Genomic DNA, 119,525 nt, shown 5'->3' with positions numbered 1-119,525 from the left:
GGGCTGTTGGAGGAACACAAATGGAACACGACGAGATCCCGTTGACGAGAGACGACGACTTTCCACACGGTTACAATTCCGGTCTGGGACGTATAAGCGAAGAAGAACCACGACCAGGAATGGCTATTAGCACGCCAGGCCATGTAAGCAGTCCTGTTCAACCGTATCCCGGACCTCGTCGCGACGGAGGCGGACCTTTATGGCAACAGAACCGCGGACCTGGATGGTTTTAATTGTATAATACAACGGAAAAAAGGAAGGGGACGACGCATATATAGGCTGCGGCGGTGGCCACGATTATGGTTTCGCTTGGGAATTATTATGGCGTTTGTGGATCCAATTGGGAGTTGATATCCGGGGCTGCTTTATCATAAAGAAGGGCGGTAATGAGCAGATCAAGTCTGGTGAATAGATGGGCTTGCGCTTGGGTGATAACGAGATATGATGGCTACACGGCCATGAAATATTGGGTTCATTAGTAGATAGTTACGACACAAAAGAACCAAGCGCCATTGACTCAAACCTTTATCGATTCTTCAAATGTGAGATAATCCTCTTTACGATGTGGACATATACATGTCGGCCGATATGCAGAATCATGTATCTCGTGAGGTCTCAACAACACTTTACACAATTATGGGTAGTCCATTCTTGTACTTACCTCATTTTAGTCAGCTATATTATATTGTTCATCCCACCCGATGGGAAGTTCACTCAACCTCCAATTGACCAGATCTTGACACTAGATTCGTCAAACACAGTCTGAGCTTCAGACTCATCCCCAAAACCCCATCCTCCCGAACATGTTGCTACGACAGAGCCACTAGAATGCAGAGACGTGCCTCCGACTGGCGCGTCATGCGGCTTCCAACTCCACGAGGGATCTACAACACCAATCTGGCTGCCAACACCTTCCCAGACTGCGACGCCGCCGTCGTGATTCCCTGCCCAGACTTCAAAGGATGGGAACTCGGCGTATGGGTCACCTGAAAAGACGTCCACTGACATCTTCTGCTGCGTGGGTGCGCTTCGTCCTCGAAGGGTGCAGAGAAGTTCGCCTGTGCCGCGGATATCGTATACGATCATGCCAGAGGCGTGACGCTCACTGATGATGAGATAACGGCCACAAGGGCTCCAGCGGACTTGAACAATGCCTTGGCCTCCAATACCTCCCTCTATATCGTCTGGTCGTGGGAGAGACCAATTAGCCACGACCTTGTCTGACCGATGCACATCGTACAGTCCCATCCACCGCGTCCAGGTTCCCGCTGCAACGACAGAGTTTCCATTGCCATCCACAGGTGAAGATGCTAGAGCAGCGACAGTGCCCTTCATGCCAACGCCGCTTCCCTTTGAGATATGGCGTTTGGAGGGGATGGTGGGTATAGTGAGCACTGGGCCATCTGAACCTGGCCGTGTCATGTCAAAGTGATCAAGACGATTTGTCGATCCAACAAGGAAATGAGTCCCGGAACCTTCCCAGAGAAGAGATGAGGGCGTGATGTACTCTTCCGTTTCGCGACGTATTAACTTATACGAAGCAAGTGGGGCAGAGCGCGACGCGATACTATCATCATCGGGAGGGAAGAGGTGGTACAGCTGAAGAGGATGATCGCGGCATCCAACGAGTACAGTTTGTGAGCTTGGCTCAGCTAGGGAGTAGAAGGGGGCTGCGGCAACAGTTTGAGAAGGCTCAGGGAGGGTTATTGTTGATTGCGACTCGAGACGTCGCGGACGAGAGGCTGATGGGTCGAGCAGATCTTCAGGGAGCACAAAGGTGGAAATTGAGTTGAGGGCGGAAGAGAGGAGGAGTGATGTACCATCGGCTGTCCATTGAACTGCTGTGTAATAGTCCTGCTTGTTACTTGTGGTAGATTGCTTGTTGTTGTCTATGTCATTTTGAGGTCGAGCAAATGCGCTTTCAGCGATGAGGTTTAGAGACGGTGCCTTCAGTTCTTGTTGCTCCTGCTCCTTTTCTTCCTGCTCCCGTGAATCATTCGACTTCAGCTCTAAATTTGAGAGAGCTAGCTCAATTACCGGATTGAGCTCATCCATGTTACAAGTTGTGGTTGAATGTTGCCAGATGATGATGGACGTAGAAAATGGAGGAAGTCGAAGTGGATCCTCCACCTTAATCTCTGCATATCATATCACTTACACGCTTATCATGATCCTAGACTAATCTTCAGCTGGATCTTGAAACGTTAAAGGTCCCCCACGTTACATTTCCTGTCCTTTTGGTCTCTGTTGATCAGATAAGTGAGGCCATCGTCAAACCACAAGGGGAACTTTGCTCGCCAACTGAATGTCACCGTCTATCCTCATAGCAACGTCATATGTGTTGGCGCCAAGAGCCGGTAGACAAAGGCCCTCTCAGCGGCCTCCCACATCCAAACAAGTATCTTGCTGCAGGGTCCAGTGGGTAATGACACAAAAAGGGCACCTCACGATCGCCGTTTTCCGTCTTGGCAGGCTTTTGACACCGTCTCGTGGGAGAAGAAGCATGTTGAGAATAATGACCCTTTATGACAGCGTACAGTTCACTATTTTACCCCAAAGCCATTTAATTAAGCTCCCAGGCATTGCCGAATCAACACGTGGATTGCAAAGCATAAATGGGGGAGTATTGCTCCTCATCTACTGGCAATTAGTGGATGGTAGCATCACAACCTGCCTGGACAGGCATTGCACCCCTAGTAGGCAGGAACGACTCGGGGCTGATGATCGAAGGTTGCTACTTTGAGCAACCCGCTTCTTATTAGGTTGGCACTGGGAGGAAGGCACAATCGGTAAGTGACTGGACATCCAACCCATCGTCTATCATTTACCCCATCCTTTCAATTGTCGATATTAAAATCAATTCTCTGGCTTTTCTTTCTCTCTTCCTTTTTTAACTCTTCTTCTATCCCGTCCCCAACAAATAGCTCTCCCATCCACATCCCATCACATACCAAGATACCCCGTGTCTTGAAACTCTTCACCTCTACTGTCTCAACGATCCCATCTTTCACCAATCATGATCTCATAAACCCAACTCGCCAAAAGAAGGGCATATCAACAACCTCGTATTCCTCGTCTAACCTCTTCTTCCCGGTCAATACAGTACAGTTAGTGCCTACAGTACCTGGTTGTTTGGGCTGCCCCCTCCCCGCGAAACAGCCTCGCCAGGTGGGTCATAGCACTTGAGGTTGAACTGACAGAAAGGACAGCACGCACTCTCCGCCAAATTCTGTCTGACTAATTTCGTTGCTACCCATGTCTTAGGACGGTGACAGAGCCATTAAGACACCAACCATCATACGTCACTCCCCAGCAACGTAGGGCGCGCAACGTCCTCTCCACATCAGCACCAGCACCAGCCCGTGCTCAAACCAAAGCTTTGGGCAGAGCTCCTGGAAGAGACCGGACCCTGGCGACCATTCGTCTGCTCTCGTGATTCCGCGTGATCATTTCCCAGCTCTTTCGTAACGACTGCTGAGCCAACTCCACGCCCAGCTTATCCATCATCTTCCGGAGCTGCCTTTGAGCACTTCGTCCAATACCAATCATGGACGTCTTCACCTCAGAAAACGACCAATGCGATCGTCTTAAGACGCCCTCATATCTTGAACTCGTCGTGTCTATGTATGACTGCGCACCCTCTCAGAATTTGGCCAGTGATCCTCGGTACTGACCGATATTACAGTGTTCTCTTGCTCGGCATTCTTGTGTCCTATCTTCCCCAGCACTATCGCATCATTTCCCGGGGCACTTCTGAAGGCATCTCTCCCTATTTCGTACTTCTAGGAACCACATCTGCTACCGCCGGTTTTGCAAACATTCTCACTGTTCCGCCGTCTCGTGCCGCCATAGGATGTTGCAAAGAGCTCGGCAAATTTGAATGCACGGCTGGCCTCCTTGGTGTTGCTCAGCTTGGTGCTCAATGGGTTTGCTTCAGCCTCATGTTAGCCTCACATCCGACCATGTTTATTTCGTCAACTAACCAGTGAATAGTCTTGTCCTTTTTCTCATCTTCTTTCGATATAGACAAGCCAATGTTCCGCCAGAGGACCTGCGCGGAGACGCACCCAAATGGCAGACTGCTGTCATGGTGGGACTGGTTTGTGTCCTTCACGGCCTCATTGTGATTTGTTTGACTGGAGTATTCTTTATTGCACTTCCCGACCATCTCGTTTTCTGGGCCAATTTCCTCGGTGTCATGGCCACAGTTTTGGCTACTATACAATACGTACCACAAATCTGGATGACTTACCATCTGAAGCATGTTGGAAGTCTTAGCATCCCTATGATGTGCATTCAAACTCCAGGTGGCTTCCTTTTCGCCGGAAGCCTGTTTGCTAGACTTGGATGGGAGGGTTGGAGCACCTGGTTCATCTACTTGATCACTGCATCCATGCAAGGAGCGGTCCTTTTCATGGGTGTCTACTACGAGTACATGGCCCGACAGCGTGGCGGACATGGCAACGGCCATCTTGACAGCGCACCTCACTCGCCTGTAGAATATTCGAGCGCCCCCCGAAGGCCACCACCAGGCAGCCGAACCTACTCCGAAGGCTGGGAGCGTGGTCTTCCAGGGCCCTTTACTGGCCATCCTGAGCGATACGCAGAAACAGAAGAAGATTTGGATGACATCCAAGAGCGCGAAGAACGTGCCATTCAGAGAGAAAACCAGCCCTTGTTAAAACCTGGCGGCATCGGTAACCCTCACAGGACATACGACGGCACCGAACAGTCATAAATCATTTTGTTTTGCCTTATCTATCTTAGACAACAAGACAAGTTTGGGGTCAACAGCGAGCATATGACATACCAGAATCATTCGAGTCTCTTGGTGGTATTTTAGTCTTACCTAGGATTGCATATTGTACCTTTTAGAATTTTATACGTATATTCTCGTCTATCTTTACACCCGCGACATCCAAAGGTGACTCAACGGAGTCATCCTCTTCATAAGCATGTGTGGGGACCTTGATGACTCGAAGTCAGCACCAGGCTCCAAAGCATGTTGTTGACGATATTGCATTCCTCATCTACCTGCCGACGCGAGATAACATGTCAGCACAGCTCTCTACAACAGAACTCTTAGGTTATGGATATCTTCAACTGTCCATTTTTATGTTTCCCAATTAAGCAAAACAACGTATCAATGGGTCTCATCATCATCACTTTGTCGCAGCACGACGTAGACATGGGCAGCTAGGCCCTATCCTGACCCTAATCTAACGGCCTAGAGAACCCCCCACCCACTCCGCGGAGAACGGGTGACTCGCATGGCCTGCAAATGCGGGAGTCTTAGTCCTGAGCTTTGCCCCCTGTGGGATGCGGTCGGTCTCTGATTGGTTACTTTCATTTGAACATGTTGGATGAATCACTTGGTGTCATGAACGTCTCGATTGCCATCCATGAGATGGAGGGGAGGGGCCCCTGGCTTCGAGAGCCGAAGGCATCCAATCCAACCGCGTCGATCCGATAAACCATCCCATCCCATCCTCTTGTCGGAGTCATTTCTCCTTCTTTCTTCCATCCTAAGGTCCCAGATCCCTCGATCCTGTTCTTCTTTCCATTCAATTGACATTGTCATTCTTGACATTGATTCAGAGGCAAAGCCCTCCAAAGAGTCCGACAGCTTCTTATCGTTCCCTCTCGTCGACGCTCCCCGCAACTCTTATCAACATGGCTATCTACAGCTCCGTCCCGCCACCTGAGCAGCAACCGACTACGACTACTCCAACCCCTACTGCGACAAACCCTCCTCTGGCCGCTATCCACGTTCAGTCGCCTCCGACACCAGTCAAGAATTCTTCTATTGATATTGATGCTTGGACACTCTCGGCCCTTCAATCTCTCAACGTCTCCCCTGTCGCACGTGGAACTGGTATCCCTCTCACTATCCCTATCGATGAAGCTGTCAAAGTTCAACCCAAGTCTCCCGAGCGCAATGTCGACTTCGACGAGCGTGAGGCGCCCACATCAATTCCAAAGCGCCCTCTCTCTAGGAGGGACAGCCAGCGAAAGCGCGATCTGGTTCTGAAGGGCAAGGAGGGTAGTCGCCAGCGTCGTCGCTGGGAGAATGGTATGCCGCTATCATCGAGGATGCAGTTCACGCATTGATATGCATCATCTCACAAATCCTTATACTGATCGATGATATTATTTGCTAGACCGTTTGATGCACGTTCCCAACGTTCAGCCTCCTCTGCCTTCCGATTACGAAGTCCACCCCACGCATACTATCCATCGAGTGCCCTATCAGCTTGCTCAATTCTGGGATCGTGGCGTGCGCCAGCGCGTCGAGGATAAAACTGCTCGACTTCAAGCTGAGCGCAAGAAGCAACAGCTCAAGTCAGGTAGTGCCACGGGCCTTGGCGCCGGCGAGGTACCTCGCGACCTGCGTGAAGCCACCAAGCGTAGTCCTGTTGTGCGCAGTTGGGTGCGATCTTTGGAGGAACCTTTGCGTCAATACCTGGCCAGCCAGCAGGCTGTCGTTACACCCAGCGCTGAGGCTGCTGAGGAAGACAGTGATAGTGCAGCCGATCAAATGGACTCAGATGACGAGGAGATCGTGTTTGTCGGTAGGAATGGCGCAATGCGGGAGCTGAGGGAGAAGAAGGCGACATGGAAACATGCACACCGTGAGGTGTCGCAGGAAACGGTCGACTCAGGCATGCTGTTTGACTCTTTCGGCAACGATGAGAGTGCCGCTTTCAAGTCAGTATTTCTTTGTCAAGATGAGCTTAGTTACTAACAACTTTCAGACGTTGGCTCACACATACCATCTCCGATTACTACGGCATCCAGTCTCGCTCCGTCAATCTTACGAACCCATCGCGCCGAGTTGTCTATGTTGGTTTGAAGACTTCACAGGGTGTCTTGCCTCCGCGAACGCTACCACGCCCTATGTGGGAAGTGTGCTGAAGGAGCAGGGGTATCAGGCCCTCGGCCGGAATCTCAGGCAATATTCTTAGATGTAGAAACGTAGACGGTAAGCATGATCACGGGGCAATAGAAACAATCTCACTGAGCTCGGTGGGCATAAGTCTGTTGTGCTGCGATTTGAGACTTGGAATTCTTCGGTGAGATGAAAGCCTGAAGTGCTTACCTTATATATAGCCAGTCAAATGCTGATACGTAAAGTAGACATTGGCCAGCATTGAACGATAGGTAAGAGTATGTACAAAGTAAAATCGTTATCGGTGAATGTCCCCTCTTTGAAAGAGATTGTGCTATGTGTTGTGGTTTGGTTTGGGGCAGCCTACCAGTCACTATCTACATCCACTCTTGGTCCAAGACACTTGATACATTACTCAGTATCCTCTTGCCTCCCATGATTTGCCCATACTTTGATACCCTATCACTCACACTCATATTAAGAAAGTTTGCTAGTCCATATTGCCCGTATTCAGACAGTAGTAGCCTTGTCAAAACTTGTGCTGCACAGATATTAAGACCAGCACGACGAAAGAACACATCCCATTGACTGTCACGAACGTCAAGGAATTGCCCCAACTGGAGAGCCGCTGAAGAGTAACGAGACATGATAGACAACGCCCACTTTGAAAGTGTCTCCTCTGCCCCGGAGACCAAATATGTTGAAATGCCTGCTCGAAGACTGGTGGCGAAGCGGACGAAGTCGGCATAACCAGCTATGTCGGAAGCGCTTGGCGATCCAACATACTCACCCTGTGTGTTTGCTTCTGACACCAGTATATAGAGACATTCGTATTTCCCACTCACAAGCTTTACGCGCTCACGAAACGACGACAGAGTGGTTGACCCGGGAAGAGGCTTCTGTTTCACTCTAAGTATGGTAGTCATGATTAGGCCGGCTGCGGGACACAGGGACACATCAGCCTCAAAAGCCAATGGTGAAATCGATTCAATTCTCTGGATCGATCCCGGAGACCAAATAACACTGTTGTGCTGGGTGAAGTCTCGATCGATAAGCTCAACATGCGGCCAGGAAGTCTCAATGAAAGACAAAATGTTACGGCTCAAGTCCATTGAGATAATGTAACGACAATTCTCTCCAGGGATGTTCACGAGAGGAGCGGGAGCATCCTTCAAAGCCTTTGGTGCAACTTCTTGCATGTTGTTGCACACATTTGTTCCGTCCGACTGAGGCTTTGGTGGGGATTGTACAGTTGGCAGAGAAGTATCACTCCTCGTTTTGAATCTTTTCGGTTGACGGAGTTGCATGAAATTGGATAATAGACTGCTTGAAGTGGTTGATTCAGTGTCGGCCAATAATCGCTTCTTTCCCTTGCCATCAACCTGGCTCCCCAAAGTCTGACGCCATGATCCTAGTAGATCATCCAGAGACAGCATGTTAGAAGGCTCGTCACCTTTATTGGTGGGCATCTCTTTTGAGCGATCTTGACGAGAGACCATCGCATCAGAATAAGCTTCTTGTTCGATATCTTCGTCAGACAAGAGTTGAAATATCATTGCCTTTGATCGTGGAACGGTATAATCTTGACTGCACAACTGGGGAGGCTGTAAGCTCAGTAGCTCTCTACTGAGACAATCTAGCTGGATCATTGTTTTAGTCAATAATATCCTTCCGCTTCCAGGAGGTATGGGTGTCCATTTGAGTGATGGGTCGAGACGACTCAGGCCTTCCAAAAATGGGATATGAAAGGCAGAAGATAGCTGTTGAACTAGCCACCTGAACTGCTCTTTTGAGCTTGATAGATGGGTACTCCACTTAGGATTGGGTATATCAAAATCGGCTGCCGGTATTGGCAAACGTAACAACGCATCCGCTGGGTTCAATCGTTCTTGTTCGAGTCGCTGGTTTGCTTCATAATGCTTGCTGTCTAAGAAAGTTGGAAATGTTTCTTCGAAAATTCCTTCTTGCTCAACTTCAGGTTGTAATGTTTCTTGAGAATCTATTACAGTAGGCATCAAAGTTGCAATCGTAGAATTCGGTTTCAGGCTAGATTCAGGACTAGATGATAACAGTGGTAGGTCCAACTTGAGTTCGGATAGTTTCTTCGATTTCGAGCTAAGCAAAGCTGCTTTGGCCGTTGGAGGAGAGCTAAAGATGCCCGACAGGCCAGGAGGTTGAGGATCTAGGTGGTCACTGTCTGCATTTGAATGCAACCTCTCGATTACCATGTCAATGGGGCTACTTGGTTCCGAAGTCAAGTCTATGGCCGCCACGTCAGGTTTGAGCATAAAAGGTTTGTATGGTTCAGACGCCGGAGAAAGCGGAGGAGATACAGGCTTCAAGTATGTGCTGGAATACTGGAAGAGCGTTATTTTGGAATCTTTTTGAATTCAGTTACACTCACGTTTCTCAAGGCAAAAATCTCTCGAATCTGCCTTGGTGTAAATGTTTTCGGAAGAATGTGATGATCGTAAGTAGATTCCATATCGTGTGTTGGGTATGGTGTTTCGTCGACTTCCATCTCACGGAGGGCCAGTGTCTGCCACCGCGATACAGTGGACGGAAATTCGAGTCCCTCGTCCTTCTCGGTATTGACTTGGGTCAGTGGGAGCCATGTTTTGATAATGTTGCATGACCTTGCGGATTGTATTTCGTCCAGATATTGTTCAACTTCTCCCCTCGTATCATACCCTAGATCAAGCGATTCAGGTGGAAACCGTAACCGCTTTGCTCGTCCTAAGAACGAGAAAACAGAACAGGCCGAGACAACTGGATCAACTGGAACTTGATAGTCTTCGTGCTTGGCAGGTGGCTCAAACAAGATCTTGGGACGAGGCAGGTGTGCTGTAGTAAGACCTGCTTGTTCAACAATCCCACCCGGCTGGCTTGGTTCCGCAGTCTTTTGGAGTTGACGGATTTGATCTCGAAATCTATACGGCGCACCTCGGTGGTCGCAAAGGAGATCATGTTCAAGACTATGGTTGATAACAGGGTGGTTTCCGATAGTCGATACTGTAGATGTACTCATCTTAGAGGGCCAACGAGGCTACCATCAAGGCAAACGAGAACACATGAAAGGCGGAGTTGAGATTTTGGCATTGATGTAGGTATGTCTAGGTAGGTGCACACACAAATCTGAATGATTCCATGCCTTCCGTTCCCGCCTCCTTCCTGAGCACTCTCAGTATGTTAGACTGTTTTACGGAAATGGCAGGTGCGAGAGAAACACCCATATTGCTGTTTGAGTGGACGATATGGGTCGCATAGCTGTTAAGACGTAATTCATGATGAGGCAGAACTTACTTATTCTGGGTTTTTGAACCTTTCCTGTCTCTTATTTCTGTGAATGTAATACAAAATAGGTGAGACATGATAACTGGTGCGTTATCTACCCACTATCTAGATAGAGTCCCAGACAGATGCATTCCATTCCTACTAAGGTAGGTTCCCGCCCATCGGGTCCCGGTCAACAAAACCCCCACTACGTCCGCTGTAACCCGTCCTAACTCCGGGGCGCCTAGTGACGCATCCACCCGCACCCTCCATACCTAGAGCTTTTGTGATAGCTCTTTGACGAAGATTAAACCACAACAAACGTTGATCTCTCTCCTCCTTATACTTCATCGCCCGTTGACAATTCGAAAGCTATGGCATACGTTGCGCCTATCCATCGCGCCACGAGCATTCGCCATGCGCTCAGAGCTAATGTCATTGATCCCGAGATTGATGATTTGATTGTAGCGTAAGAGCTCCAACACCTTCGATGACGCCTTGAGCAAGCGCTGATTGAGGTTTCACAGCAAAGCGAACCGACTCGAGATATGGCGTCTCACAGAAGAAGGGCTAGTATGCCAGCAGACGAAGCTCATCCATGGCACAATATCGATGCTACAGCGTTTACGACCCAAAGGATCCGAGACCGACCTATTATTCATCGGAACCGACAGGCTCCAATATTTTAACCTGATCTGGAACGACGCAACGAAGCAATTGGAAACCATCGAGCGAGTAATTGAGGATTTATCAGAGCCATACATGCGCCAGTCGCAAAGCCAAAACAAATGTCTAGTAGATCCGACTGGACGGTTCTTAGCGATGCATCTTTGGGAAGGAGTGCTGAATGTCTTTAAACTCCCTACACGCAAGGGTTCTACTAACAAACTGGAAGTACTTGACCAAGTCAGACTCACTGAGTTGTTCATGAAAGCCAGCACGTTTACCTACAGCTACACTAACCATCCGACTATCGCCTTCCTATACAAGACACAAATGGACCAAGAAGAAACTCGGTTGGTCATATATAGGTTAACTCATGACGACAAGGGAAACACAGTATCCAAGTTCGATCCACATAAGGATAGGGAACTTGACATCGAGATCCCCGACCCATACGCCTCCATGCTTATCCCTGTCCCCTTGGATGAAGAGAAGCGTTACAATGTACGAAATAATCAGGGAGCCAAACCACACTTGGGTGGTCTTGTCGTTGTCGGAGAGACTCTCCTAACCTATTACGATGGCCAAACGCACAGGAGTGTGTCTGCAGGCTTAAAGGACCCCAGGATCTTTGTAGCTTGGGCAGAATACGATAGCACTCGTTATCTTTTGGCCGACGACTATGGACGACTCGATCTGTTGACTATTCGGACGAATCTAGAACCAACCGGCGTTGTCGTGACAGGTATGACAGTTGAGCCATTCGAATTCGACAACTCGCCTGCCATTACTTCGAGAGCGTCTAGCTTGGTTTATCTTGGCAATGGGAATCTTTTTGTTGCTTCCCATCACGGTGATTCCCAACTTTACCAAATCAATATCGACACCAAAGCAGCTATGTTGGTGCAGTCTTTCTCAAACAACGCCCCAATCCTGGACTTTTCCATCATGGACATGGGTAATCGGGAAGGCGATACCCAGTCTGGTAATGTCTTCTCGTCCGGGCAGTCAAGAATTGTGGCAGGATGTGGTGCGTACCGCGACGGTACTCTGCGGAGTATTCGAAGTGGTGTCGGTCTTGAAGACAGAGGCGTTCTTGATGAGTTGGAGGGAACTAGGGGTCTGTTCACTCTTCACTCTTACGGCTCCGAAATGGTTGACACTTTGGTTGTGTCGTCCATCACCGAGACACGAATTCTCAGCTTTGACTTTGAAGGCGGCATTGAAGAGATTTACTCCTTCCAAGGTATGTCGTTGGACAGTGAGACGCTACTGGCATCAAATCTTCCTAGCGGACAATTACTTCAGATCACACCCAAGTCAGTTGTCTTGCTCGACCCTGAGGGTGGTACAACAATCAGCAAGTGGGATGTTCCAGATGGTAAAACGATTACAAGGGCATCGGCAAACAGCAAATGGGCTTTGCTATCAGTTGACGGAACTTCTCTCGTTTCGCTGAACCTACTACAGAATTTGGCTGTCAATGCACAACAAATCAACAACGATTCTACTTCGCAACCTGATCAGATATCATGTATTCATGCTGCCCGAGACTCTCCAGACCTTGGAGTGGTCGGCTGGTGGTCTTCAGGTCAAATATCACTAATCGACATGGCTTCACTAAAGCCGCTGCATGGAGAATCCATGAGGCAGACCGAAGATAGCGCCACAGTCCCGCGAGATGTTGCGCTTGTTCAATTGCACCCTCCTGATATATCGGGCCCAACGCTACTAGTTGCAATGGAAGACGGCAACATCGTCACTTTCAATGTGTCTACCAAAGGTTTCTCAGTCTCTGGCCGCAAGAGTGTGACTTTAGGCAGCAACCCGGCTCGCCTTCACATACTTCCGCAAGAGGATGGCACTTCAAACGTTTTTGTGACCACTGAGCATGCAAGTCTCATCTATAGTTCGGAGGGGCGTATCATATTCTCGGCCACAACTGCTGACGATGCCACATTCGTTGCTCCCTTCAGTTCTCATGCTTTCCCCGACTCTGTCGTTCTGTCGACGGACCAACATATCCGGATTTGTCATGTTGATCGAGAGCGTCTGACTCATGTAAAGGCCCTCCCTGTTAATGAGACTGTCAGGCGAGTGGCATACTCTCCAGGGCTAAAAGCCTTTGGCCTGGGCTCTATCAAAAGAGAACTAGTCAATAATGAGGAAGTTGTCACAAGTTCATTTAGACTTGTTGACGAGATAGTCTTCAAAGAACTTGGATCACCATTCCCATTGAATGGTTCAAGTACGTTGGAACTCGTGGAGTGTGTTATCCGAGCCGAGCTGCCCGACGTTGGTGGAAACCCAACCGAGAGATTCATCGTTGGCACAAGTTTTATCAGCGACGGCGGAGTGGAGGATCCAAATGGCACTCTTGGCCGCATTCTGGTCCTTGGTGTTGATGCGAACCGTCAAGTGTACCAGATCGTGTCCCATAATCTCAAGGGGCCCTGCCGCTGCTTGGGAATGATCGAAGATAATATTGTGGCTGGACTGTCCAAGACAGTCGTGGTGTACAGCTTTTCACAGGAGACAAGCAGCTCCGGCTCACTACAAAAGCTTGCTGCTTATCGCCCAGCGGCTATCCCCATTGATATCGATGTATCGGGCAACATGATCGGTGTAGGCGATCTGATGCAGTCACTGTCTTTGGTCGAGTTCATTCCGGCACAGGACGGCAACAAAGCGCAATTGCAGGAACGAGCACGACACTTTGAGTCCCTCTGGACTACTGCGGTCTGTCACATTGAAGGAGAAAGGTGGCTCGAAGCGGATTCTCGGGGCAATCTTGTTGTTCTTCAACGAAATGTGAATGCCCCAACAGAACAAGACCGCAGACGAATGGAAATCACAAGCGAGATGGGCATCGGGGAACAAATCAATCGCATTCGAAAGCTCAATGTTCCAGCAGCGGAGAACAACATCGTGCATCCGAGAGCCTTCCTCGCATCGGTAAGTAGTCTTTTCACTCTTGTAGGTATGAAACCCAAGCTAACATCTTCTAGGCTGAAGGCTCATTGTACCTTTATGGCGACATTGCGCCCCAGTATCAGGACCTGTTGATGACGTTCCAGTCTAGGATGGAAGAGTGTGTTCTTGCTTTGGGTAACGTCGAATTTAAGCTATGGCGTTCTTTCCGCAATGATAACAGAGAGAGCGAAGGTCCTTATCGCTTTATAGACGGAGAGATGATCGAGAGGTTCTTGGATATGGGCGAAGAGCAACAGGAGCTGGTCTGTGACGGACTTGGACCGACTGTTGAAGACATGCGGAATATGATTGAGGAGTTGAGACGGATGCATTAATTTATTGATTCTCATAAATCAATATTTGATGTTGCCCTGATCAACTTGCTAGGCTGTTCTCCATAGGTAGAGCCATTGCTAAGCTAGATGAAGGACGAACGGGTTAAAGATGATTGGTCAGGAACCATGGAGTCATAGAGATAACGAAGATACGACAATTGACTTTTACATATCAAAGATGATGTTTTTATAAAGCAAAGGGAAACCCATTTACTGACTGAGATGTCCAATTTAAAATAATATTTTGTTATAGCGCTTGGTATTATATCTGTCTCACTATCAAACCTGAAAGTTGTCAAGGCGAGAAAGGAATCCATATGCCCGGGATAGATCGGAAGCCCCGCCCGAAAGTGACCGGACCAATAACAAGTCTTCAATTTCCGAGCTCAATCGATCTAGCAGCCTGAGGCCACATTTTATAGCCAAAACTTTCGGCAAAGCATCATCAGCCGATTACTACCAAGGAAAAGACCTCAACCTTGCCTTCGACGCCCTCACCTCGCAACGCCACACCCCACGATCCCTCACGATGGCGACCCTCGCGACCGCTTCTCGCCTCTGCCTGCGCGCGGCTGCTAAGCCCGTCGCTCCCGCCGTCCGCGCCCTGAGCACCACCGCTATCCGTCCCGACAGCGCGTCCGCCTCCGGATACTCCAGCCCCTTCAAGTTCCAAGGAGAGTCCAAGGGCTCCCAGATCCCCGACTTTGGAAAGTACGTCTCTACCGGCAGCGAGGGCAAGAACAAGCTCTACTCGTACTTCATGGTTGGCGCCCTCGGTGCCGTCAGTGCTGCTGGTGCCAAGAGCACAGTTCAGGGTGGGTTGAAATCCGGTTCAAGACTCGGTGTCTTGCCATTGGGCTGCAATTGGTGTTGCATCTTGCCGGCATGACATCGGGCCTAGTCAATTGATGGTTACTGATGATGGATGATAGAGTTCCTGGTCAACATGTCTGCTTCTGCCGACGTTCTAGCCATGGCCAAGGTCGAGGTCGACCTTGCCTCTATCCCCGAGGGCAAGAACGTGAGTTGGAATATGGTCTAGGACATACGGACGACATTGCTGAACGGTTTTTCAGGTTATCATCAAGTGGCGAGGCAAGCCCGTATTCATCCGACACCGAACCCAGGACGAGATCGACCAGGCCAACAAGGTCAACATCTCTTCTCTCCGAGATCCCGAGGAGGACAGCGCCCGTGCCCGACAGCCTGAGTGGCTTGTCATGCTGGGTACGTGAATACAACAGCGATGAACAACATTTCGAAATCTATATACTAACAATCCCCCAGGTGTCTGCACCCACTTGGGTTGTGTCCCCATTGGTGAGGCCGGTGACTACGGCGGTTGGTTCTGCCCTTGCCACGGTTCTCACTACGATATCTCCGGCCGAATAAGAAAGGGACCCGCCCCTCTCAACCTCGAGATCCCCGAGTACGACTTCCCTGAGGAGGGCAAGCTTATCATCGGTTAAGCGAACGATGTAAGAGTAAATCTTTTATAACGGAGAAACGATCAAGGAGAGGGGAGTGCATTAGACTGGCGGGCGGACCGAGGACCACAACACATACGCATGCCCACACCGAGGTTCCTGGGTGGGTTCGAGTTTGCTGTTTTCTTAGACGTGGCCTTCTTTGTCCATTTGTATAAAAATAAAACGTCCTAGGAAATATTTCAGTCGACAGGCTCAAAGCTAGGGTTGAAGGGAAGAGCAGGAGAGTGCAAGATGCGTGCTCGCGTGCGAGACGATGTACTAATTGAATTTCATTGCGTTCAAATCAAGGGATGGATTATTCTGTGAACTATGAAGACGCAAACATCCGACATCGGATCTCACGAACTATTGTGAAGTTTTGAAATCATCTGAAAAAAGCAGAATTTGATACTGCTGAGCTTTTTAGTCAGTGTGTTGTGTGGCACTATAATGGTTGGCCAATATGGCTATGAATTCTAGAATGACATGAATTCCGCCTTCATTATGGTGGTAACAAGATGTTGGTGACTATTGTAACTGTTTATTCTACAGTATTTACTTGGGATATCTCGACACATCCAATTAAATATGCCATAGTGATACTTTTCTATACACCTCAATATCATTGACTTGATACCATCACCACACAATCCTCAAAAAATACATTCAGTCGTGAACGGACACAACAAGCTTTTGATTCTATAACTGATTCGATCCGAGCTCATTAGTCGTCTTAGTGACCGTGTCCGTCGTCCTCCCTTTGCTCAGGATCCAACTTGATAAGGGTATCAATACGCATGATGCTGATGCAGGCCTCGACGGCACTCTTCAGCTGTCGGACCTTGCTCATGCTGGGCTCTAGGACACCGATCTTGATCTCGTCGACGACCTTGCCCTTGGCGAGATCCAGGCCGTAATTCTTGTAACCCTTCTTTCGTGCAATGGTCTTCTCATCCTCACTGCCGTCACCCTCCTGGATGCGCTGTGACAGGGCGTGCCTTGATCGAAGCTGGGCGACAAGCTCTGCGGCGTCCTTGGCGGCATTGACAGCCAGGGTCTTGGGAATGACAAGAAGGGACTGCGCAAACTCGCCAATGGCGAGCTGCTCTCGGGAGCCAACGGTACCGGCAAACTCCTCGAGGTAGATATGAAGAGCTGTCTCGACGGCACCACCACCGGGGACGATGCTGCCACTTTCAAGAGTACGCTTCACAGCGCACAATGAGTCGTGAACGGATCGCTCCATCTCGTCTAGTGTGAAGTCGTTGGGGCCACGGAGAATGCAAGATGCGGAAGAGTGAGCCTTGGTACCCTTGACAAGGATGCACTCATCGTCGGAGATGCGCTCTTGGACAACCTCCTCGGCGTATCCAAGGTATGAGGGGTCGAACTTCTCATCACCGTTAAGGTCAGAGAGTGTGCTGAGCATGGTGGCTCCGGTAGCTCGTGCAATTCGTCGAAGATCTTCCTTCTTACATCTTCGAACGCCCATGGCACCCTTCTCGACGAAAGTCTTAAGAACCAAGTCGTCAATACCCTTTGTTGTGAGGATAACGTTGGCACCAGCCTTGAGGATCATCTCCACTCGGTCAAGAACCATGCCTGCCTCGCGAGCTCGGATCTGTTCAAGTTGTTGAGGGTCGTCAACAGTAATCTGGACACCAAGCTTCATACGCTCCTTCTGCAAGTTCATGTCCAAAACAGCAATCTTGGCGTCCTGAATTCGGGTAGGCATAGCCTGCGAGGCAACGGTGCAGTTCAAGGCGTAACCCTTAACAAGAACGGATTCGAGAGTGCTCTTGCCATGAGCCTTGAGAATGTTGACAGCCTTGACGGGGTACTTGGTCTCGTTTCGGTTGTTGGTGGACTTGACAGCCTGCATAGCATCGACGACCATGTTGGAGAAGAACTCTGAGTCGGCTCCAATAATCTTGCTGGACATGGATGTCTTGGCAATGTTGATGAGGGATTCGCGGCCAAGATCCTCAACCTTGATACTAACATTCTCGTTCAAGTACTTGATAGCCTCTCGTAGGGCAAGTCGGTATCCAGTAATGATAGTGGTAGGGTGTATGCGGTTCCTCATGAGCTCGTTTCCGCGGCGTAGCAGTTCGGCGGCGATCAGAACGACAGAGGTAGTACCGTCACCAACCTCCTTGTCTTGTTGTTGCGCAAGGTCAACGAGAATCTTTCCGGCAGGGTGCTCGACGTCGAGAAGGCTGAGAATTGTAGCACCGTCGTTTGTGACAGTAACATCCTAAATTGAAATGTGAGATACGGTCGAGCGCGAGACGAAGGATAGATTGCATACACCGATATCGTCCACCATCATCTTGTCGAGGCCGCTGGGGCCGAAAGAACTCTTAACAACATTGGCAATGGCCTGTGTAGCAAGTACTGAGATTTTGTTAGCATGTATAATCGTTATGTGAAATACCAATATCAAGTATCCTCAAAGGCTCCCTCCCCCACTTCCCCCCTAACATATAGCAAAAGGCGGGACAAGACAGACATACCGTTCTGGTCTCTAATATCAGATCCGGATATCTTTTGGCCACCCAGGAAAAGGGTGCCGTTTCTGGGCTGCTCGAACATGGAAGCCATAACTGCAGCTATGGTTATCGTCGACGTGGGAATGTAGTGGCGTCAACGAGGTCGTAGAGATGGAGTCAGGAAATTCTACCAGCAGGCTACCGTAGAAGCTGTGAAGCTCCGTTATGCCCCTCGACTGGACTTTTTTGTCGGAGGCAGTCGTTGTTCCGGCGCCGAGTAAAAGGTGCGCTACCGCTCCTTGTTCCATAGCAATTGCGCTGTGCGTTACAGGCCGGATGGCCACCCGTTGCTGGAGGTCAGGGCATTTGACAGAAGGAGCACGGACCCCTAGACCCCAAAATCACCCCCTGCCGCGTTATCGGCCTACCTTGCAGCTGAGCAGTTGCCGTTACCATTGGCTGATATAGGGCATTGGGCCTGAATTTTGGGCTAGGTTTCTAGCGGTGCCGTGCCCCTCCTTCCCTTTTGACTCTCCCTTGACTGCGGGGCACAAGTCACGACCGACGTTTACTTCGACTCACACCCCGAAACTTCTCCTTCTTCCATTCCTCGAGGATAACGTAGCTCTTCTGCTTCTCGTATTCTTTAAAGGCGCGTGAGCCACTGTTCGGTTGTCTTTTAGCTTCCGTCCGCTTTAATCAATTTACTTTCAACAACTTCCGGCCAACGTTCAACACTTATACCAAAATGGAGGGCGCCGCCGAACAGTCCAAGAGCGCCTTGAAGAAGGCCGAGAAGCAAGCTCGCCATGCTGCCGATAAGGCTGCCAAGGCTGCTAAGCAGACCAACCTTCCCGTCGTCGGTGGAAAGAAGGCGGACGATATCATTGGTATCACTGTGTCCAAGGCCGACAATTTCCCACAATGGTACCAGGAGGTCGTCCTCAAGGCCGAGATGGTTGAATACTACACCGAGATTTCTGGTTTCTTTGTTCTCCGCCCTCTTTCCATGCACATTTGGAATGAGATCCGAAAGTGGTTCCAAGGTCACATTGAGGAGATGGGTGTTGACGAGACCAACTTCCCTATGTTCCTGTCTTCCAAGTCTCTCGAGAAGGAGAAGGACCACGTTGAAGGTTTTGCCCCCGAGCTTGCTTGGGTCACTAAGGCGTAAGAAGTCCTACACTGCATAATCACCCGTTGAAGCTCCGGCTAACTCATACCGTTATAGTGGTGACAAGGACCTCGAAGTTCCTGTCGCTGTCCGTCCCACCTCCGAGGCCGTCATGTACCCCTACTACTCCAAGTGGATTCGCAGCCACCGAGATCTCCCCCTCCGCCTGAACCAGTGGAACTCAGTCGTCCGATGGGAGGCCAAGCAGACAACTCCTTTCCTCCGAACTCGAGAGTTTCTCTGGCAAGAGGGTCACACTGCTCACTTGACCGAAGAGCTCGCTGGTGCTGAGGTGTTGGAGATCCTTGAGCTCTACGCTGGTGTTTACGAGAAGCTCCTTGCTGTCCCTGTGGTCCGAGGTCGCAAGACTGAGAATGAGAAGTTTGCTGGTGGATACTACACTACCACTGTTGAAGGTTACATTCCCTCCAACGGCCGTGGTATCCAGGGTGCTACCTCTCACGCCCTGGGTCAAAACTTCAGCAAGATGTTTGACATCACTGTTGAGGATCCACAGAAGCAGGGTTCTCACATCCACGTCTGGCAAAACTCCTGGGGTCTTTCTACTCGAGTTATTGGTGTCATGGTCATGATTCACGGTGACGACAAGGGATTGGTCCTTCCTCCCCGTGTTGCCAAGACCCAGGTCGTCATTGTCCCTGTCGGCATCAACAAGAAGACTACCCCTGAGGAGAAGAAGAAGCACGAGGATCAGGTTGAAGAAATCCGAGCCAACCTTAAGAAGGCTGGTGTTCGTGTCACAGCTGATTGGCGTGAGGGGTACACTCCTGCCTGGAAGTTCAACGACTGGGAGCTGAAGGGTGTTCCTCTGCGTGTCGAGTTCGGCCCCAAGGACGCTGCCAAGGGTGTTATCAGCACCGCCCGGCGAGACACTGGTGAAAAGGGAGAAATTGCCATCGCAGATGTTGCCACCAAGGTCCCCGAGCTCCTCGAGACTATTCAGAGCGATATGTACAACAAGGCCGAGAAGTCTTTCCGCGAGCACCGCCTTCAAATTACCAAGTGGGAAGATGTTCTTCCCGCTCTGGACAACAAGAACGTTGTTCTCATTCCCTTCTGTGGTGCGCCCAAGTGTGAAGACCGCATCAAGGAGCTCACTACTCGCGAGGAGCAGCCTAATGTCCCCGACAACGAGAAGCTTCCCACCATGGGAATGAAGAGTCTGTGTGTTCCTTTCGAGCAGCCCGAGGGTATTGCTGCAGGCGAGACCAAGTGTCTCAACCCTGAGTGTGAGGGCAAGGCCGACAAGTGGACCATGTTCGGACGAAGCTACTAAAGGATTTGAATGGATTTTTTAAGTCAGGGAGCGGGAAGGCGTTGGACTGGTATGCTTATGATACACCAGTGTGATTGTTTACGGCTTGATGTGAATGTGATTATATCATGAAAAGGGAAAGGGGCCGGTCACGGAATTTGTAACAACTAGAAAAGAATATAGATCATAGAGATTATATTTATGGAAATCTCCTTGATCTAAGTCAAGTTCTTGAAGGGTGTTGGATCGCCACTATCTGTCGACTGTTGACTGGTCTTCTCTAACACCAACCAAATCGCTCGTTTGCAATCCAGTCGACCTCTTGGTTAGGGTCCTTTCCGAACCAATTCAAGCTTGCCAGGTGCTTGTAGTCTTTGACGACGAATTTAACACCCAATGACTGGATACTTTCTGCGACTCGTTTGATGCGCTCCTCAGGGTTCCAGAGTTCTACTTTGGAGCATAGCCACTCCTTGGCCTCTTTTTGGGCAAACCCGGCGATGGCCTCAATACCTTTGGCAAGGGCCTCGTCTGAGATGCTCTCATCTTCAATTGTGAGACGAAGAATACGTACAGTGTTCTTCGAAGGCTCATCAACCCCACCATAGAAGCTGCAAGTCCAGCTTGCCCAGATTCTCGAGTTGGGGGCCCCAGGTGGGGTATACAGAACACCTCGAATGGTAGGTGTGCGAGAGAATATGCGGTTGCACATAAAGTCCACGCGGCTCATATGCCACCCAATGGTTTCTTTGTCAGGGATAACAGCGGCACTGGCAGCAGAGGTTGATGATGCGACTTTGTTTCGGATGATCTCCTCGTCCAGGGCCGTAAGCTCCAGGACGTCGTCCAAAGTGAGAGGCTTTACAGAGGGATCGGCTGGGGGCAGAGTGTCCTTGACAGGGAACTCGAGATGTGTGCTCCTGAAAGCCTTCCATCCAATAACTCCGTAGAAGTCCGGGCCAACGTCAGACCATAGGACAGAGAAGTCGGCGTCTCCTTTATTCTTCTCTTGTCTGCTTCGAAACTCATCCGCAAGAAGAGACATCATCTTCTTGCCATATCCCCTCTTTCGATACTCGGGGCTTGTGAATACACTAGCCACACCGTGCGCGGTTCCATCTCTCACTTTTCCGTTGTCATCTGTATCAGATACAAGAGCTCTCTTCTTGTAAGTCTCGCAACATGAGAGAATGGGCCTTTCGTCAGGCTTCAAATTCCCATCAGTCAGAATCCAGTTCGTCAAACCACCATTCCGACCAAGAGGTGCCTTAATATTGTTGTATTCTCGGGCGATATAGTCCTCCAATTTCAGGGCTGCACCCCATTGAAGATGAGTGCTTTTCCATACACGCTCTCTCTCCGAGGTGGTGGGGTTGGTGAGGATGAGAGATGGGGAAGTGACAGGAGGGAGGTTTTCCTGGGATGCCATTGTGGAACGCCACTACACTTTAACGATTGAAAAATACTTTATGTACTGCAGTAGCCAAAATTGCATAGTAGGGAAGAGATGATAACTTATACCTCATGGTTTATATGCTGATCACGCCCTTCGATGCTGACCACGCCCTTTAATGCGGGATGGTCCCCCACGTTAGTGGGCCATAAACTACCCTGAACTTGGGTAGTAGGTAACAGAAAAGTTGGCCTCCCCTGGCAAGCTATGGAAGTTCGAGGCTCCCGCAATGGAAGCCGAGCAGGTAAGGTGGGCTGCCTACAGGGCAGCTGTAGTAGTTCTTCCGGGCCTCTTGCCTCTATATCCTTACACAGAATAGGGAATCTAAGCAGTCCAAATGAAATTCTTAGTGCATTCTTAGGCCACATATACATAAGAATAAATGGATCTAATATTATTGAAACCCGCTAAATTAGAACCGGTTCTTATGCAATATGTCTAAGTAGATAGGTATATGGTAGGTAATAGGTAAAGAGAAGGAGCTTCCTGATGGTGGTGGGGTTGGCACTCCATGACATCCAATCCATGCTATCGTGATAGCTCTAACAAGGAGGGGCACTCCATTGAAACCTTCAATTTATATCCTACAACTTTAGAAGCAAAAATATGGCTTTACCACTACCCTCGGGGCTGACCCCCTCCGAGGTCGCGTTTCTATGTGAAATGGAACTTGTTACTGTAGTCCCTCGTCAACGGCTTGAGAGTATTGAGCTTCTAACGGTGAGCGCGTCCCTTGTCGCGTCCACAAGCTCGACGCTGACCTGTTACACAGGGCACAACACCAGCCCTTCGACCACCGCACCGAAGTAACCTGCCGCTATGGCTTGCAATCCTTTTAAAGAAACAACGACGTGCGAATATTGTTCCTCCTCCATGGCTTCACCCCGACTCGTTACGCGATATTGTCCACCAAGAAACAATGGTCGATCGAAAAGGCTGGGCACCACCGCCTCCACCACCAGCCCGAGCAGATAGTCGAGGCAATGCACGGAATCCCTTCATGGACGACGAGACTGTTCTTTCTCCGCCGTTTCTTCCATCTTGCACATCGGATGCGCCTGCAGGAGCTCTGCCGTACCATTGGTTTGAAGTTGCCGAGATGCTTCTTGCACACGCCTCTGATGACATTTCATCCTCGTCAGAAGTGCGGTCACTGCTCCGAGACTTGCAAGAGGTCAGAGCCGCCAAGATGCGATCCAGTACAGCCCAGCTCGAGGGTGGAGTCGACGGTGTCATGAGTTTGCGAGGAGTAGGGGCTATGGAGCTTGCAGAAAGCAGAGGATTCGTTATTGGTGTGGTTGAAGGTGTGAGGAAGCTCGGCGCAAGCACAGAAACGACAAGAAGAGAAGAGGAGGAAGAAGGCGGTGGCCAAGAGTCGGATGAGCAGAGTGACGAAGATATGGGACTATGAGAAGCCTCTCGAAGCTCAGTTCACGAGCTTACGAAAAAGAAAGTAAACCAATGACACAATTTTTAAAGAAACGACACGTAAGTCGGACAATATTCTATAACAATTCACTCCAATGCGGTTCTAACAATTCTATCAAAGAAAACATAACGCCAAACTCCACCAATCCGTCAAAAACATGTTAAACAACTTATTCCTCCATGTCAGTCGCCACCTGAGCAAGAGCCAGCCTGTGCTTGGCGATGCGTGTAGGATGAAGCCGAATACTATTGCCAGTAGGGGGCTGCAGTTCCAGTGCCAGTACCTCCCAGCCTGACCCCTCCAACAGGTGTCCCAAATAGTCCTTGCGCACATCAACTCCTGTATCCGTCAAATATTGTTCTGAGTTTGCAACTGCTTCATCTAGAATCTCATGCGCCTTGAAATACACAGACCAGGCCTTGTGCCAATCGGCGTGGCAGCTATGACATACTCTCCCGGGATTGTGTGTACAGCCGTGCACCTTTGCGCAGTCGAGCCCGGTAAGGTGATACTGCTCATACCAGCCATAGTGCGGACGGGCTCTGACACCAGAGCTATAAAGTCCAGGGATCTCACTTACTAAATGGGTCAGTAGATGTTGTAAAAAATATGGATTTGTTGACTTACGGGTCGAGATGGGGCATAATCAATGGGCTGAGATTACCCGAGGATGGAACGCTGATCGGTGTCAAGACTTTGGCGTGGGCAGCGGGCTCCGAAGCTGAAAGACTATTGTCTGAAAAATCAGACTCTTCGGGATCAGAGACATGCTCAACGGGGTCTGCGTTGTCTCCGTCAACGGGAGCGTTACCACTGTCATCACCTTGGTTGGCTGTAGGGGTGGGAGCAGGGGCATCGGGGGCATCAGGCAACCCAGAGTTGTTGTTGTTCTCGGGCGAAGTGGAAGACTCGGGGGAATCATCATTGGTGCCGTCCTCAGGGTTTTGAGTTGGGCTTGGCGGTTCAGAATCGTCTGAATCAGGGGAATCAAGGGCATCTGACATTTCAGAATCCTCTTCATCTGGAACCTGATCATCATTGTTCTGAGCAGGAGGTGCATCATTCGAGTTGTCGTCATCATTGTCTGCAGCATCCTGTGCGTCGTCGTCCTCCTCCTCCTCAACTGGACTGTTTTCAGACTCGTTGTCAGAAACATGACTGGCTTGGGCTCGGAAAGCGACCTTCTGCTTCCTCCTGAGTTTGTTGCTGGCCTTCTTAATGGCCGGCTTTAGACTGCCTTTCGATTTGGGGGCGACCTTGGGCTCGGGCTTGGCCTTAGGCTTGGGCTTGGGCTTGGGCTTGGGCTTGGGCTTGGGCTTGGGCTTTTCGATGAGGGGACCCTGGGGACGTCCCCGGTGGTCAAGACCTCGCATCAGAGGAGAAGCATTGGTGAGCTTTGAGCGGGCACGTGTCTGCCGCACGGGGGTATCGAGGGCAGGGTCGGCCTGGGGGCTAGAGTCGCGAGGCATATTGATGGTAATTGTGAATAGGTAGTTTGGAAAATGGGCTTGAGGTGTTTCTCAATGATTGCTTTGCTGGGCTTTTGAGTGTTGTGATGGATTGTTTGATGAGTGTTTGAATATTTCTAAAACAGAAGGAATGTGTCGTCGATTATAAAGATTTTCTCATCGTGGAGTTGAAAAAATGATGGTGTGAACCTCATCCTGAACAATATTACCGTTCTTTATCACATATAATTTTTTTTGACAAAGGTCGTTTATTGCACTATTATCAAGTAAACCAGAGACAAAGCACTCGCCAATCAGAAAGAAGATACGATTCAACGAATAACTGTTATTTTTATCTATATGTGTTTTGTGACAAAGGCTCTTGGACAACCGGAATAGAAGTAAGGCTCGTTAGAATAGAGTATCGAATCCGTGCACGCTACGATTGAGGATCTAGATAAAGAAATGTGATGTGTGATCAAAGACTCGCAAAAGTTCTTTGGTCGCATGAACAAATGAAGAGAATGGCAGGATCAAAGACTTTGGATCTGGAAAGCTGGGACAACACCCACAGAATCGACCCAAGATTGGTAGCACTTTGTTATTTCGTCCGTTTTAGTCTAAACTCTACACGGCTGTATGCATCCACAAGTTCATCATGAGGCAAGAAGCCATATGTAGGATCATACTTCTTGAAAGACTTCTAGAGTAACGGTTGGTTGATGATCATGGCGAAAATGTTCGCCCTTTGTAGGGTAGGGCTCATCGACTATAAGTCGCAAGATTCAATATTTATCATATGATTCTGCACTCATAAATTCAAAGTTGATGGCGCTTTTGCCACATGTACAACAGTTGTTCCGTTTAGGCGGTCACCGATGAGATAAAACGTAAACGTGGATGGCGATAACGGTAACGGTGCTTTGGTAAAAAGTCTGGGGAAGCTGGAAGCCACCCCAGAAGGTCTCATGATGGTGTTCAGGACCAACGCTAGCTGAGATCTGCCTATGTGATTGATAGAAGGTGCACAACCATTGCTTTGAACAAAGAGCAGTGAAAGAATCACTTTGATGGTATTGATAGTTGCTCTTTAATCAACATAGCTACCTTCAAGACTTGAATGGCCTCTATGCGCATTAATAAGTCGGTAAGAGGTATGTAGATAACGAAGCCAGGCCTCCATCCCTTCATGGCAACCGGGTATCCACATCCAAGCTTCCGGGGGAGAGTCACAAGACCAATCCATGACAGCCATCATCCCAAAACGGCAAGCATCTACGTTAGGTACCTTACGTGATCGTCATGGCGCTGTTGTACCTGCCTCGGATCTTATCTCTCCAGGCAGTTCCGCGCGTCAATTGCTCAACCTTTCTCCAACATCATCATCTTCTTCATTCAATATAGAACTCAACTATACATTCTGCAGCTATAATGAAGTTCTCTCAAGCTTCTCTTCTGGCAGCTTGTCTGCCTGCCGTATCGGCTCGCTTCATCGAAATCGCAGAGGTCGACAATGTTGTTCTTCAGCCCGACGAGCTGTTTCTGATTGAGACCGCTCCTGGCAAGACGCAATGGATCACCGAGGAGGAGAAGTGGGAGATGCGCCGTGTAAGTCCCAAACATGTCACATAGGATCTGCACGGACAGATTGTTAACACACCCTCAGAATGGCCAGAACTTCATGGACATCACCGAGACAACTACGCTTGGCTCCAAGGGTATTAATGCCGAAAGCACCGTCACGTTCCCTAAGAAGTGTGTCAAGCAAGACGAGGTCGCAAAGCTCTCGAAGAAGCTCGAAAAGAAAAACATGCAGGCCAACCTCGAGAAGTTGACCAGCTTTCATACCCGATACTTCAAGTCCGATTACGGCCTCCAGTCCTCTGACTGGGTTCTTGAGAAGGTCAACCAGATCATCAAGGACGCTGGTGCCGAAGATACTGTGTTCGCTGAGAGCTTCCCTCACACATGGAAGCAGCACTCTGTTATCGCGACCATCCCTGGTCAATCCAACAGCACCGTTGTAATTGGCGCCCACCAGGACTCTATCAACCTTTTCCTTCCTTCCATTCTCGCCGCCCCTGGCGCCGACGATGATGGTAGCGGTTCCGTCACCATCATGGAGGTGTTCCGTGCCCTCTTGAACTCCAAGGATGTTGTCAAGGGTAAGGCCCCCAACACCATCGAGTTCCACTGGTACTCGGCCGAGGAGGGTGGCTTGCTCGGAAGCCAGGCTATCTTCAAGTCATACGAGGAGACTGGACGTGATGTCAAGGCTATGCTACAGCAAGACATGACTGGCTATGTACAGAAGACTCTCGATGCTGGCCAGCCCGAAAGTGTCGGTGTTATCACCGACTTTGTTGACTCCGGTTTGACCACATTTATCAAGACCGTTGTTGAGGAGGTATGTATTTCATAAGCCCACGATTGGTGGTCAACCATGCTAACTCATATTCACAGTACTGCGACATTCCTTGGGTTGAGACTAAGTGTGGATATGCCTGTTCCGATCACGCCTCCGCCTCCAAGGCTGGCTACCCATCGGCCTTCGTTATTGAATCCGCTTTCGAGTACTCCGACCCTCACATCCATGGCACCGACGACAGCATTAAGTATCTGTCTTTCGATCACATGCTCCAGCATGCCCGCATGACACTTGGTCTTGTTTACGAGCTCGGCTTTTATGGATTTGATGGAAAGTCTGAGGATAAGTGGAGCGATCTCTAAACGCTTATTTGTAATTATGCTTAGGAAGTAGTTTGCCTGGAATCATGCATTATGAGCGACGGATTGCATATGAGAATAATACACGGACATCACATAACACGAGTATTGCCGAACACAATCAAACATTTTATTGGTGTGAACAAAAGCAGTTTTACGCTGTGTAATTGATAACTTGCCCTTTTGTCTAAACCTTGTAAAGCGGATTCCTTAGCGCCATCATTGCCCTTTATCGATAATAATTATTCCATGACCAATTCTAATGGCCTTGACCATTACCATTACCGTTGTTGGGGGGCTGCTGTTGCCCCCAGGGTGATTGGCCGTTCTGTTGCTGTGCTTGCATAGTAGACATAAGCGCGGCGAAGAAAGCAGGATTCACAAATGCTCCTCCGTTCGCACCCTGTTGTCCCTGCGCGTTCGGCCAGCCAGGAGGTGGGGGAGGAACTGCACCAGCATTACCCTGAGGAGGCACTTGAGGCCAACCCGGCATTTGGAAGCCAAAATTGGGCATGGCTGGGGCCGCGCCTTGAGCTGGAGGTTGAGCACCGGGCCACGCAGCTGGGGGACCTGTTTGTTGGACAGGCTGATGAGCCCCTTGAGGAGGCAGCGAGTAACCGTCCCTGGGCTGGTTGAAGCCTCCTCGTCCGCCGCGCCCGTTACCTCGTCCTCGTCCACCACGACCTCTGGAGTCTCCTCGGCGACCTCCCCGTTGGTTGAAGTTTCTGCCCGATGGGGGCTCGTAGGTCTCAGTTGTGGAAGGACCGCTGCCATAGCCAGGTGGTCGCGCGAGGGGCTTGTAGGGACCGTCGTCTTCGTCGTCGTAGTTCAGAGTAACATCCGGTCGCGATTCCTGTCGCAAAGGATGAGGCTCCTTGACTGCCTTGGATGGATCCTTCTTCCACTTATCCTTCTTCTTCTGCTTGAGCGCTCTCTTGTACTCAGCTTCCTTCTCATCATCAGAAAACTCCATCTCGTCATCGCCAACCTCCTCGTCGTGGAGGTTACTGGCATCTGAACCCTTCAAGTTCTTCAATGGCTCTGTAAAGACGTACGAGGCATGATCGACGGGGTAAAATACTTTCTGGCCAACCTCAAGGCCAAGATCCTTGATATCCTGGTCTGTAGTGAAGCGCACGGTATACATAGGCTGCAAGACTTTTCCTATCGTTTCTGCGACTGCACCTATGACAACTCGCTCAGATGTGCAGAGCACGGAACCTGAGTCAAGAACTTGGTACTCTCCGGGTGTAAATGCCTTTACTAGCATGATGTTCTCCACGATATGCTCGATGACGCCTAGCTCCTCGACCTTCATCTCGGGTGTAATTGTAATATCAGGCTTAGGAATGACCTCTTCGGGTATTTCGTTCTTTGTTCTGATCTGGGCAGCGGTTGAACCCTTCGCGCCTTGATTGCCCTCATCGTCAGATGCTCCTCCATCAGCTTGCATGAGCAGACGCGCTGTCTCCTCGACTCCCAAAAGCTCGTATCCCTCGTTATCGGAATCGTCATCAGAGGATTCAGAGCTGCTTGATTCAGAAGAAGACTCGTAGGGAGAGGAATCAACCTCCCATTCTGGGTTGTCGCCCTGATCGTTTTGAAGAGGAACTGTCTCTGTGTTCGCAGCAGGAGCTGGCTGTGCTGTTTGCGCTGGCTGGACAGGAGCTAACCCGCCGAGAGCAGCCTCAAGAGCGCCTGTAAGGGAAGGGGGGCTTTCGGGTCGATCGATGGCCATGGCATCAGCGTCTGCAGCTGGTACTGGCTGACCCTCAGAGGGCTTGGGCTCTATGGTGACTGGGGCTGATTCATTCTTGGTTTCGCTGGGAGCAGCATCGGGAATTTCGGTATCTTGAAAACTCGCAGCAGCAACGAGAACATCAGTGGGAGGGAGAGGTGGTAGAGTCTCGTTGGGTTTGGCCTGACCAAGACCTGGGATCTCGAAACCCGACATTTTGTTGCTGGTTTGTATATATTATTTGGCAATAAACGAATTTCAAGTATTGTTGAATATGTCTTTGGTGAAGTAGGAACAATAATGAGCGTAGCAAGGTTGAAAAAATGAAAATCTTTATTGCGACATCTGGCGCAAAAGTTTAGATGAAAGCAAGAAAGTTTTAGTAGGCCGAGCGCCTCATTCCCGTCATAAAAGACCCTGACTAGCGGCGCAGGAAAGAAAAAAATCAAGGTGAACGATCAAAATGGATCCTTATCAGGACGCGCTAGCTTATCACCCCACCATCCTTCACCTTGACCTCGGTGAGGCTCGCCTCCACTAAATGTTAGTGCCTGTTAGTGCTCTTCGCAGGGGTCCATCTCTCCCCCAACTGTTGAAAGCTCCAAACCCACCATGAATGACATGACGAAAGCATTCCTAACTTTGTAAACTTCCATCTTCAACTCACTGTCCACAGCGACACTCACGATGGCTCCAGGAACGGCGCCGCAAGCACAGCAACAGCGCCAATTTGTGCATCCGACTGCCAGTCATGCTAAGAAAAAGTATTATCATTTGAATCCTTGCACAGTTCTACACTAGAAAGAGCTCTGCTAACCGTGCCTCGTTTCGCTGTAGAGTTCCAAGCGCATACTCAATGCAACCGATTTCCGCCTTCTACTGGTTCCTCGCTGCCGCTCTCGTTTCCGCATGGTTCGCTCCGATTCAAGATTGCGACGAGACGTTCAATTACTGGGAACCAACCCATTACTTGTCGCATAACTACGGCCTCCAGACATGGGAATACTCTCCCGACTATGCCATTCGCAGCTGGCTCTACATTGCATTCCACGCCATTGTTGGCAATGTGCGCCGAATTTTCCCTCACTCCAACAAGGTGAGCATGGCATGATAAAAGACACAAAGAATATCGATTGACGATTTATTACTAGGTCGCTGAATTTTATTTCGTCCGCTTCGGACTGGCGTTCGTTTGCGCTCTTACCCAGACCATCTTGTTCATGGTGACAAGTACCACACTCAACAGTCGAATTGGCCTATTCTTCTTAATGGCCACCGTCGCAAGCCCCGGCAACTTTCATGCTAGCACCGCCTTCCTCCCGTCTAGCTTTGCCATGTACCTGGTCACTCTGGGAGCTGCCGCTTTTATGAATTGGCGTGGTGGTCTCAAGACCTCTCAGGGCATGTTCTGGTTTGCCGCTGCTGGTATCCTTGGATGGCCTTTTGCTGCTGCGCTTTGCGCACCTTTCATGCTTGAAGAGCTCATATTGTTGGTCTTTGGAGATAAGACAGCACTATGGGAAGCATTTGTTCGCATTGGTCGAGGTGTTGTATCAGCTATTCTCCTTCTTGTAAGTTTAACGTGCGGCTCGCTTTTGAAGCTATCGTCTAATATTGATAGGCTGGTGACTACTTCGTAAACCTCTTCTTTTACAAGAAGCAAGTTTCTGTGACATGGAATATTGTCAAGTACAATATCTTCTCATCCGACCATGGCCCAGAGCTCTACGGAACAGAGCCTTGGACCTTTTACTTCAAGAACTTGGCGCTCAACTTTAACCTCTGGTTTGTTCTTGCCCTTGCCGCCCTGCCACTCTTCATCCTTCAAAAGATTATTTCGCCATCCGGCCAGGGATTCCAAACTGGTCTGAGAACTGTTGTCTTTCTTTCTCCTTTCTACATGTGGCTGGCTATCTTCAGCTCGCAGCCTCACAAGGAGGAAAGATTCATGTACCCTGCTTACCCTTTCCTTGCACTCAACGCCGCTATATCTACTCACATGATATTGACCGCTGTGGGCAACTCGGATCCCAAGACACTAGTCGGTAAAATTCCTGCAAAATTGAAGCTTTCGCTTGTTACCATCACCATGCTTCTATCAATTGATATCGCTGTGCTCAGAGTTTATGGTATCTGGTCTGCTTACTCTGCGCCTATGAAAATCTACACTCCCCTGTGGGAGGGCAAAGACGGTAGCGCGCCTATTGGTAGGGAAGAAGACACTCTATGCTTTGGCAAGGAGTGGTATCGCTTCCCCTCATCTTACTTCCTGCCACGGGATATGCATGCCAAATTCATTCGTTCCGAATTCAGAGGCCTTCTGCCTGGACAATTCTCTGAAGCTGAAACCGGGTTTGGTTTCTTCAGTGGCACTTGGCTCCCCACTCATGGCATGAATGATCGCAACGAGGAGGACCTGAGCAAATACACTGAGCTTTCTGCATGCAAGTTCCTCGTTGACACACAGTACCCATTGAGGACAGACCCCCTACCACCAAACGAGCCTGACTACATTGAGGACCACACCAATTGGGAGGTTGTCAAGTGCGAGTTCTTCCTTGATGCCGCAAACACGCATCTACTTGCAAGGGCATTATGGGTACCTGACCTGGACATTATCCCAGACAAGTTCAAGAGACGATGGGGACGCCACTGCTTACTGCAGCGAAAGAAGCTGAGCATCGAGCCATCTGCATCTGGTTGAAAAGGGCTAAAAAAGACAAATGTTGGCACATTGCTGCAGGATCAAAAGATAGAATACACCTGTTTCTTAGAAAGATACAATCTAATGATACTGATACTACAACAATATCAACGTTACAGTGCATGCAGTGTATTGCTGCAAAAGAACCGCATCTTACTCCCACCGCCTGCTGTGACACTCTACATAAATAAGGTAAAATAAGGCCTTCGAGACTTAAGTTCTGATCCATGACTCACTACTAGAGACTTTCAAATGTCATACATAACGGCTCAGCCTTATCTTGGTATTTTTTATGACACTACTTGGTGTGACAAAGAATCAGAAATTCTCCGATGAGCCTCATGTACGGACTTGTTAACACTTGATGTGTTTGGTCACGTCATGATGTAAATTTATTTTATGAAGACCGTCTTACCGGATTCTTGGCGATGTTGTTGTCAACACACCTATCAGTCCGGCTGTTCATTGAATGAAGTAACCATGCATGTATCGGCTTCATGGCTTCAACTGCCACACTTTTAGATGAGACATTCTGCACGCCCAAAAGCCAACACCATCCTGAACCGAAACAACGTTCCGTGTATGGAATCAATATTTGAACTTTCCGGTTTCGAACACTTGAAACAGAAATCGAGTACATCATACACTGCATGATGACCACTCAGAGAAGGATCACTTTTAACGATTACCGGATTCTCTATCAAGCACATGGTGTTCAGACCACCCGACGGCTTAGGAGTAGTTGCACTGCTGATACGAATTTGACAGCTCAGGAGCCTACTTACTGCAGAGTAAGAAGCAGATAGAGATATCTGAAAAATGCCTTATGATCTCAGCGGCGTGTCTGAATGAATGTGCGTGCATCTCGATCGAGTATATGATGTCCTAGTTCAACAGACTTGAGTCGTGGGCGAATCGTTGGAATCCCCCGAAAGTGCCAGTTACATAGCTTTCATCGTTCATATGGCAAGAAATTTGGTCGAACAACGACGCGCATGGCTTGCCGTCTACTCAAAGATACAGTCTGTGGCGTTGACCTTGACTAGGTATTTGGTGTTTCTTCATGGGATTAGGAATCATAGCCCACTATGTCGACAATGTGATCAAAATCTCGTACAATAAAATACGGACCGTCATTGTATATAACATGTCTATTTGTAGTAGAGATAGATAAAAGATCGAGGTAAGCGCAATGTGCGTTTGTGTTGCAATGTCAGGATAGAGATCAGGGACAACGAAAAGAAAACCAAGACCCAGCCCGTTTACCCTAAAGTACCAAACCCATGCCATCACTGTAAAAAAGCACATCGCAAGTTATTCATCCATCCCAAAAGCCGAGATATCATTTCCTGCGTTGAGAAAATCGAATGTAAATAAAACGTCATCGTCAGGCCGCGAGCCATGATCGGCATATCCTGCGCCAATGTCTAAGAAATCGTCGTGACAGGCGATTCGCGGTCTCTTGACCGGCAGTTCAACTTCTTCAGACTGTCGTTTGCTCTGGCCAGGCCACGCTGCATGGACTGGGGCGTGGTTCACGCCTATACCGTGGCCAGCGTTTGCAAACCATGGTGAACCCCCAGTTGGAGATTCAAGTGGTTGAGTGAACGGTAAGAGCAGGGAAGAATGCGGCAAAACCTCACTAATCGAGCTGACTGTTGAATGATTCTCGGGGCCCGGGGGCGTGTCTCTGAAGGAACTTACAGCACTACCGTGGAGGGAGCTGGAAGATCTGGTTGAATGCAGATTTGGTAAATCATTGTATGCAGTAGACGGTGTACTGCCTTGTCCTGGTGACTGCCTCTGACGAACTATTCGAACTAAAAGATCCAGCAACTTGCTAAAAGTCAAAGCAAGATTATCAACATGGGCTTGATCGGCGACTGATGCGAACTGTTCGCGAAGTGCTTCTAGCAGTGAGATTTCCTCTTCTGGCTGACTGGGGGTGTCATCCACGTCTGTCATTGGCTGTTGTATGACCATCTTTCCTATGATAAATGCTGCTGCTAGCGGGAAAGTTGCAGCAAGACGAGGAAGTACTGAAGCCCTGTTCTCGTCATGTTCGGGCAGTGCACCTTCAACCTGAGAACTCCTTTTGGCCTTCTTTGTGCTGGACTTTTCGCGTTTCTTCTGATAACCTAGTGTCTCATTCAAAGCTTCAGAAAAATGATGGTCATTCTTCGCTGCTATGGCCGACAGAAAGATAAGGCAACAAGCCTTGGCATCTCTGAAGATATGAATGGCCTTTGTACCATCATACCCTTTAAATAAGCAGATTCTTGTAGCTAGAAACGATAGCATGAGCGCAAATGATTCCGTCGAGGTGAATGGTGTCTGCATGATATTGTACGTTGAAGCCCACTGTTCAAGCTTTTGTTGTGATTGACCCAATGCTTGATTTCTCAAATACTTAGAAGAGGGAGCACTAGAACCATGAAAAATCTGGTAAATTTCATCCTGAAGTTTTGCCAGCTCTAGGCGGGCCATTGCTCCAGGAGATTCTGAATGACTTTCCAACGAGGATGGAATCCCGGATTCATATCCTGGCAGCCAAGAAGTGGAGCCACGAAGTATAGCGATATTCTTATCTCTGGTATACAATGACTGAAAGACTTTGTGTCTCTCCAGTATAGTCTCTGGTGGAAGGTTGTTGGAGGATGTGCAACCCCGATGGAGACCCATTGTACGTGCCAACAAACAAGCTTGGGCGAAGACCAGTTCTGCAAGTGATGTCGTACTGTATTGCTCAGCCACGTAACTCTAGAGTTGAAGTTAATATTATCCAAAGATTCTGGCTGGAAGAGTCTTACCAAAAGAGCAAGTGCTTGCACATTAACAAGCCTTGGTGTCAAAAAGACACGTGGGTTATTGATGGCCATCCTCATCGTTTGAAGAAGAGATTGGATGAAGTGGCTATTGCCCTGAGTGGTAGGCTCCCTCTTGATACCAAGGAGAACTATAACATTGAAGCAAATGGCCCAGCCTTCATCCGAAGGAACTATAGGCTGAGAATAGATGCGATCAATCTGAAGTTGGAAAGCTGATCGCACAAAGACATCAGTGGCGTAATCGGTGTTCTTGAAAAATGGGCCGATAACAAGATTAAGAAACTGCCGAGGCGGAAGGCATATGCCTGTAGGTTGAGACGGTATATCTAGGTGAGGCTCATTGCTTGCTTTGTAAAGCATTTCTTGGAGCATGGCATGCTCGGCAGTATGTGTCGAGGTGTTGTTATCAGGAACACCAAATATGGGATCATCATGAAATTCCTTGCAGAGGGCATAAAGCGAGCAAGGTCCATGATAACGGTCGAGGGACTGTGACGCGTCTCGTACGATGTGACAGTTTGTATGGGCTACTGGTCCTGAGTCTGTTCCGGCAAGATTATCTGGGGCCCATTCCTCGGCGGCAAGCGATGAAGATCTCACGCTGTTCCCGCCTCTGACAAGTGACGTCAAATCAGAAAGGTCATTTTGAATGCTATGCAGCTGATCCTCAAGCGTCTCGAAGTTCTGGCACCTGAGACATGAATAAGTTTGTGAGCCTTTGTGTTCCATTAAGGAAGAGAGACAAGGCGTCTCCGACTCACAGGAGCTTGACGTGATTGACACGTTTGCCGGGAGATGAATATCGACACTCGACACCGTCGCGCTTGCAACTTTCGCATTGCGGGCGTTCCCTACCACATCTGATCTTCCGTGCCCGGCAGTGCGCACAAGCAAGGTCGTGTGTCGACCACATTTGTTGTTGCGTCTCGCTCCCAGTTAGTCGATACCTCTTGGTCAGTGAACAGTGTTTTTGACAAACCTCCTTTCCCTGGTCACTCCACATTCTATTATTGATTCTCGATGATGAAAGGGGATTGATATGTGCTCAAAATCTCTGTGATTTCGATCCTGTTCGGAGATATATAAGAGGAAGGTAATATGATGATTTTGGCCAGTCGCGAGTTAAGACTCAGTAAAAGCTGAGATTCCAGGAACACAAGAATCCGCGTGCAACAGTTGGTAGCATTACGTGAGAATTTATCTTAGAAACAGGTCAGCAAACGTGCTCAAGAATAACCTACCCTCCAAGACGCCCATGGAGGTACTGTCTTCCATACGGCAAGACAGTGGCTTGTAGCCGGCATGATGATCTTCAAGGCCGCGATACCATCAGCTCCCACCATAGACGCAATCTAATCCATGTACATCCATGTGAGCTTAGTAGATGGACCGTGGGTCGTACAGCTCGTCATATCGTCCCGTATGTATGTCTTGATCGCGGTATCCATCCATTTTGAACACCTCGGCAGGGCTTGGAAGTATTGTGAGAATAGTATGTCGGAAGTCAGCAGCAGCATCTTTAGATGGATGATAGAGTCGACCCGGAAGAGACTCCAGGGCTTTTACCCGGTGTGAAAGATTGAAAACAGAACATACTTGTACCTAGGTACCCGTATAAAAGTTCAGTAAGGGAGTCTGTAGTAGGTACTAAGGTACCGACAGATGCCAACTTTGAGGTTACAAGGCAGGTGCTACCTAACAACCACCTTCCTGTCAGGAGGAGGTACCATAGATAGAAGGCAACTGTCCCCCGTTCTTTCCCTCCCGACCCCAGAGCAGTGCAACACTACTAATGGAAGTAGCGACCCCATACAATCTCTGAATTACTTAAGCATTTGCGTCACCTCAACGTGTTCAGTAACCTGGCACTTTTGTTCTTCCATTTCCAACCATCCATATCAGCAAACTCCAAGCCCTTCCATAGGAAACGCGTATTATTGACTCGACCACCATGACCTTTATCTGCATACACGAACAAATGCTGGCCTGTAATATTCCTTGCCGCAAATCTATACCCCTCACCACCTGGAGGGCTGAATGCCGGCAGATGTTTCACACACATGTCTGATTCAAACTTGGCTTCACGCATTCCTTGATGGACCTTGGCATGCGTTTGAAGCACGCATTTAACCTAGTCACTACATTTATATAATGCTGTGATTTGATAAATGGCCCGCGGCATCGCCTTCAAATCAGGGAACGTTCAACGCCATCAACAACCTCAACCCTCAAATATGGATCCAAAAGAAGGCCCTTGACCCGAATATCGAAAGACCAATACCAAAACCCCAGATGTCCGAGCGTCGATGTAGGACTCAAGTAACTCATGCTTGTGTCACCTTATTGGGGCATGTCTTAAACCCCTCAAAAGCTTAGCCAACTATCTGGTCACAACACTGAGGAAGTATTCAAATGTTTTACCGCACGATACGTGCGCTGAGAGAAGAAGAAGACAATCCGCCCAAAACACCTTCTTCATGACCAAGTTCCTTTGCATTTCTATTGACATTCAAGGCTTTGGGTCTTCCACGGGGCACCGGTTCTCTTTAAAGAGAAGACGCACTTGGTACCAATCATTGGAGGTATATCGGGAACACAACAAGGATGAGCTACTGTCCGTCATCCCGAGACATCCCTGAACTCCAGCCAGTCGGGATTGCAGGGAGTTGAGTTTGACAGAGCCGCGCACCGAGGCGCATGTCCCTTTGATGTAACGCCGACCAAATCGCAAAAGCCGATAAGCATCAAAACAAACAAGCCCATGCGCGCTGGTCAAAGTGTTTGGACAGTGAAACCGGCGTCTAGAAGCGACTCCAGCTTCTCACCCCAAGAAAATAATGATCCCAGAAAAAGAGCTCAACATGGTTTTATTATCAAACCAAGCGCTCTAAGTCATACAAAATCTACAAGACTAACCCGTGGGCAAACCTTCTTCAGCAGGTTCTGTCAGACTCCAATATCCGAGACTGTCACCGAGACTATCTGATGAAATGGAGATGGTGAAACTCGAGCAACAAGGTATCTCTTTGCTCAGAGTGCAAACGCATTGTCAGACAACTTGGCATGCCTTAGTTCCTTCCTCATTTAGACGTTCACAGTCTATGTGCGTGTCATCTGAATTTGTTCAGCGGATCCTTAAATACTCATCGTTGCTTATCGCAACTTATGATGAAAGTTTAAACGCTGTCTTTGACAGTATCGATCGGCAGTTGCTGACCTTTCGGGAAACAGCTTTACGAAAGAACATCAAATATCCGCATTGACAATCTCAGGCAACCATGGTTTCCCAACATGGAGCTAAAAGGCTGCAAATATATGTCCTAGGACTTGCCATCGACTCAATACTTGGGAGTGGATCTCAGACCTCAGTGATGCATATACGACTGAACGACCCAAAACAGGAATTTCGGAACGCACTTTCTTAAAGCCACAAAAGTGTGAAAATTCGTCATCTGAGGCGACTGTACCGAGTTCTGTCGGAAAGCTAAAGGGATGCTGGGGTTTCCAAAAGTCTACCGTTCGATGCTCGCAAGCTACTTTGACCTTAACCGGCTTTGTGAGACAGGTGACAATTGTTAAGTCGGCATTATGTCAAGCACTAGATATGTATGGATGGTGGTATCGCAATAGAAGTATAGACGAGTGGAAAAAAGGTAAGTTCTATCTTACTTCCACAAAGTACAGCCACATTTCTTACAAACTATGTCAGTAAAGAACCGCCCATGCAGCCGTGCTGGGATCTCGGCTTACATATACCCAAGACCTGAAAGTTCTTATCATTGAAAGGAGAAAACACCTTCCGCACCACAACGGATGAGGCTTACGAGGGAACGGCCCGGTCTGACACGAATTGTCTACTCGGCCATTACTGGAATTAGTTCCGAGCGATATGAACAAGCTGACACAGACCAGCATGAGCCTGCGTCGGGTCGGAGGATAATAACCAGTCTGACATGTCCATCAGGATTGCAGCAAGCGTTAGATATGACTTATTGCATGGTAAGCAGAGGCGAATATCACAAACAGTGCCTCGACTATTAAGACCAAACAGAAGCCAATGACTCAGCCCTACGTTTCAGTCATTCCAGGACAGGGGCGCCCAAGTTGCACCATTGCTGACATGGGAACCCTTGACGTTATATTATCGGTCTGATCAACATAACCGTTGCTAAATTTCAATATCTGCATGCAACGTTATGGCTTGCTCGAGGGCATTTTCTAAACATCCATTTCACTTCTGATAACAGTCGTTGTTCAAAACCTAGAACGAATAATCTTCAATTGCAGTCAAGCAAAAAAATACGATCATTACATTCTTCATACCACCTAGTTCACCAAACATTAGAGTTTATCCATCGCGCCTTTGCGCTTCCTCAATGGCTCTGACCGAGTGGCCTCAACATATATCAGCTGACGTGGGGTGCTGGCTGATTATGAAGAATTTGTTCTCCGCTGTTTATTAATACACATAGGCGGCAGCTCACGTTAACTTTAGGCCTGGGGTATGATTGAGGAAACGGAATGTTGTTGTTTTCCGTAATGTGAGATCATGCCACTCGCTATCCCGACTCTTATCAAATCTTACATGCTGCTTTCCTTGTGCCTGGAAGCGACTGCTAGGATTTCTCCTTGGATAATGTACTGTCGGGGAAGCTCAAATATCGGGTTCACATGTGTTTGCACTGCAAATGCGACCAAGAACCCATAAGATAAGGTCTTTGTATCAGTGATATGGCACCAGTTTTCTGTTATCTTGCACAAAGCCCTTGTATCCATCTGTCAAGCAAGTGTCACACAAGATTGCGCGCGACGCGGTCGAGGTATAATCGCCGATCCCTATGGTGTGTACAACTCTACTAAGGCAACTGTTCTCTTGGTGTAAAATACGCCCCATGTGAGTTGGGAAGAAGCCATATGGGGCGACCAAGAGTAAGGCTGCGCCGAGGCAACCCCCCACGAAATACCACGGAGGGTGTCGTTGAACGGACCGATATGCATGTCATTGACGGAATGCTACGTTAGTATGTCATGGTACAGACGTGACGGAAAGAAGGCACACTGATGCAGGCTTTGTGGGTAGCTGACATGAATGCATGTCTTGGAATTATGATGTGGTGGCACTGATCCACATGTCGGTAGTCCCTGGATAACCTCAATTGTGTTGGAACTACGAGCACTGTATGTTGAGTATTTGATGATATAACAATAATTCTTTTGGTACATGGTGCAAAAAGAGGGAGAACTGGAAGATATGTCGGGGTAACTTGGAATGTATCGTTTGCAAGGGATGTCTGGAGTCAATAGTCAATATGCGTGGATGGTGTTTATAAAAGCGATAGACTTGGGGCGGAACAGAATCCGCGACTCTCCAGGCTTCGTCAGGCACGGCAGATTGTATCACGGAGACCCTGTTTCGAAACATTTCCCCCACCAGTTCAGTGAGTCTGCATCTTGGTAAAATCCCTTGTCTTGTGCTTTGTTCTCTTTCCTAAATCTGTCAAAGCCCCGGCTGCGGAAGTAACAATGAGGCGCGGCTTCGACGTACCCTGAGACATACATACATACACATGAGATAATATCGATGGACATGCCGCTTCACCTGCAAGATCTGTTTGTTATACAGGTCAAGTTCACCGTCTTGGCAAGTCTAAGTATTGGTCCGTGTCTTCAGCATAAACGGATCCATCTCGGTGAAGGGATTATCGTATATCGGAGAGGCGTTTACTTATCTTTTAAGTTATCTCGTTGTCTCGGGATTTTCATGAGACATTTCTTATATTGACTTCATCCATAGTCTACCTGCATCAGGTATAACCGACCTTTGACCCTGATCTCGCCGTGACATCGTGACATCGTTGTTTCACGACGCCGTGACGATCTATGGGGGTTTATCTTCTTCCTTTATCGGAGTGTGACCTACGGAATTTGAGTTTTCTCCGTAGGGGTTGTTTCATGGCCGAGTTACACAGTCGAGATTCGCGGGAGAGGTTGCTAGACAAGGCAATGTTTTGCTGTGAACAGAGGCAGAATGATCTATGATCAGTATAGAAGTTATGTCTCTGATCTTAACCCTATCTTTCTTCAAGGTAGTTAATTGCAAGTCAATCAAATATGGTATGGGTCTTTATGGTGACATGTGTGATAGCTGAATATTCGTCAATTAATTACTAGGTAATCTACCTACCCCTAAGATCTAGTAGGTAGTTCCTTCGAATATGCCAGCAAACTTATATCTAGTCCCCACATTTTTTCCATACATCTCTTGCTTCTACCCCATGAGGAAACGAGTCATCTTGTCTTTCCAATTGAGTGGTACAGGGTCATCGGGCACAGGAGCGCCGTCTTCAGGGGCAGCGTCGACGGTGCTTCTGGCGGCAGAAGAAGTGGAAGTGGAAGTGGCCGATTGTTCAGCGGGGGCTGGAGTAACAGCATCGTCCTCTACACTTGCGTTGTTCGTGCTGGAGCTCTCTGCTACTGAGCTAGATGGTGTAGCACTGAGTCGTTCAGTTGTAGTACTGATCTCGGTCACTGTGGTAGTGAATGTTGTTGCAGCTGGGGCTTGAACTTGGCTAGTTGTAGATGATTCGGACGTAGACTGAGCGCTAGACTCCGTGGCACTCTCTACTGTAGACTCGGAAGTAGACTCGGGAGTGGTCGTGGAGCCTGAGACAGTGGTAGAGTCTACGGCGGACTCTGTAGTAGACTCAGAGGCTGGCGCATCCACAGAGGTAGATGCGGCCGAAGTAGGAGACTCCGTGCTAGAGCTTACTGCAGCTGTCTCAGACGACACAGACTCGGATTCAGGGGCAGAAGAAGACGTAGCTTCAACCTTGACTGTCACAGTGGAAATAGCTGTAGCTAAAGCTGTAACTGTATTGGCAGTTGCATCAGGGCTTTTTGCGTCCACAGCAGGCTTTGCAGGCTGAGAAGAAGCCTTGACGAGAACGACAACTGTCTTCATGCTAGTGCTTGTACTAGGATTGGTGCAGTTGAATGTGGTAGCAACGTCGACCAAAGAAGTGACAGAAGAAGAAGCAGGGGAATCCTGAACTGAAACAGCTGCAGTGGTACTGCTCAAAACTGTACTGTTGGATGTTACCGACTCAGAAGCAGGGGTAACTCCGGTAGTAGTTTCGTCAGCGACTTTTGCCACTTGAGGAGAGTTAGAGGCTGAAGCAGCTGCAGCCGCAGCTGACTCTGAATCTAAAGATTGCCTTGCCGCGATTTCCAACTTCTTGCCGACTAGATCGTGGATATAAACCCTCTTTGCCAGAGCTGGGGTTGAGGTGATGTCTTCAGAAGTGATGGTGGTGGTAGAGAGTTGAGTTACTGTAGCTGTGACAAAGTTGACAGTAATAGGGGTTGTTTCCGCGTTGGAAACAGTGTCTGTGACTGTGGTGGTAGTCAGAGTAGTGGCGGTCTCAGTTGACGAGGTCGTTTCTGTCTCCAAGGTAGACAACGTAGACGTGTCGGAAATAACGACTGTGTCGGTGGCAGTGAGGGTAGTAAGGATAGTGGAAGTGGTGGTTGATGAATTGACTTCTGTACCGATAACTAATACAGTGCCCGTGACTGTAGTTGACGATACCGCAGTGGTGGAGACAACGTCAGTGCTGAGTGTAGTGTCAGTTGTGAGCGTAGTCGACGTGGTCTCGGATACCAAAGTCTGTGTAGTAGAGATAGTTGAAGCAACAGTGGTAACAGCAGTCTCAGTGGTGGTCACCGTCTGAGGGACAGTGTTCAAGATAGTGGAAGTGGAATTGACTGCTGAAGTCGAGGTGACAGTTGCGGTCTCTGTAATGGTAGAAGAGGCAACAGCAGTGGTAAGGATTGTAGAAGTAGACTCGACAACGTCTGTTGATGTGACAGTTTCCGTTTGTGTTGTATCGACGGAGTCAGTGATAAAGACAGTTGAAGTAGAGCTGACAATTGATGTCGAGGTGACAACAGCAGTTGAAGTAGTAGTAACAGGAGCTGTAACCAAGACAGTCTCTGTAGCACTGAAGGTAGAAGTGACAACGTTTGTCGAAGTGGTGACATCCGTCTCAGTAGTAGCAGTAGAAGCAGTCACAAACAATGTTGATGTGGCGGTTTCAGTAGCTGTTGTAGAATCAATATCAGTCGACAAGATTGTCTGAGTAGCGTTGACAGTTGAGGTAACAGTTGTGAGTACGGTAGTAGCTATCCTATCCATGAAGAAAACCGTTTCTGTTACGTTGGAAGTAACAATGTCAGTTGAAGTCGTGGAATCAACGTCTGTGAGAAGGACCGTCGAAGTAGCAGCGACAGTCGAAGTGACGAGCGCTGTCTCAGTAGTAGAGACCGCATCTGTAGTAAGAATAGTCGAGGTAGTAAGTGATGTTTCGGTAGTAGAAACCTCGTCTGTGGTCAGAACAGTTGAAGTGGTGAGCGCAGTCGAGGTAGTAGAGAAAGAGTTGGCGAGAAGGACCGTCTCAGTAGCATTAATGACAGATGTTGCCGTGGTAGAAATTGCCTCTGTCTCAAAGACAGTTGAGGTAGCATTCATAGTGGACGTAGCTGTGGCCCAGATGGTCGACGACTCGGTGGCCGTGATCGTAGATGTTGTAGTATCGGAGAGCATGTCCGTAAAGTATATCGTCTCTGTATCGACGACAACAGAGGTTGAGAAGACGACTCTCTCGGGTGTTGTGGTCGTCTCGCTCTCATCAACGTCTTCGATAGTTTGTCCTTCTGGCCCCTGTTCAAGATTGGTACTGCTCTTAACCGAGCTCGAGTTAGCGACGAGAGTGTGGCTCATGTCTGCCAACATGACTGGACTGGCAGTGACAATCTCGGTGACTACTTCGGTCGAAACTAGATGATGTTTGTATGAGCTGTTGTTTCTGTGAATTCTTTTGTGTATTATTATTGCTCACCTTTGCTTGAAGCAGGGTAAGGAACTGCTATAACAGTCTCGGCCAAAAGGCCTAGCAGGACGTTGGCACGCATGACTTCTGTCGAACTGTGACAAGGGAATAGAGAGGCTAAGAGGTCGTGGTAGAAAGAAGAGAGAGTATCAGAGAGAATTGCCAGAGGATTTGACACATTTATATACCAGCATCCGAGAGACATCGGATTCGCCAGCCATTGGCATCATCCCTCATCAGGGTTCTCAATCTTGCACTCCCTCAGCCATCGGATGTTGTGAGTGAAGATGATTTGATACTCGGGGTATAGCTTCCGGACTGGCCAATTCGATGCCTCTATACGTTTTGCCTTTGAACTCGGAGTTGTGCCGATTGTATACCGAGTCATTGGGGCCGAAAGCGAGGAGGGGAAAGCAGCGAGCCTACCAGCGTCAATTGACAAGAAATTAACATACTCAGTATTTCAAGGATTTTTCTTGATGTTTTAATGGCATGGTTATACATTGGGTATGTGTTCAGCCACTTTCAGGTGATGTAGAGACTCAAATCGTCAATATGTGTACTTGCATGTGATGTAAATGACATTTCACATTATCACTTTGTCAAGTTTGATGTGATAAAACTCGCATTTCTCTTGGATCACTTCGTCTTGGTCTTTTGACTGAAGAAACATTCAAAATCTGCCCAAATATGTATAAACTGTGGTTCATCTTGAGGCCGGCCTTAAGTGGAGTAGCTTCCGGGCCCGGTCTTATCACGGAGCGGGGGCTCCGGAGTCCGTCCGTCACCCGCTGTTTTCCGGGCATCTTGTCCTTTATTTGAATCACCCTCAATTTTAGTAACTGATTTTATTTTTAACGGATAGTTTGAGTGCCGATAGACTAGATAAGAATCGTTTCATATCGAAAACGCATATAAATATCTCCAAGCATAGCTACTAATACAATATCTCTCTCTGGATCACCTCGTTTCTTAGGATACAGTACTCTTAATACTTTGTATCACAAAACGCCGGACCATTGGATCATGGCAAATCAAAATCTTAATTCGGTGAATCATAAAAGAGTTTCGGAAGGAGGAGGTAACATAAGAGAAGAAGAGTAACTCTCTCTCTTCTTGACTGTTTCAATGGTCAATACATTATTACTTGCCCATAAGATAGACCAGTAAAAAGACGGTAGAGCAATTGATTAAAGACCTTGATGGAGCATTTCATTATCGTTTATCAAAATGATTTCGTCATTCGGTAGTTGCAGATGCTGACTAACCTTTCCCCGCGCTTTAGACCAAGTAGCTGTCAACTTGAAGCTTCATCTTTATCATTCAACAATCGTACGCCAAGAAGTCAATTTTCTCGTTTATCAAAACTCGTTTACATCGGATCGTTTTGTTATAGTTTATCCCGCCTCCAGTCGGCTATTCTTATTACTCATCATGACGTCTCATGATGCTTCAATGGATGGTCTACCGAATGAAGTGAGCTCCTCCAGGTCATCATCATTCAAGATAACCAACATTTCAGATCCTCGCATCAATTATATCTCCGTTTCCAACCAGAGAGCTCCTCTCTTTTGCCACCATCAATCGTCGCTTCTGCTCCCTAATCACGCGCCTCATCCACCACCGCCTCCTCCAAGCTGCTCCTCTACCCGATAACAAACTCATTTTAGAATGCTACCTTCCAAGTGACCAGCTCTTCGTCCCTTCTTTATCATGTCGCTACCAGGGTCTGGTGGCCCAAAGCGACTCTCCTGTTAGTGAAATTGATCCGACGCTGTCTGATCTGCGATGTTTGTATTCTTCTTTCAAGCCGTTCGAGCCAGAGAGTCGAAGTCCCAGAAGAGCTCGTAGACGGCCCGTAGAGGTACAACCTTCCGAGGACGCACATGATGATACCGCTACACAAGATATTTTCCTTGATGATGGTGAGCTCTTCTCTCAGCTATGTGCTAGCATTCATCTCGTGAAGGAGGGGCCTAGAAGTGGCTTATTCATAAGTCATGTCACTATCGTGGATGGCGTCGTGCGTGTGTTTCGAAAATGGCTTGCCGAAGCAGCAAGCAAACAGGATCAGTCTCAATCTGGCCCAGAGAGTATTCTCTGGGTTGACAAGAATAACGATGTCGGGATACGATTCAGTGTTGTTCCTGCACCATCCGAGAGAATGCCTCTGATCTCAGGGCCCGACGATGATCCGCCCGTTCTTTACAAACTGGTATACCAAGGTTTGCTTTATGGTTTATGTCGCTGGTAAGATGAATACTAATTACTTACAGAATTACTCGTTCGAACGCAAAATATACTAAAGGCCCTGGAACTCTCCAAGGTGCAAGAGGTCGAGAGCTCAGGCAAGACCCTTGTGATCCATGTGGATTCGATGTAATAGTCCAGAAGTCTTTGCAAGCGATCTATCAAATCATAAGCACAATGACATCGTCGCAACATGAAAGGCTGGCGAATTTTTCATAATTCAAGACTGTACATGTTATCAGCTCCATAGCCCCAGACCAGCAAGATGTACTATCGAGTCCCAACCTAGCTAGTCTAGATTGCGATTGAGCTCGCTTTCTTTCTGGGTCACATATCCCATCAGCATAAATATAGATGATACAAAACAAAACCCAAAACCTTCCAGAACTTTCCTCACAAGCTCGAGGATCTCTTCCCTGGCGCTTCTCCCATTCTTCGCAGCTCAACGTCACTACCGGAGTCTGTGTCGTCCAGGAAGCTCTCGCCGCTCCTCCCAACGTGCTCATCATGTTCATCCCTCGTCTGAATCATCTCTCGATCCTGATGGGTAGGGTCCTCTCCAATGTTTCTATACCACTCTTTGAGTGGCTTCCAACTCGTGACAAAGAAAATGACTGCGTTCCACAGTCCCTGGAGGGGAAGTACAGCGGCTGTGGCGACATGGAACTCAAAAGGAGACCTGCCAAATAACCAGCTGTGGATGCGGTTTAAACTGCTCGGGATCCAGGTCACCAACACACTAAGGGCGAATAGGAAGCTCGTGCGTAAATAAGCCCGCTTGATGGGGTCATCGACCTTGAATTTGCTGACCGTTCGGCTCGTAGCCGAGGTCATGCGTCGCAGGGGTGACTCGCTACTTGTTTGAGCGACGACACCGGGCGATATCGAGGTTGAGAAGTAGTGGCTGTTGGAGTTTGGAAATCCTGTAGATGGTTCGTCGAAGGATACTTGAGGAGACGAAGACGAGCGAGTTGTGTAGGCCGGTCTCGGTGGTTCCGGAAGATGATTCGACGATGCTGTTGAGTGAACGACTTGGATATCAGTAACGATCGTTCCATAAAAGCAATCTTGGGGTACTGTAAGTAAGTCGACACGTGGTAGCTGGGAAGACATTGTTAGTGAGTGATGCGCTATGTATGCGAAAGATTATCACTTACACCTTGGGTCTGAGATGGATCAGCAGCGGCTGGTTCTCTGCTCTTGGAAGCAGACAAACTCTTGAGTCTGTTCCGACTACGAAAGACGTGATAGCCGACCATGAAGTAGAAAAGAAGCGATCCAGCGATACAGACCCAAATGAGCATGTAGTAAGTGTAGATTCGAATGCCTTCCCAATCCCGGTTAACCCAGCACCAGATCTATCACTCAAGTTAGCTGTCCGGTTCACACTTTTCTTTTTTTTCATGGATATATACTTACAGTGGCTTGACCAAACACAAGGCCGCGGTTCGGGTTTCTAACCAGAAGCAACGCAATGGCAATAGCAAAAGGGCCACCGTAACAGATGAGGCAATACACCCACCACCATTTACGGAACGAATCCGGGCTGGCGCGAAAGAAGAAGACGAGGAAGACGTTGAAGGCCATGGCTAGTGACCACCAAGGATCAGACTGCATGAACCTGGGATGACTGTCAGTGATAGAAAATCGGCCGGTTATGAATAACTCACATATGGAACATGAAGCTCTGCGCCTGACAAAGAGACGAAGCAACACCTAGCTCCAGTCCATCCATGGCGATGATACTCGCACAGCTAGCACCAACATTTGCCACGCTGGCAAACACGATAAAAGTATTTTGCACATTGCGCACCTTTGGTACGAGCGCGTAGGCAATGAATATCAGAAGCACGGCCAACAAGCTGGTCGAGCCACCTATGCGCTCAAACAACACGAGTATGCTTCTCTCACCTTCGTCCAACACATCTGGGTCTCTCCCCGAGATGTACTTGTGGCTCATTTTTCACAAGAATAATTGTATGAGAGCCTTTCTTTCGGTTTTATTGTTTCCCGAGTCCCAGCCTGGGGAGGGGGGTGGATAGCGAGTGTGCACTGTAGCAAAGAATAATGCGCTCTCTCTATCGATGACAAAAAAAGCAAAGAGTGAACAAAGACCAAAAGACGAACGAACAAGAACGGTGTCGATGCGAGTAAATAAAGGGAAGAAAGAATATTAACGGATCAAAAAAAGCGAGTGTGTATGGATCCAGTGAGTGAGTAGGTAGGCAGCCGATGGGAGGGGGATGGTAGTTTTTCCCTTTTGCGTAACTCTCCGCAAGAGAAAGGGAAACAAAAGACGAGGTTGACGGATTTGCTAAGCGATGAAGAATTATGACAGCAAAGAAAGAGAGAAAAGAGAAGAGAGCGAAACAATGAGTCGTCCAAAGATGGCCAAGGTCGAGATGTGGTGTCACCTCTTGGAGATGCAAGCACCCGTTTGACGAGGGATCTTTTGCGGCCCGTGATTACGTTTTTCTCTTCTCTTCTCTGATTCTATGGAGGAGGGGACGAGACGAAATGAGAAACGGGTCGAGGTCATTCTTAATCTTGCGAGTGTTTGATGTGACATGCGCACCAAGGGAAATAATTCATCTGCTACTCTTTCTAGTCAGCGTCATTTTATTCAATTCTCTCAGAAAACAGGCCTAATCATCTTGGCTCACATGAAACTTACCTCTGGTTTTGATCATCTGCCCAATCTCATTTTCTTTTGGCCCTCCTGTTAGGGATGAGGCTTCCAGAATCGAAACACTTTTTCTCTGAATTCTTTCCACCAACGATTTAATTATTGCCCTGGCTACCTAGTCAATCTTGAGCCATGCAGTTGCAGTGCATTGCTGTGTCAAAACTACCTATTTCTAGTATAGCAGCGCTGCATTCGTTGGTGCCAACACTGACACTTACTGACACTGTCATATCTCAACTACACCAACACCAAAAACCTCGATACAACCTACTACTTAGCGCCAACCGCCCTCTCCCACACGCACGCCATACTCAACTTAATCTCCAAGCCTGCCAATCTCCCGTCGAGCTAGGACGGGAGCCAACAACGGCCAGTGTATACTATACCACAAGCGGTGAGTGTATAGGCTATCATGTCATCCTGTTCCTGTTTCCCTGCACGCATGGGAGGAATAGCGCAGTGGCTGACTGACGCAACCACGAGTCCATCCCCACGAGTCTTGGCACCGCATGGCATCGATAAATTACAGGAGTACTCGATGAGTTGACAATAAGAGCAAACAACTACACGCCATCTCTTACTATCGACGTCTCCCGTCTACTAAATTGCCTCTAGGTAAACCAAACACTCAGCTCTTCCGGAGAAACGGAAGCCCTTGATTAAATTTTGTTTAGAAAGTCACACCTATCAATCAGCCTTTCCTAGTTAATTGCGGTCAAGGACATCACTAGATCATGATTTGATTAAAGCTGTACGCTCCCGTGGGCTGAATCGGAGTGTGACATCACCCACCCACCAACAGAAACACATCTCAGCGCAGACTCGAGTTTGATTGCCCTGTACCTTTTATGTTCCAGGTCTCGGTCGCGTGGAAAGGATGAGACGTGGCGGGTAGCCGCTGCGACAAACAATGCCCTTGGTCCAATTACCGACTCTCTCTCTGCCACATCAAAGTGCACATCTATCTACACACTAACATACAGTATAAACTAGCTTATGTGTTGACTACTGCTATTTGGAGTTCATCCGTTCCTGTAAAATATCAGAGAAGGCGCCTGTCAGCAGATCAACCGCAGCATAATCACTATGTTGGTCGGTGTGGCTGGCTAGTCCTCCCATCAGACTGTGGAATGAGATGCTTCTCAACTATTTCCAGAACGCCAACGGTTTTGTGCAAGGACACCCCGTGAATGACTTATGATCCGGTTCACTGTGATGATCAGTAGACATCGACGCAGAAGAAACAGTATGTTTTCATTTATTTATACATGATCAATTGAGTGATCGCTGATTTACGTACTCGTAGATTAATTTACAGCCCTGTATAAACCCATGTACTACCAATAGGCATCCCCCTCTTCTGAATATGATAAGTCGTAAACAACCTTACAGTGTGTAAATGAAATCGGGTCGCTTATCGCCCATCTCGTGGATCTCTTCGGCAGATTTGCCTTCTACCAAGTGATCCCGTTCTCCAGCCAACCGTTTCTTGTTCTCGCGGGCAAGCAGGGCATACATCAGCAGACTACCACAAAAGATGGCACCAAACATGTATCCCAGAACTGTACCGTGACCTTCATAGAAACGAGGGTTATTGAAGAAGACGTTGCTGCTCACCACACCGTTGAGGTTGCCCCAACCTATGACAAAGCCGAGAGTGATACCTCGCTTGTACACACCCTCAACGTTATTGGCGACCCAGCTGATGGTAATGGGGATGACGGGGTAGATACCGAGAGCACCCAAAAAGCATCCAGTGTATTGCACCGCAGGGTTCGTCGAAGCAATGAGCATGATGAAGCCTGCCATTCCGATGGGCGCCGCACACAGATTAAAGATTCCTCGCTTGTTGATCCTGTCCGAGTAGATGCCGACAAAGATAGTGGCGACAGCTGCCAAGGCGTAGGGAGGTACACTAAGAAGCTGGTTCTTAACAACTGACCTCTTATCGGTGAAGGCCATGTTTTGGATAATGGTGGGCAAGAAGACACTGAAGGAGTACAGGGGCATCAAAGGTCCCATGTAAATAAGCATGCCAACATAGGTCTTCCAGTCCGTTATTGACTGCCAGAAGTACTTCATCTTGAACTTTTCGTCCTTGGCCGAAGACTGGTTATCGGCAGTAAGTCGGTAAATAACACGAGCTCGCTCCTTTTCGTCCAGAAACTTGGCTTGTGTGGGAAAGTCGTGGACCATCCAGAAAGAGACGACACCAATGATCATGGTGAGAAGTCCTTCGATGATAAAGATCCAAGCCCAACCGGCAATCCCAGATACGCCATCCATTTTCTGGATAGCGGCGGCCAAGAGACCACCAAAGGAGCCAGCAAGAGCAGCAGCCGAGAAAAACCAAGCAGCGCGGGCGCCAAACTCGGATCGCTTATACCAACAGGATAGGTAATAGTTGATTCCGGGGAAGAGGCCGGCTTCTGTAACACCAAGAAACCAACGAGCAGCCATAAGGCCATCCCAGTTCTTCACAAATCCCATGCCCAACATTGCTGCTCCCCATAGAACCCTGCAATATAGTTTAGTCACCGTGGCCGCATCATCTTCTTAATATGAGAACTTACATGATGGCAGGGATAAAGATTGAAGGCTTGGACCATTTCAGAAGCACGTTGGCCAGGGGCTCAAAAATTGCATACGAAATATAGAAGATGGTCAAGGTTGCATTGAATTGCGAGGTGTTCATGTGCACGTCATCGAGTAAACCGGCGATTTTCGCGTTGCCAATATTGGTTCGGTCGAGGAAGCAGATAAGGTAGAGGAGACATAGCTAGTTTCTGTCAGTTTATTGTCGATGTTGTATGGCACGGAGTTGTCATACCCAAGGAACTAGATGCATATCAATCTTTCGGAGTAGCTTCTTCTCCTGAAACTGTGTTAGCAGCCCTTCTTCAATATTTGACATAATATGTGCTACTCACGGCTTCTTGCTTTTCAGCCTCGCTCAGTCCAGCATCGGGGTCAATAACCGCGAGGTCAACCTCGGAGGACAAGGCCTTCTCGTCAAAAGGCTCTTTTCGGCCGTAGTCGCTCATGTTGATATATATTCCAGAGATATCCCCGAACCAGGGTTTCGTATCTCGGGATCACGAGGAAGATGGCAGAGGGTAGAAGTAGGCCCGGCTCTTTTGAGGATAGCGGCAGGCCAGAAAAACGTGGGAGGAAGGAACTGGTGGGGGACAAGAATGAAGCAACCAGCCGAGACAGAAGAGGAAGGAGGGGGGAGGGCCGGTTGAGAAGGAACCTGGGAAAGAAGAAGGAGAGGCTCAAAAAGACAATTGAGACAGATTCAAGTGCAGCGTACTGTCTATCTTGTCAACCGAAGATGCGAGACAACAAGAACGAACCCCAGACGCGGGAGTGACGGTGCAACAGGGGAAACGAAACCCTCTTTGCGTGTCGAACGAGGCGAGGAGACGGGAGATCCGATAACGTATACGGGAAGAGAACCAAGAATTCAGTCTCTTGAATATACTTTGAGGGTAAAGGTTTACTACATTCATCCTCACAATCGACGGGGAACATATGTCCTTTAATAGTTGGTTGAGGTGGAAGAGTAGACTTCGAGGAAACGCTCAATCATCTCTTACACCCCCAACGTGTGGAAACTCAAACACCCACATTTTCATGCCAAGAAACAAAGAAACGAACTCTTGTCGAGAACTAACGATGATAGTGGAGAGGAAGGCGTAGGATGGGAGTGTTGAGGAGGTATGCAGCCACAACACTTTCACCTGGGCTTCAACTTTAACTTACAACCCTCACCCTTGTCTCTGCAACAGATATTCTCTTCCGCTTGTCCGTCCACTACTGCAGCCGACATGGTATTTCAGTTATCAACGAACCACATCCTGGAAGTCGTGTGAGCATATCTTTCTTGCCTCTGACCGGGGGGACGAAGCTGTTATGTCTCAGATGGGAGGGGTGTACAGGACAATGCTGTAGCTTCAAAGCAACAGAAGCCATATCCCGGTGTCCAACGGCGTATCTTTCTATTTTCTTTCAATTCTTTGCTGCCGCTGTGGGGTTTGGGGTACCTTTGCAGGGGAATGCAATCCTTGCATGCATCGTCTTTATGAACCCTAGCTTGTGCAGTCCTGCAGCGTAGCGAGTGACTTGAGAAAGAAGAGCATTTTGATGGAGCCCGGCAGATGGGCCATGTAACGCCAGGAATGGCATGCAAGAGTAGCACTGTACGGTTTCCTTTGTGCGTCCGAGGGACGGCCACGCGAGATGGCGCTCTGAGAGTGTTGGGACATGTTGCTCAAGTGCGAGGTGTGGGCCGCAGTAGAGAAGAAGAGTCGTAGAGGGTATCTGGTTAGAATACAGGATGATAATGCAATTACTTAATTCATGGTTGGTTATCGAGGTCGTATTCTGGTGGGTTCTCGTTTATGAAACTAACTCGTAGGCTAATGGTTCCCCAAGAACTAACAAATCTATTTTCTCCAATTCTTACTTGGCCCATCGAGTACTATAATGATCGACTGGTGCACCGTGCTTCATCGAACACCGTTGGATTGTACATGGCCAAGTATCCGTAACGTCATGGCAATATGTGTAATAAAGATTCTTGTGTATTGAGTGACGGCTCATGTCATGTCATGTCATCCCATCTCATCTCATCCACGCTCCGCACTCGCACACTTGGACTTACACAGACGCAAACATGTCCTTAAAGAGATCCTCGGGTGCTCGTTTCTGACTGTTTGTCTCCATCTCAAAACCCTTGGCGCTGTTTCGTCTCCCCGCCTCTTTTTCTTTTTTAGTTTATTACGCCACCGAATAGACACAAGCTTTATCCTTTCCATCTTGCCGTTGACATCGGATCCGCTGTTTGTCGCTGTCTTGCATTAGGTTGCATCACTACCACGTTTGATATAGCCAAATACAGCACAGAACGAAGCCTAGCAACCACACCCTTAGCCTTCCTTTTGCTCACCATGGCAAGCACGGTCCAGTCCCGGCGGCAAATCCGAAGCGTGCGGTGCAAACACCGGGACCCTATGAAAGAGGAATCAAGTGTCATGTCGCCTGGAACATCAGCCCGCTAAAAACGTGTTGGAGAGAGACGGTGACGGGACGCTAGGGAACCTGCATATTGAGGCTTGGGGCTGTTCATTTCTGGAATGTGTCCTGGAATAGTTCTTATCCAGTCGTCTACTCTTCTCGCATCAGCCACGCCGCCAATGCTGTTAGCACGGCATAAAGAAGCAATTAAATTATTATGCTGAAGTGCAGTTGGGACTTTTCAGCGCGGGTAGTTACAGAGTGGGAATTAGACTGGAACGGTGGATCAAATTAGTGAGTATACTCGGTTGTTCTATGGTGAGACTCGCAGATATCAATAGCCTTTCTGACATAGGGCACAAGTATCATCTTTCAAGTTATCTCGAGGCAACAACAAACACAAAGTACCATCTGCCTTTATCAATTGGTAATAATCTAATATCATAACAACATCTCATCAACCCCCATTCAACGTTCTCTCAATCAAGTTACCCCATCTTTCCCCGCAATCACCATTTTAGACTACCCGTTCCCCCGCGCAAGCCATCCATGACTAGGTGGTTGTTAGCCCCAAATCATTCCTAGTCCTTCTCCGCAGGTCCATCAACAAACTCAACCTATCTTCATACTCAGATCATTTTAATATCTCAAAGTCAAGATAGATGGCACCTTCCGAGTCAGTCTTGGGTGTCATGGTCTCCACCCATGCCGCGGTATATACCCTACACTCGAATGCTACTGGTTCTCTCCCTCTTTCTCACTTACACTTCAAGACTGGAGAAGTTGGAGTGGTCTGATGTGATGCACGATGGTGGCGCGGAGGCTAAAGCCCGCAAGTCGCCGTAGCGGCCGGCAAAGTCTCCGGTAAATCTGGAACACGGCACTGGTTGGTTTTCTCCAAGTTGTGATGAAGCCATCTTGGGCAATGAAACAAATCAGTGATGATGACGGCTGTAGGAGCCAGCCACACGGAGATTCGGCACCGTTTTTGCATCCTAGAAGACTCCAGGTCATCCGATTAACGAGACTCTCTGCATCTTTTCCCCAGAGTCAGCTTGCTCAGATCAAGCCATATCAGCACCAAAGTCTGGGGAACGGAGATGCGGTTCCGCGCCTGAATATCAATACCCCACGATCTTTCAGGCTGCATTCGAGATATTTGGGATGATGCCACTTTCTAATAATTGTGTATCTTATAGTTAATGAGGCGTGTAGTTCGTCCCATTTTCAGTGTATGGTAATTTATCAAAAATGCAGGCTGGTGAGATAGGTGTGATTCATCAAGACTAGGAAGTTGACCGAGTATCCTAGATAAAAGCAATACCAGATAGCGAAACAAACAAATGTGGTCATAGCTCATCGAGTCAAATTACATTATGAATCCCCGAAATATTAACTTCTTTGCCACCATTTGGTATCAACGGTTGGCAGTGGTTTGATTCACTTTGTAAAGGTTCCATGCTTAAGCCCGAAATTAACTACCAATCGGTTTTCGAGGCCAAACTACATTCCCTCCTTCAACTTAACAAAGATGCTTTTATTTAAACTATCAAAGTCGCCCCTTGTCACTCGCGTACATACCGGTCTAGTCACGATGCCCCAAATAGGGCGGATTAAGCTTAATAACACTTGATATTACTTCACCGCATGGAAACCCACATTGTGCACGATGTTCTCGGTGCCAACGGCTGATTGCATTCAATCAACTCATAATCTAGCTTCAATGAGAGTAATTGCTACAGCCTCAGATTTCTCGCAGGCGACTTGACGAGAACGCCGAGTTACACAAATACATGCAGCCAACCAGCTTATTCACGTTTTTCCAGCAATAGTATGAGAATGCGGTCATGGCATGGGCAGTCTACAGGCTCGGGACCCAGGTGACAGGATCTACGTGCGGGTAGCTGCAACATACGAGATTCCATTCTCGTATATCACTGCAGGACCCAGGGGGAATAATCCGCAGTCATCATTGTGCGACACTACCACGTGGTTCATGAATAACATTCCGATTTTCAGTACACTAGCATATTGTCCCGTATTCTAATTCACTGATGGTATTCTCTCTTCTATTCGTTAACTGCAATCATTCTAGGAAGTAGATGACGAAAGCCCAAGCTCCTTGTAGAAAGCTTCCGAGCTAGGCTCCCGGCCAAGGAACTCCTTCAAGAACTCCATCTCAGGGATACTTCCTCCTCGCTCTAGCACGGTATGGCGGTAACGTCGACCTTCCTTACTGTCCATTGGGTTCTTGGCGAAGAACGAGTGGAACATGTCCAGCGAGAACACCTCGGAGTAGAGGTAGCCGTAGTATCCAGCATCGTATCCACCAATGAAGTGGCCGATCCCAGCATGTCGGTTGCCCCATTCCCTAGTAAATAGTTAGCTCGGTCACTCAAATAATTGCTTTAGAAGATACTCACAGTCCCTCTCCAAGGTCCTCAGGACCCTTGGTACCAGAGATGTCATGTCGAAGCTCGTTCCAGGTTCGACCAGCGTTGAGCTTCTTAACAGCCTCGTGAGACTCAGGAGTGTGCACAGTCATGTCAAACAAGCCAATAACGAGCTGTCCAAGAGCGCCAATTGCTGAGTTGAGACGCTTGGTTGAAACAAGCTTTTCGATAAGCTCATCGGGGATTTGCTCCTTTGTTTCCCAGTGCTTAGAAAGTGACTTGAGTACGCTGGGAGTCCAGCACCAATTCTCGAGCATCTGGGATGGAGCCTCGACAAAGTCGAGCACTGTGGAAGTTCCGTGGAAGTAGCTGTAGCGGGTGCGACCAGCCAAGTCGTGGATACCATGACCCAGCTCGTGGAACAGGGTCACAACCTCGTGGTGCTTCAGCAGAGATGGCTTCTTGGGAGTTGGCTTGCTAAAATTGCAGACCAGAGCAGTAACGGGGTAGTGCTTCTTGCCATCCTCAGTGACATAACCAGGCTCCAGGTTGAAGTTGGCGTTGTGGCCATACTTGTTGTCACGGGGGTGAAGGTCAAGGTACAGGTAGCCGTTGAAGCTTGAACCCGAGGCCTCGTCATCCCAGACGCTGTAAATCAGAACATCCTCGTGCCACACGATGTCCTCGGCCTTGCCAGTGGGGCTCAGTCTGGCTCTCTCTTCGGGCGTAAGCTCAACAAAGACGAATCCAAAGATCTCCTCAAAGATCTTCAGCATGCCGGCAAAGGTTGAGTCGACAGGGAAGTACTGAGAGATCTTTGCCTCGTCAACACTGTACTCCTTCTCCTTCTGGATTCGGGAGTAAAAGGATGTGTCCCACATGTAGAAGCTGTCGTCAAATGATAGGCCGCGTTCCTCGTAATCCTTCTTCTTGTACTCCTTGAGGGCGCCAATCTCCTTGGCGCCACCCTCGGTAAGTCGGGTTCGAAGGTCATCCAGGAAAGATCGAACGGCAGCGGGGCTCTTGGCCATTTTCTCCTCAATGCGCAGGGCTGCGTGGTTGTCGTAACCCAAAAGTCGTGCAGCTTCGTCACGGAGGGTAATGATCTCCTGGAAGAGAGGGACATTGACATTGGCCTAGAATTTTGGTCAGTCTTTCCTATATATAGATTTATCGATTGAGCCATACCTTGTTGGATTCAGCAACAGTGTACTTGCGGCGGGTGTCGGCGTCAATCGCATATTTAATAAGAGGGAAGTAATGGTTGTACTTGAACGAGAGTTTAACCTTGCCTTCGTTCTCACCAGTGCCCTTCTCGAGCGAGTCGACGTCAATGTCGTCACTGGGAACTCCCTTGAGCTCCTCGGGAGTGAACCAGATGGCTCCCTTCTCTTCGTTGAGGTTGGTCTGGCCCTGAATCTCGAGTTCGCTCAGGCGCTTCTGTATCTCCTTGAATCGGTCTCGCTTGGGGCCAGCAGGCAGACGAAGCCCGTTTCGGATAAACTTATTTCTCTCCTTCTCGAGAACGTGTGCCTGCTCCTTGGTGAGATCCTGTGATTCTCGGTTGGCGAAAGCCGCATCCACAGCGTTGAAGATGTCCTCTCGCATGTTACACTCGATACCGAAGTCATTAAAGACTCTTTCGGACTCGGTGGAAGCGTCACGGAGCTCCTTGTTGGTGGAAACATGGTGGTAGAAGGTCAAGATGCGACGCTGAGTGGCAGCCAGGTTCTCATCTATGAGGATGGGCTCAAGGACATTGGCGAAAGAGGCCTTGTCTGCGGTGACATTGGCTGCGACAGAGTCCAGCACATCCTTGGTAGCATCGCAGAGCTTCTTGGTGTCGGCTGCGATCGACTCGGGGGTGGCGGTGAACAGAGGCGGCGCCTGAGGAGGGTTACGATACTTGTCGGGAGCCATGGTGCTAGTCATTAGCTGTCTTGTTGATAGAATAGTTCGTGTAGCTTGGAATCTGAATTGGTTTGCAAGAGAGCCGAGGCGTGAGAAAGCTCTTGAGGAAGCCAGTGTTATAGCGATAATGAGGAAGAAGAGGGAGAGGAGGAGGAGGAGGAGGGACCTGGGGGAAGTACGCTTGTCCAGCTTGGATAGATGGATGGGATGTGAATGTGAATGTTACCTGGAAGGTTAGCCGATTGGTTTGAAGGCGGTCAAGTTTCGGAATTGAGGCAACGTACAGTCAAAAGAGGGGTCTTCTTGAAGAAACTAATTTGGTTATTCCGTGTCTAGGCGTCAAAGGCGTTGAAAGGCGTTTACTGTAGATGTAGCAAGATGGGGCGTTTATTGAGAGGTGCAGCTTGGAGCTCCCACTTTAGACCCGCTCGAGGCCAGCGAAATCGCGGGGCAGTCAGATGCCGTGTCATGATCAAAGCGGCTAATGGGAGGTGAATCATGCATAATCTACGGAGGCCATAACAAAGACATAATAGCTATTGTTAATCACTGTCAAGGTACCCATTTTGGGATGAAGAAATCACATATCGAGATGCCAAAGCTCATACAAGCCATCAGTAGTGACCCAGGCAAGCTTTCAACTGCCAATGGGTCCATGACAACTCCACTACAACCAAAGCGACACACCATAAACAGTTGAGACATATAGAGCTTTATTTCATAACTCCTACTCGCCTCCCAATTATCTACCAAAAATCCAGACATGCTAGTGCTCCGTACAAGGGAAGCAATAATTCATCATTTCAGCGTATCCGTAGCCGATTCCATCCATATCCATAATCAAACAAGCAAACGCCGGTCCGTCAACGTAGATGCATAACCTAACCCGCCCATATCTTTACAATCTTTAGTTGGCGAGGATGGTTCGCACAAGGTCTGTTTTTGGGTTCTGTTAGTCGTCGCTCGAATCGATTTTGTTATGGTACGTACCAGTGTAGTTGACCTGGCCTGAGCTGGTGTCGACGGCCTTGAGGAGCTCGTCGACCTCCTCGTCGGTCATCTTCTCGCCCAGGTTTGTCAAGATGTACTTAAGCTGGCCGACGCCGATGAAACCCGTCATATCCTTATCAAACACTTGGAAACCGCGGCAGTATTCCTCAGGCTCGCCAGGGTCGCGGAAACCGCCGGGGCGGTTGAGGACGCGCTGGAATGTCTCGAAGTCGACTGTATCGGAAACGTGAGCTCGAATTCTGATTTGTATCGTCGCAGTAGGTCGTTACTCACATTCGCCACCAACGTTCTTCTCGAGGTCCTGAATCTCGGAAAGAGTAGGGTTCTGGCCACAGGCGCGCAGAAGATCACCGAGGCTGTCAACAGTGACACGGCCGTTTCCGCGCTTGTCGAACAGGGCAAAAGCCTCCTTGTAGTTGGTAGAAGCCTGCGATTCAAACTTGTTGTTAGACATGATTGCTTATGATGAGTATAATGAATGGGTGTGTGGTATGTGAAGTTTGCGACTGCGAATGTTGTGATATTGAAGATGCAAGATGCGGAGGGAGTTAAACATCAACTGATCATTTGACGGTTGGCAAGCAAAAAGCCAACTTCCAACTATTTCGGGTTCACCAAAAGGCAAACCGTCGAATCAGAAGGCGGGGTGCATGTTTACACATCCGAATGAAAGGGGTGTCCGGGGCAACTAGAGCTCACCATTTTTAGGTTGTTGGAGGGGTTCTTCTGGTGTGGTGTGGCTGGTTGAGTTGGTAACGCAACAAACTGTCGATAAAACCGTCGTTATGATGGTTTCTGAAAATGAGGAAAATGGTGTTGAGAGGTTGAAAGATGAAGAAGACAGAAAAGAGGGCCAAGATTGCATTCCATGCGCACTTCCTCTCCACGCTCTGGCCTCCCTGGAGTCTTTTGCTAGAGACTGACGGGGCAACGGGGTCAGTCCATGGGTCAACATGAGCCATGTCACCACCTTCAGAATAAACCAAACATTTTACCCCTGAAAAAGCGAGTTTGTATCCGCTTTATTTTGTCGTCTTTCACTAATGCCGTTTGGCGGTGAAACTATTGAAACGGGAGTAAATAATGCAAGACCCCTTTATACTACTCGTTGAGAATTATGTAGCTAATGTCAGGAAACAATGTCTAGATATGTTTGCACAAATCCAAACTCTTGACAATGTCACAGTGCTTTGGTCTAAGTATTATGGTGGCATTCTGGCAGTTACCATAGAACCTCATAGTTAGTCTGTACCTACGGCCTAGAAAGCTGAGGCGAGTCACAGCTTTCTACGCACGATATACTTACCGCTCATCAATACGGCGCTATCATTTCTTCTTGACGATGTTTTCTCATGCACATCGCACTTGTTATTATCGACGTCATGTTTTGACATTCGCTTAATCTGTTCCTATCACGCGGGTTTCACGGAGATGGTCTTGGGATGAACCGCCCTGCCTTGAGCAAGCACCAGCCATCCGAGATCGATTGAAACAGTCAAGACAATGCCGCCACTTGTCACAGATCTTGCTCGCTTATTAGCGAGTAATCTCGATCGTCCTGTGATAGGTAATTGGTATCCCAAGTACTCAAGATTGTGGCATGGCTACCCTGAACCTTTGCCCAAGCCAACACGTTTTCAGGATATGATATCGTCAGCCACGCAGAGTTAATTCCGCCATTATTTGATGACAAACATTGAACAAAGAGTTTTAAATAGATCTACGGGACGACCCGAACCCATACCTAACAGAAACGCCGACCAACGGTGGACGGTTCACTGTGTACATTTCAAATGGCTGCTATAAGGCTCCCGTTGTACTAAAGTCAGTATGGATATTGTCTTAAACAGATGCAAATATCTTGTCATAGGAAAGATGATCCTCCGTTGTCTGGAAACTTAACGTTAGTAAGTTTAACTGTTGTTTTCCATAGATATTCTGGGTAGTTATAAGGAGTGATGCAATCCATGTGAATAATTCAATAAGCGATCAGCTGTAACTATGGCGTTTTGACCGAAACCCCGCCCGCAGTACATCTTGAAACCTTTATCCTCGGCATACATATATCTTCCTGCAACGTCACAGAATACTGCTTTACATTTGAAAACAACAAAATCATATATCAGCATTCAATATGACAACTGAGGCTGCTGTTCGGAAATTCTTTACCTCGTCTGCTTATGCAGTGGCGGGCGCCAGTTCCAACCCGGCCAAATTTGGACATCGTGGTAAGATCTATCTGTCTGTTCTTAAACGGAACCACGTTTCACTCATTAAGGCCTCATTTAGTCTTTGTTTGGTATCTTCAGCATGATCTACCAGTCACCCCCATAAACCCGGGCTCTCAGACGATCAATGCGCTCAACAAGGACCATGCCACTGTTCCTAATGTGACGGCTCTTCCAAACCCTACCGAGACGTCTCTCTCAGTTATCACTCCGCCTGCAGCAACCCTCCAGGTGCTCCAAGAGGCCAAGGAGAAGGGAATCCCATCTATCTGGCTCCAACCTGGCAGTTTTGACGATGCTGTTCTCAAGTTTGCCAACTCTCCAGGAACCTTTGAAGCTGTGATTGCTGGAGATGGTGGACGAGGTCATGAGGGATGGTGTATTCTGGTAGACGGCGAGCGAGGAATGAAAGCAGCAGGAAAGTTGTAAGATGTGAAGCTTAGTAGGTAGATACATATTACAGGGGATGAAAGAAGACAACCAATTGATATTGTGGTTGGCTTCACAGTTCTACAAGCTGTAGATACCCGTCTACTCTGTACATAACAGATAGCGTACTGTATGTAGGTCTGATCGAATCACATCATATCAATTGCTAATAATAGATCAAGAACAACAAGGTGAAATTGTATGAACCCATGTAAATAAACAAGCGAAATATCTTGTTAGTTAGTTGTCAATTCTCTGGGGCTACCTCAAAGTAGAAACCATGTTTGGGTCTCTGGGGTTGGCTGACCCACCAAAGTAAACAAACGCGCCAGGTCCCGCCCTTCGACCGCCTCTTTTGCTCGATCAATTCCGTCGCAGCAAGCGAGCATCTCGAATTCCTTCCACACAACAAACTCCCACCGCCATTAATTCTACGACAAGGTAAAAGGGTAGAATACCTACCTGTTGGTACGACGCGCGGACTTGCATTTGTTAAGCGGCATTCGAATCCTGTCATGAGCGCAATCACTTTTTGATTTTCATTTATTTATTCTCTTGGTCTCTGCTTCTTCTCCAACTTGATCTTTTGCCGACGCATCGCATCGCGTCTGATTGAATTAAACACCTACCCTTGACCGCGCTTTCACGCGCAACCTACATACAACCATGTCTTTCGACGACATTACCGACCAATTCATTACATACGAGAGCCGATTGGCTTCTTTCCAGAAAAACTCCAAAAAGCGAGGATCTGCAGCGAGTGGACGGGGTACCAAAGCTCTCAACTGGCCTCACAAGTCTATCACACCCGATAGCGTACGTTGACTACTTGCGTTGATACCAACAACGACTAACAGTCCTGTAGCTTGCTCGCGCTGGACTCTTCTTCAACCCAACGCTAGAAAATCCCGACAATGCGCAATGTTTCTTGTGCCACAAGGGCCTTGACGGCTGGGAAGCCAACGACGACCCCCTTGTCGAACATCTGACGCATGCTCCCGAATGCGGCTGGGCAGTTGTCGCTGCGATCGAATCTAACGTTGGAGATTATGCGCAACAAGCCCCAGACCAACCATACCTGAAGGAGGCTCGAAAGGCAACATTTGCTGGTAGATGGCCCCACGATACTAAAAAGGGATGGAAATGCAAAACGAAGCAGCTGGTCGACGCTGGTTGGAAGTACACGCCAACTGAAGAGTCGGATGATATGGCTACCTGCACATACTGCCAACTCGCTCTTGACGGTTGGGAGCCCACTGACAAGCCACTGTGAGTATCGCAACTTGTATAAACCTACGGCAACAACTAATGAAGCGCAGCGACGAGCACTACAACCGATCCCCTAACTGTCCGTTCTTTATTCTGCTGGAAGCCAAGAAATCGAGCAAAACCAAAACTGCACGCGCATCCAAAGCGTCGCGTCTATCTGTCCAGTCCGTCGCAACCATTGCTTCAGAGGCGCCTTCAATGAACGATTCAACAGCTGCTATAGACGACAGTGTTATGACAACAGCCTCGACTACAACGGGTGGAAAGAAAACAAAAGCACGCAAAGCGACCACCAAGGGACGAAAAACAAAGGCAAAGAAAGAAACCTCCGTAGTCGAGGATACTGAGGCTTCGCTACAATACGAAGAGCCATCTAAGCTTTCCCGAGGGAGGAAGCGTGACAGCTCAGCGGTAGAAGACGTGAGCATGGGTATATCAGATGTCCCACCAGGCAAGAAGCGCGCGATGCGTGCTGTCAACGAGTCTACAGTGGTGCAAGATGAAGACTCAGATATGGCCGAAGCTCCTGTTTCCAAGAAGGGCAGTAAAAAGAAGACGACCGGAAAGCCCGCAGCCAAATCGTCACATGATGTCTCCATAGTCTCCGTCACGGAAGAGGTGGCGCCAGCAGGCTACGAAGTAACTCCCGGAACGTTCCCAGACGATGATGAGATCGAGCGACAACTGGAAGCGGACCTGGAGAACCAACTTACTGAAGACGAAGAGTTAACTTTTGACTCTGATTCTGAGAGACGTCAGAAGAAAGAGAGGGGGTCAAGAACGTCGCAGGCTAAAGCTGAGCAACAGGAATATTCACGTGACTTTGCCATGCTGAATCCCGAGCCCATCGAGCCAGATGAGGACGAAATTGATGACGATCTCAAGGCTTTACAAGCTGAGATGGAGGTCAACAACACTGAACCAGAGCAAGAACACGAACCACAACAAGAGTCAGATGCAGAACCTGAAGCTGAGCCCCAACAGCTACAGATTCCAAAGAAAGGACGAAAAGCCGATACTAAAAAGGCAACCAAACAGACAAAGTCGAAGAAAACAAAAGCCGCACCAGAAGTTGATGAGGAACATGACGCTGAACCAGAAGAGCAAACCCATGTCGACGAGACAGGCCATGACGACAGTCTTGCCAGCACTGATACTGTTGTCAAGAAGTCAGCAGTAGCTCGTCTGAGCACAGGCAAGCGAGGCCGAGGACGTCCTTCTAAAGCGTCTCTTGCCTCTCGTGCTTCCGCCAACGAGATTGAGCTGGTAGAAGCCCCAGAAGAACAACCCGTTAAGCGAGGCCGTGGTCGACCTTCCAAAGCGTCACTGGCATCACGACCTTCTGTCGGCGCTAATGACAGTCAATTGAGTGACGCGCCCCCTAAGCGTGGTCGTGGTCGTCCGTCGAAGAAGTCATTGGAGGCTCGAAAGTCAATGGAAGCCGCGGCTAGCCAAGAGTCAACGCAAACATTCAGCCAACCTGTGGAAGATCGTATGCAAGAGGATGTCGAGATTTATGCGTCCGAAGGGCCCGTTCCCCGTGCGGCGTCTGTGGAGTCAGCACAACAATCGCCTGTGCCATCATCACCGCCACCCAGCGCAGCTCATCTGGCCAACCCGCCTTCTACCCCTGGAAGAGTCATCTCTCCTGCCCCTTCAGCCCGACAAGCAGCTATCTCACCTTCTCAATCACCTCAGGCCTCTGATGCCGAGAACGAACCACCATCATCAAGACCCACGTCCGGTGCCAACCCCAAGCGAGTGGCATTGGCGCCTGTTATCACTACACCTACCCGCACGTCACCTTCCAAGCTCTCGCCATCCAAACGCAACGTAATTGCAGGACTTCGTAGCACTGCTCCATGGACTGAGTTGGATCTGGATACCGTCTTTGGAACACCAGTCAAGGACTCGGATAAGGAGAATGACATGGAGAGATATCTTAAACAGGGCCAGGCTTTGACATCACCAGAGAAGCAGATGACAGTGCAAGAGTGGATCTACCACAACGCTTCAGAGGCTGAGAAGCAGCTGAAGTACGAGTGCGAGGCCATAGTCAGCCGGTTCGAAAGCGAAGGCACAAGGGCCATGCACGTACTCGAAGGACTGGTTGTGGAATGAGATATGACTTTCTGGAGAACTGAATGACGGTCGGATGGGAGGCAAACAAGCTGGATACATAAAGACTCTGCTTTTGATGAAACGAGATGTGACGTACCTGAACAAGCTCAGGAATGACGGCGTTGGTAATGATGAATTTCTCTAAATACTGCTTGCTGTTATTAATGAATGAAAGACAAGAGACCATTGTTTGAGCATTTATAAACTTCCTACGTTCTTATATCCTGCGATAGATCATGAATTCAGTCGTTTGGAACATGAACTTGTTTCGTCAGACCACTTCAGAAAGTTGCATAATGGCGTATACTTACTTCTGTGCGTGTGAACGACCAAGGTCTTAAAGTTCATGAAGGGCTCACAGTTGACCATCCTCGAACAATTGACTACGCTGGCACGCCGTAGCACCTGATTTCTTCGAGTATAAATCTCCAGAAAAACCCATATTAATAACTAGATCTACTAATTACATCGTAGTTGGGCGCTACTGAATAGTAAATTAACCAACCCAACGGCGATCTCGTTGCTGTGAAGTAGATTAACTACTCATCTTCTTCAAAAAATGGTAGGTAGAAATCTGTCAGTAAAATCAGTAAATGCAAATCGTACAAGGCAAGATTACGGCGAGTCGGTCTAGACTCTTTATTTGCAGGTGGTGTGCCGTCTAAGGGTTTACTGTCAGCTGTGTGTAACAGCAACAACCAGCGTTCCTCGTCAAGCTGATAACTCCCCTTACATTGGCCGGAAAGAGGAACATAAGGAATATGAAGGTGGTGAGAAAGAAAATACAAGCTGGAATCGTACCCATCTCTTTCGTAGCTGTAAGCTGTCCTTCTGGAGTACGATTTTACAAGACGATCAAGGTGTGCCATGCATGCTGCCCAGTCTGTATACATAGCGGTAGATGATGTATTGTACAAAAGGCTGGTTCTCAACTTCTCACCCACTGGAAATTTCCACTGCACAGAGTGAGTTCAAGACAAGAAAGACATTTGTTTGTTTGAGTATTGCCTTCGCAGATGTCATATCCTACGATCAATTCTAAAACCAGCCGCTAGTGTCGTCACATTTCTAAAGATCAACGCCGTTCGTCAGGAACCATTTTCAGAAAGAAGCTACATCAAAGCTATCGAAGATTAAGCAAGATTAGCACGACACTACAAGCCCCAGCCAATATATCTGTCGATCTCTTCATTCCAAATATCTCCAAAGTCAAAGCTATCCCTCACGAAACTAGCCCATGCTCTAGAGTAAAGCTGTGAAGATCACTTGTCTAAGACGCCACGAGGCGTTCTGAGTCCCTTGCATTCCATACCAAAGAGGCCCTGAACCCTTAAAAGGTTCATCAATTGCCGAATCCGTCTGAGATGGCGGACATGGTGATAGGGCTTTGGGAATTGTAAAGATGTAAGTGTTCGCGATAGTCCAGCTTTGGGATTCTGGACCAGAGGGGCTGGAAAGATAAATAGCCACGGTGGAAATGTTTTTTTGGAACGAAGATTTGAGACAACTCCAAACATCTTTCGCCTCCAGACTTGTCACTGTCTTGAGTCGAACGCGACAAGACTACACTTACTCTCTAACTCAGCTCACAACAAACCAAAGCTTCACAATGCTCGGCCTCTCTTTCTTCACCGTTCCTGTCCCCAGCGTCTGGGTAATATTCCCTCGTCGACGATCGACTGTCGATGCAGAGGTTGCATACCTTGAGACTCTTGAAGCCGGCAACTTGGATGAGCCTCTTTACATGCGACGCAAAGAGCTTGGACTGAGCGACTGGTAAAGAAGAAATAAGAGAAAAGACCAAAAAAAATTAAAAAATAGTGAGTCATGATCACTCGAGATGTTAGTCTATGTTGACAATACTCAAAGACATGTCTTCCTGGTGTGCCTGGTAGCAGCGCCGGACATTACACGATTCCAAACGAACTCACGATGACTTGAAAACGCTTCCTTTGTCTTATTGTGCCCTGAAACTGCGGGCAATTGTACTATATCTATGTATTGTATTATACCAAACCATGACACAACTCAGAACAGATCAAAAATGCAGGACTCGACTCGCCAAAACGGCGGCGATAAATACAAAATTCAATTTTCAACCGCATGCTACTTGACTGTTCTTTTCTCCTCGTCGCATTAAGACTGGCCGTTGACTGACCATCAATCCTTCCTTGTCTTCAAAAAAAAAATCCAATCTCCTCGCTCGTTCCTGTGGTATATGTGTGTCAAGGAGTGTCTGGTATCCCAATGCTAATTCTATATGCCTTACGCTATGCGCCAAAAGAGTGTCGTGGCAAAAAGCCAAATATGTAAAAATCATCCTTCATCAAAAGTTGTATGTGCATTGAGTATCCATGAAGCGTAAACATAAACATGCTGTCGTTGTCGAATAGACATTATCGTAATGAGTGGCGTGAAAAGTGAAATAAAACGTGGTTGATGTTGAAGGTTAAATCATGATAACTAGCATCGACAGAAGCGCGATGAAAGTGGCAAAGCTGGCCGTCAAGCGAGAAGCGGAAGCCTCGACAGTTGAAGGTGCTGCGGTCTCGTCTGATGTGGAGGTTGAAGTGCGTGTCTCGAGTCGCGACCTAGTCTCACTCTCGCTCTCGCTGTCGCCTGAAGCGGTAGCAGTAGCGGCACCTGAAGCGTCTGTTCCTGTAGTTTCTGTTGCAGCGGCTCCCGATTCTGTCTCAGTCTCAGTAGCATCAGCCTTATCAGAGCGCGTGGCTTTGACCGTGGTCTCAGTTGCAGCTCCAGAACTGTCGGTCTCTGAAGCAGATTCCGAACCTTCTGTCTCGGTTGCGGCGTCGCCGGTCTCAGTGGCAGCCTCTGAATCTGTCTCGACGCCCTTGGTCTGAGCAGTTCTCGAACCTGTTTCTGTGACGGTAGAAACGACATCAGTCTCAGAAGAGTCCTCAAGGGAGGATGTGACAGTCACGAAAACTCTCTTAGTAGTAAAAGGTAAAGTGGTAGACTCACCAGCTTCAGAGTTTTCAGACCCGTCGGTTGATGTCTCCTCAGCTGCTGCTTCAGTCTCTGTCGGCTCTGGGCTTTCAGTCGTCTTGGCACTCTGCTCTGAAGCCTTTGTCGTCAAAGTAGGCTCGGAGTCATTTGTGGAAACAACTTCCGTTGAGGCAGCCTCAGAGTCGTCTGTGGTAACAGGAACATTGGAAGTGGGCTCAGGCTCATTCGTGGTCTTATCTTCCTGTACGGAAGTAGGCTCGGGAGCGTCATCGGTCGACTGCGGCTCAGCGGCACTGCTTGACTCAGGCTCAGATTCCTCTTCAGTTGTGATGGCAGCAAATCCGCCCGAGGTGGCCTCGACCTGACTCTTGGTCTCCACGTCTGGAGTTCCAGTAACCTGAGACTCGGGGCCAGGCGCAGCTGTTGTGGCACTTGTAGTGTCTTTACCCTTGCAGAAATCGTTGAACTGTTGGAACTTGGGCTCGACGTAGTCTCGCTTAGTTTCCTTGGTCTCATCAATGTTATCTTCGATACATTGTAAGCACAAATCTTGGCTATTCTGGAACGGAGAGCCGTCCTTGCAAAGCTTATCCGATTTTCCAACGCTTTGAGCAATTTTGTAAGCACCGTTACAGTCGCCGAAACAAACGGCAGGAGTAACGTCTCTTGTCTCCATCATATGTAGTCCACGTCGCTCGTTGCTGCTGGGCGCGTAATCGTAGTTCTCTGCTACCGAGGTAGTAGCATCGGGCCAGTCACTCAAGGTCGTCTGAGAGGCCCAGTTGCCTGTTGTAAAGGTCTTGAGCTCACTACTAACGATCTTCTCATAGACTTGCTTCTCGAAGATGTCGTAAGAAAGGCCGAAAGCCTCAGGGTTCAGATCGAAGTATCCGGGAGATCGTGGGTAGTACGAAGTCTCATTCTTGCGCCAATGGGGCTTCTTGAGTTTAGGAGCCTTGATACAGTACTGGGGCTCACATAGATAGTCATCTGAAGGCGGCTCGGCCCAGAAGTTACACCACGATGGCTTGGGAGGGTTACAGACGTACCCAGGCTCACAGCCAAAGGTGAGATCCGAGTTAGGGTCAAGCGGTGTAGATCTGCCTGTGGGCTTAGGGCACAGAGTGATGCGCCCAGGAGTGGCAGTAATAGTGGTTGGAGGAAGCTGTACGGTCTGGCCAATGACCAATGTGGTGGTGTAGACAGTTGTTGGGCCTGGGACCACCGTTACAATAGTCTCTCCGTCCTTGGTAAGAGTCACCGTCTCTGCAGGAAGGCGCTCAGTAACAACGGACTCTACCGTTACCGTGGCTTGCTCTCCGGGCACGGTCACCACAGTGCGCTCTCCTGGAACCGTAACAGTTCGCTCTTCGCCAGACACTGTCACAACGGACTCCTGGCCAGGAAGAGTAATAGTACTCAAGATAGTCTTGTCTTCACCCGGTTGGATGACGGTTCTGTGGATGGTCACAGTCTCATCTTCTCCAGTCTCAGTAACTGTAATTCTGCTTCCGGGGACGGTAACAGTACCGGTAACTGTCAGACCAGGCTCGGTGATGGTTGTTCCAGCGTCAGTGAGAGTACTTCCAGGTCTGGTAATGGTTACTTCAGGGAGAGTGACAGTCGTGCCAGCTTCAGTTACAGTGCTGCCGGGCTCTGTAACAGTCTTCTCTGGCAGAGTCACAGTTGTTCCAGCCGCAGTGACTGTGACTTGAGGGAGTGTCACAGTGGTTCCAGGTTCGGTGATAGTAGTTCCAGCCTCAGTAATTGTAGGGCCGGGAACTGTAACTGTATCTCCCTCCTCGGTGACTGTAGGGCCGGGCACTGTAACTGTGCTTCCGTCTTCGGTAACTGTAGGTCCAGGTGCGGTGACTGTAGGTCCAGGCGCAGTAACCGTGGGTCCAGGCGCAGTAACTGTAGGGCCAGATACTGTAATGGTATCCCCATCTTCAGTAACTGTAGGGCCGGGTACTGTAACTGTGTCTGCGTCTTCAGTAACTGTAGGACCAGGTACTGTGACTGTCTCTTTAGACTGAGTCTGCACCACAGTCGTGCCCTCAAATACCGTGGAGGTCACAGTCTTTGTGACTGTTTCCGCAGTTGGAGTTTCAGTCACTGTCACTTTATCAGTCACGGTTTCAGTGACCTTCTCCGTAACAGTCGTAGGAACATAAATCTTGCTGGTGACAGTAGTAGGAACATAAACTTTGCTGGTAATAGTCGTGGGAACATAAATCTTGCTCGTAACAGTGACAGGCTCGCCAGGCGCGCTTAAATTATGTCAATAACAGGTCTTCAGGGGGCTTTCGGTAGCTTACCATGATTTTGTAGTGTCAGGGGGTGGACTTGTGGTGGTAGGAGGCAGTGGTGTGTCACTGACTGTGGTAGGGGGCTTATAAACGCTGGTGTTCGTAGTTGGAACGGGTGGAGGAGGGTAAGGAGTCACAATTTCAGATAGTGTAGTCGAAGGCTCAGGGGCTTGGTAAGTTGAGCTTGTTGTAGGTTCGGGTGCTGGAGCTTGCTCGGTAGTCGAAGTAGTTACAGGCTCAGGGGGTGTGTAAGTAGGGTAAGGGACCACTGTGAGTTGACTGGTTGTAGTTGGAGGCGGCGGTGGCGGTGGATTGACTGTATAACCTCCTGTGATAGTCGGGGCAGGGGCAGGCTGATTGCAACTGCATGCGAGGTTATATACCATCTTGGGGCTTGTCTCAGTGGCCGCGTCCCCTTGCTCAGAGACAGCAGCACTGGTTTCCTCCTGCTTCTGCTTCTGCTCCTCCTTCTTGTCATCTTCCTCGATCGAAACAGATTGGGTGACTTGAGGTGCTTGTTCCAGTGTTGTTTCCGGCTTGGTATCAGCTCCATATGTTTGAGCTTCGGGTGGGTTCGCAACATAACCATCTTGGGCCGGTGCGTCGTTGTTTGCTGTAGCAGTAGGCTGTATACTGGCAGATTCGCTTCGTCTATGAATAAAATTCTCGCCGTTTCGAGCCGGAATCTTAACGGCTGCAACGCCTAAGACGTTGAGCAATAGTGAGAAGCGCATGGCAGGCGATTGTCTTCAACGCAGATAATGATACCAGCGTGAAGCTCACAATTGTCGGGGAACGAATGTGGTAAAATGAGCGTCAAAGCCCTACTCTGTTTGGCCGATATGTTAGAGAACGTCAAAGGATGCAAACATATTGCACTTGAACTGATATATAATAAAGGATCAGGGCTAAGGTTGGGGGCTGAGTAACGGAGAGAGCCTTGACAATCGAAACCACTTACAGCGACATCCACAACTGGTCTTAATTTCCTCTCGGATAAGCCACTACAGAGTATCTCCACGGCCGGTGAGCCGATTTGAGAGTCAAGTTGCAGGCCAATATCGAGGAGAGCCTAGTCACCAGGATCTGGAGCTGGCGATGAAGGTGAATTGAGTAAGAAGGTAATCAAACTCAATAGCCAAGCATAAGCTCAGGTGAAAGGAATCCCGGATAAACCACTACAGAAAAGACAACTTTGGACAAAGAGACTTCACGAAAGATATCTATGACCGGGTGTGCGCCGCCTGAGCTAAATGCTAGCTATTATGGATGCGTTGTGGATACCTCAACTGAACTGGCTTACTTGGGGCGATGCGTAGCATGAGCAACAATGCATATTGAACATGGTTGAAAGCAAGGGTCTGACAGGGGTACGTCCGTTGGAATATGCCCCAATGGAGCAAGCAGCACGGCCATGTAAGATCCGCCTGGGGACGTTCCTTGTCCTGGCGCCTTGGGGCTTTCCATTATCGCGCATCTCATACTTTCCGGCCCAAGACTGCGGGCCGCCAAGGGACTGAGAAGGGATAATATCACAGCACATCACAGCAACAACCCATTCGGGAGGGGATTGCTGACAGGGTCATGCCACCGCATGACAGCCTACAGGACCAAGGATCTGAGGTGACCCAGGGGGGAAGTTCTTGAGGGAAGACAGCAATTGAACGGTGACGGTACTTCAGTTCTTAGCCCGAAAGCCGAGGGACGCGTAACATTGTGATATTGTGACAGTGACATTGACAGCGCAGAAGTAACGAGAAAGTCACGTAGATGCTGGTGGAGGATAATAATGGACAATGCGGTACCATGGTATTCAGCCTGCTGTATGATGAGCGCCATTGATGCTGTGGCTAACATAAAACCGGATCTCAAAGAATACAGACTGGGTTTGGGTGCTGACAGTCTAGAATTTCCCGTATTAAACGTGCAACTTGGGCCAGTCGCATTGCTTTTGATGTGAGCGATTGGCTACTGCATAAACAATAAGGCAGAACAAGTGCGGCAAACAAAGACATGCTTCTCTCGTGGATGTTGAAGAAGAAACGAAACCCAAGGTTACCTGCTTAGTCGAGGAAAGAGGTTGAACGCGACCAATGGAGGCTCCCACCTTCCGATACCAAGGTAAGTTTAGTTGGTGGCTTACAGTGAAACGGGCGGGAAGGAGGGCGCCACAGCCTGATGTTGTCAGGACCACCGGGGGTCTGATTGGCCACAGTCTAAACAAAGCAAAGAAACCCATGACAACCTGAATTTTTTGCTTCGATTCGATCCAGCCCTGCGAAGGCGGGAGCGAGTGGAGACTTGCTTTATATCCGAGATCGTCGGTACCTGCCTAACTTTATGTATTTGAACCAACATTTTTACTTGTCAACTCTCGGATCTCGCAAAGAAATTCTAACTTGTGTAACAAGCAAATAAAAGAAAACAACCATCAACTCAAATTCCCGCTAGAATTTCGCGTACCTGACTCTAGAAGTCGGTCGGGCGATGTAAGCACGAGGCGTTGAAAGCTTGAGTGCATATGGAGCTAATGGGCTAGCTGACCCACCAAAGCTTACTCCCCCCCACTAGGTCGACCCTGAGTCCCGCTATAGCCCGTAGGCCGAGCCTTATTCGAGTTGAGGCCATAGAATGTCAAGTTCCTTCCACAAACAGTCAGTCAACCAACGGTGCTCAGATCAGATATGGTCCTTCCACGTTGAAATTATTCATCAGCCAACTTCTTTTTTCTTTGTTCTCCAAATCCACACTCATTTACCATGTCAATAACCAAACAAGTTTTCATCGCCTAGACTGTCTCTCTGACTATGCAACTATAGTACAGGCGTTCTGTCTCACATGTTCCGTCTCACTCCTGCGCGACTTTTGATTCATCATGGCTTGTGGGGGCCGCGATGAAGTGCGCCCAAGTTGCAGCAAACCAAGACACCTCGGAGCATGACAACGCACTTTTGATGGAGTCTAAAAAGAGGTACATCCTCGTAGCGCAGAATAATATGCATTTTATGTGTGAACCGACTACCACTATGATGGACCTTTCTCCTTAGTCTCACGGAGAGATTCTACAAGGGTGTAGTGTCGTTACATTCTCTCCTCCCGACATGTGCCAGTGCTTATTTTTTGACAGGGATATACATGGCAAGGTCGACCATGTCTCTCCAATCCGGACAAGCCCAGCCTCCAAAGTCTCTTCTCTTTTGCTTGTCCTTCAACGGATGGCACTTTTGGACTTTGCTCTTGAGAATCTGACATTTCTTACCACAACGAGCTAATTGTCCTGTTCGGTTATGTCCGTGTCCACGTCCGTATCCCGTTGCAACAAGAGGAAGCTGATAACAACCAAAGTGTTTTTCCAGTCCTGCTTTAGCCAACTGGTGTGATATCGCGGTATACCCGGTTGCGTGGATCATATAGTGGTTGTGGCTGTTGGTCTGTGAAACAGTTCTACCACCAACAGCCTATTGTCGTTTCGTCCGATTCCCAGCCATGACTACTGATTCTTTGTCCACACAGTACTCATGAACGCGTACTTTTCTGAATTGGCACACCTTTCACTCTGCCACCGAACAGAATGGGGCATTTCCGGGCCATCTCATTACCCTGGCTTAGTTCAAGGCTGATCCCAAGCCCGAAAGTCCATCAAGAAAATTCCTCAACGTCAGCCCTCATGATCCGATACCCACTCGTCAACGGTGACAGAGGACTCCACGCCTAAAGTGGATGAACGTTTTTCAACGTTGCTATGCTACCAGGCTTACCAAGGAATGGCTAGTGAGAACGACTGCTCGCAAGGATTGAGGCTGAGCAGACACATGGGAGTTATCCCTGCCATAGACCACAACTTTACAGAACAGAATCAGCCCAAAAGCGTGACTGTAACCACTACGACGCTGCAGTGCCAGAGGGAATGCATGCTACGTCGCGAACGATAATACACTAGGCCTCATGGGTAAAGTTCGATGTGCTCTTGTCGACAAATGTGCTGTCTGATCACTCAGCCCTATCCCCCATCTCGTTCGATCTCGACCGGATCCAGTGGCGAACGTTTTGCTTGACGGCGAATACTGCACACTCGCATTGCATCTCTGCATCGAGGCGAGTCTTACTGACCGTTTTGAAATATCCCCGCGCCGTTTCTTTCCATCTTACAAACATTTTACCTTAGCGTATGATTCACTCATCCTTGCCCATTATATGCCCAGCACATTTTCACGAACTCGCCGAGTACTAAGCCGCTTGGACGCTTCAGCGAACCTTGATTCTTGGCCAAGCCTATTTCTTTGTTCAATAGAGATTCCCTGCGTTCTTATACCCGCCTTGTCATTCGTTCCAATTCGCCACTCGCTGGCCGTCAGCCTATCTACCAAGTTTTGTACAGTCGTTAGAATACACGATAACCAATGGTCCAGTAGCAGCTTGCTACCATCAGTTTCTCCCAAACGTCTACTCTGTGTGACGCCTACTTAGAAAACCCAACATCAAAAGCATAATGTTGAGAAGCACTGCGTCCTGGGCGTTCTTAGCAGCGGCCGTACGCCCAGCTGTCTCTCAGTTTCATAATTGGCAAGATGGCCAAATTAGCTCTGGAATATGTACATGGGAGCAACCAAGAGGTAAGCATGTCGACTTTTTGGTGCGTGGAGGTCATCTCTAATATCATATTAGCCATCATGCTCCGCGATATGGTTTACCTTGATGGCGGCGATATTTCATGGTGGGCTAAAATGAATGATGAAAAAATATCAACTGCCCCTGGCTTAGGTATGCCTTAACATTGTATGTTTACCTTGCAATAGCTGACCGTGCAAGGCAACAATGCGGGAATTATCCTCAATTTCAACATGAGCACGCCTTTTAACGCAACTACCAATTTGACCGCCGTCCTTCTTCACGATCCAGCCATGTCTAAGGCTCGCGGGGGCTCGGGAAACAGTAATAGCGCTGCTCCTAACTTTATTGACGGTGCCCTTCTTGGTAACGACGATGAATTCTTCCTTTATGGAGGCGATCTCTTCCAGACCATTGAGAAGGACGATTCTCCTGCGAAGGACGAAATCCTGGGATATGAGGCCTATCAGTATGGACCAGATAAGCCGACATGGAATCCAGGATTTGTTGACCCCAAGCTGGACGAGAACGTTACTCGATATGTCGCCTATGGAGGAGCCGTGAACGTGCCATCCGAAGACCTCGCGTTTTATTTCTCCGGCTTGCGATCCCCGACGAAAGGAGAGTTCTTCACAAACAACCCAGACAAGAAAGCAACCAATATCTCTGATACGCTTATCACGTTGAATCTGGAAGAGCAAAAGTATGAGACCTGGACCAATAAGACACTGAAGGGTGTCAAGGGACGTGCCAATGCGGAAGTCGTCTGGGTTCCTGTTGGCAAGAAAGGTATTCTTGTTGTCCTCGGGGGTGTTATTTATCCTCAGTGGGCGGGACGAAGTCAAAAATCGGCGAACGAGGAAGAAAGCGTAAGCAACATCAAACGTGGTATCTTGTACATTTTCACGCTGACATCAACTTTGCGATAACAGAAGAAGCAGAGCCCCAAGTTCATGCAGACCATTGATGTTTACGATATTGACAAGGACAAGTGGTATCAGCAAGAAACTAAGGACGGCCCTGGGGCACGAACACGGGGATGCGCTGTCGTGGCTACAGCTTCGGACCGTTCAAGCTTCAATATCTTCTACTACGGTGGATTCGACGGAATCAATGTGAAAGACTCATTCAGCGATGATGTCTGGGTACTCTCGCTACCGTCTTTCGCCTGGATCAAGATCAACGAGGGTAAACCGATTCATGCTCGCGCAGGACACAAATGCTTTATGCCATATCCTGACCAGATGCTGGTCTTTGGTGGCTACACACCACTCGCAGGAACCCAAATCACATGTCTCGATAAAGGTCCAGTGGTGAACTTCAATGTTACTAGTGGCGAATGGCTGGACAGTTACGACCCTGATGAATACGGCGACTATGGCGTCCACAAAAAAATTCAATCAGAGGTTGGTGGCGATGCTGCAGGCGGTGCGACAGTGACCGCTCCTGCGGGTGGTTGGACTACTTCTGCTCTCAAAGATATCTTTGACACAAAGTACGACACGAAGAAGATCAAAGAATACTGGCCATACAACAAGGCATCCTCCACAGGAAGACCTAGGCTTGACAACCCAAGCGATGGTGACAAGGATCAAGACGGCGGCGGCAGTTCCGGTCTTCCAAAGTGGGTTGCGCCAGTCCTGGGTGTTGTTCTTGGCCTTATGCTTGTCACCGGTATCTTGGTCGTTTTCTGTCTTTGGCGCCGTCGCAAGATTTTCAAGAACAGCAACAGTGACTACGGGACTGAAGATCCGGGATCACGAATCCGATCATGGATCCGAGGCCAGCATAACGAAAAGGCTCCCACGGTCACCACTGACGAAACCCCTGTGAGCCCAGGCACCGAGATGGCCTCGACCACACAGGTCGTCGGGTTATCACCCTCCCCTGTGGGCACTCCTGCCAATATTCCTTCACCTGCTGAGGTGGCTGACACTCAGATTCATGAAATGGCTGGTAAGTTATGAGTATCGTCCCAGCCCGGCTGAATGTGATGCTAACAATTTCAGATACCTCACGACCAACTGAGCTCCATGACACAGGACTCTCGCCGATCGATATCATACAGAAGTACTCTCATTTCGCCTCTGACAACAAAACCAATTCCATGTCCAACCCCTCCAGCAACTCGTACTCTGTCGGAGAGCACGCAAGTACCGTTTCGAGGTCAACAGAGCCACATATGTCTCAGCCCGACTCTCCTACGGCCGGACATGGTGGCCACACTCGCATGACGTCTGATGTATCTGGTGTGACTGAAAACAGTGGTAGACCGCCTCGGATAGCGTCTGATGTGTCTGGTGTTTCAGAAGGCGATGCATCTGCTCTCCGACATATCACCAGCCCTATAAGCCCTAGAACCGACGATGGCAATATGCCTTCGCCGCCATTCTCTAGTATGACAGAGGATATCCTTCCTTCTCCCCCCGCAGACCTCACTCCCTCATCACCTCATCTCAATACAGCAGTGTCTCCTGTTCCCGTGTCTCCTCCTAGTGCAAACGAGGCGCCTGGCCGGGACTATCTTACGGCCAAGGCCTCATCAAGCCCGATCAGAAAGAGCATGTTTAAGGAGAGTGAGGAAGACATGGGACAAACGAAGTAGGTGGATTTATGTTAGGTGGCGGCTACTTCCTGAATGGCGTTTATGGTAATTTTGGGGTTTATATCATGCTGTAACATAGGGTACATATCAAGACTCGGTGGTAGGACATTCTTTGACAAGCACAGCATACCAGGGTGGTGATACTCTGAGTTAGGTCGACTACGGAACAACACTCGTTTTTTACAAAGCATTCATGTCTATCTATATACGTTATTTTTGAGTACATATATTCATAATTTCCAACATTGCCAATCCTTTCCTCGGATCTGGCTTTTCTGATAAAACTCATAATTTCTTTCCCAATTCCATTTTCCACTTGCATCATCCAATATTTATCCGGTACATAGCATCGTAGTATCAACATCTTTGAAAAATGGTTTAAACCTCAACGAGCTGATCGTCTTCATCTTCGACTTCCTCCACCTGACCATTGGCAACTTCAGGCTTACCCTCAATAGCCTTGAGTCCATTATCCTTGACCTCATCTTCTCCTTCACCCTCTTCGTCTCGTGCCAAGACCTGAACCAGTCGCTCACAGGCCTCTTGGACACCCTCGTCGTTGACTCGCTGATGTGTCTCTCGGATGACAGGGTAAACCTTGACACGGCGCATAAGGTCACGTCCCTCCCTTGACGTCGTTAGCAGAGTGAGTGTCTCTACGTGTGTCTGTATGTTTTGGTGGTCCGAATCTCGCTTCTTGTCGGGTGGTAGGAGCTGGAGATCAGGCAGCATATCCATGGTCTCATCGACATCGTATTCCTCGTTACCCATAATAGGGAGTAGGATGTAGGGAAGGATGTCAATCTCGTCCTCGGACAAGAAAGATGGATGGGACTTGACCTCGAAGGCAACGTTCTTGATAGTGCTGGCAACACCCTTGCGTCGGATATCGGACTTGTGCTCGGTAAAGACCTTGAGCTTTGTGAGAGGGATGACCTTGTCATACGCCTGCTCCTGAAGGAAATGCTTTCGGATATCGTCGTGCTTGGAAAGATCAGCAAAAACGTAGGCTAGGTAGTCAAAGTCTGCGTTCTTGTTGTATGTGCCATCTTGTCCCTTGACAAACAGATCCAGGAGCTGGTTGAGGACAATCTCATCTGAGCCCAGCTCCTTGGGGGGTTCTTGCTTTCTCTTGAGGAAATCCTTCAGACCGTCCCACTTGGAAAGGTTGGCAGCAAGCATGGCTAGCAAGTTGGCATTTGGTTCCTCGGGGTTCTAGATATTGCATTAGTGACTTGTTCTCGTAGATTCAGAGTACCACACATACCACAATGAGGTCAAAGACGATCCCTAGGAACTTTTCATCTGATGCTAGAAATTTGAGGACCTCTTCGTCACCCGATAGGTTGACAAGCATTGTGAGAGCATGTTCAGCGATTTTCTAGCGATTTTATTAACTTGATGCACGATTTTATGTCCTCTTACAGCAAAGCTTACTGGATGGTCGCGAACTAAGAAACTGAGATGCTTGACAGGCTGAAGCTTGTCATTCTTGAAAATGCTGGGCTCTGACAATGAGTATGGAACCAGGTTCTCAGCAGCAAGCAGACGAATCTGAGCATTGGGATTGGCGATGAAGCCCACGAGCTACAGGTCATTTAAGTCAGCTCAACTCAGTATATACATCATATAGATTCACATACCTCTTCTAGTTCAGTCGGCATTTTGTTTTTGTCTTGGGTATCGTGAATAAGTGTTGTTGGAGTGATTTTTTAAAGTTGGTAATGATTTTGGAGGGGCATGACAGTAGTGGGGGTCGAGGCCTGAAGTCATCGCTGCTTCAGTAGACTGGGCGTCATTTTTAGTGGCTGACTTGTGAATTTTCAGCGCGGACCCACAGACTGAAGAAGTTTCCAAGGGTCTCTTTTTGTGTCATCATGGTGGCGGGGCAAAATGCAGCGGCTGCTTGTCATAATTTTCTGTAGGCCGATCTTGGGGGGTTTTATATGGTCACGAGATATGACTGACATTATGATGTTTTTATGTGAAAAGAGTTCTTGATCGGATTTTACTGTTGTTGTTTTTTAAATTATATAAATAAACGTTACTTGTGTAGTTCTCATCCTTGACAATTTGGTGATGGAGGATTAAGACCAATAAAGGTAAGAGTTTGAGCAGCCCGGGCATATGGATAGTACACATTACACGTAGTACTCGTTGAATACTGCCGAAGAGCATAACAAATATCTCCGGACATTGTCTTGTTAATAAACATACACATATAAGGACTGTTCCATCATGATTCACATAAAATTATACAGCCGATTTGTAGTCAAATGGAGACTGAGCTTACCCTGCAGCTATAATGAACAATTGACCAGATTTGCAAAGTTTGAAGAATTGTTTCGCAAATAGAATATGGGGTAAGTAATCTATATACGAACCATACAATTCTTTCAGTTGATCTATTATCAATCTTCTTGTGATGACTGAACCATAGCAATTGGATATTTCTTGGTCGCCCCGAAAGCGGTGAGCCACCTTTGTGAGCCGAGAGCATGCGCTAGGCGAGTTTAAGCAAGAGGGGTCTTTATCGATAAGGCAAATTTTTTGAAATTCTACCTAACAGCAACTCCAAGGCCACCCACATTGTGATATCTCCAAGTTTAATACGCCCAAAATGCCCAAAGCCACTACCCCTACTGCCATGCGGCAGACACGACGACATAACCCTCTCGAGGATGACATCACAGCTACTGGTATCCTCAAGAACAAGCCTTCCAAGAAGAGATCAAAAGGCAACGATGATGAGGCGGAAAACTTTGTTGACGACCGCGCCTCTCGAACAATCTTGCGCATAGGTCGCGAGTTGGCTGAGGAGGAGAATGCTGGCAAGCCTGTCGCTGCTAAGCCCACTATCGACAACTTCGGTTACGATTCGCGATTTGGCGACGAGGCTGAGGATGAGAACAAGGTCTACGACGACGACGAGGCTTGGGGCGAGGATGACGAGGTTGTTGAAGAGATTGAGGTTGATCCCAATGACCTTGACATGTACCGAAAGTTCATGCCCGACGAGGAGGATGACGATTTGCTCAAGCACGGTTGGGATCTCAAGCCCACCGGAGAGGAGCAAGGCGACAGCGTCAACCTTGCAGATCTGATTCTGGAGAAGATTGCTGCCCACGAGGCGGCGCAGGAGCGACGTGAGAACAACCTGGGACCCCCCGACGAGGAAGAGTTTGAGCTGCCCGAAAAGGTTGTCGATGTATACACCAAGTAAGCTCAATCACCATTTGCTGGGAATTAACAGAAGCTAACAATTATAGGGTTGGCCAAATCCTTGCGCGATACAAGTCCGGTCCCTTGCCAAAGCCTGCGAAAATCATGCCAACAGTGCCGAACTGGGAGGCTCTCGTTAACATCACCCAACCCGAGAGCTGGTCAACTAACGCCTGTTATCAAATGACAAGAATCTTCATTTCAAGCAAGCCTCAAGTGGCTCAGCGATTTATGGAGATGGTCATCCTAGACCGTGTCCGTGAGGAGATCTACGAAACCAAGAAGCTCAATGTTCACTTGTTCAACTCGCTCAAGAAGGCTCTTTACAAGCCTGCTGCTTTCTTCAAGGGATTCCTGTTCCCCCTCGTTGGCAGCGGAACATGCACACTCCGAGAGGCTCATATTATTTCTGCTGCCTTGGTCCGAGTCTCTATTCCCGTTCTTCACTCTGCCGCTGCTCTGAAGGGACTCTGCGATATCGCTGCTCAGGAGGCATCGCACGGTACCGAGGGTGGAGGTGCCACCAACATCTTCATCAAGGCCCTTCTCGAGAAGAAATACGCGCTCCCCTTCCAGGTTATCGATGCCCTGGTCTTCCACTTCCTGCGATTCCGAAGTGTCGATCCTGCTTCAGTCAAGGCCGGTGACAACATGTCTGGTATCAACGAGGGAGATGCCAAGACTAAGTTGCCTGTTATCTGGCACCAGTGTTTGCTTGCATTTGCCCAGCGTTACAAGGGTGATGTCACAGAAGATCAGCGTGAGGCCCTACTTGATCTTCTCCTGACACATGGCCACTCTGCTATTGGACCTGAGGTGAGGAGAGAGCTGTTGGCCGGACGAGGCCGTGGTGTACCCATCGAGCAAACAGGCCCGGCGCTGGATGGTGATGATACCATGCTCATCGACTAATGGAGTTGATGAATGGAGTTTCTAATGAATGGGTTGAGAATATGGCGTAAGGCGTATAAAAATGTTTAAAGCTGGTTCGATGTCAAGTTGAGTTAGATCTGAGTCTGTTGGAGACTAGAAGCCTTCCTCGATACCAATTTTATAAAGATTTCTCGGCAGTTTACTTTCAATGATTGTTATATGCATACAAGTAAACGCTTTGCTTTGTTTGAGTATTAGTTTAAAGCTTCCTGTATTGTTATAGTGTATTCGTGGTTCTTAGGTGTCGGTGATGTTAAGGGTCGGAATGAAGGAAGGAGCAGCGGGAGAGGTCACGGCGTCTCCTCGAAACAACAATCACTCGTCAAAAGCTCACTGTTCTCTCGTCTCCGCTGCATTTACATACCTATAACCACCTACCTACCTCCCTTTACCTACCTAAGAATCGAAATTGGATACATTCCTATAAATCATCCTACGCTTCTTCTTTATCTCAATCGCCTGCTTCCAACTTCTTTGCACATGCCTGGTTGTTTACCTAAATTCGTTGCGAACACACGATACCGCCCTCAAGTCGAGCTTTCTCGACTTAGGGATAACATCATGCAAGGAGCACACTCTTCAACGTTGGCATGCCGATATCATCTCGTTCTGATTCAGTCTAGAGAATCTTTATCATGAACGAACCAAAGTATTTGCGACCCATGCCAACGGTTGTAGGCTGTTCTGACACCACTCTAGCTACTTCAATGTTCCATTGGGGCCACAAATGTCCCCCTCTCTAGCTCCCCCGTCGCTTTTTATGTCCGGACCGAAATATGATAATACTATGAGACACCAGCCGAGTCTACCTTCGATGCCAGAGAATGTATTTTCGTCTCCGCTGCCTTCAGGGGGCACTACACCTCGGCCTATAAATCGGCAATCTGTTGAGTCCTCGGGGTTTGGGGTTGACCCCCCACGACCTCCTCGTGATAGGTTCGAGTAGGTCTGGTTCCCACAGGGTTACTGGGCAGAGCGCCAGCTTATGGCTCAACGAAAGAGCAATTCAAGCAGGAGTTTTTTCAGATGGCGGAATCACTCGACGACAAAGTCTGCCAGTGAATCTGACGTACGAGACCTGTCGCTTGGATCTCCTTTGGCATCGCTGTCGGCCCCCCCTAACTTCCATGGCTTTGAGCCGCCGCAGCAAAGACCACCTTCTAGTCCCTTTGTATCCGAGTCGGCACATGTATTCTCACTACAGCATCCCAGTACCAACCTCTTCTCAGATAATACTCAAGACTTCAGCTCGGTCTCCCAAAGCGTGGACAGGGATAGTACGGACTCGATCTCACCGATGCATAATTGGGTGCCATCACGAAAAACAGACACTCCGCCTTCTACGCCACGTAGCTCCGGTAGTCTCTACGGAAAGGCAAAGAAAAGTATCGGGTCCAAGCTGAAATTCAGAATCCGCAAAGAGGTTAGTTGGGTTTAATACAGACAAAGAGCGAAACTGACTCTTCCAGGCAACGCCATACTCAGCAATGCCCGAGCACGAACACCAGTGTTCAACGGTGGGTGATACTAGGAACTACACCACTATGCATCAAATCACCAAAACAGGGTCCTATTTCAAGGATGATGTATCGAGAATCAAACTCCGCCGAAGGTTCTTTGGCCGACCACCATGGGGTCGCAAGGAGTCAGGGGATTCTTACAGCAGCGTGACTAGCTCTGTGAGAGAGATACTCAAAGGTGAGACTCCTCCTCCATCTCTAGGCTCAAGCTCTGCATCTTGTATGTTCCCTGTAACGCCTATGCCTGGATATGAAAGAGTGTATGCTGATACTGAGACAGTACGAGTCAACTGTGTTGATAGTCCATATCCAGGAGGGGTACGTTCTAACCATTGCCTAGAAACTAGGAGCTACTAACTTTTCTCTTGCTTCAGGAAGCAAGACGCATCAAAACACCTCCACTGACTGACGGTGCTGTGAATTGTCGGCCACGTTCGTTCTTTACAGAGACAATCACTTCCACAGACCTAGACGAAGTGGATATACATGGCTCCTCTTCAAGGAGGCACTCTCTACAAATAGTGTGCCACAAGAGTTATAGTCCTGATTCCGCCGAGTGGCGGGAAAAGATCCCCAAACAACCCGTTCGAAGAAGCCCCCACGAGGGCCCGGCCCCTTTTGAATTTCAACTCCCGGAACATCTGCCAAGCAGTCCAATGTGTCCGGCGAACGAGAAACATGTCGGCGGCGGAAAGGGTGTCTGCGTTTACCATGGGCGCAGAAAAGGAGCGTCAAAAATGAAGGGTTGATTTGTTTCGCGTCACGCTTAGTGGGAACAACCCAAGAAGACGGACCATGTCTGGAATACGAATAGGCTACAGGTTATAAACAAGATGATGGTTCGTCTCATGCCCCAGCCTGTCTGCCTGTCTGTATCTGCTCAAGGTTGTGAGTCTCGACAACGCCATCTGATTTTAACAAACAGTAGCCGCGTAATTGGTTTAGTGGTAAAATTCTCCGTTGCCATCAGCAAGGTTCGGGGAGCCCTGGGTTCGATTCCCAGATTACGCATCCATAAACGCCTTCAGGCGCGATTTATTTTGCTTGTTGTGTGTATTTTTTGTTGTATCGCGTTCCTGGATGGTGCGAAGATGCTGGTGATGGTGGTGGGTGGTGGCCTCCATCCGTGTGAAGATGCCCAACCACTGGGAACGAGGTATAAAACTAATATCAGTTTATGCCGTTTAGACTAGGCTCTTAGGTTACTTATTATCATTCTTCTCTAAAGTTTATTAGATCTAGCTTTATTAACGTGCCTAACTACTGTGTATATACACACCTGGTTGGTGGTTACTGATGAAGAAGTTGTGGTTGTCGTCTCCCATGTTCCGATACAAGTCACTACATGAAGCTCTAACTACTGGACTAATCATTATGCTGCCTATCTAATTATCTTCAATTGTGTTTTCTGATAGCTGAAATACAAGGTTTTACAGGTTTTTATAGTGGCATCTTTCTTTTGGTTGGGCTTTCTGCAACTGGAGTATTTCAGAAAGAAATGACCCACTGAATTCTCTCTCGATCGTCTGCTAATGAAAGTTGGGCACACTAATTGAACTATTCACCTTCACAATTCCATGTACTTGATGCATAGTGAACGAGTGAACAAGAACTCAATCTGGCATTTTTCAAATTCGAAATAATCATTATCAAGGTGCTCAGTTGAATCTGAGGCTTACCTGGGCACGCAGTCATGGCGCCAACCTCAAATATCCACGCTCGATCGCATAGTCTGCTTCTCTTACAAAAGCTCCTCAACCTGCGCGATGGTGCAAGTCCTCTTACCCTCTTGATCGACAATCTCGAACAGCCTGCGCGACCAATTCTCCGCGAGTTTGTATCACGAGCAAAAGTACGTCTGTCCCTCCAGTGAAGACAATCAGTGTGACTAACTCCAGTATCCAGATCGCAAAGACACAAGTCATCTTCTTGTCGATAGTGACGCTTAAGAAACCACAAGATGCAGACGTTTTCATAAAGGCTATGGGGAGAGATCTTCAGGGTGTGCGAAAGGACTTGCTAAATCATTACCCTGCGTTCAACCCTTTGGTAGACAAGGGCAAGCCCACTCAAAGTAAGTGGAGGAGTCATCAACCAGGCGCATTTTGCTAACTATCATGAGGGGCTGTTGTGATCATAGACTCACTCAACGCTCTGGCTTCCGCGGCTCCACAGTCTCTGGCAAGCTTCCTGTCAAGCATCATCACACCCGCTGTCTCTATCGTCGCCACATATCATGACGACGTGCCCATTGTTCTACCACGATCCTTCAGCGAGTACGAGCCTCATCCTTTGACAGTCTTGTGTCATTTGGCCACAGCTATTCTCAGACTATCGAGTTTGTATCAAGAGATTCAACGTCAAAAGGCACGGAATCGAAGCATCCAGGAGCCTGAATGGGGTCTGAACGAAGATCGCGAGGGACTGCTCGTCGGCCTCGGAGAGAAGGGCAAGGACCGAAATGAAGACAGCACTGGAGTTGTAATCTTTATGGAATTGCGACGACGAAGCGGAAGAACTGTATCTGAAAAGTTTATCCTCAGCCCCAAGGGTTCAGCAGCAGCAGCTTTGCCCGGCAAAGTGTGCTTGCTTGCAGACCATCCTATGTTTACGACACCAACGGATAGTGGTGAGACAGGCGATGGAGAGGAAGAGCCTGAGAGTACATTCAACCTTGGCTTGACGGAAAAGCAACGCAAGGATAGGGAGGGTATTGTGCTACCCTACTTTGATGCGCAAACAGACATTGGAGCAGGCGAGGGAGGGAGGATTCTTTATGAGATGGGCAGAGAGGATGACTTTGATGATGAAGAAGATGAGATATGATAAAAGTTATTTCGTTTTGAAGCAGAATTGATGTATTACGATTATTCTTTACCAGTATGAGCATATGAGAACAAATGGCAGCAGGCTTGGGCTGTCTTTCAACAACGGCCCTGACTTTAGATTGTACAAATTGCCAAAGTCTTACTAAGAGAGATCGCAGGAAGTATAAATTTAAGTTGATATTGTTTACTCACTGTATTTATTATAAACAACTGATCTCTTGAAATCTCAAGATATGTTACATATTCTGTGATGAGTCTCATACCGGTAGAGATCTGATTTTAATTCATGGTGACATCGATTCTAAACAGAAATTAAACTCAAAAGCATAAACAAAAAGCTCGTATGTTTTATATCACCAAAACATTGACATGTAAATAGTCAAACTATGCTATTTAGAAATACCATCTTGAGCCGGAATGCCAAGTTGATGTTGTTATCTTATCAGCATAACTCTCTAACATGTGCCCAGATCCACTGCGACCATCCACCAGAGTTACATACAGACACCAGAACGAACCAGAGAGTTAAGTTTCAACACAAAAAAAGTTATATTCTCAACTAAATTGGTCTTTATCACTGTCAAAACTAGGCTCCCATTCAATTATAAATTTCTCTGGGCGTGACTCAGTTTCGTGCCACTTCGACGTCATCCCTCTTAATCGCCTGCCTTCTTGACACGTAGTGGTAGCGGAAGGTCTTGAAAGACACCCAAACGAACCACATTGAGAACCAGCGCGACACTCCCCTATTCTTCTACCTTCACGACCAAACGCAAAAATGATCAGCTCCACGCAAATATCAAGGCTTGATGGTGAATATTGTATCTTTATCGTAGCGCAAGCATATATACTGACATTCTACAAGGCCTTATGCTCTGCGCCTCGGTCGACGATGAACAGGTATACCCTCATATCCTACAACCTCGACCAAAACTCGATACTCACAAATATTCTTCTACAGACCGAGTCTACCCTCGTAGAGACCAAGCAGAACGTGCGCCAAGTTCTCCGCAAACTCACCCGTAACTCCGAGTCCCAAGCCTCCATCGAGACGCCCAACCACACGCTGCACTACCTCATCGACTCGGACATCGTCTTCCTCGCCATCTGCGCTCCCTCGTACCCTCGGAAGCTCGCCTTTACCTACCTGGCCGATCTCGCCCGCGAGTTCACCACCAACTACCCAGCCTCCCAAGTGCACAACCCTGCTCTGCGACCGTACGCTTTTATGGAATTCGACACCTTTATCTCCAAGACGAAAACCACTTATGCCGACTCTCGTGCCACGGCCAACCTCGACAAGCTCAATGACGAGCTGCGCGATGTCACAAAGGTCATGACCAAGAACATTGAGGATTTGCTGTATCGTGGAGATAACCTGGAGCGCATGGGCGAGATCAGCTCGAGGCTGCGAGATGACAGCAAAAAGTACCGACGGGCTGCCGTGCGCATCAACTGGGAGCTTCTGCTTAAGCAGTATGGTCCCTTTGGCGCTCTTGGCTTCATCATCATCTTTTTCCTGTATTGGCGATTCTTTTAAGAAATGCAAGCGAGCTAGTTCTGTTTATACAAACCTAATATCTGTGTCTGTATGATACAACTGTCTTCATTCTCTTAGTTTTAAGGTTGTGCTAATCATATCAGGCGCATATTAAACGAGTTTCAGTAGGTTCCATATAAAGGGAGGGCCTAAGTGTATGCTATCTGATCAATTGTGACAAGTTAATAACTCGTCTATCCATTTGCCTTTTGGCGAAACTTTATGAGCCATAACCCCAATCGCTCAATACTATGCTGTCCTATTGTGGGCGCCTGTATGTTACTCCAAACTCCAAATGCCATCTGTTCTACCCAAACCACCCATAAAAGCAAATAACACCACTTTTTCGGTCGCTAATCTTGATATCGTTTGCCCGATCCCCACTACATCACTGTGCAGTTATCCGAAGACGCCTGTGCTTGCGACGTTGGCGCTGTCACCGTATGCTGCCATTCGAGATGCTCCTGGTACGCATCCATATCTTCGTATCCTAGATCCGGCCGGTAAGCATCCTCGTCGTCATACTGCTCCTGAGGCACTGTCGATTCCGTTTCGCAATATGGGCACAGAAGACCGGCTAGCCAGTCGCGGTGCTGTGGCGCTACGTGATTTGCGATGGCGACCGGCGCAAAGACCATTTGCTTTTCCTGATGCCCAGATTTCGTGAAACCTGTCGCCTGCCAATGTGGGTTATCGGGGGTTGGCGATAAAGTTAGAATCGGGGACGCCGCGGCTTCTTGAAACGTTCGTATCGAAGGCATGTTTTCGATATCCTCCCATATTATGTGACCGTCGCAGTAGTCGCACACAAAGGCAATGTCGCGATCGCCGAATCGCTTGAACGACCCAATGGCGTTACATAGCCGCAATTCCTCCCGGTATCTCCGTGAATATTCGAGCTCGTCCGGTACTGTTTTATCCATTGCCCATTTGCGTTGTTGTCGGTAAACGAGAAATGCGCCTAAACATCTGGAAGATGATTCCTTTTCTGAGGTGTATATTCGTCTTGCCGCTCGACATTGCGCTCTGTGTAGCTTTCGCTGTAAAGTCTGTGTCTCGCGTATCCATACTGGATTTATTGGGCCACCGGAACGGCTCCAGTCTTTTATCTGTTCTATATGAGAAGTGAATTGAGTTTTCAATGCTCTCAGCTCTTCAAGAGACTCATCTAAGCAGGAAGTTAGCACATGTCCTCTTCCCAAACATTTCTCTCGCCAGGCGAATCGTAGAGTCTTGCTTTTGACATACGTTTCCGGTCGGTCTCGTAGTATATCTGTCCATTGACCAAGGGTGCCAGCTCCTGAAAGTCCTTCTTGGCCTCGTCCAGCGCAGAAGCGAGAGCATGAACCTGCTCGTACTCGTCAGGGCCCCAATGACTCTTGTCGGCCAAGCTGAGGATGCGCAATCCCTGGGCAAGGAGGTTCGCAATGGCCGCAAGCAATGACCCGACTGTGTCGAGGCTGCTCATGGTTCGGTTTCGAGGATAGTGGTTGCGATTTCCCTCCAAGGTCGGCCTACAGAGAGATCGCGGGGTTGCGCCGAGGGCGGATAACGTAAGCTCGGAGAGTCGAAAGGTATAATTCGTATATGTAGAGAAGTGGTGAGAGGTAAGTAAAAGACCTCGATCACCGTCGTCGTCGCGGGGCGAGGGACAGTAGCGATTGGGGGCGGCGCATGAGGTTTCGTCGGCTCGAACCGGTCTCCCCGGCTCGAGAGAATTGATCTGATGAAGAAGACGCTGTAGGTATGTAACAAGGGACCCAAGCTAAAGCAGGGCAAGGTAGGGCGGAATAAACTGAGGGCTGGGCTGTGCTGCCCTATTTATTTACTTGACTTTGTTTATGTACACCAAGCAACCGAAGGCATGAGGCTGAGCAGGTGGTAGGTACGTAATATGATGTAGCAATTGGCTTCAGGGTCCTTTCCCGTATTGTCAAGGTGTCTCTCGTGAAGATGAGGCTGTGCAGCCAAATAATTACCGGGGCCGATTAACCAGACCGTCAGTTGAAGATTCCAGGGAGTGTTGGAGAGGAGCAGGCCTGAAAAGGGAATAGAAAGGCTGCAAGGGACTCGATATTTGTGTTTCACATGTAGATGCGAAGCAAAGGTGGCCACTTGCTCGAGGTATGAAACGGCCAGTTTGATACACACTTTGAATCAAATAGAAGTTGAGCTGAGGCTTGAGCTCCGCAGCTAGACGGAATGACGGAATACCCTTTACAGTTGGGAAACAGCACTAAAGACCCTGTAATTCATCCGCTATGACGCTTGTTAGTGGGCCGTATTTAGCGGGTCTGTCCCAAAAGGACAGTGGGCAGCCACAACACTCCCCAGGCCTCATTGTTATTCGTAGATTCGTAAAAGAAGGACAATTTTAAACATTCATAGGGCTAGAAAGTACCATGATTTTTGCCAAACATAAAGTTTGGGCCTCTTTTATTATGCATAAGTGACTGGACGGGATTCCCGGCCGAACCTGTTCTCTGTTCTCCCAACAGCATCAAAACAGTATTTTATGTCCAAGTTAATGATGCCTCATTAGAGTAAAGTTCCAAATAGAAATGGCTATTTACCAAACCTGGATGTCCAGGTGTCCACCAAACACAGGAGGCAATCCCTCCCGGCTTTTGCTGCCATCCCAGACTCACTTCCGCTTCTTGGCATTGCCGGTATCCGAGCCAGTGGTCTTGGCTTCGGCCTTGACATCCTCAACCAACTTGTCCTTGGCCTCATCCTTTGCCTTCTTGTCGTCGACGGCCTCGTCTTCACCACCTTGGCCAAACTCGTTGACACGAGTGTAGTCGATGCGGTAAGCCCATCGCTGGTATAGATATATGAAGAAAATGACGTCGTCACGGAGAGTTGCCAGGCGATGGAGGAAGGGCATCTTGATGGTAAACGCGAACAAATCATCAATAAAGGTATTGAGGAACTTGTACATCATGGCCTTGGCGGGCATGTGTGCAACACTCTTCAGGCGGTAGTTGATGTACAGCGAAGGAATCATCATGAGGAATCCGTAGGCGTAGACGGACCCTACCAGGGTTGTGATGATGTAAGAGTACCACGACTTGTGTGAATCGTAGTAAAGAGAGTAGATGCCGTATGCGATCAGCAGAGGAACGCCAGCAATGTACATGTACTTGAAGGCAATCTCGTCGTATTCCTTGGTCTTCTCCTCAGTCTCAGTCAATTTCTGCTTGTCCTCGAACGTGATAGTGTAAGGTAGAAGTGATCCAGGTGCGCCAGGGCGAACGCGAACGTTGACGACGGTGGTAATCTTCCAGAACTCAATAACTATACCCACGACCTGAGATCCCAGAATCATCCAGCTGGTGTTCTGCGAGTTGTCAAGGAGGTACAAGAAGATGACGGCTTGCATAAAGACATTGGCCAAGATGGAGCGGACCGAGATACCAACATTGTCCTTCTTCTTGCGATAATGGGCAATGTCGGATCCAAAAGCAAGGGTCTCGAGAATCATATGCAAAATGCTAACCACTATGGTGACACCGAGCAAGTAAGGGTTCGAGTCCAGGAAAATTTCCTTGATCATTTCGATTTCGGTGCCATCGCCACCGCCAGGGAGCGAACCGCCGAAGGCGGCCTGCCTAGCAGCCTCCTTGGAGTTGGTCTCCATGGTGGACATGAGCTGGAATTGCCAGCTTGCCAGGTTGTTGAGATCAATGCGAAGAGGAAGCTCCTTAACGGTATCGTTAAGAAGGGTCATCTGGTTTGTCAATTGCCAGAAGGTGTTTACAAAGAGGACAGGATCTATACAAGTTAGTTGTGTGCTTTTCTTGTGGCTGTTGTTACTTACAGTACCAGCCATGTTGACCCGAACGATCTCGAGCACCAGTGGCCTCAAGTCGCATGTATTGCCGCATTTGTCCTGCGATCGAGGCGAAATCCTTGACGCCCATATCTGGGACAAAGGAGAAGCTTGCGTTAGGGTGGTAGTAGTTGGCAATGATGGGTCCGGTTGGCTCCTCTTCCTCAGGTTCCTCATCATGCTTGGGCATGTCCTCCAGCAGGTTTCGGGTCTTTGCAACCTTTTTCTTGGGAAGATACTGAGTCAATGGCCAAGTAAAGTGATACGCCTTGCCAGTATCGTAGCCGGGCTCCTTAGGGTCTAGCTTGCTTCCGGGAAGACCAATATAGAAGTGCCCCCAAAGAGTGCCATTGTGCTGAACAGCGGGTGGAACGGTAAACTTGGTCTCGATCGTTCGCTTGTCGGTCTTGTTGCTGAGGTGGAACTCCTTTTCTTGGAGCACGAGATATTCCTCGGGGACGGACGAGATGGGAACTGGGTTGAAGGATTGTGAGAGGGTGACGGTGATATCGACGTGGGCGTCTTGAGGCCAGATAGGCGCGACGTTTTTGGGGATCTCTCGGTATGTGAGATAGTCAAAGATCTCCTTCGGTCGAAGTTCAAAGGGCGGGATGCCTTCAACATTGCCGGGAACCACGATGGCCTCGCCAGTGTCGGGGTTGGTGACGGTAACTCCCTTCTGGTCCTTCTTCATTGCAAAGTTCATAGCCGCATTGAGACCAAAGTAGATGGCGCCACCAAGAATGAGCTTGTTGAAGCTGAAGCCCTGTATGCAAAACCAGATCAGTACGTTGCTGGGGATTCAGAGGTTTGTGCAATGGTTTGCGATCACTTACACCTCCGCCTCCGCCTCCTTCTCGCTGCTCGCCTTGGCCACGAGGCAAGACCTGTGCTTCAGCCATGGTGTCTGTTTCTAGCTCTGTACGAGCGATATGGAGTAACAGACGTAGTGCAATGGGTTTGGAAACGCCCTGCAAAACACTACCTTGGTACTGAAGTCAAGGTTGTTGGCTGTTGCAGCTGATGCGAGAGATGTGTTTGGTTGGACCAAGTTCAGATGGATTGTTTTAGTTACTAAGGCAGGCAGGGTCCGGTCGGATAAATCCCCTCGCCAGTTGACATTGACATTTGACGTGCTGCGAGCACAGCACCCACGAATAGCGATTGGCCACCAAAACACGTACCCCTGTGTTCTCTGACCGTTAGGTTGGTTATCGGCTCGGGGATTGACCACGTTTTGAAAACCTGCCGCCTGCGTCCACTAAAAGTGAGTTGAGATCCAGTGCATCATAGCTTGGAAGATCAGCCCCAGCCCCATCCCATGTCTACTATCCGACCACCAACCTGACAGAGGATCGATTACTGGCAGTAAATGCCCGCCATTCCACGCCTTATTAATGACGCTCGAAACAAGACATTATTGATTCACAATGCGAGATCCATGCCAAACCTTACTGGGGATCGCCCTACCGTACTAGACTAGCGACCACCTATGAACACGCCTCATCTGTCCAGCTGACCTCTTTGAACTATCCAAATGCTATTGTCCGGCAACGTAACTCGTGGCAATCACCGCTGCTTGTTTGTATGTAGTGGCACAACTTACATGAAATGCCCCCATGTAGTCCTTGAAGGGAGCACGGCCGCAAGCCGCATACTCGAAGACGTGGCTCCCGTCATGGACGATCAGTGCTGAAGAAGCCAATAGGCGGCCTGGACACTCATAATGCAGGCATGTATTGGGCCGCCCATATTTGTCAACTAGATCGTCTAATCGGTAGGCTATTCCGCCAATTCTTCTATATAAACCTCCTGCTTCGTGACTCTTTTCTCTTCTTGTCTCTTGAGTCAGCTCCGAATTCGATGCTTGAATCTTTGACTCATCCCTTCTTGCCCCATTGCCACATTAAGTAGGTACCTTACTTAGTGCTCACTTGCCGAGACAAGACCCTTATTATAACTCTCATTCTTATAACAAGCCAACCCGTCTCTTCTAAACAAACTTCATACACATTCTATAAGTCATTGAACTCTTCTAAAGAACAAGACCTTGGTTCAGTACTACACTTGAACAATTTTCTTTTGCAGCAAAATCCAACAAACTAGTACGCCATGACTGCCGATAGCACAATTCCATCGCAGGCTGCCGTTGCCTCGCAAACGAACACATCAAACGGCCAACCTAGAACCAAGATTTGCGTCTACTGCGGTTCTGCCCCAGGCGCGAGTCCTGCTCATATTGAAGCTGCTCGCGCACTTGGAAAGGCCATGGCCGAGAACAACATTGACTTAGGTGAGTCACTTGCTTCCCCCAAGGCGGACCGCCGAGCACCCGAACATTATCGCGGGCCGCCGACCGCCGTCTTCCGGATATGCCCCCAGAATGACTCAGAATACTAACAATCGACGATAGTTTACGGAGGTGGAACCGTCGGACTCATGGGCGAGGTGGCGAAGAGCCTTTGCGCCATCAATGGCCCTGACTCTGTTCATGGCATCATCCCTGAGGCTCTGGTCAAGTATGAGCGAGACGGCACTTATGGAACTGTCAACGAGCACAACCACATTGTGCCTGAGGAGTCTGTCTACGGCCACACAACGGTCGTCAAGGACATGCACACTCGAAAGAAGCTCATGGCCGAGGAGGTTTTCGCTGGTGGTCCCGGCAGCGGCTTCATCGGATTGAGCGGTGGGTTTGGTACCATGGAGGAGATTTTCGAGACAACCACTTGGAACCAGCTCGGAATCCACAACCGTGGCATTGTTCTACTCAACATTGAAGGTTATTGGGACGGCATCGTTCAGTGGATGGATCGTGCTGCTGAGCAGGGCTTTGTTAAGCCTGCCAACAAGGACATTCTGGTGAATGCCGATACCCCTGAAGGTGCAATCCAGGCTCTTCGTGACTACAAGGTTTCGGATGCCATCTACCAACTCCAATGGGGTAGTCAGTGAGCGACTCGAGGCGCTGGATCCGGTCCCTGTTTAGAATTGCATTGGAGATGGTTTGATGTTTTTACGGTGCTATATGGATGATAATTCAACCTGCATTTCAGGATAGGATAGACTGGTGCTCTCATGAATAGACGACCTGATGACCCAGGCAGACGGGCTACATAAATTCGGCGCATCAAAGTATTGTGACGGAATTAATCAACTAATTTTCACGTAACATACGTAGTCACAAAACATGCACCGTATTACTTAACTTAAGCTCTTTAGCATAAAGTCTGTCGGTTGTTATCCAACCTGCCTAACCGCTTGCTTTGATCTCGAATGATTAAGATTCATGAAAAGCTGCTTCTGCAGCGCATAATACTACATGATCTATACCGACGCCGTATTTCGCACCTTAATTCGTGGCAAGTTTAGCTGTCAACGTCCATACCTTCTCCCTCACCTTCTTCTGCGCCGCCTTGGTTCTCACCAACGCTTTCAATCCAGGGCTGCACCGAGAATCCGTCGTACAACTTGAATGGCTCGACCTTCTTCTTGCCGTCCACTGTGTTGATGCCCACCACGCCGACTGATGTGTTCTCTACTGAAAGCTCCTTGTCCTGGACCAGACTCTCCTTCAAGGCCTTGAGGCCATGCTGAATCAGCTCTTCTTTCGAGCAGTCGGCAAAGGCATCAATATTGCGCTCAAGGTATGTTCGGGCCATTTGGCTTCGTGCGCCAATGGCGAAAGCAAGCATCTCCTCTGTCATGCCTGAGGGCTGGAACTCGAACAGGTGGGGACCGCGCTCGTCAACGCCAGCAACTAGGAGACCGACGCCATATGGTCGCTTGCCGTACATCTGCGTGTTCATCTGGGCCTTCTCACCAATCATGTCGACGAGGGATCGGAGGGGGATGGCACGGCCATAGGTGAGTCGGTGGCCGAGGCACTGTTGCTTCATGAAGTTGGAAAGAACGCGGGCGTCGGAGGTAAGGCCAGCGATTGCGATACCAGCATGTTCGTCGACGGTGAAGAGCTTCTTCTGGTAAGATGAGAGTTCCTCGGCGTTTCGCTATTGAGATGGAGTTAGAGACTATTCGCTTTGAAGCTTATGCATTGGGCAATAGCGGTAGTAGTGGGAGGAGGGGAGGCGGTTAATACCTTGACAGCGCACAATACAGCGTGAGTCTTGCTGGCAATACCGACAACGACGGAACCTTGCTTCACTGCTTCAGCAGCATACTCGATCTGGAATATCCGGCCCTGGGGCGAGCTGGGTATAGTTAGCTTGGTGAATGTACTGAGGGAGAAGCTCGGTGACGTACAAGGTAACGGAATCGTTATCGTAGTTGTTTCGAAACATGATGAATGCGAGCTGCCCGATTAATGTTGCGTAAAGACGTTATTCAGGGCGGGGTGGTGGTGGTGAGCTTTGCTGGGATTAATAGTCGAGGTTGGAGATAGTGAGGCAGGTAGAGTTGAGGTGTACCTGCGCAGCGTGCATTACCTATCTGAGCCAGGCAGCTCAAGCTTCGTAGCCTGGTCGTACCTTCGTGCTGCCACCTGTGTATTCTGCCGCGGAAACTCCGCCACACCGCCTGCCGAAACGGATAGCTTCCATGATGACATTCCATCATGGAGAAATGATCTCACACAGGTCTTAACAAACTGAATAAGACACTGCTTGTTAGCATTGAACATGCGATCAACCAAGTGGAGGAGAGAAATTATCATTTAAACAAGTGTTGTGTATACTAATTTTTGAGATCTTGAAATCGCCATAAGACATCTGGGCTTTTTTATTGATTATGCGTTTGCCAGATATTTGCGCAAAAGAGTCAGGCCAGTAGGTTCTTGACTCGACACAATATCAGCAAAGTGCTTCATCTTTTGATCTTGAGAGAAGGGCTCTTGCCAAATTCTCCTATCTTTATAGCTAGTCTCCTTCTGTGAGCCTCTGTCATGTTCTGTTCTTCGTTGTTTGGGTAAAGAATGGCGAGGAAACATTTGATTGTTTAATCCCTTCTTGTATGCAAGAGCTGACTGCCCCGCTAGCCTGGAAAACTGTCGCATCATTTTGATGTTGGTTAACACGAGGCGTACCGATGAAATGAATTGAAGAGAGCTGTAAATGTGAATGATGTCTGAAGATGTCTCTATGTATCTTCTTGAAGGTTACCTGTGATGAAACCTTGTGGTCTTCACCAGGCAAAACAAGCTCATTTGACTCCAGCACTCCATTTATTACTAGAGAAACTACAAAGTAAAATGACATGAAAAAAATAAATATTAAACTCAAGTTGCATAAGCATAAGAGGGATTATTTATCCGCTCAATCGAAAGAAATTGCAATTTTGGCTTTGTAGTTGAGTTCTCGACTAATTAAGGTCTCGATACATTTTCGCATTTCAAAACGACGTCGACAAGCTTGTCGCTCATCAATATTCGCAATCACTCGTCTTAAACCTCGATTTACGCATCTAAAGTTACAGTTTAAATCCCCATTAAGAATTGTTGAGATTTTGTGTTCCAGCTTGAGCAGTAAAGCTACAGTCAACGTTTTCATAGACATGCAGATAGCAACGTATACAGGGTATCTGCAGTACTACTTTCTATGTCTATGCGAAAAAAATAAAACTCGCTTTAATTTTCATGAATTCATAAGGGATCTGCACTACTAGATTCACTAGTAGATGTTTGATGCGGAGCTAGTATTGTAGGCTTGGTGATTGATAACTTGGTTGTTTTGCTGTAGTATCAACGAATAAAGTCTGCACATAAAAGCCATCACAATCCACGCTTGGTAAGCCATTGACGAGTGCAGAATTCATCACTGAAAACTTGTGACATAAATAAATTATCACTCATCTTCGCGTTATCTTCTTGTCATACCGAAATACAACTTCCAGAGTCACACGTTGAATATCGGATCCCTTCTTGCTGGGCATTTCTATTGGATGACTCACTACGACTTACATATTTGCGACTTTTAGACAACTCCATTTTTTTTACTCTTTAGCATATTCACACTCTTCAATTCGAACCACATCCAACGCCATCATGCCTTCCAGATCTGATATCACTTATTTCGGCGCTGGCCCAGCTCTGCTGCCCACCGACGTTCTCGAGACGTCCGCCCAGGCCCTCGTCAATTTCCAGGACACCGGATTGGGAATCGCTGAGCACTCTCATCGCTCAGAGCTGGCCACCAACATCATCAACGAGGCCAAGGCTGATCTTGCTTCCTACATTGACATTCCTGAGGACTATGAAGTTCTTTTCATGCAGGGTGGTGGTACTGGAGAGTTCTCCGCTACCATGTACAACCTTGTTGGCGCCTGGGTGACCAAGAAGAAGGCACAGATCGTCGCCAACCTCAAGGCTCCTGAGGACGACCCTCGTGTTGAGCAGGAACTCCGAAACGCTGTTGAGAAGGAGCTTAAGACTGACTACATTGTCACTGGTGGCTGGTCGCAAAAGGCTTCCGAGGAGGCTAAGCGACTTCTTGGTCCTGAGCATGTCAACATTGTTGCTGATGCCCGCAAGATCAATGACGGCAAGTACGGCAAGATCCCTGAGGAGAGCACCTGGAACCTTTCCAAGGACGCTGCCCTCGTGTACTACTGTGATAACGAGACTGTCGATGGTGTCGAATTCCCTGCTTTCCCCAAGTCTCTGGCCCCTGGCCCTGACGGCGAAGGCCCCATTGTCGTGGCTGATATGTCTTCCAACATTCTCTCAAGGAGAATCCCTGTGCAGAACTTCTCTGTCATCTTCTTTGGCGCACAGAAGAACCTTGGCTCTACCGGTATTACTGTTGTGATTATCAAGAAGAGCCTTCTCCCCCCCAAGACTCCTCAACCTTCTGCTTCTCTGCTCCGAAAGCTTGGCCTTCCTATCGCTCCTATCATCTTCTCTTACGAGACCATCGCCAAGAATAACAGTCTTTACAACACCCTCAGCATCTTTGAGTAAGTGATTATCTAAGGCAGTTATAACAGAGTTGCTAATAAGAGACAGTGTCTACATCGCTGGCCAGGTTCTCAAGAAGTCGATCAAGACCTACACCAAGGTCGAGGGACAAGAGGCTGTGTCTGCCAAGAAGGCTGATGCCATCTACAGCGCCCTTGAAGCCCATCCCGACGTGTACAGAATTGTTCCTGACAAGTCTGCCCGCTCAAGGATGAACATCTGCTTCCGTGTTACCAAGAACGGTGATATTGATTCCACCGAGAAGGCTTTCCTGAAGGATGCCACCGCTCAAGGCCTTACCGGTCTCAAGGGCCATCGCAGTGTTGGTGGTATCCGTGCCAGCAGCTACAATTCCATTTCTCTGGAGGGAGCTGAGAAGCTCGCTAAGTTTATTGAGACATTCGCTACCTCTTAAGAGGAGCTATTGGGGAAAAGTAATAGGTATATGGTTTGATGAATTTATGGGATGGATGAGTTTCGTGTATAAGAACAGGGATAAACATTCAACCTAAATGGAGGTTGAATTCAACATACTCCATACGATCGAGGAACAAAAGAAATAAAAAGAATTACATCAGACTTTAATCAAAGAAAGCAACTGATGAATGGTGATTTTGCTTCAGGAACCTATTGGTGAGGAGAAAGAACCGCACTAAAGTATCAAATTCAGTGGACCCCAAGCGCTGTAACGGCCAACTCTCAGGCCTTCAACTTACTTGAGCCTGTAAAACTTTTAGCTTGTTCAGCACAATCAACCCATCAATTATTCATTATGCTGATACACTTCGCCTTTGAACAACCCAAGTAAAATATACGTACTCTTCTCCAACTCACCTGCTGATGCTCAGGCGCAACCTTCGTCCGGGGAGACTCAATTGTGCCGCAAGTCCTCTTCGAGTCTCTTCCAGTTTTAGTAATCGGATCAGTTCTCAGCTTTCATCACTACAAATATGCCATCCTATCGCGAGGCATAGATTGTTCTCGCAACAGTCATGGGCTGTCCATGAGTCAGAAGCGGTCTCCAGGCTCCCAGCTGTAGATGACACAATTTATGCCCTGTCAACAGCACAAGGCCGGGCCGGTATTGCAGTGATCCGTATCTCTGGCCCGTCATGTCTAGAGGTAAGCACATTTAATACCATGCCAAGTATATACTGACCAGGTACCGTAGATATACAAGGCATTTTGTCCATCTAAGCCATTGCCAAAACCAAGGTTTGCAACTGTGCGATCACTCTATGATCCATGTTCTGCCAAGAATCAACCTCTCATTCTGGATTCGGAGGCTTTGATTCTCTACTTTCCTAATCCAAAGACTGTAACTGGAGATGATGTTCTGGAGCTGCACGTTCATGGAGGATCAGCCACGGTCAAAGCAGTACTGGCAGCCATTCCGAAATGTGCCACTGCGCATCGTATTCGATATGCAGAGCCCGGCGAGTTTACGAAGCGTGCCTTTTTTAACAACCGGCTGGATCTTGCTCAAATTGAGTCATTGAGTGATACCCTAGCAGCAGAGACAGAACAGCAGCGTCGTGCAGCCGTGCGCGGTAACTCTGGCTCTCTTGGTCGGCAATACGAGGCGTGGAGGGAACAGCTGCTGCTGACTAGAGGAGAAATCGAAGCCCTGATTGACTTTTCAGAGGACCAACATTTCGATGAGTCCCAGGCAGAACTTCTGCAAAATGTGACGGCGCAAGTAGCTAGGATGCTACACAGCATTGAGCTGCATGAGCAAGGAAGTCAAAGAAGCGAGCTTCTGAGGAACGGAATTCGTATCGCACTGCTGGGTCCACCCAACGTCGGCAAGAGCTCACTCATGAACCTGATCGTCGGGCGTGAGGCTTCCATCGTGTCTGGCGAAGCAGGCACTACGCGAGATATAGTTGAGGCAAGCTTGGATATTCGTGGATATTTGTGCTCTTTTGCAGATACGGCAGGATTCCGATCCCAGAGCTCGCAAATTACCAGCGAGGCTGAGAGTGGCGCAATTGGGGCCGTGGAGGAAGAAGGAATACGACGAGCCAAACAACGAGCGTTGGAATCGGACCTCGTCATTGTCCTTGCGTCAGTGGAAAAGGGCCCGAGAGGATTCTTCTTGCAGTACGATGAGGAAACGCTGGATCTTGCTGCAGGGGCGGAAGATTGCCTAGTCGTTGTCAACAAGCAAGATGCAGTTGATAAAGTGGAGTTTGGAAAGCTTGTTCAGAAATTTCGACAAAATGCCCAACTTCGGGCCCCTAAGCTGGCGGCGGCGGAGCTCGTGTCGATCTCGTGTAAGGAGGCTCAGACAGGGTCATGGGAGAGCAAGGATCCGGGCGGTATTCAGGCCGTGATTACCAGGCTCGTGGAATCCTTTGAAAGGATGACATCCATGCCTGTCGATCTCCAGGATTTGTTGGGTGTAACGGAACGCCAGCGCCAACTCTTGATCAAATGCCGACAACATTTGGAAGATTTCATGGTGGAGGCTACTCCCGAGGAAGGCATGGACGCTGACACGGTCCTCGCCGCTGAGTATCTGCGATATGCCGCCGATTGTCTGGCCCGGATCACAGGTCGGGGTGAGTTTGGAGATGTGGAAGATGTTTTGGGCGTTATCTTTGAGAAGTAAGTTCTGACCGAGCTGATGCAGGTGTTAGACACAATGCTGACTTGACGTGTTAGATTCTGTGTGGGGAAGTAAGCTACTTGTCACAAACGACGGCGGGAAAGAAAAGGTTGCTAAAGAGAAGAGTTGAATGTCTATTGTCGTCGAAAGAAGTTCTATAAGCCATAACGCCGGTCTATGGGAGTTGGGTTAATGTGCCCGAGTCGACCACCAGGGCCACATCTAGACAAAAGAAAGAACGAGAGAGACATTTGAAATGAGAATGATGATAAAAAGAAATAAGAAAATATACAATGCCTGTTGCTTGCTTCTATGCCATGCCAATTCCAATGCTGATGCAAATCCAATCCCGCTATGCTTGTGTGTCCTCCTTTTCCAATCCCAACCCGCGATGCTGTTTCTATGCCCAATACTATCCAAACGCTGATGCTGATGCCAAAAGAAAAAGAAGAAACTCCGTAATAATGCTGAGGGGGAAAGCAGGTGTATAAACAGAAAACGCCCCATCCATGCTTGCGTTACCGCTTTGTGTATGCTTTTGAAAAATCCAAGACGATTGAGACGCTTTTACTCGTCATCGTCGCTGGGACCATTGTAGCCAGAGCGGCCCTTGTTGCCCTGAGAGCTCTCGTCGTCGTCAGGGCCGTTGTAGCCAGAACGACCAGAGTCTCCCTCCTCAGGCTCATTGTAGCCAGATCGGCCACGGCTGTTTGTGGGCTTGGAGTCAGAGTCGTCACCGTCCTTGTTGTAACCACTGCGGCCGAAGGAGCGGGTAGAGGGAGCAAATGTGAGAGTGAAAGCAGCCATTGTAAATGTGATGAATGAGTTGTTTGGTTTGAAAGTAAACTGAACAGGGTTGAAAGTTGAAGTTGTAACTGAGTTGAGTTGAGAGTTGTGTTGTGTTGTTGTGTGTAAGTGATTAAAGTTGTAGAGTGTGGATGCTGTTAGATGAGATGGATGGAAGATGTTGATGGTGATGATGTTTTCATTTTAGATTTGACCCGGATGGCAGGACACTTATATACAGAGGACTTCAAGTAAGAAGAAGGATAAGGAATCTCGGTAGGCGATGACTACCAGGGAGACAACGGTGGAAGGCTGACGCCTATTCGGGTCGTGCCATGACGATGGATCAAGCACACCTACGGCAGCAGGGATACAAAATAGAAACATGTACTAAGGTACCAAGACAGGCTAGGGGGAGGGTACAAGGCTACCTGGGTAGGTAAGGTAGATTGTGCATTGCCATATTCCGTGCATGGAAACTTCTTTGACACGGTCGTGGGAACAGTCATCAACCGGGACTGGGAGATACTAGTTTGGTCAGGACAGAGTATATACGCCTGCGCCATGTCGGCGAGCTGACAGGGGCCGGGATCTGAAGCGTGACTGGTGGAGGGACAGCATCGTAGGGCTGAGGATTCTTTGGGGACCTTGCATTACAGGGGGGTTTCTGGTAATCTTCTGTTTGACAAAAGAATCTTCGCCGGGAGCGGAAGACGTGGGCCGTATCCAGTCAAGTAAGTCGAACAAGTTGCGGTGCGTATTACGGGGACAGATTGGCTTACGGGGGGCTTGGACAGGGAATAAGAGTAAGCCACAGCCTCCTTGAAATAAAACACCCCTGGACCCATGTCGTTGTCATACTTGGTCCGTACTCGTCCACGGCTCTGCCCACGGAGATCAAAACATACCAGGTAGTGTTGCAGTTAGATGCCATCCTGTACCTACATAGTACAGCATTTTCGTGATGGTGATCTTTTGACCCCCAAAGCCTGAGTTTCAATATCACATTGTTAGTCAGGGACTGACGAGGATGATGACGGAGCTTAGATACGTAAATACGCGACAATACGTCGGGTAATTCGTATCTCGATCCTACTTCCACGCCATCCGGAATCTTGACTGTCCATCCATCCATTGATTGTCAATTGTAATTCCGCACTTAAAACTTCATAAAGGCTGACAAATGAGGCCGTGTGATATGATTCCAAGCAAACTCCGACAATGCTCGGAGTCAGGGATGGAGATTACAGGAGCAGTTGAAAGTAGTATTGGCGTATAAGAGATTGGTGATATGAGAGTTGCCAATAATGGAATTGACCCTGAATGCGTCTCGACATGTGCTCAATCCAGAGTGCGCGTCCCCAATGGTTCATTCTGTCACATGGAGGGGTTCGATAAGTTAAAAGGGTTGCCTAAAAAACAAGACATTTACAAATGGCATCATGATAGCCAAGTTTGTAAGCAGAATGCGTCAGTTATTTTGTCATCATCTTTGTCATGCTCCCCCCAAATGGCGGCTGCAACCATTAACACCATGACGCGACTTCCCCATTGGCATGCATCGGTCAAGCCCGTGGGTTCCGCCTGCCGAAGTGACAAACTGCCCCGGATTCCACTTTATCCCACCTTCCCAACCCATCTTATCCCTTCTTCGGGCACCTCAACTCAGGTCAAATGCAAGTCTCAACTCAATCTCATCTCCGCCTTTCTTACAAGCATAACGCTTGGGGCATTGAATGCTTGACCGAATTTCCCAATTCTCTTATCGTGACTCATATTGGGACAAGTTCGAATTGCTCATCCTGGCTCTAATGACTGTGCTGCACAGGTTCCCTCGTGGGGGCAGCAGCCGAATGAAACGTCACACTTGAGACAAGCCTTAGGTACTAATTCTTTGTACATGAGGTAATCGCCGCCAACACCCTGGAACAGCCTATCCAAATCTTATTATTGGATACCCGGCATACTCTGGTTCCGGCGGCACGGCACCTACAGCATTACCCGTTCGTAGGGTTGGGTTGGGATGGCCCGGCCATGCCCAGGCCCAAGGCCCTCCTCCCAGTGCCATGGGACCTAATTTCTGAGTTGTCCCGTCGGATCCGTTCAACCTCGAACTGGGGGTTGCGATTCTCACCGAGATCTATGGTACCGCCTGCTATTGGCCAGACCCCCAAACAGTAATTGATTCGACTTGCGCCAATGGTGGGCGAGACAGAAGCCAGACGCCAGATATCCCCTCACGGGAACGACATTTCACGTCTACTCTATCAAATGAATCAATCTTTATTCGCAAATTCGCATTTCCCATCATCTTGTCATGTGTCTGAGCGCATCAAACAGCCGCAATGAGACACAACTCTCACCCTGCCACCAACAATGATACCCTTGTCGACAGTTAAGCGCCCAGGCGCTTTATAAATAGAATATGTGTTACAATTGGACAATTGGCGCGTTATCGCACGATCTGACTGTTTTCGCTAACTAGCTCGATGCATAGCCCTGGACGTGATCCAATTTACCCAATCAATGTGCTGACTTACTACACTCACTACCACGAGGCATTCTCCAGGAAATCAGCCTTGCAACCTGAACCGAGCTCTACCGTCGCCATTCCCACCTAATAAGCCCTAAAGCCATTGTCCCGCCTCTTGTCATCCTGGCTACCTCTGAGACATTGCACTATGCCACAGATACAGCCATTCTGATCCTAGTGCTCATCAACCGATGTTCGTTTCGTTTCGTTTCTCGAGCTTACACCACGGTAGTCCCCTGGGACATGTCTCGGGAAGGATCCTCAACGCTTGCAGGGGTATCTTACAGGGATCATCTGGTCCTGGACTGGTGGTTACACTACTGCAGGTAATCAGTAGGCTAAATGTCTGCCTTAGTCCAGGATCTGCAGCGGTTTTCAACTTCATGCATTGGAACAGTTGTAAGCTTTGGCTCATTGCTAAGAATGGCTACGGCATGCATCTCACAAGTCTCGGCAGTGACTCTACGTCTGGGAATAGTACCATGCAGAGCTAGGCACCGGTTAGGAATCGCTGCCGAGTCTAACTATAGCCAACACCATTGCAGCAATCCCGCTGACGTTGACTATACTGTATTTCGTTTTCGAATTGACAGCCCTCGGTCGATTGAATAAGTCCCGCCGGACGCCACCAGACAGTGACAGCCTGCCGATAGACAACAGTGCACGGATTAATCTGCAGCCAAAGAACCTTGGCAAGGTACGCAAGGACAAATCACAGCCACCCGTCCTCCACAAGTGCAGAACGAGAGTTAGAGGCTTCTGTCCCTAGCTTACCCGAAATGGCAAAATGATTCGATCCCTGTTCCCAGTTTATAGTTCGTTCCTAGTTTCAACGCACCAAGCCTTCACATGGTTCAAGGATGCGGTAGGAGCCGTGTGAGTATATTTCCGGTTTCCTAGCTATAGGTAACAGTCTAGCCAATGACTTAGCAAGTAAAGTCTAGTGCCTACACAGTCAAATCGTCCGCATAGCTGGCCATACAGGGCCTTTTCTCCTTATCCACTCAAAGCTCGTCTCTAACATGATCCTCTTTGCTGGGGTCATCCATGGCCATAATTTTGACGACCAGACTAGTCCATCCAGTGAAATGCTGTGTTCGCTGTCCGGCTCCCGTATCAGGATTATATTGCTCCCAGGCAAAGCCTGTTTCTTCCCAGCTCTTGTACACTGTGTCGACAAGATTCTTGCGCAGACGCGAGAACAAGTCCTTGGCCTTGGCTTGAAACGGGCCTTCTTGCGAGGCAACATTCTGAGTAGTTACATTAGCATTTGCACTATTTTCAATCATCCGTTACGAGGTACTTACTTGAAGCTGAGACACGGCAAGATAATTCATTGGCATCCACACTGGGCTGCGCCAGTAGTTCTCGCCAGTGTTGTAGAACTCATCCTGCTTGCTCAGGCTGCGAATACCGTGTGGGCTCCAGAGGTGATCTTCGTCACCGATGAGGTCCAGGATCTTGCCCAGTTTGGGGTCGTCAGCCTTCATGAGACCAACCAGGAAGGGGAACAGGGAAACGTAGCCCTTGTGGCATACGAGAGCGTGCTCCTCGTAGTCGTCAACCATTGCATCACAGTAGCAACCCTCCTTTTCAGACCAGTGAAGGTCGTTGAGGTTGTGCTCAATACCCTCCAAGTTGGTCTTGTACTCGTCGACGTCTTCAGCCATACCGAGAGCGTCTGCGATGTTCATTAGGGACTTTGTCATGAGGCCCACCCAAGACATGAGATCGACATGCAGCTCGCTAGGGGATGGGGGCTGAGGTCGGGGATAGTCATCCAGGCCGCTGGTAAGGATATGGGTTTCAGTACGGCCTCTCCATCGATACGCCTCCTTGGTGGAGTAAGCCTCACGATCGTAGCTCTTGATGTCACCACGCTGGGTTTTACGGAACCAATCATACTGGCGGCGCAGAAGGGGATACAACTTTCGCAAATAGGTCTCGCCGAGTTCGATGTTGTCGAGATGGGCAGTTTGCAAAAGGTCCGCCCCAATCAAGCGCTCCAGCTTCTGGGGTTCAGTACCGTTGGCCGCACGAAGGCGCTCCATAAAGCCCTCAATGATGAGGAAGAGAGTGGGAGGGTTGGCGTAGTGGGGGTACTGAACTTGGAACTCAGGGGGTACTTTGCTACGAGCTTCGTGACCCAGGATCTGCTCGCGAGCAATCCAGCCATTGTCGTCCATGGTGTTGTACCAGCTCTTGACAATTTCAAGAGTCAGATCGATATCCCAATCGGCGATGGGGATAAGGTGGAAACCCTCATCCCAGAGGAAGCCGCGAGGAAAGAAAGGGCGAGAAGGAACACTGGTGAAAAGCTCGTAGGGTCCTTCAAGATCCGGCTTCGTGCGACTCCTGGCGTTTGCAGCTTCAACCCAAAATTCTTCATCCTCCTCTTCGTATTCAGGAGCATAGGATCGGTCAATGATCTGGTGACCGTGGAAGTATCCGATACCACCAACAAGGTTGGAAAACATGCTCTTGCCAAACTTCTTGTATTTCTCGAGATTGAATGGCTCTTTGAGCTTGAAAGTGTTTGCGAATCGCTCGTTGAAGATCTCGGAGGTCTTCTTGATTTGCTCGGTAACGTCCTCAGAGTTGAACTCCTTTCCAGAAGATGCTGATGAGAAGATAACATCGAATTCGAAGGGTCCTTCAAACGTCTTCTCTACGATCTGGACATTGGCCTTGGCGGGTACGTGGGCAATACGGTACACCTGCCATGGTGGTGGAGGGTCAGTTTGGTCGGCATTTTCTTGGACGGGCGAAACAGCTTCTTGAAGCTTCTTAAACACAACAGGCTTGCCCTGCCAGGTATGGTCCTCTGGAACGTCCTGGGGACTTGAGACAATAGTCTTGTCTCCATGTCGGTCTTCGAGCAATTTGTTGTTGGAGGTGGGATGCTTTCCGGTGCCCTTTGTTACGGCAAGCTTGTAGTCTCCCAGAGTCTTCGAGTTTCCGCTGAAAGTGACATCGTCCTCGAAACCAAATTGTGTGCCTTCACCTTCAACATCGAGCTCACCTTCGCCGTCCTGGGCGATGTAATAGAAAAGCATGGTCTTGGTGTCCTTTGCGGCACCTTCTCGAAGCTCGCCCTTGATGCGAGCGGCCCAGCTTCCGCCATGATTGCCTCCTGGAATCTTGACAAATGTCGTTGTCAAGTCAATATTGTTGCCCTTGTCGTGGATTGATTGCACACCGCCTATGCGTGCATCGTATTCATCCCATCCATATCCATGAATATCTTCTCCTTGTTCACAAGTGTATCTGAATCCTGAGACTAGCGTTAGTAAATTTGGGAGTAATAACCAAACGTTTCACACACCATTCTGAATGTCTTGGTAGTCGTCAACCTTTGCCCACATGAGCCCCGTCCATAAACCATCTGGTGTTCGCGGCCGCACACCAAAATACAAGTTGGACTTGTATGGACCCCAAAAGAGACTCTGGTTATTTTGACGGCCAATCTCTGTCGTCAGCACAGATGAGGCCTCATCTGCGGCTGAGGCGCCCAGGATGAGTGCCGCCGTCGACACCCATTGGGCGATCTTGACCATGATCTTGAGGAATTAAATACCCCTTTATTTATCTCTGAAGATACGATCGTGGATGGGGTTCTGGAACTTGTAAAGAAATCCACTACCGCAATCGGTTTGTTGCAGCTTGCAGACAGGCGAAGCTCCAGAGAACACGTACGTTGGGGCCTCCGAATTGACAATGACGACGCAAGGCTGAAACTCTAGGAAATCCGGGGTTCAGTGGTAGAGCTTCGACCAATCAATTGGCTTCACTAGCCACCGCCACGTTATGTCGATCTCCACATTAAAGTTGTTTTGCAGTAGCCTTGCGTTTCTAGAATTCTCTAGATGCATGCTTTCTCCAACAACATCCCGCTTTGAATAGTCAACGCATCCCAACAAAGTCGAGGAGCAGACGTAAATACCATATCGACGACATGAGCGACTCGAGACGAAGTAGACGGCCAGACAGTCGTCAAATGTGGGACGAATCTGATAGGCGCGATAGGCGCGGAGGCGGAGGACGGGATAGGGACAACAACGACCGTGATCGCAGAGGGTACAGGTCCCGATCGCGCGAACGCCGTGGATATAGAGATCGTTCCAGGTCTCCTGATAGAAGAAACAGGGATGGGGATAGAAATCGCCAAAATAATCGGGGTTCGCGACACCATGATGACCGAGATAAGAGAGACAGGCGACGAGACGATGGAGACGATGCACCGCCAAAACCAAGAAGGGATGATCGTCGCGATGATGATAGGGACCGAAGAGGTATGCACTTTTAATCCTCTTACAAAAAGGCAAGACTAACAATTCATTCAGCCAAACCCCGTCGCTCTGCGTCACCACAATCTCGCAGCCCCTCCTCTAACGAAACAACCCTTCCCACACGTACTCGCCCCGAAGCCAAGCGTCCAGCACCTCACATGTCTTTCAATGTCGGATCTCGTGCCAGCCGCTCCCCACCACCACCCACATCACGCCCCGAGCGCGAAGAGGAAACCGCCCACTCAGAAGATGGCCAGGCCTCCGAGGCAGAGGACGACCCAATGGAAGCAGAGGACGACGACCTGGCTGCCATGCAGGCCATGATGGGCTTTGGTGGGTTCGGAACGACAAAGAACAAGAAGGTCTTGGGAAACAACGCTGGTGGAGTGCGGAAGGAGAAGAAGACGGAGTATCGCCAGTACATGAACCGAAACGGCGGTTTCAATAGACCTCTCAGTCCATCTTGATAGAGAGTTTTATCACAGGGTGGTTTAGAATATTCATTGGTACATTGTATTTGCAGTGTACTTAATTTAGGCAGGAGTTTAGGCGATAGTAATACTACATTTATGCCAGACCTATAAGTTTGTCACCGAGCAAGATATCCTCCTAAAACCAGACCAGATATACTTAACTAGGCGGCTAATTGCGTAAACATGTATTATTAATTTGCGAGTCTGTCAAAGTGAGTTTCAATGTTTCAATAACAAATCAACAATAATCAAGGCTTGTTTAAATACTCTCTTTTACTGTGTGCTGGTGTAGACATTACGTATAGCGCGTTGACTACATACAAACGCGGTATCCCCTTTCCATCTCCCTCCTAAACAGTTCCCAACACCATTGGTATGCATCGAATGACAAACACCGTCCGTCCGTCCGTCCATCCATCTCATCCTCATGCCTTTTCTCCATGGTCTTCCTCTACCGCACCATCACCTGCAGCATCTGCCTTGGGCGTTGGTACATCGTCCTCTGTAGGCGGTTCAGCTTCACTGTGTTGCTCTTTCGCTGCCTCGTCTTCTCCGCCCTTGGACTCTGGTCTGGACTCTTCTTTGTGCTCCTCTGCGTTCTCTTCTGACTGGTTCGTTGCCGTCCTATCCCTCCGCCGCCTCCTTAACCTTCTTTCTTCCTCCGCTGTCTGCCGTCTAGCCTTGCGAAGCGTTTCCCTCCTCTCAGGATTCTCGTCATCTGCACCATCTCCACTGCGCATGCCTTGCAACAAAGCAGCCGCCCTGTCTGCTAGATCATCCCCACCTGAGCGAGGTGATGACATACCAGGGCTGAGTACGGTCGAGTCGTCTTCGCTTGGTGCTTCTGCAGCCTTGATAGTTGCCTCTGCTTCTGGGATCTCGTCGATGTCTGGGATCTTTTGTCCAGAAGCAACACGCACCTGGTGACGATCCTTGAGTCGCGCTCGCCTTCTTCGGTCTCTCTGATCCCGAGCTTGGGGCGCAGCTGCACGCAGTTTCTCCAGTAGGGAATCCATTGCACCGGTGTTGGAAGGAGATATAGGTCCAGCTTCGGTGCTGTTGCTGGTAAGCTTGAGCTGCGCCGTATGCTTTCGCTTCATCGATGCCTCGTTACGTCTCCTCGTTTCCTCAACCTGTACGTTCTTGTCACGAGACTTCTTCCACTCGCCCACGAAGAGCGCCAACTTGGCGAAGAAATCCCGGCGGGCTCCATCGTCGGCAGGATCTTCACCATAGAATACCATAATGTCCTTGTATGTCCTCATCATCTCTTCCAGGTACAGCTCCATCTGTTCAGATTTCCGTCTGGCATCCTTCATAATGCGTTGGACGACTTGGCTGACTCGGTCCTGGGGATGGAACTTCTTGGGGTCGCTCAGGTTACCTGAATCCAGGGACATCTGAATGTTTCGAATATTATCGATGTACCTCTTTGCATCCGCCTGCAGTTGCTCGATGTTGATCTTTTGCACAGTCATAACGCCGTTGATATCATCAGCGAAAGTCTCCCACTCGGGGTACTGGTTCCGGACGATACGCTCCACGAGATCGGCCAGTGTTGACTCGTTCTTGTCGTCCTTTACCATACCCAATCGTGCCAAGGAACTGAGCTTGAAACCACGTGCTTGCTTGTTCGCGTCGTTCATGTAATTACCAATATCCAAAATAAGACCAAGAACATTCATCAATGAAACGGAATCACGTAGCGACTCAGACACTGTAACAACTTGTCTGATCTTGTCGTTGATCTCTTCGTACTCTTGCTCGAAGCTTCTGGTGAGAGCAAGTGCTCTCATTCGACTCTTCCAGTAGTGGTGCAGCTCAAAGGCCGTGTAGAGGTAAAGCTGATCTTGACGGGTGAGCTCAGTGGGATCGAGTTCACGGGTCTGAGACTTGGCCTCAGGGCCTGTCCAGTCCTTGCTGTATGGCGCCATTTGTTTACTTGTGTTGTCAGGGATGTTGCACAAATCGTCCTTCTGCAGGAAGTCCATCACAACAACATTATCCAAAATTTCTGAATCACATTGGATGATTGACTGAACAACCTTCTCAACAGAGTGCTGCGAAAACTTGGCAAAAGCGATTTCTACATATTGTTAGCACCAGGCTCCATGTCAACCAAACAGCAATCAACTTACCATAAGCTTTACGGAGATCAGAAGAAATGATTTGCTTCTTGTCGTCCTTCTTAGAGGAGCCTCCCATGCCAATCTTCTTGATCTCCTTTGCCATAAATAGCTTCTCAACCTCGTCGAGAATACCTTTCTTGCTAAGCTCCTGATACTTCTCCTCCCGAGCCTCAGCAGAGGGGGTGTGTGCCGCCCAGTGACTGGTCTCAGGGGCGTCAACCTTCTCCCAATGCAAAGCTTTGAGCTTCTTCTTGGGGCGGACAACAGGCAAGCCAATGCCTGGGGTGGCCCCGAAAGCGGGTTGTCGAGACAAATAGTGCCCAGACATAGCACCACCAGGCATTGGAGGAGGTGGAGGAGGCGGCATACCTCCAGCACCAGGCATTGGGGGAGGTGGGGGAGGCGGAGGTGGTCCACCAAGCATACCTGGCATGGGAGGAGGCGGCGGAGGTGGTGGAGGTCCTCCAGGGATTTGGCCAGGCATAGGGGGAGGCGGAGGTGGAGGAGGTGGTGGTGGAGCTCCAGAGAGCTGGCCAGGCATAGGTAGTGGTGGAGGCGGCGGCGGAGGAGGCGGAGGAGCAGCGCCAGCAGCAGTGACCTCAATCTTGGGTGTTTCGCCATCGCCTGGAGGAGTGATGGGTGACGAAGTCTCCATACTAGGGTGTGAAGGACCGGTTGTGTCATCCTCAGAGTCGCTACCATCATACTTCTTAACCTTGGAGCCGATCTCACCGAGCAGACCAGCTTGTTGCTTAGCGTCAATCGTTGGTCGCTTCATCTCAACGATTCTGGGCTTCTCGTAGACAACGCCATCCTCGCCCTCGGTCTCATCGTCCTCTTCGATAACTTCGCCATCAGAACGTCTCTTGAGAGGCTTGCGGGGGATCTTCGTGTTGCGGTTGATGCTGCCCAATACACTGTTTGTGAAGTCTCGGGGAGGCGTTCCACCGCCAGGAGGTGTTCCGGGTCTGTCATCCATCTCCTCACGGAGAGCTCGAAGACGATCTGAGGGTCCGACAGCATCTCCCCACACACGTCCCTCAAGCTTGTATTGTGTCTTTTGTCGCTCGATCTGCATCTGCAGCCGCTCCATGAGACGGTTGCGGTCCAGAATACCTTGCATGCGAGCAGGGTCCTCGGGAGGTGCAGTCTTGCTGGCGGTGACATTTGCACTCTTGATGGCTTTGGATGCTGCAACATCTTGAGCGTCTCGAAGCATCAAGTACAACTCTCTTGTCTCCAGCTCATACCGCTGCGCTTCCTTAGCTCGCATAGTCTGCATGCTATCCAATTCGGCTTTGAGTCCATCCGCCTGTCTCCTTTGAGCATCGATAAACCTAGCTTGCTCCTCCAGTTGCCTCTGCAACTTGGCAACTAATCCATCGGCACCCAGCTCCAGCTGAGCCTTCACCTCATCGCGCTCCGCCATAGCGGCTTCGGCGATCTGTCGCGATTCGAGGGCTTCATCCTGTGCCTGTCTGGCTTCCGAATCTGTATGCAGCTTGTCTAACAGACTTTGGACTGTGAAATTGAGACTCTGCTTAAGATCCATGTTCGGCAATCGCCTATCCATAGCGACGTAGCTCAGCATTGAATCGACCAGCTGGAACATGCGTAGCCGCTCTTCGCCGTCGTTGGCACGGATGAGCATAAGATGCTGCAGAGCTGAAATGAAGTAATCCTGGGTCTTGGTACCCTGAAGACGCTGCTGAATAGCATCCGCAATTTGAACGGGATCAGTGAGATCCTTGACTTCGCCCTCTACGTCGTCCTTGATGCTGCTGTTTTCCCTTTCCAACATATCCTCATAGTCAATGGCCTCATTGGTTCGGAATCGCTCGATCTGCTTGTCCAGGAGTTCGTATTGGAACTCCTCCATCTTCGTCAAGATTCGCTTGATGCCACATGCTGTAAACTGAGCTCGAATGTGTATCCTCAACTCCAAGTCTCTCTCGGGCGAATCGATTATCATGTTGACAAGCATGAGGGTCGCGACGGCATATTCCATAAGCAGGTTCTCCATTCCAATACCACCAGTCCTCAACTCTTCACTGGCGCCGACCAAACTTCCCATCTTGCCCCTGCCATCGATGGTAACCTCGACCAGGCGCATCCAAGCATCAAATCGCCCATTTTCTCCTGATGCTACTTTGACTTCATCGAGAGCTTGAATGACCTTCAAGTGACCTTCGGAATTCTCTCCCCATGTACACAAGAAGGTGATGATTTCACTGACAAGCTTTCGCGTGGTGAGTCGAGGAGAAATGAGCGAGCTGGCGAGTGCCACCATGACTTTCTGGTGTATCAAGGCATCATCGGCACCAAATTTGTTGTTCATCAATGCTTTTACACACTTGATGATGTCGTACTCGCGGTCAAGGCCTCTGTCGATGCGGCCACTGTCTTGGGCAGGTCCCTGTGCCGTCTTGCGGTTGATCTTAAGTAGCAAGGTCATCAAGGCGACCTGTCCCTGACACTCGACAAATCTCTTTACCCAACCAATCTGCTGAGTCCTTAGGTTTACCTCCAAACTTCCCATACCCTTCGTGTCAAGTCGGTCCTCCATAACTCGTCGGACATACCATTCTGGAGTGCCTTCCTCGTCGGAATAAGTCGTGATATCGGGGGTCGCGGTATACTGTGTCGGTCGTGCTGTTTGTCGGCGCTTTTGCTCGCCCTGCCACTCGGTGAGTCGATCTTGATAGAGCAACGTCCACTTCTTTTGGGCCGGGTAGGCCATCATCTGTCTCCTGGCTTGCTCAGGGAGGTTGTGCCATCCTCGCTTCTGCATCAGCTGCAGAAACATCTGCTCGACCACATTATCGTCATCGGGTTTCGGGAAATAGAAACCACCCTGAGGGTCGCTTTGTCCTGGAGGAGGACCCGAGGGAAATTTGGTGAATCGGTGGGAATCGCGATTTGAGTACTGCGAAGCAGCATAGGAGCTTTGAGAAGACGCACTTGGCATTGCTGTTCTTGGTGAGCGAGATATCATAGTATGAGCGTGGCGCGAATTACCTGACTGTATGCTCAAGTTGTCTGCTGAGCCTCGAGCAGTGGAAGACATTAATGAGTCGTATCGGGGGTTAGGGGCATTATTTGAATGAGACGAACTGCCCCTGGCAGGGCCCCATTGCTGATATTGAGTCTGGCGTCCTGTCGAAGCCATGGTAACATTTGCATTGGGATAACCGAAACCAGCAGGCTGGCGCCCTGGAGAACGGGCCCCAGACTGGCCTGACCCGTCCCAGCTTGGATATTGGTGATAGTCTTGGCCATTTTGATTGAGGTGGTGTGGAAGAGGTTCTCCTCGGCGCACCGGCATCTGCTCGCCCTTGGGCAAGTATTCGACAGGAACTGGAGAGCGTGACCCGCCCCCGATGGTGTCGTATGGAATCGAAGTTATAACCCCGGCCATCTGGTTGATACCGCCGTCGGAGGACTCTGGGCGACCGTCAAACGAAATAGCAGACGACTCTCGCTTATGGCGCGAGGACCGAAAGCTGGCTGCATCGTCTGCGGGGTATCTCAAGTCCTCATTTAAGCGTTTCTCCTTGTGCTTACTTCGCGAGAAGAGAGACCGGCCGCCAGAGGACTGTCTAGTCTTGTCAGACATGGCGACTGCGACGTCGTGTCCGCGACAGTCGTCGAAGCGGAGTGTTTAGGTTGCGAATCGTATTTCGAAAGTAATGTCGATTTCGAGCTGATGTGTTACTAGTAAAAGAAAAAGAAGAAAAAAAGGAGGAATCGAGGTCGAGGACTCGTGCTCGTGCTCGTCAACCAACGGTTACGAGTTGGAACACGTGAAGTTGGTGATGTGCTGCTGGCCCTGGGCCGCTCGCTTCATTTGGGGCACAGTATTCGACGTTGAATGAAACGATGGGAGACTATTCGGGGTGCGGAGGATCTCCAAATCGAAGCGGCGTGAGCGTTGTGGGCGGGCTTGGAACCTTGATCGCCGGGAGTTGCTTTTTGACAGAAAGGAAATGTATGTAGATACTGCAGTGTAAGGAACTGGAAGGGGGGGTAAAGGTAAAAAGGTAAGGTAAAAAGACAAAGAAAAGGCCTAAGCTTGACCGGATGATGCCGCTGCTTGAAGGAGTGGTGCCAGAATGAAACGAATTGAACTGCAAACCGAATTAACTCAAGGTGGTGTGCATAAAGGAGCGTAGCGTAGCAGTAAAGTAAAGTGTTGGATCCGACCTAATCATTCAAGTCAGTTGGGTGTCCAAAAGACGGGGATGATCTGGTTGGATTGGATCCTTTCTCTATCGTCAGGGATCTTGTAGCTGCTCAAGCCAAACCGAGGGTCACGGGCAAGACGAATGCGGATTGGCTTGAGTGTCTATGGGGATGATGGATCCAGTATTGCTTAGCCGCCGCTTAGAGGTCGGGTAGGCACCTAAGGAAGCTAAGCTAAGAGCGATTTCAGCGCTGTGAGCGCCAAGGGGAACCTGGTAGCACGGGTAGCGTACGGGCGGGCATCGAGAATCATGGATCCTTCTGAAATTGAGCAGCCTAAGGTACTTAGTAATTCAGAGACGTCCCAAAAGCCCTAACAGTGTACACAGGTCAAGGTGTTGAAATCGATAGTTCGTATACATTCGTTTGGTATAATTTAAATTTCGCTCATCAGCCAAGATTGACCACATAGTCAGTCAGTGCTTATCATTGGGCGTCATAAGTGGATGGAGTTCACCCAAGCTGAGGTAGGTCCATGATTGACACCCCTAAAAAGCGCTGTGACTGGGCGTTGGCCCGACCTCGTGGGATGGACGCTTTTTAGCAGCAACCCGTTCACAGGCGGGTAGCTTTTTTGTTCCAAGAATCAAGGGACCTATCAGGGGAAGTGGGCTTTCTAGATTAAAGACGCGTAGACACTGTCAACCTACATTTGCTTGTAGAATATTTCATATCATTTCTAGCGTTATCAAAGATAAGAAGGATGCAGAAACGTGTCCACGACAACTTGGCAGCTTCCAGGAAACTGGGACTGTCAACGTATAATCAATCGCACTGATAGTGCTGCAAGATCTTTGAGCTACAACAAACCCTCGTACCAACATGCGGCACGTCACAGGAGTACTTACTATACATCCTTACGAGTGCCAAGTTGACGGTATGCCTGGGAATAGTTCATGCAACCAGCTAACTATGATGTATCTGGCCATGATCTTCATGTTACACTTGAGCTCATGAGGTGGTAACAGTTGTTGCGCATTTGCCTGGCTTCCACGAAAGCATCTTTAAGCTGTAATCCCCACATTATACACATACACATGCATGGAATTCTTCCTTTCAACTGTCTCAACTATCCCTTGAACCGCGTGCAGCTCTTCTCCTTTGTCTCGGGGTCCGTCCGTATCCGTCCACTATTTTGAGACGAGACATAGATCTCTCTTCTCCATCCTTGATTCTTAAGCGAGGTCGGTTGACTCAGGGCCTCAGTTCGACTCATTCCATTCGATTTCAACTGCCGGCTGTCGTACTTGGACTTTTAGACATTGTGAGCCTCAATCCATAAGCCATTGCCTCTACCAAGAATAACGAATAACGATTCAGCCATCTTTCTAAGCTAAGAACAATCCCATACAGGGTTGATGAGCGGAAGTTGTCAGGAGAGAATACTCTGTACTTTAGTAGACCAGGGGTATAGCAAAACACTTAAGACCCAAGTTTAAGATACGGGAAATAAATTAGTAGGTACTCCAGCCAAAGGCCAGGTTAAACATAGTATGGAATGACTAGGCATATTATCTTGTCCCTTATGCAAGTACATTGAAGTTTTCTACAACCCGAAGGCCGGGCCATAATCTTAGGATATATCTTACTCGTATCCATGACATGTCTAGCTTGAGAGAAAAAGCTGATGATACGAGGTATCAATTACTTTGTATCCGTACGAAGGTAGATGCTACATGACCCGCTCAATGAATGGCGTGCTATGGAAATTTACCGATCATGGATTGATTTAAGGCATTAATGCGAATAATACAGATACTATGTGGGTGATCATCATGTCAATTGTCTTGATGAGCAGGAAGCTTCAGCTAGAATTCAATTACAAGTTCCACTACTTTATGTATGTACTTTATTCTCAATAATGAACTGGGGACATCAATCGCTCGTCAATCTTTGACGTTGATATTGGCACTTTTAACCCCCTTGCAAGTTTAAACCCTTCCGTTGGTCGACCCCTTTTAGCGGGATCTTCGGCGTCGTCACCTCCCGCTGGGCCCTTTGTGATTGTGGCTTCAGCCACGTTTCCAGGGCTGCCTACAGCCTCTACTATCCTGTCGTAACCTCAAGGCAACGTCGGATCTCGAACCTCATGGCATCCGCTGCACCCTCGAAACTTGCATTTTACGCTGAAACAAGCTCTAGACTCGTCCCCTTCGGTCCTTGAGAGATAGAACATGGGCACGACAATGTCGGTCATCAAGGTATGTATTCATCATGACAACTTGACCAATATTCTTGGCGTTCGTGGCGGTACGATACTAACACCTGATCGCAATTAGACGCTCATTATTCCCGCCGTCATCTCGTTGATTCTCTTCATTCTGCTCACATACATTCTTATTCCATTATGGCGTCGGTACGCCCGCTACAGTCAATATCTTCCCCTCGACACGTTATCGTCCCATACGTCGTCTTTGCGCGAGCGCATAACGGCCCGCGTAGCTGCGTGGCGCTCCAACCGCGACGTCGCGTTCGCATCCGACGACGGTTCTGATGACGGAATAGGTGATGATGGAGAAGAACTTGGAAACGTCGACGAGGCTACCTGGCGTCAGATGGAGGCAGATACCCGTGCGGCCCGGCCAGACAATGCCAGGCGGCTGAGCAGAGAGTAAGTGGCCACAAGAAGAACATGTCGTTTTTTTTGTTTCGTTTTTTCATATCATGAGCATTGCTAACCCGAGTATAGTCTTGAAGAGGGATTTAGAGACGATAGTGACGATGAACCAGACCGTTTAGCAAGGAACAATTTCAGATCATAATAACACAAACCATTATATCCTTTTTGAAGTCAGTTGATTGCAATCAAGAAACCGCTGTCCATACCCGCTAGAATCCTTGATATCAACCTAATGGCAGCATGAGACGGTTCTTTGATACTTTAATACCATAACTGATCTACGCAGGATGAAGATTTCAATGTGCCTAGATGACGAGTTAAAGGTGTCGAGGTTGCTGCACGTACTTGTATAATTGCGGATTTCAGCATATTTAACATATACCTTAGAACCATCAACAGCTATTCCTCCGCTTCGGAGATCTCCCCGAATAGCTCAGCTGGAAGAGCGTTCGACTGTGATTGTTATATATACCTTAGAACCAGTGGTTTGAGTCGAGTTGAATATTCAGGGTTAACAGAACCATCATTAGGATGCGTATTTTTTTTCAGCGACATGGTTTGAGCGGTATGTAGGTACTGGCTAAGCAGGTAATGAGAGAAATTGTTTAGTCTCAGGAGACGAAATGTTCAGACCTCAGACACAAGAAACGAACAAGACCATGATATTGACTCCATCAACTTGGGTATAGGCAAAGCCTTGGACTGCAGACAAGTATTCTTCTTCCTTGACGTCTTCTTTCTGAACCTCTTGCTGGGTTTCTGAGGTGGTCTTTTTCTTCGATTGGGGGAGAGAATCGAATAACTATACTATGGAGAGAGGCTGCAGCCGGCTTGCCTGTGACTCCTCTCAGTCCATTTTTTATGTCATCAAGTCAGATTCCTTTATTTGTAGTCATACAATGATGAATACTTGTCGATTACTGAGGCAGACGTTCGGGACATAGACCTCGTCGTTATCATTGCCGTCTCATCTTTGCTCTCCTCGGAGTATCAGTGAGCTTAAACTCTAGAACCATAATAGATAAAATTGATAGGCTAATTTATTATAGTTGAGAGCATATTCTCTGGTTATTTTGGTTTGCATCCCAGAGCTGAGAGGTCAGCCTTTCTGTTCCCTCCTTGACTCTGAACACGAAACCCTTGAGGAACAGATATAGTTCGGGCTGTGACTTACCACCATTCTACCAGCACCGGCCCAAGTACACCAAGTCCCCTAGATAGCTTTTATGACTATCATTCTTTTATCATAGAGTCTCGTAGATCCTTATTTCTTTGACGAGTTGTTATGTGCCAACGTGTAAGTCAAAGAACAGAGTCAGTTCGAAATGGATATACAATGAGATGGACGAGACGAGATGATACTTGAAACAACAACTCTTAGCATTTATTTATTGGACATCTCTCGAAATGTCTGTGTAGGTCATTTATGGAACAGAACGCAATGGTTCTGATATCATCTCTTCCAGTGAACTCCAACTGCCTGTTTCCCGCC

The 119,525-nt window shown here is 48.7% G+C and overlaps 41 protein-coding genes and 1 non-coding gene across 42 annotated transcripts; 22 read left to right on the top strand and 20 right to left on the bottom strand.

Annotated features, from left to right (window-relative positions):
* Positions 1 to 714: 714 nt before the first annotated feature.
* Positions 715 to 2,055, bottom strand: FGSG_05256 (uncharacterized protein; the record flags this gene model as incomplete). Its single annotated transcript, XM_011325465.1, has 1 exon — positions 715 to 2,055. The coding sequence occupies one exon, from the start codon at positions 2,053 to 2,055 to the stop codon at positions 715 to 717; it is 1,341 nt and encodes a 446-aa protein (XP_011323767.1).
* Positions 2,056 to 3,547: 1,492 nt separating this feature from the next.
* Positions 3,548 to 4,738, top strand: FGSG_05255 (uncharacterized protein; the record flags this gene model as incomplete). Its single annotated transcript, XM_011325464.1, has 3 exons — positions 3,548 to 3,624; positions 3,686 to 3,943; positions 3,994 to 4,738. 3 exons carry the CDS (start codon positions 3,548 to 3,550, stop codon positions 4,736 to 4,738), a joined length of 1,080 nt encoding a protein of 359 aa, XP_011323766.1.
* A 784-nt stretch (positions 4,739 to 5,522) lies between these two features.
* FGSG_05254 (uncharacterized protein) lies at positions 5,523 to 7,171 on the top strand. The gene is made up of 3 exons (XM_011325463.1): positions 5,523 to 6,073; positions 6,162 to 6,708; positions 6,756 to 7,171. The coding sequence occupies exons 1-3, from the start codon at positions 5,674 to 5,676 to the stop codon at positions 6,913 to 6,915; spliced, it is 1,107 nt and encodes a 368-aa protein (XP_011323765.1). The 5' UTR covers positions 5,523 to 5,673; the 3' UTR covers positions 6,916 to 7,171.
* Positions 7,172 to 7,266: 95 nt separating this feature from the next.
* FGSG_05253 (uncharacterized protein) lies at positions 7,267 to 9,917 on the bottom strand (the record flags this gene model as incomplete). The annotated part of the gene is made up of 2 exons (XM_011325462.1): positions 7,267 to 9,246; positions 9,294 to 9,917. 2 exons carry the CDS (start codon positions 9,915 to 9,917, stop codon positions 7,267 to 7,269), a joined length of 2,604 nt encoding a protein of 867 aa, XP_011323764.1.
* A 619-nt stretch (positions 9,918 to 10,536) lies between these two features.
* FGSG_05252 (uncharacterized protein) lies at positions 10,537 to 14,133 on the top strand (the record flags this gene model as incomplete). Its single annotated transcript, XM_011325461.1, has 3 exons — positions 10,537 to 10,631; positions 10,690 to 13,780; positions 13,834 to 14,133. 3 exons carry the CDS (start codon positions 10,537 to 10,539, stop codon positions 14,131 to 14,133), a joined length of 3,486 nt encoding a protein of 1,161 aa, XP_011323763.1.
* Positions 14,134 to 14,595: 462 nt separating this feature from the next.
* FGSG_05251 (uncharacterized protein) lies at positions 14,596 to 15,935 on the top strand. The gene is made up of 4 exons (XM_011325460.1): positions 14,596 to 14,948; positions 15,066 to 15,154; positions 15,210 to 15,360; positions 15,421 to 15,935. Exons 1-4 carry the CDS (start codon positions 14,663 to 14,665, stop codon positions 15,600 to 15,602), a joined length of 708 nt encoding a protein of 235 aa, XP_011323762.1. The 5' UTR covers positions 14,596 to 14,662; the 3' UTR covers positions 15,603 to 15,935.
* Positions 15,936 to 16,147: 212 nt separating this feature from the next.
* Positions 16,148 to 18,289, bottom strand: FGSG_05250 (T-complex protein 1 subunit alpha). Its single transcript, XM_011325459.1, has 3 exons — positions 18,119 to 18,289; positions 17,914 to 17,999; positions 16,148 to 17,859 (listed from the first exon to the last, which is right to left on the bottom strand). Exons 1-3 carry the CDS (start codon positions 18,204 to 18,206, stop codon positions 16,336 to 16,338), a joined length of 1,698 nt encoding a protein of 565 aa, XP_011323761.1. The 5' UTR covers positions 18,207 to 18,289; the 3' UTR covers positions 16,148 to 16,335.
* A 403-nt stretch (positions 18,290 to 18,692) lies between these two features.
* FGSG_05249 (uncharacterized protein) lies at positions 18,693 to 22,066 on the top strand. The gene is made up of 2 exons (XM_011325458.1): positions 18,693 to 19,264; positions 19,326 to 22,066. Exons 1-2 carry the CDS (start codon positions 18,843 to 18,845, stop codon positions 20,563 to 20,565), a joined length of 1,662 nt encoding a protein of 553 aa, XP_011323760.1. The 5' UTR covers positions 18,693 to 18,842; the 3' UTR covers positions 20,566 to 22,066.
* Positions 20,825 to 21,973, bottom strand: FGSG_05248 (uncharacterized protein; the record flags this gene model as incomplete). The annotated part of the gene is made up of 1 exon (XM_011325457.1): positions 20,825 to 21,973. One exon carries the CDS (start codon positions 21,971 to 21,973, stop codon positions 20,825 to 20,827), a length of 1,149 nt encoding a protein of 382 aa, XP_011323759.1.
* Positions 22,067 to 22,603: 537 nt separating the features above from the next.
* Positions 22,604 to 23,408, top strand: FGSG_05247 (uncharacterized protein; the record flags this gene model as incomplete). Its single annotated transcript, XM_011325456.1, has 2 exons — positions 22,604 to 22,717; positions 22,770 to 23,408. The coding sequence occupies 2 exons, from the start codon at positions 22,604 to 22,606 to the stop codon at positions 23,406 to 23,408; spliced, it is 753 nt and encodes a 250-aa protein (XP_011323758.1).
* Positions 23,409 to 23,998: 590 nt separating this feature from the next.
* FGSG_05246 (uncharacterized protein) lies at positions 23,999 to 24,895 on the bottom strand (the record flags this gene model as incomplete). The annotated part of the gene is made up of 2 exons (XM_011325455.1): positions 23,999 to 24,005; positions 24,054 to 24,895. The coding sequence occupies 2 exons, from the start codon at positions 24,893 to 24,895 to the stop codon at positions 23,999 to 24,001; spliced, it is 849 nt and encodes a 282-aa protein (XP_011323757.1).
* Positions 24,896 to 26,259: 1,364 nt separating this feature from the next.
* FGSG_05245 (uncharacterized protein) lies at positions 26,260 to 27,733 on the top strand. The gene is made up of 3 exons (XM_011325454.1): positions 26,260 to 26,482; positions 26,541 to 27,281; positions 27,338 to 27,733. The coding sequence occupies exons 1-3, from the start codon at positions 26,306 to 26,308 to the stop codon at positions 27,602 to 27,604; spliced, it is 1,185 nt and encodes a 394-aa protein (XP_011323756.1). The 5' UTR covers positions 26,260 to 26,305; the 3' UTR covers positions 27,605 to 27,733.
* A 127-nt stretch (positions 27,734 to 27,860) lies between these two features.
* FGSG_05244 (uncharacterized protein) lies at positions 27,861 to 29,555 on the bottom strand (the record flags this gene model as incomplete). The annotated part of the gene is made up of 1 exon (XM_011325453.1): positions 27,861 to 29,555. One exon carries the CDS (start codon positions 29,553 to 29,555, stop codon positions 27,861 to 27,863), a length of 1,695 nt encoding a protein of 564 aa, XP_011323755.1.
* A 471-nt stretch (positions 29,556 to 30,026) lies between these two features.
* Positions 30,027 to 32,043, top strand: FGSG_05243 (uncharacterized protein; the record flags this gene model as incomplete). Its single annotated transcript, XM_011325452.1, has 4 exons — positions 30,027 to 30,103; positions 30,177 to 30,435; positions 30,491 to 30,910; positions 30,961 to 32,043. 4 exons carry the CDS (start codon positions 30,027 to 30,029, stop codon positions 32,041 to 32,043), a joined length of 1,839 nt encoding a protein of 612 aa, XP_011323754.1.
* Positions 32,044 to 34,627: 2,584 nt separating this feature from the next.
* FGSG_05242 (uncharacterized protein) lies at positions 34,628 to 36,175 on the bottom strand (the record flags this gene model as incomplete). Its single annotated transcript, XM_011325451.1, has 4 exons — positions 34,628 to 34,780; positions 34,854 to 35,562; positions 35,851 to 35,939; positions 36,113 to 36,175. 4 exons carry the CDS (start codon positions 36,173 to 36,175, stop codon positions 34,628 to 34,630), a joined length of 1,014 nt encoding a protein of 337 aa, XP_011323753.1.
* Positions 36,176 to 41,139: 4,964 nt separating this feature from the next.
* Positions 41,140 to 43,841, bottom strand: FGSG_05241 (uncharacterized protein; the record flags this gene model as incomplete). Its single annotated transcript, XM_011325450.1, has 2 exons — positions 41,140 to 43,706; positions 43,769 to 43,841. 2 exons carry the CDS (start codon positions 43,839 to 43,841, stop codon positions 41,140 to 41,142), a joined length of 2,640 nt encoding a protein of 879 aa, XP_011323752.1.
* A 1,352-nt stretch (positions 43,842 to 45,193) lies between these two features.
* On the top strand, positions 45,194 to 46,142 carry FGSG_05240 (uncharacterized protein; the record flags this gene model as incomplete). The annotated part of the gene is made up of 3 exons (XM_011325449.1): positions 45,194 to 45,235; positions 45,453 to 45,984; positions 46,036 to 46,142. 3 exons carry the CDS (start codon positions 45,194 to 45,196, stop codon positions 46,140 to 46,142), a joined length of 681 nt encoding a protein of 226 aa, XP_011323751.1.
* A 260-nt stretch (positions 46,143 to 46,402) lies between these two features.
* Positions 46,403 to 47,969, bottom strand: FGSG_05239 (uncharacterized protein; the record flags this gene model as incomplete). Its single annotated transcript, XM_011325448.1, has 4 exons — positions 46,403 to 47,110; positions 47,167 to 47,367; positions 47,429 to 47,630; positions 47,680 to 47,969. The coding sequence occupies 4 exons, from the start codon at positions 47,967 to 47,969 to the stop codon at positions 46,403 to 46,405; spliced, it is 1,401 nt and encodes a 466-aa protein (XP_011323750.1).
* Positions 47,970 to 49,930: 1,961 nt separating this feature from the next.
* Positions 49,931 to 51,739, bottom strand: FGSG_05238 (uncharacterized protein; the record flags this gene model as incomplete). Its single annotated transcript, XM_011325447.1, has 3 exons — positions 49,931 to 51,213; positions 51,269 to 51,474; positions 51,626 to 51,739. 3 exons carry the CDS (start codon positions 51,737 to 51,739, stop codon positions 50,082 to 50,084), a joined length of 1,452 nt encoding a protein of 483 aa, XP_011323749.1. The 3' UTR covers positions 49,931 to 50,081.
* Positions 51,740 to 52,786: 1,047 nt separating this feature from the next.
* FGSG_05237 (uncharacterized protein) lies at positions 52,787 to 54,631 on the bottom strand (the record flags this gene model as incomplete). Its single annotated transcript, XM_011325446.1, has 4 exons — positions 52,787 to 53,018; positions 53,362 to 53,464; positions 53,647 to 53,708; positions 54,480 to 54,631. The coding sequence occupies 4 exons, from the start codon at positions 54,629 to 54,631 to the stop codon at positions 52,787 to 52,789; spliced, it is 549 nt and encodes a 182-aa protein (XP_011323748.1).
* Positions 54,632 to 55,779: 1,148 nt separating this feature from the next.
* On the bottom strand, positions 55,780 to 58,027 carry FGSG_05236 (uncharacterized protein; the record flags this gene model as incomplete). The annotated part of the gene is made up of 3 exons (XM_011325445.1): positions 55,780 to 56,085; positions 56,138 to 57,243; positions 57,296 to 58,027. The coding sequence occupies 3 exons, from the start codon at positions 58,025 to 58,027 to the stop codon at positions 55,806 to 55,808; spliced, it is 2,118 nt and encodes a 705-aa protein (XP_011323747.1). The 3' UTR covers positions 55,780 to 55,805.
* Positions 58,028 to 58,714: 687 nt separating this feature from the next.
* FGSG_05235 (myosin regulatory light chain cdc4) lies at positions 58,715 to 59,567 on the bottom strand. The gene is made up of 3 exons (XM_011325444.1): positions 59,303 to 59,567; positions 59,009 to 59,242; positions 58,715 to 58,954 (listed from the first exon to the last, which is right to left on the bottom strand). The coding sequence occupies exons 1-3, from the start codon at positions 59,481 to 59,483 to the stop codon at positions 58,926 to 58,928; spliced, it is 444 nt and encodes a 147-aa protein (XP_011323746.1). The 5' UTR covers positions 59,484 to 59,567; the 3' UTR covers positions 58,715 to 58,925.
* A 1,596-nt stretch (positions 59,568 to 61,163) lies between these two features.
* On the top strand, positions 61,164 to 61,810 carry FGSG_05234 (uncharacterized protein; the record flags this gene model as incomplete). The annotated part of the gene is made up of 3 exons (XM_011325443.1): positions 61,164 to 61,257; positions 61,319 to 61,682; positions 61,807 to 61,810. 3 exons carry the CDS (start codon positions 61,164 to 61,166, stop codon positions 61,808 to 61,810), a joined length of 462 nt encoding a protein of 153 aa, XP_011323745.1.
* A 542-nt stretch (positions 61,811 to 62,352) lies between these two features.
* On the top strand, positions 62,353 to 65,076 carry FGSG_05233 (uncharacterized protein; the record flags this gene model as incomplete). The annotated part of the gene is made up of 3 exons (XM_011325442.1): positions 62,353 to 62,502; positions 62,552 to 62,955; positions 63,006 to 65,076. 3 exons carry the CDS (start codon positions 62,353 to 62,355, stop codon positions 65,074 to 65,076), a joined length of 2,625 nt encoding a protein of 874 aa, XP_011323744.1.
* Positions 65,077 to 67,525: 2,449 nt separating this feature from the next.
* Positions 67,526 to 71,158, bottom strand: FGSG_05232 (uncharacterized protein; the record flags this gene model as incomplete). Its single annotated transcript, XM_011325441.1, has 2 exons — positions 70,362 to 71,158; positions 67,526 to 70,313 (listed from the first exon to the last, which is right to left on the bottom strand). The coding sequence occupies exons 1-2, from the start codon at positions 71,084 to 71,086 to the stop codon at positions 67,526 to 67,528; spliced, it is 3,513 nt and encodes a 1,170-aa protein (XP_011323743.1). The 5' UTR covers positions 71,087 to 71,158.
* A 3,683-nt stretch (positions 71,159 to 74,841) lies between these two features.
* FGSG_05231 (uncharacterized protein) lies at positions 74,842 to 77,565 on the top strand (the record flags this gene model as incomplete). Its single annotated transcript, XM_011325440.1, has 5 exons — positions 74,842 to 74,965; positions 75,018 to 75,113; positions 75,162 to 75,829; positions 75,893 to 76,916; positions 76,970 to 77,565. The coding sequence occupies 5 exons, from the start codon at positions 74,842 to 74,844 to the stop codon at positions 77,563 to 77,565; spliced, it is 2,508 nt and encodes an 835-aa protein (XP_011323742.1).
* A 378-nt stretch (positions 77,566 to 77,943) lies between these two features.
* On the bottom strand, positions 77,944 to 79,229 carry FGSG_05230 (uncharacterized protein; the record flags this gene model as incomplete). Its single annotated transcript, XM_011325439.1, has 4 exons — positions 77,944 to 78,780; positions 78,833 to 78,946; positions 79,003 to 79,152; positions 79,209 to 79,229. The coding sequence occupies 4 exons, from the start codon at positions 79,227 to 79,229 to the stop codon at positions 77,944 to 77,946; spliced, it is 1,122 nt and encodes a 373-aa protein (XP_011323741.1).
* A 944-nt stretch (positions 79,230 to 80,173) lies between these two features.
* On the top strand, positions 80,174 to 81,862 carry FGSG_05229 (bys protein). Its single transcript, XM_011325438.1, has 2 exons — positions 80,174 to 80,784; positions 80,835 to 81,862. The coding sequence occupies exons 1-2, from the start codon at positions 80,186 to 80,188 to the stop codon at positions 81,697 to 81,699; spliced, it is 1,464 nt and encodes a 487-aa protein (XP_011323740.1). The 5' UTR covers positions 80,174 to 80,185; the 3' UTR covers positions 81,700 to 81,862.
* A 493-nt stretch (positions 81,863 to 82,355) lies between these two features.
* FGSG_05228 (uncharacterized protein) lies at positions 82,356 to 83,989 on the top strand (the record flags this gene model as incomplete). The annotated part of the gene is made up of 5 exons (XM_011325437.1): positions 82,356 to 82,394; positions 82,682 to 83,143; positions 83,190 to 83,460; positions 83,521 to 83,558; positions 83,615 to 83,989. The coding sequence occupies 5 exons, from the start codon at positions 82,356 to 82,358 to the stop codon at positions 83,987 to 83,989; spliced, it is 1,185 nt and encodes a 394-aa protein (XP_011323739.1).
* A 181-nt stretch (positions 83,990 to 84,170) lies between these two features.
* FGSG_20634 lies at positions 84,171 to 84,251 on the top strand. The gene has a single exon. It is a non-coding gene; the product is annotated as a tRNA-Gly (tRNA).
* A 682-nt stretch (positions 84,252 to 84,933) lies between these two features.
* Positions 84,934 to 86,066, top strand: FGSG_05227 (uncharacterized protein; the record flags this gene model as incomplete). Its single annotated transcript, XM_011325436.1, has 3 exons — positions 84,934 to 85,092; positions 85,146 to 85,314; positions 85,381 to 86,066. 3 exons carry the CDS (start codon positions 84,934 to 84,936, stop codon positions 86,064 to 86,066), a joined length of 1,014 nt encoding a protein of 337 aa, XP_011323738.1.
* Positions 86,067 to 86,583: 517 nt separating this feature from the next.
* On the top strand, positions 86,584 to 87,727 carry FGSG_05226 (transporter SEC22). Its single transcript, XM_011325435.1, has 3 exons — positions 86,584 to 86,880; positions 86,934 to 86,968; positions 87,030 to 87,727. The coding sequence occupies exons 1-3, from the start codon at positions 86,847 to 86,849 to the stop codon at positions 87,606 to 87,608; spliced, it is 648 nt and encodes a 215-aa protein (XP_011323737.1). The 5' UTR covers positions 86,584 to 86,846; the 3' UTR covers positions 87,609 to 87,727.
* A 51-nt stretch (positions 87,728 to 87,778) lies between these two features.
* On the bottom strand, positions 87,779 to 89,076 carry FGSG_05225 (uncharacterized protein; the record flags this gene model as incomplete). The annotated part of the gene is made up of 2 exons (XM_011325434.1): positions 87,779 to 88,776; positions 88,857 to 89,076. The coding sequence occupies 2 exons, from the start codon at positions 89,074 to 89,076 to the stop codon at positions 87,992 to 87,994; spliced, it is 1,005 nt and encodes a 334-aa protein (XP_011323736.1). The 3' UTR covers positions 87,779 to 87,991.
* Positions 89,077 to 90,121: 1,045 nt separating this feature from the next.
* FGSG_05224 (uncharacterized protein) lies at positions 90,122 to 92,461 on the bottom strand. The gene is made up of 3 exons (XM_011325433.1): positions 92,277 to 92,461; positions 91,429 to 92,206; positions 90,122 to 91,382 (listed from the first exon to the last, which is right to left on the bottom strand). The coding sequence occupies exons 1-3, from the start codon at positions 92,340 to 92,342 to the stop codon at positions 90,253 to 90,255; spliced, it is 1,974 nt and encodes a 657-aa protein (XP_011323735.1). The 5' UTR covers positions 92,343 to 92,461; the 3' UTR covers positions 90,122 to 90,252.
* A 1,091-nt stretch (positions 92,462 to 93,552) lies between these two features.
* Positions 93,553 to 94,395, top strand: FGSG_05223 (uncharacterized protein; the record flags this gene model as incomplete). The annotated part of the gene is made up of 2 exons (XM_011325432.1): positions 93,553 to 93,733; positions 93,854 to 94,395. 2 exons carry the CDS (start codon positions 93,553 to 93,555, stop codon positions 94,393 to 94,395), a joined length of 723 nt encoding a protein of 240 aa, XP_011323734.1.
* Positions 94,396 to 94,640: 245 nt separating this feature from the next.
* Positions 94,641 to 95,837, bottom strand: FGSG_05222 (proteasome subunit alpha type 1). Its single transcript, XM_011325431.1, has 3 exons — positions 95,704 to 95,837; positions 95,540 to 95,651; positions 94,641 to 95,450 (listed from the first exon to the last, which is right to left on the bottom strand). Exons 1-3 carry the CDS (start codon positions 95,739 to 95,741, stop codon positions 94,809 to 94,811), a joined length of 792 nt encoding a protein of 263 aa, XP_011323733.1. The 5' UTR covers positions 95,742 to 95,837; the 3' UTR covers positions 94,641 to 94,808.
* Positions 95,838 to 97,438: 1,601 nt separating this feature from the next.
* FGSG_05221 (phosphoserine aminotransferase) lies at positions 97,439 to 98,933 on the top strand (the record flags this gene model as incomplete). The annotated part of the gene is made up of 2 exons (XM_011325430.1): positions 97,439 to 98,349; positions 98,399 to 98,933. The coding sequence occupies 2 exons, from the start codon at positions 97,439 to 97,441 to the stop codon at positions 98,763 to 98,765; spliced, it is 1,278 nt and encodes a 425-aa protein (XP_011323732.1). The 3' UTR covers positions 98,766 to 98,933.
* A 189-nt stretch (positions 98,934 to 99,122) lies between these two features.
* On the top strand, positions 99,123 to 101,036 carry FGSG_05220 (uncharacterized protein; the record flags this gene model as incomplete). Its single annotated transcript, XM_011325429.1, has 4 exons — positions 99,123 to 99,154; positions 99,325 to 99,472; positions 99,522 to 100,960; positions 101,018 to 101,036. The coding sequence occupies 4 exons, from the start codon at positions 99,123 to 99,125 to the stop codon at positions 101,034 to 101,036; spliced, it is 1,638 nt and encodes a 545-aa protein (XP_011323731.1).
* Positions 101,037 to 105,284: 4,248 nt separating this feature from the next.
* FGSG_05218 (uncharacterized protein) lies at positions 105,285 to 107,837 on the bottom strand (the record flags this gene model as incomplete). The annotated part of the gene is made up of 3 exons (XM_011325428.1): positions 105,285 to 105,530; positions 105,588 to 107,554; positions 107,606 to 107,837. 3 exons carry the CDS (start codon positions 107,835 to 107,837, stop codon positions 105,285 to 105,287), a joined length of 2,445 nt encoding a protein of 814 aa, XP_011323730.1.
* Positions 107,838 to 108,168: 331 nt separating this feature from the next.
* Positions 108,169 to 109,153, top strand: FGSG_05217 (uncharacterized protein). The gene is made up of 2 exons (XM_011325427.1): positions 108,169 to 108,572; positions 108,624 to 109,153. Exons 1-2 carry the CDS (start codon positions 108,236 to 108,238, stop codon positions 109,034 to 109,036), a joined length of 750 nt encoding a protein of 249 aa, XP_011323729.1. The 5' UTR covers positions 108,169 to 108,235; the 3' UTR covers positions 109,037 to 109,153.
* Positions 109,154 to 109,467: 314 nt separating this feature from the next.
* On the bottom strand, positions 109,468 to 114,787 carry FGSG_05216 (cytokinesis protein sepA; the record flags this gene model as incomplete). Its single annotated transcript, XM_011325426.1, has 2 exons — positions 109,468 to 111,128; positions 111,181 to 114,787. The coding sequence occupies 2 exons, from the start codon at positions 114,785 to 114,787 to the stop codon at positions 109,468 to 109,470; spliced, it is 5,268 nt and encodes a 1,755-aa protein (XP_011323728.1).
* Positions 114,788 to 117,599: 2,812 nt separating this feature from the next.
* On the top strand, positions 117,600 to 118,120 carry FGSG_05215 (uncharacterized protein; the record flags this gene model as incomplete). Its single annotated transcript, XM_011325425.1, has 3 exons — positions 117,600 to 117,614; positions 117,693 to 118,024; positions 118,111 to 118,120. 3 exons carry the CDS (start codon positions 117,600 to 117,602, stop codon positions 118,118 to 118,120), a joined length of 357 nt encoding a protein of 118 aa, XP_011323727.1.
* Between the last annotated feature and the right edge of the window lie 1,405 nt (positions 118,121 to 119,525).

Source organism: Fusarium graminearum, chromosome 3 (genome assembly GCF_000240135.3).
Source record: "Fusarium graminearum PH-1 chromosome 3, whole genome shotgun sequence".
In the NCBI taxonomy this organism is placed as follows: domain Eukaryota; kingdom Fungi; phylum Ascomycota; class Sordariomycetes; order Hypocreales; family Nectriaceae; genus Fusarium; species Fusarium graminearum.
This window is presented reverse-complemented; position numbering and strand designations above follow the sequence as displayed.

Excerpts from the sequence above, each read along its gene's own strand:
- FGSG_05249 (XM_011325458.1), top strand. The coding sequence starts at position 18,843 with ATGGAGGGCGCCGCCGAACAGTCCAAGAGCGCCTTGAAGAAGGCCGAG. Across the intron at positions 19,265-19,325 it reads CTTGCTTGGGTCACTAAGGC|TGGTGACAAGGACCTCGAAG; the intron begins GTAAGAAGTCCT and ends ATACCGTTATAG.
- FGSG_05235 (XM_011325444.1), bottom strand. The coding sequence starts at position 59,483 with ATGTCTAACAACAAGTTTGAATCGCAGGCTTCTACCAACTACAAGGAG. Across the intron at positions 59,243-59,302 it reads GAAGAACGTTGGTGGCGAAT|TCGACTTCGAGACATTCCAG; the intron begins GTGAGTAACGAC and ends TTTCCGATACAG. Across the intron at positions 58,955-59,008 it reads AGGCCAGGTCAACTACACTG|ACCTTGTGCGAACCATCCTC; the intron begins GTACGTACCATA and ends ACCCAAAAACAG.
- FGSG_05250 (XM_011325459.1), bottom strand. The coding sequence starts at position 18,206 with ATGGCTTCCATGTTCGAGCAGCCCAGAAACGGCACCCTTTTCCTGGGT. Across the intron at positions 18,000-18,118 it reads TGATATTAGAGACCAGAACG|TACTTGCTACACAGGCCATT; the intron begins GTATGTCTGTCT and ends ACAAAATCTCAG. Across the intron at positions 17,860-17,913 it reads TGATGGTGGACGATATCGGT|GATGTTACTGTCACAAACGA; the intron begins GTATGCAATCTA and ends ATTTCAATTTAG.
- FGSG_05254 (XM_011325463.1), top strand. The coding sequence starts at position 5,674 with ATGGCTATCTACAGCTCCGTCCCGCCACCTGAGCAGCAACCGACTACG. Across the intron at positions 6,074-6,161 it reads GCGTCGTCGCTGGGAGAATG|ACCGTTTGATGCACGTTCCC; the intron begins GTATGCCGCTAT and ends ATTATTTGCTAG. Across the intron at positions 6,709-6,755 it reads GATGAGAGTGCCGCTTTCAA|ACGTTGGCTCACACATACCA; the intron begins GTCAGTATTTCT and ends AACAACTTTCAG.
- FGSG_05229 (XM_011325438.1), top strand. The coding sequence starts at position 80,186 with ATGCCCAAAGCCACTACCCCTACTGCCATGCGGCAGACACGACGACAT. Across the intron at positions 80,785-80,834 it reads GTTGTCGATGTATACACCAA|GGTTGGCCAAATCCTTGCGC; the intron begins GTAAGCTCAATC and ends TAACAATTATAG.
- FGSG_05224 (XM_011325433.1), bottom strand. The coding sequence starts at position 92,342 with ATGGCTGAAGCACAGGTCTTGCCTCGTGGCCAAGGCGAGCAGCGAGAA. Across the intron at positions 92,207-92,276 it reads AAGGAGGCGGAGGCGGAGGT|GGCTTCAGCTTCAACAAGCT; the intron begins GTAAGTGATCGC and ends TTTTGCATACAG. Across the intron at positions 91,383-91,428 it reads GGGTCAACATGGCTGGTACT|ATCCTGTCCTCTTTGTAAAC; the intron begins GTAAGTAACAAC and ends TAACTTGTATAG.
- FGSG_05217 (XM_011325427.1), top strand. The coding sequence starts at position 108,236 with ATGAGCGACTCGAGACGAAGTAGACGGCCAGACAGTCGTCAAATGTGG. Across the intron at positions 108,573-108,623 it reads TGATGATAGGGACCGAAGAG|CCAAACCCCGTCGCTCTGCG; the intron begins GTATGCACTTTT and ends CAATTCATTCAG.
- FGSG_05222 (XM_011325431.1), bottom strand. The coding sequence starts at position 95,741 with ATGTTTCGAAACAACTACGATAACGATTCCGTTACCTT. Across the intron at positions 95,652-95,703 it reads GATAACGATTCCGTTACCTT|CTCGCCCCAGGGCCGGATAT; the intron begins GTACGTCACCGA and ends AACTATACCCAG. Across the intron at positions 95,451-95,539 it reads CTGTATTGTGCGCTGTCAAG|CGAAACGCCGAGGAACTCTC; the intron begins GTATTAACCGCC and ends CCATCTCAATAG.
- FGSG_05245 (XM_011325454.1), top strand. The coding sequence starts at position 26,306 with ATGAAGTTCTCTCAAGCTTCTCTTCTGGCAGCTTGTCTGCCTGCCGTA. Across the intron at positions 26,483-26,540 it reads AGAAGTGGGAGATGCGCCGT|AATGGCCAGAACTTCATGGA; the intron begins GTAAGTCCCAAA and ends ACACACCCTCAG. Across the intron at positions 27,282-27,337 it reads TCAAGACCGTTGTTGAGGAG|TACTGCGACATTCCTTGGGT; the intron begins GTATGTATTTCA and ends TCATATTCACAG.
- FGSG_05251 (XM_011325460.1), top strand. The coding sequence starts at position 14,663 with ATGGCGACCCTCGCGACCGCTTCTCGCCTCTGCCTGCGCGCGGCTGCT. Across the intron at positions 14,949-15,065 it reads TGCCAAGAGCACAGTTCAGG|AGTTCCTGGTCAACATGTCT; the intron begins GTGGGTTGAAAT and ends GATGGATGATAG. Across the intron at positions 15,155-15,209 it reads CTATCCCCGAGGGCAAGAAC|GTTATCATCAAGTGGCGAGG; the intron begins GTGAGTTGGAAT and ends ACGGTTTTTCAG.
- FGSG_05226 (XM_011325435.1), top strand. The coding sequence starts at position 86,847 with ATGATCAGCTCCACGCAAATATCAAGGCTTGATG. Across the intron at positions 86,881-86,933 it reads GCAAATATCAAGGCTTGATG|GCCTTATGCTCTGCGCCTCG; the intron begins GTGAATATTGTA and ends ACATTCTACAAG. Across the intron at positions 86,969-87,029 it reads CCTCGGTCGACGATGAACAG|ACCGAGTCTACCCTCGTAGA; the intron begins GTATACCCTCAT and ends ATTCTTCTACAG.